Raw genomic sequence first — 144,179 nt, forward strand, 5'->3', positions numbered from 1 at the left:
ACTTCAACCCTTTACTAATACCCTCCTCCATTTACATCCCATCTCCCCGGATTATAAATAACCTAATGTAAATAATCAAATGTACTTCTAATGTATTTAGTTGCTCTTATGCTATCTGAACTCACTATTTTCTCTGCTGGCTGTACATATCCTACTAAGTAAGACCTACACTGTTTCAATGTCCATTTCTCTGTTGATGCAATTGTTGATGACTGAAGTACTGATACAGTTGTGATCCAAATCATTCAACCCCCACACAATTTTGGTGTTTTAGCAAGTTGGACATTTATTCCGTATTTTGTTTATAGTCATATCAAATAAAGATGTGTCAAATAGACAAATGCAACTTAAATTGTAACACTGTATTTTACAAAATACCAAAAAAGGACATTTTTCTTAATATCTCATTGACAAAATGATTCAACCCCCTAGTTACATGCATCTTTAGTACTTAGTAGAACACCCTTTGGCAGTAATTACATCCTTCAAACGTGATACATAACCGGACACAAGCTTCTTGCAACCATCTACAGGTATTTTAGCCAATTCCTCTTGGGCAAAGGCCTCCAGTTCATTCATATTATTGGGCTTGCGTGCTGCAGCTGCCTTCTTCAAGTCCCACCACAGGTTTTCTATAGGATTTAGGTCTGGCGACTGTGAAGGCCACTCCGGAGTCTTCCAGCCCTTCTTCTGCAACCACTCTGATGTTGATTAGGAGGTATGCTTGGGATCGTTGTCCTGTTGAAAGGTCCAACGTCTCCCAAGCCTCAGCTTCGTCACTGACTTCATGACATTAGCAGCTAATATATCCTGGTAGGAAATAGAATTCATAATGCCTTGAACGCGCTGGAGATTCCCGCTACCTGAGGCAGAGAAACAGCCCCAGAGCATGATTGACCCCCCACCATGCTTAACAGTAGGCAAGGTGTTATTCTCTTTGTAAGCTTCATTTATTCTCCTCCAGACATGACGTTGATTCATTGGCCCAAAGAGTTCCAGTTTTGTCTCATCACTCCATAAAACAGTTTCCCAAAACCTTTGGGGCTTGTCCAGATGATTTCTGGCATTCTGGAGTCTATTTTTCTTGTGCCTGGTAGTCAGAAGTGGGGTGCGCCTGGGAGTTCTGGCATGGAGGCCTTCATCTCGTAGTGGGCGCCTTATTGTCTGGGACGAAACCTGCGTTCCCCCCTCTGCAATGTCCTATAGTAGTTCCTCAGCTGTTACCCGGGGGTTTTTCCCCACTGTACGCTTCAACTACCGGACAGCAGTTGCACACAGCATCCTCTTTCTACCACGCCCAGGTAGTGTTTCCACTGTGCCTTTAGCTTTGAACTTGCGAATTATGCTACCAACTGTGTCTCTTGGAATGTGTAATGTCTTTGCTATTTTCTTATATCCATATCCTTTCTTATGAAGAGAAATTACCTCCTCTCTTGACTTCTTTGACCACTCCCTGGACTTCACTATGTTGCAAATACACCATTGACCATCTACAAGAAGCTGAGCCTCACAGTGTTTTTCAATCAGTTTAATTGTTGCTCGTTATAGTTCTAATCACATCTACAGGTGTTTTCAATGCCTGATTGAAAAGACCTTATTCAAATTCTGTTCTTAAGAGTTATGATCTTCAAGGGGTTGAATAACTTTGTCAATGAGATATTAAGAGAAATGACACTGTTTGGTATGTTACAAAATATAATGTAATTCAAGTTGCATTTTTCTATTTAATGTATCTTTATTTGATATGACTATAAACAAAATACGGAATAAATGTCCTACTTGCTAAAACACCAAAATTGTGAGGGGGTTGAATGATTTTGATCACAAATGTTTCAACCAAAGCTCCTCATCCCACCCCCGGATTGTAAATAATATAAATAATTCAATGTATATACTATGATGATTAACCTGTGTGATGAGTGTATTATGCTGATAGTATATATTTGCACTATGAATTTGGGGATAGGTTGATTGGCAACACTAAATTGGCCCTAGTGTGTGAATGTGACTGTGAGTGTTGTCTGTCTATCTGTGTTGGCCCTGCGATGAGGTGGCGACTTGTCCAGGGTGTACATCCCTTCCGCCCGATTGTAGAAAATGGATGGATGGATGGATGGAATTGATTAACGTGGACCCCGACTTAAACAAGTTGAAAAACTTATTCGGGTGTTACCATTTAGTGGTCAATTGTACGGAATATGTACTGAACTGTGCAATCTACTAATAAAAGTATCAATCAATCAATCAAATAGCCATTGGCAGTCGTGCCATTGCGCATGCGCGTATAATCATAGCAACCTCAACGCAGGCAAGACAGTGCGCATGCGCAGTGGTGTCCGCTTTAAAAGAAGACTTGAGGAGGGAACATGAACACAATTGCTGGTGGACTTGACTTATAACGCGGGTGAGCCCCAAAATAGAACATAATGCCGGTAAACACATGCCAGTGATATTTGTGCGTTTATAGACGCGCTTCATACAACAGCGTCGGTTTGGACGCGCGTTTTGTCGGCTGAGCTAGCATGCTAGCGTTAGCCAGCTAGCTTAGCTGTTATTGTTTTTCATGGGGAGCTAAAATGGAGGAGCTGCCTGCGTGCTTCTCTGCCGCTCCCGAGTCCCGCCATTAAAACGTCTCCCCGCACACACAACGACACTGACTTGAGCAGGCGCTAGTTGCTGTGGTCATTTGCTGCGTGTGTGCGTAGGTACAGTAGCTTGAAATTCAAACCCGGCGTGCGCCTCTGAAGAAAAGGAGGACGCGATCAAGCACTCTTGACGTAACACCTCCCCCCATTGGACTCTTAGTTGTCGACGCAGGCATGACATGCACATCATAAACAAACACAAAGACGCCACATGACTTCGTTTGTGTCCATTCCTGCAGGGGCAGCATGCTGCGGTTGCACGATGACCAGCCATGAGCATGAGAGCCTCCTCGGGTCCTCAGTCGGGGTCCAAGCAGAACGCTGACAGCGTCCACAGAACATCCTTTAACGCCGCCACCTTGCGCCCCGTCAGCCTCAAGAGGGAGTCCTGTGGCTTCGTGTTGGACGCCCAGCACTTCCGGCGCGCCGAGACCCCCAGCAAGTCGAAGTGCTTGGAGCAGACTTCCATGAGCAGCAAAGTCTCGCAAGCACTTCAAGCTGACGCCAAAACCGCGGGGATACTGTCCCCAGTCAGACCGATGGGGGGTGAGGGAACCCCGGTGAAAGGTAAACCCCTCTCCGTGGACAGCATGGAAAACCCGCACATGGTTTTGAACAATGCCCCCAAGGACGGCGGCGCCGAGAGCGTCAAGGGAGTCGTCCCGGGGGTTCTCGGCGCCGCGTCCATCGAGGTCTTGTCCGAGGGCAAGTGGAAGAACATCAGGAAGAGCCCGGCCAACCCGCACACGCAGGCCAACTGTCTGCGGCAGATCCTGCTGCTGCAGCTGGACCTCATCGAGCAGCAGCAACAGCAGCTGCAGTCCAAGGACAAGGAGATCGATGAGCTCAAAGCGGACAAAGACACGGTATGGAACGCTAACACGCTGCAATTGCTTGAACTCATGTAAAATTACCGTTACTCTAGAGCAGGGGTACCCAAACTTTTTCCAACGAGGGCCAATGACTGACAAATCAAAAGATGCGGGGGCCATTTTGGTAGTTTTTTCGCCTTCATAACCAGTATGATATAGAATAGAAAGTACTTTATTGACCCCGGGGGAAAATTCAGCACCACAGTTAGCTCACAATAGACAATAATAAATAATATATATCATATTATATACATAAAACCGTATTTCCTTGAATTGCCGCAGGGGCGCTAATTAATTTAAAACGCTTCTCACTCCTGCGCTTACCAAAGGCATGCGGTAAAAATAAGCATGCGCTAATTATTTTAAAACCTCTTCTCACCCCGGCACTTACCAAAGGTATGCAGTAAAAATGTGAGTGTGATGTAAGCTTGGACCTTAAATCCTACTGAATAGCTCTTAATCTTCTTCCCTTTATACAATTTCAAATTACCGGTATTGAAATCAGCCTCCTCCATTTTGAAAATGATGACAGGGGAAGTGTCACTCGTGACGTCACGAGTTTGACCAGGCGGTAATACTAAGCATGCGCTAATTATTTTGGGAAGCGAGTTTGACCCGGCAGTAATTCAAGGCAGACGCATACTATATGCCCTGTGGCAATTCAAGGAAATATGGTATATGAATAATATTAATATATTCTACATATATTTTACATTTAAGTGCAGTCATGAAGGACATATGCATCATACAGTCTGATGGCTGTCGGTATGAAGGACCCCCTGTGTCGTTCTGTGTTGCATTTTGAAACATTGAATATATACATATTTCAGAGTACTAGAAAATGCAATTTCGGTATACATTTTGTGATTGCTGTATAGCTAAAGCTGAGCTGAAATGCTAACAGCATGCTGTCTGGATAGCGTAAAATAAAAAAATATGTGCAAAATGAGCTAAAAAAAAAAGCTAGCATGCTAGCAATATAATGTTAGCATAACTTAAAAAATATGTGCGAAATGAGCTAATGAAGGCATGCTAACAACATTCTGTTAGCATAGCCTAGCATTAGTGAAATACTAAAATATGACATTGAAGTCTATACCTGCTTAATTAGTTAAAAAATGCCAATGTGCTAAATGTTAGCATGCAAAAATGCGAACTGTAACATGCATGAAGTACCAAAATATATTAGTCGGAGATGTATACCTGGAAAAATAGGTTTCTAATGCTAGCATGCATCAAGTAGCTTGTTACAAAATTTGCTTTAAAAAGCTAGCATGCTAATGATAAAATTTAAGTAACAAAATATATGAAGCAGAGGTTTATACCTGCTAAATTAGGAAAAAAGATAGCATTATTAGAATGCTAAAGATTGTGCCGTAGGCCGTTAAATTGTTAGCTATGTGGCGCACTTTTGATACCCCTGCTTTAGAGTAATATGACTCAAGTACAAAGTAGTAGTCCAAATAATTACTCAAGTCTTCAGTGAAAAAAGTACTCAAGTACTGGGTGGCTTCTGATTTATGAAATGTAAACATTTCTACTGACAGTGATGATAATGTAAATGTTCTTTTTCATAGTTTGTAAGTTAACATTGAAAAGTTATGGCGTCATGTTACAGTGTGTGGTTTGAGTGCGGTCATGTGACTCCCAGGCTTCGTTTGATTGGTGGAACGGCGTAAAATAGTGATATGACACAAGTCTCTCTTACAGACAAATTAATGTAATTAATAGATTATGGATTCATATAATTATGATAATAATAAAATATAATATATTAATAAAGATGATAATTAATTCTATAAAATTTATAATTTATATATATGTATGTATATATATATATATATATAGTAATATTTAATAATGTTTAATATAAATACATAAGAGAAGATAAAATAACAAAGATATAAAAATATACATGCATAATTTATATGTGTATATATATATAAAAAAAAATGAAATATGTAGTTTATAGTGTATAAAAAATGTATATATTTGTGTTTATATATATATGTATATATATTAATACAAAATAAAAGATACACTAATAAAGCTAATGAGATAAATAAATAGCTATCAGAATGGAACTCAAAAGTAGGTTTTCTTCACAAAAAATACTACGATAGTAAAAGTAAAAAGTATGTTGCATAAAACCACTCTGACAAGTACAATTTATACAATATGTTTCTTAATCAAATATAGCTGAGTAGATGTAGCACATCATTAACAACTAGGGCTAGAGGATTATGGCAAAAATAATAATCATGAATGTTTGGATTGATATTGTAATCGTGATTAATTACACGATTATTCATTATTTTGTAAACATGAGTACGGTATTCATTGTACTACCAAAACTCAACTTTAAATTATGGTTTTAATACAACCGATATAGATGAGTAACAAAACCAAGTAACAATAAATAAAGAAATAAAAAAACATTTAAATAAAAATTGCAATATAAAAAACACAAATTCAGTTATTTTTTTAGTTTTTAATTCAGTTTTTTACCTTCTACATTTATTTCATCATCATATGCTGTTTTTGCTTCAAATAAAATGAGTTAGTTAAATTCAAAAATCCCCACATTTAGTGGTGCAGTACATCTTTGGACAATTTTGACCAGTGTTTTAGGTCAAAGCATAATCATTGTGTAAATGTATCAATAAGTGCTTTAAGTACATTTTTTGTGTCAGGTAATTTTTTGGGAACCTTTATTTTGTTAGCGCGGACAGTGGTGCACCGCGCTATTATTGTGGAGGGACTGAGTAAGAGTGCTGTTCTCAACTTGACAAGTAAAGAGGCTACACGAGGCTGTAAAAAAAAAAAAAAAGCCTCTCAAGTTGGGACTGTTGTCCTGTTTGCACATTGATGTTTACATCCATGATGTGGTTCACAACAACACAAGCAGATGAGAGGTGTTGTGGGTCTATGGACTGTTCTTGCTAGCTTTAGCTTTCTAGTTTAGTTGCTGTTTCAAGGGGCCGTCGCGACATTGTTAGTTCAGGAAAGGGGCGGTTCAGTCTGTCGGGGATGAATGAGCGGTACAGTACACTATATTTTCCCAAACAAATGTTCCTTCTCCTCACAATGACAACGTTTCACTTTCATTTGTCAACTTCCCCGATATTCTGCCTTTAAAAACGGGTTCTGTTTTATTGGCCAATTCTGTGTCTGCGTCCTCTGTTATGGTAACATGGATATGCCTTACTTTTATTGTTTAGTGATTATTGATTATGCATAAACATAATGACATTTCATCAATTTGCTCCTCATGAATTTGCATGCACTTTGCGCGGCTCGTTTTTTTTCTCGATTATTATATCTACATGATCGTGAGAAGTCATATTCAAAATCAACATTTTGATTAATTGTCCAGCCCTACTACCAACCTCTGATTAAAAGACAGTAAATAAAAGGTACTATCAATTCAGCAATTCCGCAAGCTCTTCTTCTTTTGCACACTAGATGGGGCTGCTGTTATTACATTTGAAACCCGTGGCAAGAGGCATGGCAAGTCTATTTATGGAGTACAATCCATCCATCCATTTTCTACCCCTTGTCCCTTTCGTGGGCGCTGGGGCCTATCTCAGCTGCATTCGGGTGGAAGGCGGGGTACACCCTCACAAGTAAATTCAAAGTGCTTACAGAGAATTAAAATAAGTCAAAAACAAAAATATACAATCATATTTTATACTAAAATCAGAAAATGCAATCATCGCAAGAACAATCAGAATTGATAAAAAAATGAAAGCAATCAATTGTGCAAGACAAAATACTTTCAAATAGAAGTGTTGTCAGGCTGGTTTTGAACTTTGCGAACGTTGAGGCGTGTCCCACATCTTCAGGAAGACTATTCTAGATCTTAGGAGCATAAATATGTAACACAGTTTCACTGTGTTTGGTCCTGGCTCTAGGCAGCAGCAGGAGACCACTCCCTGAGGTTCTCAGAGCCTGAGATGTTTCACATGGTTCTTAAAACAAGGAGTGTACAAAAGACTGTCTCCGTTTTAAAGTCTGTTCTCCGAGCAACAGGAAGCCATTGCAGTGACCCAAGCACTGGACTAATATGGTCCTATTTACTGGTTTTAAGCAGGACTCTAGCAGCAGCATTTTGGACGTACTGCAGCTGCTTTACAGCTGGTTTAGTGAGCCCAGTGAGAAGGCCATGACAGTAGTCTAAACTGCTGGAGACCAAGGCATGGACTAGTCTTTCTAAGTTTGATTTAGACATTATTCCTCTAGTTTAAAAAATATTTTTTAGCTGGTTAAAAGCTGCTGATGTTATTGACCTAATGTGGCTGGTAGTCCTACTGGGGTGAGTTTTCCTTGCCCTTGTGTGGGCTCTACCGAGGAGGATGTTGTGGTTTGTGCAGCCCTTTGAGACACTAGTGATTTAGGGCTATATAATTAAACTGATTGATTGATTGATAAAGTTCAAGTCTGATTTTATTATTAACCCTAAATGATAACCTGCTTATTAGGTTTCAGTTAGAGAGTCTAAAGGTGACTAGAATTAGTGAACTGTTTCATTTTTTTTTTTGTAATTAAGTTTTTTGTCCCTGCGGTTTGCAGCTGCTGGCTCGTATCGAGCGCATGGAGCGCCGCTTGCAGCTCACCAGGAAGGACACGCCACGCGACAAGCGGCTTTTCCAGCCCCTGGAGCCATGGACCCCGGACAAGGAGGACATGTGGGACCTGGACGTAGAGGAAAGTCCACAGCCCAATCCATCCGATCTGCTGCCTTTAAGTCGCAGCAGCAAAGGTCAAAAGAGGTAAAAGGATGAAAAGAAAGAAATTAAAGTGCTTCCGGCTGTTAACGGTTGTACTTGTGGGCACGCAGGAAGTCCTGCTTCGGAGATCCCAAACTCCAGAAGTCGCGGGGGAAGAGCGCCAAGCTCAGTCATCAGAAGCCAGACAGTCGGCCGTCTTCTCCGACCCAGCGAGAGCTGCGTAATAAGGAAACGCCTGAGAAGGGCGCCCCCGCAAGGCTTGTGTGCAAAGAGGAGGCGGAGACGGGCTGTCAGATGGACGACCTGCCTTTTATGTCCACCACAGAGATGTACCTGTGCTGCTGGAACCAACCTCCTCTGTCCCCTCTGCGAAGTGAGACTTCCCCTAAAAAGGAGGAAGAGGTGGCCAGTGAGTGGACTACTCAAGTAGTACATGATGTGCTGATTGTTTGTAAGCCTGACTTATATTCGCCTTCAATCACTATGTCCTTCAGATTCGCAATCCATGATTAACTTCCTTTTCCCGTCTTCGTGCCGCCTCTCAGTTCCGTCTTGGAGGGAAAATGTCATGGAGCCGCTGGGTGAGGATTTAGCCTTTAACCCCCAAGAGGTAAGAAGAACGAACGCTGAGCTGATGTTGACGTGAAAGAAGATGACTTGTGATGCGTCTTCTAACCCCTCCCAGCCGCTGGACGACGGCGTCTTTCTGAAGCGGCACGCCAAGCTGGAGCTGGACGAGAAGAGGAGGAAGAGGTGAGCGCTATGCGCTGTTACAGTGTTTTTTGGACTATACAAGCTGTAGTTTATCTACATACCTTAATTGTTTTCAAACGGTGTCTGTAACACAGCAGTAAAACGGCTGATCAAACAAAACAGAAGTCATCGTCATTGGCCCACTAACTGCAGAAGCTAGCTCTCCAATTAGCTAAACAGACTCAATAACTCTACAGTGTCGCTTTGGTGAATTTACTGAGGAATTTGTGTAAACTGAAACCATACAAAAATAATGCCATTGTAAGTTTATAATACTAACACAAACACTCTTAAACGTGTTAGCATATTTGCTAATGATATTGATGCTAGCGTTGTTACATTACTATAGCATGGACAAATATGCATGAAAACACTCCTACAGACATCTCACATGGGAACGTTTAGTAAGAAAGAATTTTTTTGGTTGTATTGTAAAACTTAACAAATGTGGCTTGGAGTGACGAATGAAGAATCCATATGAGTAGAAAAGCTATGGATGGCAAAACTACCGACTGGCACTTGAACTTCCGGTTGAAAGCTCTGTTTAAAAAGAAGGGCACTGCAGCACGTCCAGTGAGCTAACTTGACCAAATATGACACCTTAGCACAAACAAAACAGCTTTTCCATGTTTTCCATGTATATATATATTTTCTAACTATTTGCATTTTGGCCTTCAGTAAAGAAAAATCCATAAATTAACCACAGCGTTTTAAAAGCTGATGGGTCCAAAGTGTAGGAAAAATGTAGTGGCTTATAGTCTGAATTTATTATGTTGGGGCGAGGCAACATGGCTGAAAACTACATCACAATACAAGTGTTTTTTATCAGTTGATATCGATAATTATTGTTAATATTATTTAAAAAAATATTTGTATTAATTATTATTGTAGTATGGCTTATAGAAAATAAGGAGCAGGAGAAAATATACATTCAATGTAAACATTTTTATTTAAAATATAACTTCCTCTGATTATAATCCCTCAGCAACCAAGGCAAAAGGGAAATGCCAACACTTAAAATTAAGGAATATGTAAAAAATGTTTATTAAAGTGTAAGAAAAAAGTGCAACGTGTGAAAATGTAAACAGAGAAACCTGAGAACTATTATCTGCAGGTTTAGTTTCAGGAAGTTACAGCTGTGCTCTAAAGGGTGAGCGCGGCTAAGGTGGCGAGATATTAGCGGCCTTGCTTTGCATCATTTGGAGACCACATTGGTCTGACTAAGGTCCCTTTTGAAAAAAACCCAAAAACTTTTTCTCTTTTTGACTTACTCTTTTCACTCAATGCAAAGAATCAACCAAACTTGGTAGTTGATACTGTTGTTACCCGATTGGCTGTTAGCGTGTCATGTGATAATTTTCTGCATTGCTCGGTTACCAGAGAACAAGTGCCTGTGTTCATGCAACCAACCTTGCTTTCATACTTCCACTTTCTTCTGATGAAGAAGAAAAGAAATTATCAAACATTTTATGGATCCCCCTTACTTGTCTATCGCGATATATACTGATATCGTTTTATCGCTCGTCCCTAATATTTATATTCTAGTGCGGCTGTAAGCTGAGTGAGGAAAATAACAAGCTTCTTCTGGTCAGGTGGGACATCCAGCGAATCAGAGAGCAGCGCATGTTTCAGCGTTTGCAGCAGCGCATGAACAGGAAGAAAATCATTCAGGAGACGGAGCCCGAGCTCTCGTCCTTCTACCCGGACACGGAAGATGGTGCGTATGTGGTGCAGTTGTACCTCGCCGGCATTTTACTCAAACCTTTTTCTTCCTGCCAGTTGAAGCCATCATGATCACGCCCTTCTTGCCCGTGGTGGCGTTTGGCCGGCCCTTGCCCAAACTCTCACAACAGTAAGTCACTCTGCTGGAACCTTCCGCTTTCCAAACTACCTGTTGAGAACTAGGAGTGCGGAAATACGACACCACACTGATAAATCCCATAACATTAGAAAATGGCGCCGATAGCTGGTTTAAAAAAAGGCTCCAATGAGACGAGATTACCACAGGGATCGTGATTTGGTGTGTGTGAGAGAGAGAGCAACAAACTTGATTCATAAGGATCGTACGAAAGAAAAAAAATCTGAAGACCGTACCAAAACAAACTGGAATCTCTCTGTTACAAAGGCTTGTCACCTTGAAAAGAAGTCCAATTGGTGGAATTTATCCATAGGAGCACGTCAAATATACGAGTCATGTATCTGTCGTCAGCCTGTATAAAAACTGACTGTTAACATTTCGGAATGGGTCACGACAAACCAACATTAGAGGTGTGCAAAACCTCGGAATTTGACATCAGAAAGAGAAGACTGTGGTCCTTACAGTGGTAAGTCAATACGACTTGGGACTTTGTGGTGTCCCCAGGGGAAACTAAATATGTTTCACGTCGAAAATACACTGTGCACTAATGTAGGGAATATTTAAAGCAGGAGTCTCAGACGTTATTTTGCGGCTCCCACCTTAATAAGGTTTAATGTTAATGCGGCCCGCACGTTTTATATGAATGCCGCTTGACGGCATTGTGTTATTTGGGTCCCGTCTTTCAATGTTCTGGGTTGCCTACCCCTGGGTTAGTGGAAAAGCGGCAAATGAGTGAAAGCGGCAGACGTTGCCCCGGAAACGAGGGTTTTCTTAAGTGCCTGACTGCAATCACACTGCGACACCTGTCCGTCAGTAATAACAGTCCCCGATAACCTGGACCAATTCATACTGTTATTTTTTTTTTTTTTTTATTGTTTAATTTGCATTGCTTCACACGATGAACACTACATGTATTTCTATATGACGCCGGATAACACTCTGGGAGCAGTCACTTTTTTGCGCTCGCTATGTGTACTATATTTTCCCGGCCGGCTATTATCCGACCGCCGTGTTGCTGTAGGGAGGAAAAGCGGAACGACACACACGGCGAAAATAACATTATTCTCCATGCGTTGACTAAATAAAAATATTTTCCACAACCCCAAACGTGCCTTTTTCAAAGCCTGCAGTGAAGAGAAAGGTTAGTGATGAGCAAAGACAATTCCAGGAAAAGTGGGAGATGCAATATTACTTTGTTGAGCACAGGGGCAACCCGAAGTGTCTTATTTGCCCAGAGAAAGTTGCGGTGCACAAGGTATACAATTTGAAAGGTCATTATACAACTAGATATGCTGAGGAGTATGAAATTTTTTTTAAAGATATTTTTTCTTGCGACCCAGCCTCACCCAGACTCTGCATCCATTGTCCCTGAGGTAAATTGAGTTTGAGACCCCTGATTTAAAGTATTCTCAATTATTCACCTATGAATAGGGCTGTTGCTTTTTCCCTCCAACACCGCGCCTTGTTCGTAACCCGCACCAAGCTAACATCCTACAAAATGCTACATCCATCCATCCATTTTATACCGCTTGTCCCTTTTGGGATTGCGGGGGATAATGGAGCCTATCTCATCCATCCATCCATCATCTTCCGCTTATCCGAGGTCGGGTCGCGGGGGCAACAGCCTAAGCAGGGAAACCCAGACTTCCCTCTCCCCAGCCACTTCGTCTAGCTCTTCCCGGGGGATCACGAGGCGTTCCCAGGCCAGCCAGGAGACATAGTCTTCCCAACGTGTCCTGGGTCTTCCCCGTGGCCTCCTACCGGTTGAATGAAAACACGTTTTATTTTGTTGAACATGAGATAGGCTCTTTCTCCTACCGAAAGAGCCTATCTCATGTTCAACAAAATAAAATGTGTTTTCATTCAAATGGAGTACTGTGAAAATGCAGTGAAGTGGGGCTGGACAATTATGGCTAAAATAATAATCACGGTTAATTACACGATTATTTATTAATTTGAAAACATGGAGTTTGCATGTCCTCCCCGTGAATGCGTGGGTTCCCTCCGGATACTCCGGCTTCCTCCCACCTCCAAAGACATGCACCTGGGGATAGGTTGATTTTGATTGGCAACACTAAATTGGCCCTAGTGTGTGAATGTGAGTGTGAATCTTGTCTGTCTATCTGTGTTGGCCCTGCGATGAGATGGCGACTTGTCCAGGGTGTACCCCGCCTCCCGCCCGATTGTAGCTGAGATAGGCACCAGCGCCCCCCGCTACCCCAAAGGGAATAAGCGGTAGAAATGGATGGATGGAGTATTTATTGTACCACCAAAACGTTTATGTACAGTTCGTAATGAATAAAACACAATAAGTAAAATAATAACCATAGTAATACATTTAAAAAACAACAGCAGTATAAAAATTAAATTATTCCGTTTTAATTGTTTTTAATTCAGTTTTTTACTATTTACACGTATTTTACCATCAGAGTGTGAGCTTTTTGTGTAAAATAAAATGCAAACGTCCTGAAATATATTGGTGCAATACATCTTTGGACCAATTTGACCAGTATTTTAGGTCAAAGTGTAATAATTGTGTAAATGTATCAATAATTTCTTTAAGTACATTATGCTTGTGCACGGTACCCTTATTTTGTTAGCACAGTCAGACCAGATGTTGCACACCGCGCTGTTATTGTGAAGGAGAAAAGGGCTGCTGTTCTCAGTGTGACGAGTAAAAAGGCGACTTAAAGCTGTTAAAAAAAAAAAAAAAACAGGATAAAGCTTCTTAAGTTGCGACTGCTGTTAGTACATTGATCTTACATCTGTAACAGCATCGTCAATATTTTAGTCATCTCTTGGCTAAACCAAACAAAAAGAGCGCATTTAAAGTTGCAAACACTGTTTGTACAATGATGTTATTACATCCACGATGTCGTTCACAACAACACAAGCAGATGAAATGTGTTGTGGGCGTATGAATTGTTCTTGCTAGTTTTAGCTTCCTACTTTAGTCGCTGTTTCAAGGGGCCGTCTCCACATTGTTCAGTTCAGGACAGGGTAGTTGTGTGTCGCGGATAAATGAGCGATAATGCTGTTACATCCACGATGTCGTTCACAACAACACAAGCAGATGAAATGTGTTGTGGGTGTATGAATTGTTCTTGCTAGTTTTAGCTTCCTAGTTTAGTCGCTGTTTCAAGGGGCCATCTCCACATCGTTCAGTTCAGGACAGGGTAGTTGGGTGTGTCGCGGATAAATGAGCGATAATGTTGTTACATCCACGATGTCGTTCACAACAACGCAAGCTGATGAGGTGTGTTGTGGGTGTATGGATTGCTAGCTTTAGCTTTGTAGTTTATTCGCTGATTCAAGCGGCCGTCTCGACATTGTTTGGTTTCTGGCAGGGCGGTTACATTATTTTCCCAAACAAATGTTCCTTCTCACAATGACAACATTTCACTCACATTTTTTGACTTCCCTGATATTATTTTGCGTTTGTCAGTGGGTTCCATTTTATTGGCCAATTCTGTGACTCCGTCTGCGTAACACGGAAATCCTATATCTTACTTGTTTTGTTGAGTTTGGTAAATACTGATAAGGCATACTGGCGCTGTGTCAAATGAAGTAGCAACCATGGTGTCATCCCAAACTTCTCGTAGACGCGCTCTTTTTTTCCTCTGTTTCACCGTCACAAGCTCTGGAATTTGCATTCACGTTTCGATTTTTCTATTTTCATAATTGTGAAAAGCCATATTCGAAATCAAAAAAGGTGATTAATTGTCCAGTCCTATTGTGAACACACCAACATGTACCAGGTGATGGCGTTAAAAGTCATGTTTGATGGTCTCATGGCTGCAATCCACTGTCTCTTTATTAGCTCGCTAACCCAACTTCCTTCGGCTTTGCTTGCACGCTGGAAATGATCTCCCCATTTATTTTTTTTCCCAGACAACCATTTTTTTCATGACAACCATTCAGCCATGTCAATAAGCAAGTCAGAGTCCAGCGAGACCCACAATGCATTGCATTCGCATGTCACATTTTGAAGCCCTATACTGTCCTGTGAACACATCACGGAGGTCCTAAAGTTCCCCAGTGTAAACAAACATGGCATCTATTGTGTGGGACTCTTTGAGGGAGGAGTCAGTGAGAAAGAAAATACGACCAATTTCAGCACAATCACACCGACGCTGCAGACGCCTGTGCCGCTACAGTCTGTGTTCTGATACGCCGCCATTTTTGGGGTCGTACGTTTGCGAGCAAAATACGACACAGTTTCTACAGTACTGCAGACACTCTGAGATGGAAGTGAGGAGTTGAGCTTCAGTACTGATTAGTGAACGTCTATAGTAGTGATGTCATCTTTGATTAGGACACACCTTCAGTACAGGCCAAACATTTGGACACACCTCCTCATTCAATGTGTTTTTTTTTATTTGCATGACAATTTACATTGTAGGTTGTCACTGAAGGCATCAAAACTATGAATGAACACGTGGAGTTATGTACGTCACAAAAAAAAAGTGAAATAACTGAAAACATGTTTTATATTTTAGTTTCTTCAAAATAGCCACCCTTTGCTCTGATTACTGCTTTGCACATTCTTGGCATTCTCCCGATGAGCTTCAAGCACACCTGTGGAGTGAAAACCATTTCAGGTGACTACCTCTTGAAGCCCATCCAGAGAATGCCAATAGTGTGCGAAAAAGTAAGCAAAGGGTGGCTATTTTGAATAATCTAGAATATAAAACATGTTTTTTTGACTATTTACCGACATGTAGATAGTCATGAAAACGTATTGGATCAGATGGTGTGACCAAACTTTTGGCCTGCACTGTACCTCCAACTCTACTGTGGAACCTCAATTTACCAACTCAATCGGTTCTCAGTCGTTATTGGAAAGGTTTGTAAAGTCAAGCAAATTTCTCCACAGAAAACATGTGAATATAAATAATGGGTTCCAGACTGGACATAAGGGCATATTTTAGTGAAGTTTTGTACACTTTGAACATTATAAAAAGGGTGATACAGTACTGTGATGGTCCACTTCCTATCTATTAACAAGACAAAACAACAACAAGCTGTACTGTCCTGTGTACACTGCTTTGTCAACAAGCTCACACACACTACTCTCTTTGGTGCCCTCAAAAACGATCAGAAATCACACAAATCCTTAACTTTAGCAACAATATTGCTACAATAATTAACGTTTAAGTAGGTAACATGTACTTACATCGGCAAACGAGGGGCTGACGAGAAAAGCGCAAACGGGGATAGCCCGAAGGGATTTCTTCGCTGTGAAATAAGGCTGCTTTGGGATATTTTTCCGGAAATGTCTGATCACAATTAAAACATGCTGTGGTACGAAGCCTGCTTCGTCGATTCTTCCATACTTCGGAGCGCCATTAATGTACTCCTCCATTGCACCCAGCTCTGTTGTCCTCGGACTCCTGTTGAGTTAGCAAAATGGACACAACTTGTCAAACGGGGAAAGAAAGGAAAAGACGCGCCATAGCATTGAGAAGAATAGAATGGACTATATTGTCATTATATTTGCATATAACGAGATTAAAGAGTCCAACTTAAGGTGCGGTAGTTGGAACAAATATGGGGTGAAATAAATAACACAAGAGGTAGTAAAAGAGAAAACTAACAATTGAAATAAACAGATTGCTATCCAATAAAAATAATAGGCAATCCTGTACAATATACAAAACACTATAGAAATACAAAATACTGTACAATATACAGAACTGTGACAGAAAGTGACTAGTAGTCGACTGGGCATTGACGTGGAGGCTCCGCGTTTGAAACGTAATCCATTAAAATAGATTATCGGCTTGTGGGGGACAAATCTCTTTAAAAACAATATTTTGTACCGCAGGAATTTCGATCTGCCCTGGCTGGACGAGCGCAGTCGATGTCGCATCGAGGTTCCCAAGAAACACACTCCTCACCGGACGTGTCGCAAGTGAACGTGGGCGCGACGTCGGCGTGCGTGCAAAACTGCTGTCGCTTTCTGCAAGGAAGAGAAGCGCCACGGTCCGGGGTTCGGCATGGAACAAGATGTCGACGACTCTCACAGGAAGTTCGACATCACGTGAGCCAGTAGCGACAGATGACATTCTCCACAGTCGCCAGCGAGCGACACACCTCCAACCCCCACTCTGCTTTGGTGAAGAAAAGTCCACACACTGTACCGCCGTGCCACCTCCACGCTCAGCATACACCCAAATCCAACCACATGCTTCCTCCCTCCGGAACAAATCGACTGGTCCTCATCTTGGCTCGAAACCCTTCTCTTCCGCTTCTTTCGTTTCGACATGTGCACGGATTCCATTGAGCTGTAAAGCAATGGCAGCATGGCTTAACCCTTAATGGAGCGTCCAGGCTCCTCATCAAAGGACTTCCTGCACTTCACAGCATGACGTTCTAACACTTGCTGCAATCCACAAGGGAGATCCTGTTTAGAAGTCCCTAGCTAGTAGTGCTAACAGGCTGACACTTAACTTTTCCTTTGTTTGCTTCGCTTTCCCGTCTCTTCATGCAAGGCCTCTGCAGTCTGATCGATACTGTACAAGTGCATAGATAGTCCTGTACATAACTCAAGAAATGTACATAAAACATGGCTGTTATTTTTTTATTATTATTTAATGTTGAAAGTGTTGAGTACATTCAATACCCCAACGATTGTATGTTGACTAATTGAAAGTTACCTTTTTTTGGAATAAAACTGACCATCTCTATGCTTTAGAACCTGTTTGTCTTATCTTAGTATTTTTAGCCGGAAACTACACTGGAATTTGGTGAGAACGCGGGTGTCCAAACCTTTTCCACTGAGGGCAACAAATTGAAAAATCTGAGCTGCAGATGTCATTGTGGCTCGTGCAGCCCTTTGAGACACCTGTGATTAAGGGCTATACAAAACATTGAAAAATGAAAGCATGCCTGGGACAATTTTGACATTTTTCATTATCAAAACTATTACGATATATATTGTAACATTAAAACTTTATTTAATTTGAATGAATATTAAAGGTCCCAGGAACTCAAAAGGGTCTCGGTCATTAAAGTGTTAAGTCATTATTTTTTACTCTCAACGCTTAAATATCTGTAGATCAATTTCAGATCCATTCATCGACATAAGGTTATAATTATTTTGTTTTATGCCCTTTTTGTAAAAAAAACATTTTTAGTAGGAAAATATGAAATATTTTCTCAAAATTTGGAATATTTGATAAATAATTGGAGCCTTAAATAGGTCAATAATTCATAACACGATTGGTTTTGATTCATTATTTTTTTAGCCATGGCGGTTAAAAAACAACTATATTGATCTCAGGGATCCAACAGTACCCTTCTAATAGAGTATTGAAATAAGTATTAATCTACTGTATATTTTTAATTTCATCGCTTAATGTTTATATCAACTTCAGATCTACCCATGATTAGGTTTTAATGTAAAAAAAAAAAACCCTAAGTTAACAATGCAACATGTTCTTGTTACATTACATCTGTTTGCACTTTAATTCAACTTTTTCATGTTTTTTTATATACATTTTAAATGTGCCACATGCCGATAAGATTGAGCTGCAGGCCACAGTTTAGTTTAGACACTCCTGAGTTAGAAAGTTGCTGTGTCAGTTTGGATTTTGATGACGTCACAGAAACAATGGCTGGAAGTTGTTTTCCTACTTCGTAAAACTCGTGTTTTTAAAGTCAATAAAACAACTCTGAATCCACATCTTGTACACCATTGCCAGGTTCGAGCGCTATAGTTGAAATATTTACCATTTGACAGCTACGGCGTCCGGAACAAGGTGAATTTTGTACATTTTTTAACCTTACTTCAATTGTCAAACGTCAGACAGACTAGTGGGCGTTTACTGTTCTTTCTAACTATTATTTACGTTTTGGGAATAAAAATGACCATCTCTACGCTTCATGATCTTGGAATATTTTTATTGTGTGTACATATTTAATGGTTGAAACAATTATTTTTAAGAAACTACTGGAATTCGGCTAAATATTGGCTGTGTAACTAAGACCTCAATTATTAACTACAATTCCCAAGGTCCATTTCGGCACCAAACATCCAATCATGAGCCTTGGATCTTGATGACGTCATAGAAAAAAGTTTTCCCACGTCGTAAAGCTGAATGTTTTCTAAGTCAATTTACCAACTCTGATTCCACATCTTGTACAAAATCGCCACGTTTGAGCGCTAACGTTTTAATATTTACCATTTAACATAGTTTGTGTACGTTTGTAACCTGTCTTCCATTGTCAAATGTCAGTGGAAATTTACTGTAATGCTTTGCTTTCATTTGCCGGTTACACATGTATTGTTATACGTGTAACAATAGGAGCTACTGTTATGATTTGCGTTCCTTAAGAACTATTGTTTGTGTTGCAACGGGGACATTATTCAGAGATGCACCGGAAATGGAGTAGAGCTTATGTCTGCCGAAGTTGAACAATAAATTGTGGCCCGGTTTGGTCTAAACCAGGGGTCGGCAACCCGCGGCTCCGGAGCCGCATGCGGCTCTTTGGCCTCTCAGATGTGGCTCAGCTGCATAATCGCCGACCCCCCAGATTGTTACGGGGGATTCCGGATTTCGGTGCCTCTCCCGGACATCACCCGGGGTCAACATTCTCCGATTTTCACTCGAAGTACAATATTGAGTGCGTGTTGTGATGGCTTTACATTTAACGTTCTCTACAACATGTCATTGCACCTGCCTTTACGCCATGCTATCTTCATACCGACTGGACGCATGCATTTCGCTGCTTCTATCATCACATGTACGAGATTGCAAGGCATACTGGGTGATACAGGTTACACTGAAGGTTGTGATATAAACTTTTACACTCTTACTAATATGCGCCACACTGTGAACCCACACCAAACAAGAATGACAAACACATTTCGGGAGAACATCCTTACAGTAACACATTATAAACGCAACATAACAATTACCCAGAATCCCACGCATCCATGACTCTTTCAGGCTATATTATACACCCCTCCCCCCTCGTGCGTCGGTTGAAGTGGGCGGGGTTGGGGGCGCGGGATTGTATAATATAGCCTTAAAGAGTCATGGATGCGTGGGATTCTGGGTAATTGTTATGTTGCGTTTATCATGTGTTACTGTGAGGATGTTCTCCCGAAATGTGTTTGTCATTCTTGTTCGGTGTGGGTTCACAGTGCGGCGCATATTAGTAAGAGTGTTAAAGTTGTTTATATCACAACCTTCAGTGTGACCTGTATCACCCAGTATGCCCTGCAATCTCGTACGTGTGTCTGCTGAAGCCACATAAAACATGTTACCGGACTGGCAAGCTGTTTGTACATGTTGTAGGAGGCGTCAAAGACAATGGCTTCATAGCACGCCATTATTGTTGTTATCTGGGTGACCATCAGCAGAGATTTGCGAGAATGGTTGCAGCTCCCATTGTCTTCTTTATTTCGTGAAACGGGTCAAAATGGCTCTTTGAGTGGTAAAGGTTGCCGACCCCTGGTCCAAACAATAAATTATATAGTCCGTGTGTGATAGAGAACATAATTTAAAAATATGTAGAATTATTTAATTTATGAATAAACACGTCTGGTGGATTTGGAAAAAAAAAGTTTATTATTTAAACAAAAACACCAACAGCTTTCCATCTTTTTGAAGTATACACTGGCGACATGTTTATGTGAAAAAGGAGAGATAAAGAAGTGACAGCTCCAGTTTAAAATATGTCACTAATCCGACGACGTGCACACAAGTTGGGCATCTTTGGAAATCAATCATATATAAAATCCTGGTGTGTGACATTTACAGGCATAATTAGTGTTAATTGAGAATACCGTGTATTGAATAAGACGCCTCGGAAAGAAAGCCAAACACCACCACAGCAGTCCGTGTTACCTCAGAAGGACACAGACAGGACTAAGAGAGTCTTCAGTCTTTGCGTAGGTTATTGAGTCTCTCCTCCAGATCTGCGTCCGCGTCGGCGAGAGCTGCTTGAGGCTCCGCCTTCTTCCCTCCGGCCAAAGAGAGATTTCCACCGGTTGACGGGAGATCTGCAAGAAAAACCCCCGTGGACTCACACATCCGACGCCAACAAGACACGACACGGTGAACGTGGTCTTCTTACTTGAGAGTTCGTCGCTGAGCGTGAGACCGAGCTCGTCCAGGACCTGGGACACGATGGCGTCACTGTGAGGAGCACGAGAGTCAGGAGGAGGTCGGAGTTTGACCAAAAAAGCGGGAAAAAGTTACCTCTCATCCTCGTCGTCTTCGTCCCCCATGGCGTCGTCGATGGCGTCGTTCATCATCTCCTCCTTCATGTCCATGATCTCGCTCTGGCGCTCGAACTCCATCATGATCTTCTGGATCTGAGGTAGTTTGAGCTGAGGAGGAAAACCAACACCAACAGGTGGGTTTGGGATTCTTCTAGAGAAGCTGATGTGAGGCTCACCTGTCTGTTCATGGTGGCCATGGCTTTGGTGACGCCTTTCATCGCCTGCGCCATGCTGTTGTTGGACTTGAGGGTCTGGATCTTCAGGCTGACGGCCTGGATGTTGGCCTTCATCATGATGAACTTCTTCACGTAGCGTCTTGTGCGCACCAAGTCCTTGGCCATGATCTTGACGGCATCCTGGCGACATTTAATAGCACGCATGAAGGCGGCGTTTCAGACAAAACATTTGTCTCCCCAAGAGGTGGTGAGCCACCAATTATTATTACTATTATTTGGCATTTTCACGTATGGTGGTATCGGCCTTAAGTTTTTTTTTTTATGAGTATCAGCCTTTTTTTTTATTTAAATACCAGCCCTTTTATTATCAGTATCGACCTTTTTTCATCTATATCAGCCTTTTTTTATTTTTTTTTATTATTTATATCGGCCTTTCTTTAATTGACTTTGGCCTTTTTTTTTTTATCGGTATGCCAGCGACTTGAGGGTTCCAGGTTCGATCCCAGCTTCTGCCATCCTGGTCACTGCCGTTGTGTCCTTGGGCAAGACACTTTACCCACCTGCTCCCAGTACCACCCACACTGGTTTAAATGTAACTTAGATATTGGGTTTCACTATGTGAAGTGCTTTGAGTCACTAGAGAAAAGCGCTATATAAATATAATTCACTTCACTTCACTTATAATGTTAAAGGCCTACTGAAACCGACTAATACCCACCACGCGTCTAATAGTTTATATATCAATGATGAAATATTAACATTGCAACACATGCCAATACGGCCTTTTTAGTTTACTAAATTGCAATTTTCAATTTCCCGGGAGTTTCGTCTTGAAAACGTCGTGTAATGATGACGTGTACGCTAGACGTCACGGGTTTTTAGTAAGTATGAATGCTGCACACACACACACAGCTAAAAGTCGTCTGCTTTAACGGCATAATTACACACTATTTTGGAGATCTGTGTTGCGGAATCTTTTGCAATTTGTTCAATTAATATTGGAGAAGTCACAGTAGAAAGATGGAGTTGGGAAGCTTTAGCCTGTAGCCACACAAACACACGGTGATTCCTTGTTTAAAATTCCTGGAGGTGAAACTTTACTATGAATCAGAGCGCGGTCACGCGAACATGAATCACGACGGAATGTCAACCAGCAAGTTTCGGTGAGAAAATTGTGGTTAAAAAGTCGCTTCTTACCGGAGAAAAGCTGAGCTTGTGCCGTCCATAGCTGCCGTCGACTCCCCTGAGACATTGGCGTCAAGACACCCGTGGAGACACACCTCTGACTATCAGGTACTATTTAACTCACTAAAACACTAGCAACACAATAGAAAGATAAGGGATTTCCCAGAATTATCCTTGTAAATGTGTCTAAAAACATCAGAATCCGTCCCAATGCAATCGCGTTTTTTTTTTCTTTTTGTAGTCTGTCACTATCAATATCCTCAAACACGAATCTTTCATCCTCGCTCAAATTAATGGGGAAATTGTCGTTTTCTCGGTCCGAATAGCACTCTTTGTTGGAGGCTCCCATTAAAAACAATGTGAATATGTGAAGAGCCCCCACACTTGTGACGTCATCGTCTGCGACTTCCGGTAGAAGCAGGGCTTTTTTCTTACACCGAAAGTTTAAATTATTTCAGCAAAAATATGGCAATATCGTGAAATGATCAAGTATGACACATAGAATGGACCTGCTATCCCCGTTTAAATAAGAAAATCTCATTTCAGTAGGGCTTTAATGTTTAAATAACTTTACTGCAAGTGAATATGCCGCCACATATCGCTTATCGGCGTCCTCCTTGACTACTAATAATCGGTATCGGCCCTGAACAAAACCATATCGATCACTCTTCAGAACAAAAACCATATTTACGCACCATCTGACCCTGCTTGGCCATTTTCTTGATGTCGGCGATAATCTTCTTCTCCTGCTGCTCCAGTTTGCTTCTCTCTCGGTCCAACTCCCTCATGGCCCGAGTGAGCGCCCTCTGGTTCTGCTTCAGCAACTCTTCAGGGGTCTTTCGCCTCCCAAACAGGAAGTCCATCTGTTTGAGGGCACATTCATCGTTAACACCCTACAAAGCTTAACAGATCAATTTTGACGACTACAAAAACACTCCATTTTCTCTTGTGGGGAAAAAGGCATAGATTGTTTTAAGAGGGCCGTGTTAGCATTTTACAAGCAGTGACAGAATATATTTGTGATAATCAGAAAGATCATTTGCCATTTTTAAAAAGTGGATTCGAACTCCTTAGTTGACACCAACGACGAACTGGCGTGTAAATGTCAAAAGGTTACGTTGTAGTGGATGTCGAAATGATTGCAAATGGTCTGGTATTCCACGTAATGTGTTTACTTCTAAAGGACTATTCTAATGTCTCCTGACGTCTTTTTTATTAGCCGCCTTTAGCTCACCGACACATCTTTATTCGCCGTCACAAAGTCAACATGAAGGTCCTCTTAACTCACCTTGTTTCAAGCTCGTCGAACCAGCACAAAAAGTCAGACGCCCCAAAAAATGTTTCCTTTCCGACAATCTTTTAAAAAATCGACTATTTGTTTTCTTTCAGTCACTTCCGTGTTGGGAGCGTTTCGCTTCCGGGAAGTGAGTTCACCCCCTACGTCACAGTTGACGTCACAGCTGTGGACATTCTCTCCTTAGACGTCTTTCACTGTTAAAGAAGTAGAGCTCTCTTAACAACCAAAAAGCTGTAAAAACGACGATGCCGTGTTCCAAATGTAAATCATTTACTGAACTTGTGTGAGGTATGGCTTTGAACTTTGTTATATATGTATGTATATATATATATATATATATATATATTGCATTCTATTTTAATCACTTTATTGAGTTTACAACCACCTAGCGCTGTTTTATACATTTTCTTACTTATTCTGATTATTATTCTTTCTCAATTGTTTGTATATGTTGCAATGTATAAATAAAGGTTTATAAAAAAAAGAAAAAAAGACGTCTGTCACTGATAACATTGGCTAAGTTTTATAATAATGCAAGTTTCTCAATACCCGACATGTTTTTTGTGCCTTTAAAAAAGAATTAGAACTTTACTTTAAAACACTTTCTAACTCTAACAACCAAAAAGATGCGAAAACTATGATGCTGCATGTGCTCCTAATTTGGATTATTTACGGGACTTGTGTGAAGCTATGGCATATATATATATATATATATATATATATATATATATATATATATATATATATATATATATATAAATATATATGTGTATATATATATATATATATATAGATAGATAGATGGATATAGATAGATATAGATATATATACATTTATATACATATATATACATACATACACATATATATACATATATACATACACATATATACACACACACACACATACAAATATATATATATATATATACACACACATATATACACACACACACATACGCACATATATATATATATATATATATTTGATTAGATTAGATAGTACTTTATTTATTCGTTCAGGAGAGTTCCTTCAGGAAAATTCAAAATTTTCAGCACAATCCCATTCAAGATCAGACAAACGTTACAGGGAGACATATATATATATGTGTGTATATATTGCATTCTATTTTAGTCCCTTTATTGAGTTTACAACCCCCTGGCGCTGTTTTGTACTGTTGCTGTACTTGTTTTGATTATTATTCATTTGCTTGTTTGTAAATGTTACCTATTATAAATAAAGGTTTATAAAAATCAAATTAAAAAAAGACCTGACACTGCTCCCTTGCACCGTATTGCGCGGTTTTTGTACTTGTTTAAATTGTCTTTGTTCATATGTTTATGTATGTAAATATTGAACTTTATAAATAAATGTATATGAAAAAAATAAATACGTCTGTCACTGCTTCTTGGCGCTATATAGTACTGTTTTTGTACTTGTTTTTATTGTCCTTGTTATTATTTAATGTTTTCGAATGTTTGTAAAACTTGAATTTGATGTAATGTTTTTTCTTCAACCTTTATTGTGAAAGTCTGTATCTTTACTGCTGTAACAGGATGTATTGCTTCACTAACCGGAAGTAGAGGAAATGCCGGTGTTCGACCCAGAGGTAAAATAAATAAAGAGCTCCCGGGCTGAACTGAGAAATAAGAGTTTTCTACGTCCAGTTAGTATCCAGTTTCCCGATGAGTCTATAATACTTCTCGTGTATAGCTATTCACAACATTTTATAAATAAAGGTATATAAAAAAAAGACGCCTGTCACTGCCCGGTCTGTTTACGCATGCGCAAACGCGACGTCGTTTTGCGACTTGAGTCGTAAAATACATTACAAAGATAATTACTTATGTGTTTGGGTATCGAAAGTTATTTTCGAAAAACGTACCACTTTTTTTAATTGCAGTATTGTAAATAATGAACAATGTGGACAGTTAAACGTTATTTAAATTTGTTAACGATTATTTGAGGTTATCAGTAGTACTTTCGAAAATAAATAGTGAAATGCTTTTATCTAAGAAAAGCTGCTGCAATTTCTCAAAATAAAAACTAAGGAAGTGGTATGTAACCAACGCTCACACTTCAAAACAAAAGCAGCCGAACGATATTTAAGTTGCGCTTCTGAATGCGGATCTAGGGTTTCGACTTTTATTTTGAAATGTAATGCGCCTTATATCCGGTCCTGCTCTCGAAAGCGCAACCTTCTGGATCAGGTTTGTTTAAACTGCTATCTTCTCGACTTTGTGAGACAGTCAAGATGTACAAGTTGAACATTGGTGAGGTGTTAAGTCAGTAAATTACAAGAAATGTTTACAGTCAAGCTGACTTATCACTGAGAATGAGTTTATTCAGGGTTGCCTTTCAGCACAGGAGGTTGTTACCTGTGAGGATCTGGACCACGTGTCCATCAGTGGACTCTCGGTGTGTCTGTTACCATGACGACAAGATGGGCACCAACAGAAGTGCCAATTTGCGCGCCAAAGGCCATCATGGAGGACAGCAGCGCAAGCAGAAGCTATCTTCTGAGCTGCACAAGCTGTCTCTGGAGGACTCTTCTCCTGAGAGAGCCAGAAGACCAAAGTCTCGGGCGGACTCGGAAGACGACGCTGAAGTTGTCTTTGGCGTCGCTCCTTGTCTCCTGGCTCTCACTCAGGGCCGCAGGAAGGCCCTTGGACTCTTTGTGAAGGACGGCGTGGGCCCTGAGCGCGCTTCCTTATTGAAGGTGTGCGAGGAGGCGCGTCGGCGTGGAGTCCCGGTCCAGCGTGTCGGCAAGACGGCGTTAAACAAGATGTCTTCCGGTGGCGTCCATCAAGGAGTTTGTCTGCAAGCTTCTCCACTCAGCTACCTGACCGAAGACCGGGCCCCCGACGCCAAGTCCAAACCTCTCTGGCTGGTCCTGGACAGGATTCAAGACCCCATGAACCTGGGCGCCATCTTGCGCTCGGCGTACTTCCTGGGCGTGGACCGAGTGGCGAGCAGTCTTCGCCACAGCTGCCCTTTAACCCCCGTGGTCAGCAAGGCCAGCGCGGGCGTGATGGAGGTGATGGGCGTGCACGGCTACGAAGACCTGGAGGACATGGTCCGGGGCAAGGCGGCGCAGGGTTGGCGGGTGGTGGGCACGGTGGCGGCGGACGCGGCGGAGGCGCACGTTCCCGTCACGCCGTGTTCCCGCTTCCTGATGAACGAGCCCACGCTGCTGCTAATTGGAGGAGAAGGCGAAGGACTGTCCCAACAGATGATCGCTTTGTGCCAAACGCTGGTGACAATTCCAGCGGGGAGAGAGCTGGCACCTGGCGTGGAGTCGCTCAACGTGTCCGTCGCCACCGCCATCCTGCTGCACTCGCTGCTGACCCGGACCCAGGAGCGCTCCACTTGTTGAATAAAGTCCTCTTTTTACCCTCATTGAGTCTTCATTTTGACACTCTTTTTCTTTCCACTGCTTCTTTCACTTTTCTCAACAGATTTCAGCCTTCAAAACGTTCCAAACTATCTTTTATGTGAAAACAATTCCCAGTTTCCCCAGACTTCCCACTTAAAGGCCTACTGAAACCCACTACTACCCACCACGCAGTCTGATAGTTTATATATCAATGATGAAATATTAACATTGCAACACATGCCAATACGGCCTTTTTAGTTTACTAAATTACAATTTTAAAGGCCTACTGAAATGAGATTTGCAACTTTCGGTACTAAGAGAAAAGCCGTGCCTCTACTGGAAGTCGCAGACGATGACGTCACAAGTGTGGGGGCTCCTCCCATATTCACATTGTTTTTAATGGGAGCCTCCAACAAAAAGTGCTATTCGGACCGAGAAAACGACAATTTCCCCATTAATTTGAGTGAGGATGAAAGATTCGTGTTTGAGGATATTGATAGCGACGGACTAGAAAAAACAAAACAAAAAAAAAGAGTTAGGAAAAACAAAACGCGATTGCATTGGGACGGATTCCGATGTTTTTAGACACATTTACTAGGATAATCCTGGGAAATCCCTTATCTTTCTATTGTGTTGCTAGTGTTTTAGTGAGTTTAATAGTACCTGATAGTCGGAAGGGTGTCTCCACGGGTGTGTTGACGTGCAGTGTCTTAGGGGAGTCGACGGAAGCTTTATGGACGGCACGAGCTCAGCTTTTCTCCGGTAAGAACTGACTTTTTAACCACAATTGTCTCACCGAAACCTGCTGGTTGACATTCGGTTGGGATCCATGTCTGCTTGACCGCGCTCTGATCCATAGTAAAGTTTCAGCTCCGGGAATTTTAAACAAGGAATCAGGGTGTGTTTGTGTGGCTAAATGCTAAAGCTTCCCAACTCCATCTTTCTACTTTGACTCCTCCAATATTAATTGAACACATTTCAAAAGATTCAGCAACACAGATGTCCAAAATACTGTGTAATTATGCCGTTAAAGCAGACGACATTTACTTTTGTGTGTGTGCAGCGCTCATACTTCCTAAAAACCCGTGACGTCCTGCGTACACGTCATCATTACACGATGTTTTCAAGACGAAACTCCAGAAAAATTTAAAATTGTAATTTAGTAAACTAAAAAAGCCGTATTGGCATGTGTTGCAATGTTAATATTTCATCATTGATATATAAACTATCAGACTGCGTGGTGGGTAGTAGTGGGTTTCAGTAGGCCTTTAAATTTCCCGCGGAGTTTTTGTTGAATACGTCGCGGAATGATGACGCATGCGCGTGACGTCTCGGTTTCTCTACGTCAACCAGCAAGTTTTTGGATGGGAAAATTGTGATATTAAGTCGACTCTTACCGGAGACATCAGTGGATTATACCTCCTCCTCCTGCAGCTCAAAAAGGCAGCATTTATCTTGGCTCCATTGGCTTCTCTCAGAGACACTGGCGTTCACCGCAGCCATCCGACTTTCAAGTATGACTTTAGAATCTCACTAAAACACTATTAAAGGACTAGTGAAACCCACTACTACCGACCACGCAGTCTGACAGTTTATATATCAATGATGAAATATTAACATTGCAACACATGCCAATCCGGCCTTTTTAGTTTACTAATTTGCAATTTAAAAATTCTCCAGAGTTTCTTGTTGAAAACATCACGGAATGATGACGTGTATGCGTGACGTCAATGACCGTTAGGAAATAATAGCAGCTGCACCATACGCGGCTCAAAGTCGTCTGCTTTAACCGCATAATTACACAGTATTTTGGACATCTGTGTTGCTGAATCTTTTGCAATTTGTTCATTTAATGATGGAGACTATAAAAAACAATGCTGTTGGTGGAAAGCGGTGGATTGCAGCTGTCTTTAGCACAGAGACACAGCCAGTGTTTCTTTGTTTGTTGTGAAGCGGAGCGGTCAAACGAACATGTTTTCTCTACGTCAACCAGCATGTTTTTGGATGGGGAAATTGTGATATATATTATAACGGAGACATCAGTGGATTATTCGTCGTCCTGCTGTCAAAAAAGGCAGCTGTGAGCTTGGCTCCTCGGCTTCTCTCTGAGACACTTCGTGTTCTCAGCAGCCATCCGACCTCGAGGTATGTCTTTACTATCTTTAAAATCTCACTAAAACACTATTAAAACAATAAGCAGATAAGGGATCTTCCAGAATTATCCTGGTAAATGTGTCTAATTACATCTGAAACGCTCACTTTGCCGCCGCCCGGAGCTGTCGCTTTTATTTTTTTTTAGTGCCTCATTCTAACCTTCCTCATCCACTTATCTTTCATCCTCGCTCAAATTAATGGGGAAATTGTCGCTTTCTCTGTCCGAATAGCTCTTGTTGCTGGAGGCTATGATTAAAAACAATGTGAGGATGTTTTTTTGAGCGAGGATGAAAGATAAGTGGATGAGGAAGGTTAGAATGAGGCACTAAAGGCAAGGCTTTTTTATTAGCGACCAAAAGTTGCGAACTTTATCGTAGATGTTCTCTACTAAATCCTTTCAGCAAAAATATGGCAATATCGCGAAATGATCAAGTATGACACATAGAATGGACCTGCTATTCCAGTTTAAATAAGAAAATGTCAATTCAGTAGGCCTTTAAAACAATAAATAAATAAGGGATTTTCCAGAATTATCCTCCTAAATGTGTCTAATTACATCTGAAACACTACCACTGCCGCCGCCCCGAGCCGTCGCTTTTATTTATTTTTATTTTTTTTACTGCCTCACTCTAACCTTTCTCATCCACTAATCTTTCATCCTCGCTCAAATAATGGGGAAATTGTTGCTTTCTCGGTCCGAATAGCTCTTGCTGCTGGAGGCTATGATTATAAACAATGTGAGGATGTGAGGAGCCCTACAACCCGTGACGTCACGCGCACATCGTCTGCTACTTCCTGTAAAGGCAAGGCTTTTTTATTAGCGACCAAAAGTTGCGAACTTTATCGTGGATGTTCTCTACTAAATCCTTTCAGCAAAAATATGGCAATATCGCGAAATGATCAAGTATGACACATAGAATGGACCTGCTATTCCCGTTTAAATAAGAAAATCTCATTTCAGTAGGCCTTTAATCTCTATTAAAAAGTGTTAATACTTTCACATGAGTCAACTAATTCAAACGTGTTAATTTTGCTAATGCTAATAATGGCATGCTAGCTTTTTGGCTAATTTAGCACATGAACGCCCTGGCTTCAATCTACCATGCAAATGTTTTCGTGCTAGCTTATTTAGCTCATTTTGCAGTTATACACATCAGACATTATGCTACCTGACCCGTGTTAACTGTTAGCATGCTTATATTAGCATGCTAGCTTTTTAGGTAGCAGGTATACACTCAGTCATTTTGTTATTTGACACATGCTAATAGTAGCATGTTATTGTTAACATGCTAGCTCATTAGCTAATAGTCATTTAGTTACTTGACAGATTTTAACTTAGCATGCTATTATTAACATGCTAGCGCTTTAGCTTATATCGCAGGTATGCACCACAACCATTTTGTTACTTCAGTCAATCAATCAATCAATCAATCAAAGTTGATTTATATAGCCCTTAATCACACGTGTCTCAAAGGGCTGCACAAGCCACAACGACATCCTCGGTTCAGATCCCACATAAGGGCAAGGATAAACTCACAACCCAGTGGGATATCAAAGTGAATGACTATGAGAAACCTTGGAAAGAACCGCAGATCCCCCCCCCCCCAGTACAGGGGTCACCAACCTTTTTGAAACCAAGAGCTACTTCTTGGGTACTGATTAATGTGAAGGGCTACCAGTTTGATACACACTTAAATAAATTGCCAGAAATAGCCAATTTGCTCAATTTACCTTTAATAAATAAATCTATATGTATAAAAAAAAATGAGTATTTCTGTCCGTCATTCCGTCGTACATTTTTTTTCCTTTTACGGAAGGTTTTTTGTAGAGAATAAACGATGAAAAAAACACTTAATTGAACGTTTTAAAAGAGATAACATGATAAAAATGAAAATATAAGTTTGAAAAATAGTTTAACTTCAATTTCGACTCTTTAAAATTCGAAATTTAACCGACAAAAATGAATAGAAAAAGTTGTTACTTCGAATCTTTTTGAAAAAAAATAAAAAAATAATTTTTGGAACATCATTAGTAATTTATCCTGATTAAGATTAATTTTAGAATTTTGATGACATGTTTTAAATAGGTTAAAATCCAATCTCCATTTTGTTATAATATATAACAAATTGGACCAAGCTATATTTCTAACAAAGACAAATCATTATTTCTTCTAGATTTTCAGGACAAACATTTTAAAAGAAATTCAAAAGACTTTGAAAAAAGATTTAAATTTGATTCTACAGATTTTCTAGATTTGCCGGAATAATTTTTTTGATTTTTAATCATAATAAGTTTGAAGAAATAATTTACAAAAAAACAGAAGTAAAATGAAGAATTAAATTAAAATGTATTTATTACTCTTTACAATAATAATTTAAAAAAATACTTGAACATTGATTTAAATTGTAAAGAAAGAAGAGGAAGGAATTCAAAAGATAAAAAGGTATATGTGTTTAAAAATCCTAAAATAATTTTTAAGGTTGTATTTTTTCTCTAAAATTGTCTTTGTGAAAGTTATAAGAAGCAAAGTAAACAAATAAGCGAATTTATTTAAACAAGTGAAGACCAAGTCTTTAAAATATTTTCTTGGATTTTCAAATTTTATTTGAGTTTTGTCTCTCTTAGAATTAAAAATGTCGAGCAAAGCGAGACCAGCTTGCGAGTAAATAAAATGTAAAAAATAGAGGCAGCTCACTGGTAAGTGCTGCTATTTGAGCTGTTTTTAGAACAGACCAGCGGGCGACTCATCTGGTCCTTACGGGCTACCTGGTGCGTTGGTGACCCGTGGTCTAGCATAATATTGTGAAATATTATACTAAATAAAATGCCCACTTTTACAATACTTCTCACATGCTTTTACTTAACTTACATCCTTTTTACATTGGTTTAGCTACTTTTTAACATTTTCCTTTCTTTGACTTTCCACCGATTTTTTTTATCCTACATTGAACTTCTTGTCTTTATATTTTCTTTACCTTCTTATTCCCTTCTTTTATCTGTTTTTTTTTTTTACCTCATTTTAAATACTTCTGGCATTTTTAAAGGCCTACTGAAACCCACTACTTACTACCCACCACACAGTCTGATAGTTTATATATCAATGATGAAATATTTACATTGCAACACATGCCAATACGGCCTTTTTTAGTTTACTAAACTGCAATTTAAAATTTCCCCGGAGTTTCTTCTTGAAAACGTTGCGTAATGATGACGTGTACGGGTGACGTCACGGACTGTTAGGAAATATGAGCGCTGCACACACACACAGCTTAAAGTCGTTTGCTTTAAACGCATAATTACACAGTATTTTGAAATTCTGTGTTGCTGAATCTTTTGCAATTTGTTCAATTAATATCGGAGAAGTCAAAGTAGAAAGATGGAGTTGGGAAGCTTTAGCCTTTAGCTACACAAACACACGGTGATTCCTTGTTGAAAATTACCGGAGGTGAAGCTTTACTATGGATCAGAGCAGTCAAGCGAACATGGATCCCGACTGAATGTCAACCAGCAGGTTTTGGTGAGAAAATTGTGATAAAAAGTCACTTCTTACCGGAGAAAAGCTGAGCTTGCGCTGTCCATAAAGCTGCCGTCGACGTCCCTGAGACATTGGCGTCAGGACACTTGTGGACACACACCTCCGACTATCAGGTACTGTTAAACTCACTAAAACACTAGCAACACAATAGAAAGATAAGGGATTTCCCAGAATTATCCTAGTAAATGTGTCTAAAAACATCTGAATCCGTCCCAATGCTATCTGTTTTTTTTTTTGTTTTTTTTTTCCTAGTCTGTCGGTATCAATATCCTCAAACACGAATCTTTCATCCTCGCTCAAATTAATGGAGAAATTGTAGTTTTCTCGGTCCGAATAGCTCTTTTTGTTGGAGGCTCCCATTAAAATTAATGTGAATATGTGAGGAGCCATCAACACGTGTGACGTCATCTGCAACTTCCGGTAAAGGCAAGGCTTTTTTGTTGGCGATCAAAAGTTGCGAACTTTATCGTCGATGTTCTCTACTAAATATTTTCAGCAAAAATATGGCAATATTGCGAAATGATCAAGTATGACACAAAGAATGGACCTGCTATCCCCGTTTATATAAGAAAATCTCATTTCAGTAGGCCTTTAACATTATTGTACCTACTTTTGACCTTTACCTGATTTTTTTCACCTTCTTTGACTTTCTACTTTTTACCTTTTTTAACCTTCTCTGACCGACTGAACCTATTTTCCATTAATAATATATAAGGAAACAAAATAATGTAGCACAATTTCAACATTTGTTGACATACAGTTTGTGCTATTGTTATTACAGTACACTGTCATTTCTCTGGGACAAGCCTACCCGGAGGGGCCTTGCAGGACTTTTATCGGAGGAGGTCAAAGTTCACCTGTCTGCCAGCTGATTGGTATAGCGTTGACGTCATTTGACCAGTCGTCTCGTCTCAGTCATTTATTAACAACATGCATGGACACGTGCACGCTCCTGCAAAATGAAAGAACATCTGATGTGACAAGTGCGGGATTCCCATCCGGACAGCAACATTCTCCCCTCGTGGTCATCATCTCCATGGCAACACGAGGGACTTCACCGCTGGAAGCGCAGACTGTGTACCAAAATGGAGCGTTCCGATTGGCTGACCGGCTGTCAATCAAGCACATAACCTCCATTTATACCAACAACTTAAAAACTATAGTTCCATATTTTCTGCATCTTTGCTGACACTTTTTGGGTGACATATTCATAACAAAATGAGCACGACAGTGAGTTCGCGAGCGAGAACTGAGGAGTATATTTCTACTTGAGAGACATTGTTAGTCGTCGAACTGGACGCTGTTGTCGTTGAGCAGCACGTGCCAGCGCTCGATCTTCTTGTCCTTGTTCTTCAGACATTCGTACCAGTGCTTCAGACACTCTCCTTTAGCCTGGATGCCCAGCTGGCAGCCTCCTGCGTGCACGCACACGCACACACACACACACACACACATACACACACATAAAGTTGCCCCCTTTATCATTCATAGCAAATGCAAATATTAAAAGAACACTATGCCATTCGTTTCTGCAGTAACATTGTTGTTTTTGAGTTACCGTATTTTCCGGACCATAAGGCGAACTGCCGATGAATGATCTATTTAAAAAAATATATTTTTTCATATATAAGGCGCACCGGATTATAGAGCGCATTAAAAGGAGTCGTATTATAATTTTTCTGAATGCAAAACATGTAATGGTGGTTCTTTGGTCAAAATGTTGCATAGATCAGTGGTCCCCAACCTTTTTTGTATCCGCGGACCAGTCAACGCTTAATAATTTGTCATAAAAAAGGGACGGGTTTGTTATGAAAAAGGGAGGATTTTGTGGTTTTTGCACTAATTCTAAGTGTATATTGTGTTTTTGTGTTGATTTAATAAAAAAAAAAATATATATATATATATATATTTTTTTTTTATAAAAAATTCTTCTGCGGCCCGGTGGTTGGGGACCACTGGCATAGATGATGTTTTACAGGTCATCTTCAAGCCGCTTTCTGACAGTCGCTTCCGGATGCGCTGTTTGTGGGCGGTCTTATATACTTGGCTCAGCTTCGGCAGCGTCTTCTCCCCGTCATCTTTGTTGTAGCGGTGTAGCGTGCAAGGACGGGAATGGAAGAAGTGTCAAAAGGTGGAGCTAACTGTCAGAATTATTGTATCTGTCAAAGTTAGTTGGTGACGAACCCCAGGATGCAGAGATGGAGGCAGGCATGGAGTGAGAAAACATCGTTTAATTAAAATATTAGAACAAGAACAAACCAAAGGGGTACAACCAAAAGCGCGCACGAGGCGGATAACAAACAAAGGGAACTAGCATGGGAACCAGAAAATAAAAGGACCTTAACATGGAAGCAAGCAAAAACAAAAAGGGTCTCGCGTGGAAGCTAGCAGATAGCGAGCAGGAAAACAGAAGTCGTAACGTGTAGTACAAAACAAACTGGAAGCAGGGAACAAAAAACAGTGAGTAACTGTAGTGAAATTTCTGACTTTATACCATATTTTGTGTTTGTTTAAATCAGAAAAAGAAAGTCTATCTAAAAGCCTATTTCTGAATCACTGGGAAGCAAAATGTAAGGGAAAGTTGAATTTGGGGTCACGCCCACCAGTCTAAGAGATGTGATGAATGCTTGTTATGACTAGGAGATCCACGATTGTGCTGGTGCCAGGAGTGGCAAAAACATCTCGACCTTGACCCATGAGGAGTCATATAAAAAAAGCCAGTGGACCAACAGTAGGGAGATTATTTGCATGTTTTTCGTTTGATTCTGCATCCTCTGGAGGACGGTATCTGTCTGCATGGGCAATTTAATCCAACTTGTACTATTTTGATTAATGGGTAAATAAAACTTTTGTACTAAAACCACTTTGTCTGCAGTTTCGGACCATTCCACCACACTACAAACATCTAACGGATATAGCTTACCGCTACGCTGCAAATACAAGAGACGACACGACACGACAGGAGCGACAAGAGCGACATCGACAAGACAATAATCCAGCCACTGACTGGAGGACAAAAACAGACTCAAAAATGTAGTGGGCTGATTGACACCAGGTGTGGCCAGGTGCCAATCAGCCGCAGCTGAGGAGAAACAGCGCACAGGGGAAAAAAACAGGAAACTGATAAAATAAGAGCGCTGACAGGAACTAAAAACAGGAAATACTGAACACACAGAGGAAAAACTAAAACAAAAACAAAATGTCAGTGGCAAGCCTGACAGTATCTAAGTTATAACAAAACTGTGTTGCCATGAGTTCCCGGCGAGAGGATAAAAGCTGTCTTTGATCTTACCAATCAAAAGGCTTGTAAAACTCCACTGTGCAGAATTGGAAGCGACATGAAGGTGTCGGTTTCTTTGCTCTATTGTAATCCACAGGAAGATAGTCTTGACCCGAGATATACTAAGCAGAGAGGAAGCAGGACCTGAGCCCCCTCCAGGCACCTTTTCTTTGCACTGTTTCGTAACCAAAGGCGAGGGCTGCTTACGACCCCCCCTCCCTTTAAAAAAAGCTGTTGCCATGTATTCAGGGAAAGTCCAAATAAAAGATGATGCGTGCAACAATTTTGCCAGAGCGTGGTGGAAGACTGTACAAAGAGTACAGCCCAGACGTTTCCCCTCAATGAGTCAAATTGAATTCTGTCTGTGTTTAATTCCTTTCTTCTTGTCTGTTTAATAGATGTCATCAGTGATTGAACCTGACACTAACTGTTATAGGAAAACATTCAGACTTTACTTTAATCAATAACGGAGCAGCATCTCCACATCCGGAAACAACAACAGCGGAAATGTATCCCGTGGAAAACCTTTCAACCGGAACTCTCTAATAACTAAGGTTCCTTGGGTGAAAATGTAAACTCACTACATCGGTTTGGTTTTAGCGCTTTCATGGCAAGTTTACTGACAGATATAAGTAAGAACTTTACACTACTTTATTTTAGAAATGGCAACAGAGGAGGATGAATGTCCCCTAACTATAAGATAGAGAAAAAGAAGAAGTTTATTGATTGGGCTGTTCACACGGACTACAAAGGCAGACGCGCGCAATTTTTCAGGATTTATGCAAATCCCAAATACAGATCAGCAGGTACCGGAAGGTAAGAAAAAAGGCTTTTGTATAACATTGCAAAAAAAAAAAAAAATGGCAGATAATGTCTTACCTAATACACACACCATAATAATACTCCTATGTTGAAGCACATCAAGCGGCGCGGCTTCATAGCTTACCAAAGCCGTACTAAAACGTTTTGATGGATTGAGCGCTGTGTGTAATGTTCTATATTTTCAAAGGAACATATAAAATGTTGATTTTGTTTACAAACCCCGTTTCCATATGAGTTGGGAAATTGTGTTAGATGTAAATATAAACGGTATACAATGATTTGCAAATCCTTTTCAACCCATATTCAGTTGAATGCACTACAAAGACAAGATATTTTGATGTTCAAACTCATAAACTTTATTTTTTTTTTTGCAAATAATAATTGACTTAGAATTTCATGGCTGCGACACGTGCCAAAGTAGTTAGGAAAGGGCATGTTCAACACTGTGTTACATCACCTTTTCTTTAAACAACACTCAATAAACGTTTTGGAACTGAGGAAACTAATTATTGAAACTTTGAAAGTGGAATTCTTTCCCATTCTTGTTTTATGTAGAGCTTCAGTCGTTCAACAGTCCGGGGTCTCCGCTGTCGTATTTTACGCTTCATAATGCGCCACACATTTTCGATGGGAGACAGGTCTGGACTGCAGGCGGGCCAGGAAAGCCCCGCACTCTTTTTTTGCGAAGCCACGCTGTCGTAACACTTGTCTTGCTGAAATAAGCAGGGGCGTCCATGATAACGTTGCTTGGATGACAACATATGTTGTTCCAAAACCTGTATGGACCTTTCAGTATTAATGGTGCCTTCACAGATGTGTAAGTTATCCATGCCTTGGCAGAGGTGGGTAGAGTAGCCAAAAACTGTACTCAAGTAAAAGTACTGTTACTTTAGAGATTTATTACTCAAGTAAAAGTAAGGAGTAGTCACCCAAATATTTACTTGAGTAAAAGTAAAAAGTATGTTGTGAAAAAACTACTCAAGTACTGAGTAACTGATGAGTAACCTGTTTGTTTAATGATTACGGCAACAAATAATGCACAAAAACATAAAAATAGCAATGAGCAAATTCAGAGCCATGAATATCTCTTAAGCAACTAAATCAATAATATATATTAAATAATAATACATTAAAATAAAAAAAGGCAAATTGAGCCACAATAACTTAACAGAACCATAGGCTCAGTAGACTGAAACTTGTATTAGTAGATTGCAGTACAGTACATATTCTGTACAATTGACCACTAAATGGTAACACCCCAATAAGTTTTTCAACGTCAATCAATTGTTTAATAAATGACCAAGTCAAGGTGATCTACCTCATATATACATACACACACGTATCATATACATTCACACACATATCATATATATTAATATGTCCAGGGTGTACCCCGCCTTCCGCCCGATTGTAGCTGAGATGGGTGCCAGCGACTTGAAAAGGGAATAAGCGGTAGGAAATGGATGGATGGATATATATATATATATATACATACATATATACAGTATATAATTTATATTTATTTATTTTGCCCTTTTTATTTACATGTTAAAGGTGTTTTAATGAATATACATGCATGTTTAACACATAGATTCCTATCTTTCATGAAGACAAGAATATAAGTTGGTGTATTACCTCATTCTGATGACTTGCATTGATTGGAATCAGTGCTGAAAACGTCCACGTTTTCAAATGGACGAGAAAAAAAGTTCTTCCTTTCTGTCCAATACCACATGAAAGTCGTTGGTTTTTGGCATCGTATTTGTCCAGCTTCTATATTGGTTTTTTTACACTTTACAAGAAATACATTGGCGGCAAGCTCCGTAGCTTGCTAGCTTGTTTGCACTGGCTTTCGGAGACTCTTATTTTGTTAGCGCAGGCGCGATGGAGCGGCACTTTTATTGTGAAGACAGGAACTGTGCGATCAGTCTTTAGGTTTTTGACGGGAAGTACGGTTGAAATAAAAAGTGTCTTTTTTCCTTTACACTTTTGATTGATTTATTGAAACTTTTATTAGTAGATTGCACAGTACAGTATATATTTCGAACAATTGACCACTAAATGGTAACACCCCAATAGGTTTTTCAACTTTTTTAAGTCGGATTCGACGTGTGACGGTTCACGTGACCGCCTGGCTCTGTTTGATTGGTCCAACGTCACCAGTGACTCCATGTGATTGGTGAAACGCAGAAATGCGCAGATCCTACTTTGAAAAACCAAAACATTAATAGATCGATAAAAAAAAAAAAGTATCGAGTAGCGAGCTGAATGCAGATAAATGGAGCGGAGTAAAAGTAGCCTTTCTTCTCTATAGATATACTCAAGTAAAAGTAAAAGTATGTTGCATAAAAACTACTCTTAGGAGTACAATTTATCCCAAAAGTTACTCAAGTAGATGTAACGGAGTAAATATAGCGCGTTACTACCCACCTCTGTGCTTTGGGCACTAATGCACCCCCATACCATCACAGATGCTGGCTTTTGAACTTTGCGCCAATAACAGTCCGAATGGTTATTTTCCTGTTTGTTCTGGAGGACACCACGTCCTCTGTTTCCAAATATACTTTGAAATGTGGACTCGTCAGACCACAGGACACCTTTCTACTTTGCATCAGTCCATCTTAGGTGAGCTCAGGCCCAGCCAGCCGGCGGCGTTTCAGGATATTGTTGATAAATGGGTTTGGCTTTGCATAGTAGAGTTTTAACTCGCACTTACAGATGTAGCGACCAACTGTAGTTACTAACGGTGGTTTTATGAAGTGTTCTTGAGCCCATGTGGTGATATCCTTTACACACCGATGTCAGTTTTTGATGCAGTACCGCCTGAGGGTTCAAAAGTCCGTAATATCATCGCTTACGTGCAGTGATTTCTCCAGATTCTCTGAACTTTTTGATGATTTTACGGACCGTAGATGGTAAAATCCCTAATTTCCTTGCAATAGCTCGTTGAGAAATGTTGTTCTAAAACTATTCGACAATTTGCTTACAAAAAGGTTGACCCTCACCCCATCCTTGTTTGTGAATTACTTAGCATTTCATGGAAGCTGCTTTTATACCCAATCATGGCACCCAACTGTTCCCAAAAAGCCTGCACACCTGTGGGATGTTCCATATAAGTGTTCGATGAGCATTCCTCAACTTTATCAGTATTTATTGCCACCTTTCCCAACTTCTTTGTCATGTGTTGCTGGCATCAAATTCTAACGTTAATGATTATTTGCAAAAAAAAAAAGTTTATCAGTTTGAACATCAAATATGTTGTCATTGTAGCATATTCAACTGAATACGGGTTAAAATTGATTTGAAAATCATTGTATTCCGTTTATATTTACATCTTACACAATTTCCCAACTCATATGGAAACGGGGTTTGTACTTGAGTCATATTGCCATCAGAGTGCAGTCTATGCGTATCGCTTATGTTGGACTGCCATCTACTGGCCACACTAATCATTACACCATGTAACAAATAAAATGGCTTCGAGGTCGGTAAGTAAAATTATAAATAATTTGGACATTAGGCGCACTGTCGCGTTATGAGAATAAAAAAGGATTTTAAGTGCGCCTTAAAGTCTGGAAAAAACGGTATTCTAAAACACATCCAGACCCCCAAGGATCACACAAGTCCACCTTTTTCGTGCACAAGCAAGCGTTAAGACCGACGTGTCTCACCAATGAAATCGTTGGACTTCCCCATGTCGTAGTCCCACACGGAGATGTCCAGCGTCTTCTTGGCCAGTTCTCCGTGCTTCACTTCATAACTGAACTCCTGGAAACAAACACAGCGATGACGGCGCTGACGTCAACAGAAACAACAGGACGGACGCACCTCCAGGAACTCGGGATTGAGGGTCTTCTTCTTGATCTGCGTCCTGTTCTTGGCTTTCTTTCCCATGTCGGGCTTCAGACATCTGCACGTCGACATTAAAAGAATACAGTGGGAGGACGAAGGAGGTTAGTGGCGAGGATTCCATCGGCGCACGTACACTTTGACGAAAGGGTCCGAGTAGCCGTTGGAGTCCATGGCTGCCAAGTGAGCACAGCGGACCACGCCCACGATGAGACGCCCTTGCTGGCTGTGGTACATCAGAGACACCAGGACCCGACCTCTCTCCTCCGAGTCCTCGCCATCATTCAACTTCTCAAACACAAAAATACGAAGGCTGACATACATTCAGATAAAATCTTTCTTTAAGAAGGACACTTAACCTGACTCACGTCGTCCTCATAGAGTGCCATTCCTCGACTTTGGCCTCCCACGGCTTTTTTCACCTGTCAATAAAACAAAACAACATTGCGCCTATTAGTTCTGTTTATGAACATTCCAAGTTGCTCCATATTATTTGATATTTTAGGGCTGTCAAAGATAATGCTTTATTTAACTAATTCGATTAATCACAAAACATTAATCATGCACAAACGTATATTAATCGCGCAATTTATTTGCTCCTTCATCTTAACTGCCTATGGTTACTTGAAAGTTGTGCATTTGCCAGTGCATGCAAGTGATTTAGACTTAGACCAACTTTATTGATCCACCAGGGAAATTGTTCAACACAGTAGCTCAGTTACAAAGGATGGAAAGAGTAAGGCTGGAAATGATAATGCAGGCATAAAGTAGACAAAAAATGTACCATAGTAGCAATATAAAATATAACATATATGTAATATTAACATATTATATATACAGTATATCACATATACTGATATATTTTTATACAATATATACAATATATTACCATATACAAACGTACAATATTACAGCATAAGTAACAGCTGCAACACAAAAAAAATAAAAAATATATTTACAAATTAATTTTTTTTTTACTGCGATTAATCAAAACAAGTGTGATCAATTAAATTTTTGGAAAGTAATATATCTTTACCTTATTTATATATTTTAAATTTTTTGGGATCCCATATATATTTAAGTTTCAACTATATTATTTATTTGTTCAGGGCTGTCAAAAATGATGACTGTAACGTTGGATGGTTGTGCCACTGCGCGCATGCAGTTTACTGCGATTAATCAAAACGCAAAAGAATTTACGTGCCTTTTAAGTGTTTTTTAGTCTTTTAAAAAAATGTTCAGGGTAGTCACAAAATAATGAATTAGCTTATGTGATTAATAAAAAATAATCGCAGCATTTTATCCTGCTGCGTGTGCCTTTTAAGTGTTTTTTAGTCTTTTTAAATATTTTTTTAGGGTAGTCAAAAATAATAAATTAACCCATGTGATTAATAAAAAAAATAATCGCAACATATCATCCTATTTTGTGTGCCTTTAGGTGTTTTTTTGTTTTTTTAAATATATTTTTTAGGCTAGTCAAAAATAGTGAGTCAACTCATGTGATTAATAAAAAATAATTGCAGCATTTCATCCTACTCTGTGTGTTTTTTAAGTGTTTTTTTTAGTCTTTTAAAATATTTTTTAAGGGTAGTCAAAAATAATGAGTTAACTTGTGATTAATAACAAAAAAAAATCGCAACATATCACCCTACTTTGTGTGCCTTTAGGTGTTTTTTAGTATTTTAAAATATATTTTTTAGAGTAGTCAAAAATAGTGAGTTAACTCGTGATTGATAAAAAATAATTGCAGCATTTCTTCCTACTTTGTGTGCTTTGTGTTTTTTTTAGTCTTTTGAAATATTTTTTTAGGGTAGTCAAAAATAATAAATTAACCCATGTGATTAATTTAAAAAAATAATTGCAACATATCCTACTTTGTGTGCCTTTAGATGTTTTTTAGTCTTTTAAAATGTTTTTTTTAGGATAGTCAAAAATAATCAGTTAACTCATGTGATTGATAAAAAATAATCGCAGCATTCCATCCTATCTTTGTGTGCATTTTAAGTGTATTTTAGTGTTTTAAAATATTTTTTTAGGGTAGTCAAAAATAATGACTTAATTCATGTGATTATTAAAAAAAAACTACAACATTTCATTCTACATTGTGTGCTTTTTAAGTGTTTTTTTAGTCTTTTAAAATATTGTTTTAGGGTAGTCAAAAATAATGAGTTACCTCATGTGATTAATAACAAAAAATAATCGCAACATTCCATCCAACTTTGTGTGCCTTTTAAGTGTTTTTTAGTCTTTTAAAATGTTTTTTTAGGCTTGTCAAAAATAATCAGTTAGCTTGTGAGTAATACAAAAAATAATTGCAGCATTCCATCCTACTTGGTGTGCTTTTTAAGTGTTTTTCAGTCTTTTAAAATATTTTTTTGGGGGTAGTCAAAAATAATGAGTTAACTCGTGATTAATAACAAAAAATAATCGCAACATATCACCCTACTTTGTGTGCCTTTAGGTTTTTTTTAGTTTTTTTAAATATATTTTTTAGGGTAGTCAAAAATAGTGAGTTAACTCATGTGATTAATAAAAAAATATTGCAGCATTTTATCCTACTTTGTGTGCTTTGTAAGTGTTTTTTTAGTCTTTTAAAATATTTTTTTAGGGTAGTCAAAAATAATGACTTAACTCATGCTTAATGACAAAAAATAATTGCAACATTTCATTCAACTTTGTGTGCCTTTTAAGTGTTTTTTAGTCTTTTAAAATGTTTTTTTAGGATAGTCAAAAAAAATCAGTTAACTCGTGATTGATAAAAATAATCGCAGCATTCCATCCGACTTTGTGTGCGTTTTAAGTGTATTTTAGTGTTTTAAAATATTTTTTTAGGGTAGTCAAAAATAATGACTTAATTCATGTGCTTAATAAAAAAAAAAAATTGCAACATTTCATCCTACTTTGTGTGCTTTGTGTTTTTTTTAGTCTTTTGAAATATTTTTTTAGGGTAGTCAAAAATAATAAATTAACCCATGTGATTAATTTAAAAAAATAATCGCAACATATCCTACTTTGTGTGCCTTTAGATGTTTTTTAGTCTTTTAAAATGTTTTTTTTAGGATAGTCAAAAATAATCAGTTAACTCATGTGATTGATAAAAAATAATTGCAGCATTCCATCCTATCTTTGTGTTCATTTTAAGTGTATTTTAGTGTTTTAAAATATTTTTTAAGGGTAGTCAAAAATAATGACTTAATTCATGTGATTATTAAAAAAAAACTACAACATTTCATTCTACATTGTGTGCTTTTTAAGTGTTTTTTCAGTCTTTTAAAATATATTTTTAGGGTAGTCAAAAATAATGAGTTAACTCATGTGATTAATAACAAAAAATAATCGCAAAATTCCATCCAACTTTGTGTGCCTTTTGAGTGTTTTTTAGTCTTTTAAAATGTTTTTTTAGGCTTGTCAAAAATAATCAGTTAGCTTGTGAGTAATAAAAAAATAATCGCAGCATTCCATCCTACTTTGTGTGCTTTTTAAGTGTTTTTCAGTCTTTTAAAATATTTTTTTGGGGGTAGTCAAAAATAATGGGTTAACTCGTGATTAATAACAAAAAATTATCGCAACATATCACCCTACTTTGTGTGCCTTTAGGTGTTTTTTAGTTTTTTAAAATATATTTTTTAGGTTTGTCAAAAATAGTGAGTTAACTCATGTGATTAATAAAAAAATATTGCAGCATTTTATCCTACTTTGTGTGCTTTGTAAGTGTTTTTTTTAGTCTTTTAAAATATTTTTTTAGGGTAGTCAAAAATAATGACTTAACTCATGATTAATGACAAAAAATAATTGCAATATTTCATTCAACTTTGTGTGCCTTTTAAGTGTTTTTTAGTCTTTTAAAATGTTTTTTTAGGATAGTCAAAAAAAATCAGTTAACTCATGTGATTGATAAAAAATAATTGCAGCATTCCATCCTACTTTGTGTTCATTTTAAGTGTACTTTAGTGTTTTAAAATATTTTTTAAGGGTAGTCAAAAATAATGACTTAATTCATGTGATTATTAAAAAAAAACTACATTTCATTCTACATTGTGTGCTTTTTAAGTGTTTTTTCAGTCTTTTAAAATATATTTTTAGGGTAGTCAAAAATAATGAGTTAACTCATGTGATTAATAACAAAAAATAATCGCAAAATTCCATCCAACTTTGTGTGCCTTTTGAGTGTTTTTTAGTCTTTTAAAATGTTTTTTTAGGCTTGTCAAAAATAATCAGTTAGCTTGTGAGTAATAAAAAAATAATCGCAGCATTCCATCCTACTTTGTGTGCTTTTTAAGTGTTTTTCAGTCTTTTAAAATATTTTTTTGGGGGTAGTCAAAAATAATGGGTTAACTCGTGATTAATAACAAAAAATTATCGCAACATATCACCCTACTTTGTGTGCCTTTAGGTGTTTTTTAGTTTTTTAAAATATATTTTTTAGGTTTGTCAAAAATAGTGAGTTAACTCATGTGATTAATAAAAAAATATTGCAGCATTTTATCCTACTTTGTGTGCTTTGTAAGTGTTTTTTTTAGTCTTTTAAAATATTTTTTTAGGGTAGTCAAAAATAATGACTTAACTCATGATTAATGACAAAAAATAATTGCAACATTTCATTCAACTTTGTGTGCCTTTTAAGTGTTTTTTAGTCTTTTAAAATGTTTTTTTAGGATAGTCAAAAAAAATCAGTTAACTCATGTGATTGATAAAAAATAATTGCAGCATTCCATCCTACTTTGTGTGCGTTTTAAGTGTATTTTAGTATTTTAAAATATTGTTTTAGAGTAGTCAAAAAATTACTTAATTCATGTGATTAATAACAAAAAATAATCGCAACATTTCATTCTACTTTGTGTGGCTTTTTTAGTGTTTTTTAGTCATTTAAAATATGTTTTTAGGGTAGTCAAAAATAATGAGTTAACTCATGTGATTAATAACAAAAAATAATTGCAACATTTGATCTAACTTTGTATGCCTTTTAAGTGTTTTTTAGTCTTTTAAAATGTTTTTTTCGGCTTGTCAAAAATAATCAGTTAACTTGTGAGTAATAGAAAAATAATCACAGCATTCCATCCTACTTTGTGTGCTTTTTAAGTGTTTTTCAGTCTTTTAAAATGTTTTTTTGGGGGTAGTCAAAAATAATGAGTTAACTCGTGATTAATAACTAAAAATAATTGCAACATATCACCCTACTTTGTGTGCCTTTAGGTGTTTTTTAGTTTTTTTAAATATATTTTTTAGGGTAGTCAAAAATAGTGAGTTAACTCATGTGATTAATAAAAAAATATTGCAGCATTTTATCCTACTTTGTGTGCTTTGTAAGTGTTTTTTTTAGTCTTTTAAAATATATTTTTAGGGTAGTCAAAAATAATGACTTAACTCATGATCAATGACAAAAAATAATTGCAACATTTCATTCAACTTTGTGTGCCTTTTAAGTGTTTTTTAGTCTTTTAAAATGTTTTTTTAGGATAGTCAAAAAAAATCAGTTAACTCATGTGATTGATAAAAATAATCGCAGCATTCCATCTGACTGTGTGCGTTTTAAGTGTATTTTAGTGTTTTAAAATATTTTTTTAGGGTAGTCAAAAATAATGACTTAATTCATGTGCTTAAAAAAAAAAATTGCAACATTTCATCCTACTTTGTGTGCTTTTTAAGTCTTTTTTTTAGTCTTTTAATATATTTTTTTAGGGTAGTCAAAAATAATGAGTTAACTCATGATTAATGACAAAAAATAATTGAACATTTCATCCAACTTTGTGTGCCTTTTAAGTGTTTTTTAATCTTTTAAAATGTTTTTTTAGGATAGTCAAAAATAATCAGTTAACTCATGTGATTGATAAAAAATAATTGCAGCATTCCATCCTACTTTGTGTGCGTTTTAAGTGTATTTTAGTATTTTAAAATATTGTTTTAGAGTAGTCAAAAAATTACTTAATTCATGTGATTAATAACAAAAAATAATCGCAACATTTCATTCTACTTTGTGTGGCTTTTTTAGTGTTTTTTAGTCTTTTAAAATATGTTTTCAGGGTACTCAAAAATAATGAGTTAACTCATGTGATTAATAACAAAAAATGATTGCAACATTTCATCCAACTTTGTATGCCTTTTAAGTGTTTTTTAGTCTTTTAAAATGTTTTTTTAGGCTTGTCAAAAATAATCAGTTAACTTGTGAGTAATAGAAAAATAATCACAGCATTCCATCCTACTTTGTGTGCTTTTTAAGTGTTTTTCAGTCTTTTAAAATATTTTTTTGGGGGTAGTCAAAAATAATGAGTTAACTCGTGATTAATAACTAAAAATAATCGCAACATATCACCCTACTTTGTGTGCCTTTAGGTGTTTTTTAGTTTTTTTAAATATATTTTTTAGGGTAGTCAAAAATAATGAGTTAACTCATGTGATTAATAAAAAAATATTGCAGCATTTTATCCTACTTTGTGTGCTTTGTAAGTGTTTTTTTTAGTCTTTTAAAATATATTTTTAGGGTAGTCAAAAATAATGACTTAACTCATGATCAATGACAAAAAATAATTCTAACATTTCATTCAACTTTGTGTGCCTTTTAAGTGTTTTTTAGTCTTTTAAAATGTTTTTTTAGGATAGTCAAAAAAAATCAGTTAACTCATGTGATTGATAAAAATAATCGCAGCATTCCATCTGACTTTGTGTGCGTTTTAAGTGTATTTTAGTGTTTTAAAATATTTTTTTAGGGTAGTCAAAAATAATGACTTAATTCATGTGCTTAAAAAAAAAAAATTGCAACATTTCATCCTACTTTGTGTGCTTTTTAAGTGTTTTTTTTAGTCTTTTAATATATTTTTTTAGGGTAGTCAAAAATAATGAGTTAACTCATGATTAATGACAAAAAATAATTGAACATTTCATCCAACTTTGTGTGCCTTTTAAGTGTTTTTTAATCTTTTAAAATGTTTCTTTAGGATAGTCAAAAATAATCAGTTAACTCATGTGATTGATAAAAAATAATTGCAGCATTCCATCCTACTTTGTGTGCGTTTTAAGTGTATTTTAGTATTTTAAAATATTGTTTTAGAGTAGTCAAAAAATGACTTAATTCATGTGATTAATAACAAAAAATAATCGCAACATTTCATTCTACTTTGTGTGGCTTTTTTAGTGTTTTTTAGTCTTTTAAAATATGTTTTTAGGGTAGTCAAAAATAATGAGTTAACTCATGTGATTAATAACAAAAAATAATTGCAACATTTCATCCAACTTTGTATGCCTTTTAAGTGTTTTTTAGTCTTTTAAAATGTTTTTTTCGGCTTGTCAAAAATAATCAGTTAACTTGTGAGTAATAGAAAAATAATCACAGCATTCCATCCTACTTTGTGTGCTTTTTAAGTGTTTTTCAGTCTTTTAAAATATCTTTTGGGGGGTAGTCAAAAATAATGGGTTAAATCATGTGATTAATAACAAAAAATAATCGCATCATTTCATCCTACTTTATGTGCCTTTTAAGTGTTTTTTAGTATTTTAAAATATTGTTTTAGAGTAGTCAAAAAAATGGCTTAATTCATGTGATCAATAACAAAAAATTATCACAACATTTCATTCTACTTTGTGTGCCTTTTAAGTGTTTTTTAGTATTTTAAAATATTGTTTTAGAGTAGTCAAAAAGATGACTTAATTCATGTGATCAATAACAAAAAATTGTCGCAACATTTCATTCTACTTTGTGTGCCTTTTAAGTGTTTTTTAGTCTTTTAAAATATTTTTTTAGGGCAGTCAAAAATAATGAGTTAACGCATGTAATTAATAACAACAAATAATCGAACATTTCATTCTATTTTGTGTGCTTTTTAAGTGTGTTTTAGTCTTTAAAAACTTTTTTTTTTTGGTAGTCAAAAAAGGGTTGAATCATGTGATAATAACAAAACATATTTGCAACATTTAATCCAACTTTGTGTGCTTTTTAGTCTTTTGAAATAATTTTCTATGGGTAGTCAAAAATAATGGGTTAAATCATGTGATTAATAACAAAAAATAATCGCAGCATTTCATCCTCCTTCGTGAGAATTTTAGATGTTTTTTAGTCCTAAACAATTTTTTTAGGGTAGTCAAAAATAATGGGTCGTATTATTTGATTAATAATAAAAAAATAATCACAGAATTTCATCCTATTTTGTGTGCCTTTTAAGTGTTTTTAGTCTTAAAAATCACTTTTTTGGGGTAGTCAAAAATATGATTAAATCATGCAATTACTAACAAAAAATAATCGCAACATTTTATCATACTTTGTGTGCCTTTAAGTGTTTTTTGGTCTTTTAAAATATTTTTTTGGGGGCAGACAAAAATAATGAGCTAAGGCATCTGATTAATAACAAAAAATACTTGCAACATTTCATCCTACATTGTGTGCCTTTTAAGTGTTTTTTAGTATTTTAAGATATTGTTTTAGAGTAGTCAAAAAATGACTTAATTCATGTGATTAATACCAAAAGATAATCGCAACATTTCATTCTACTTTGTGTGCCTTTTAAGTGTTTTTCAGTCTTTTAAAATATTTTTTTTAGGGCAGTCAATAATAATGAGTTAACGCATGTGATTAATAACAACAAATAATCGAACATTTCATTCTATTTTGTGTGCTTTTTAAGTGTTTTTTAGTCTTTAAAAACATTTTTTTTTTGGTAGTCAAAAAATGGTTGAATCATGTGATAATAACGAAAACTATTTGCAACATTTAATCCAACTTTGTGTGCTTTTTAGTCTTTTAAAATAATTTTTTATGGGTAGTCAAAAATAATGTGTTAAATCATGTGATTAATAACAAAAAATAATCGCAACATTTCATCTTCCTTGGTGAGAATTTTAGATGTTTTTTAGTCCTAAACAATTTTTTTAGGGTAGTCAAAAATAATGGGTCGTATTATTTGATTAATAATAAAAAAATAATCACAGAATTTCATCCTACTTTGTGTGCCTTTTAAGTGTTTTTAGTCTTTAAAATCACTTTTTTGGGGTAGTCAAAAATATGATTAAATCATGCGATTACTAACAAAAAATAATCGCAACATTTTATCATACTTTGTGTGCCTTTAAGTGTTTTTTGGTCTTTTAAAATATTTTTTTGGGGGCAGACAAAAATAATGAGCTAAGGCATCTGATTAATAACAAAAAATACTTGCAACATTTCATCCTACATTGTGTGCCTTTTAAGTGTTTTTTAGTATTTTAAAATATTGTTTTAGAGTAGTCAAAAAATGACTTAATTCATGTGATTAATACCAAAAGATAATCGCAACATTTCATTCTACTCTGTGTGACTTTTAAGTGTTTTTTAGTCTGTTAAAATATTTTTTTAAGGCAGTCAAAAATAATGAGTTAACGCATGTGATAAATAAAAACAAATAATCGAACATTTCATCCTACTTTGTGTGCTTTTTAAGTGTTTTTTAGTCCTTAAAAACATATTTTTTTGGTAGTCTAAAAAGGGTTGAATCATGTGATGATAACAAAAAATAATTGCAACATTTAATCCAACTTTGTGTGCTTTTTAGTCTTTTAAAATATTTTTTTATGGGTAGTCAAAAATAATGGGTTAAATCATGTGATTAATAACAAAAAATAATCGCAACATTTCATCCTTCTTGGTGAGAATTTTAGATGTTTTTAGTCCTAAAATATTTTTTTAAGGTAGTCAAAAATAATGGGTCACATTATGTAATTACTAATAAAAAAATAATCACAGAATTTCATCCTACTTTGTGTGCCTTTTAAGTGTTTTTTAGTCTTTAAAATAATTTTTCTGGGGTAGTCAAAAATATGATTAAATCATGCGATTACTAACAAAAAATAATCGCAACATTTTATCATACTTTGTGTGCCTTTAAGTGTTTTTTAGTCTTTTAAAACATTTTTTTAGGCTTGTCAAAAATAATGAGCTAACGCATGTGATTAATAACAACAAATAATCGAACATTTCATCCTACTTTGTGTGCTTTTTAAGTGTTTTTTAGTTTTTAAAAACCTTTTTTTTTTGGGTAGTCAGAAAAGGGTTGAATCATGTGATAATAACAAAAAATATTTGCAACATTTAATCCAACTTTGTGTGCTTTTTAGTCTTTTAAAATATTTTTTTATGGGTAGTCAAAAATAATGGGTTAAATCATATGATTAATAACAAAAAATAATCACAGAATTTCATCCTACTTTGTGTGCCTTTTAAGTGTTTTTAGTCTATAAAATCTTTTTTTTTGGGTAGTCAAAAATATGATTAAATCATGCGATTATTAACAAAAAATAATCACAACATTTTATCGTACTTTGTGTGCCTTTAAGTGTTTTTTGGTCTTTTAAAATATTTTTTTTGGGGCAGACAAAAATAATGAGCTAACGCATCTGATTAATAACAAAAAATACTTGCAACATTTCATCCTACTTTGTGTGCCTTTTAAGTGTTTTTTAGTCTTTTTTAAAACACTTTTCAAGTTTTGCTAGCTTAATATGAGTCCAAAGAAAGCAATGGACAAGCGATGTGCGGTCTGAAACATTCAGGAAGAATCCACAGCGTTGTTGACACTGCCTCCCCTGTGTTAAATTTAATTTTAATTGGTGATATATGTGAGGTCTTACCGGGATGACCCTCTCCAAGCAAACGTTAAACTTCTTCTCTTGGTTGAACTTGAGCTTCTTCAGCGCTACCCGCGTCTCGCCTATGAACTCGTTGTGTCCAAACGTGTCCTCGTCGCTCACCGAGAGCCTGGAGACACACGCTTCTGTTCAGGCTGACGGATTAGCGTGGCTGAAACTTGGCACGGTGTACCGTAAAGTCTTTCTGGACATTTCGTCATCGCTGATGCCGTGATAGACCAGCGACTCGTTCCACACTGGATTCAAAGTGTTCTTCAGGGTTTTGGTGCGAAGCTTGTTGGACTAAAAGGAAACACTGCTCTGTATTCACTATAAAACTGTGCATATTGTACAAAATTGTTCAGCTGTGGCGACAATCATGGTCGCTATGGCAACACTGGGGCTACCTTACTGGCGCCAGGCAGCAGGTGGAGCTTGACGTACGGGTCAGCTAGCCCGTTGGAGTCCATCGGCTTCAAGCCCTGAAACAGGAAGTTGGGAGACACTTGACAAAATAAAAGATGACAAAAATAAACAACTTCTGTTCGTTGAAGTGTGTCTAAAAATGAAAGACCTTCGCCTTGATGATGCAACAGTGGAGCTCGTGACGTTCCTGCTCGTAGACGACGCTGAACTCCAACGACCCCAGCGTGGCTTTCACAATAAAAGCATACAGACATGTTTGAAAGACGAGGACGGGGTATTAGCGACACGATCTGTCTCACTGGCGTCGTCAGAGTCGTAGTCGTCGTCCTCCTGCTGTGCTGCGGCCGCGGGGGGGCGCGGCGGAGCAGGACCGGCCGCCGGTTCAATTCCGCTACTGGCCTTTTGGACAGCCGCCGGCCGAGGGGGCGTGGTCTCATTCCTGTTGTCTACCGCGTAGCGTGGAGGGAAGAGATGTTTAGGGTCTCGATTGTAATGCTGTAGTCTTGTCCCGATACCAATACTTCGGTCCCAAAATTATTTCGATATGGGGACCACAAAAAATTACATTATTAGCTTTATTTTGTCCTTTAAATAAAATAGTGAACATACTAGACTGCTCAGTGGCCTTGTGGTTAGAGTGTCCGCCCTGAGATCTGTAGGTCGTGAGTTCAAACCTCAAAGACTATAAAAATGGGACCCTGCTTGGCACTCAGCATTAAAGGGCTGGAATTGGAGGTTAAATCACCAAAAATGATTCCCAGGCGTGGCCACTGCTGCTGCTCACTGCTCCCCTCACCTCCCAGGCGGTGTACAAAGAGATGGGTCAAATGCAGAGGTACTTTAACTTTAACTTAACTTGTATTTTAGTAGTAAGTAAGCAAACAAAGGCTTCTTATTAGTCTGCTGAAGTATGCAGTAACATCCATCCATTTTCTACCGCTTATTCCCTTTTGGGTCGCTGGTGCCTATCTCAACTACAATCGGGCGGAAGGCGGGGTACACCCTGGACAAGTCGCCATCTCATCGCAGTACGCAGTAACATATTGTGTCATTTTCCATTCTATTATTTTGTCAACCTTATAAGGGACAATCTGTAAAAATTGATTATTAATCTACTTGTTCATTTACTGTTACTATCGGCTTCCTTTCTCTTTGAACATGTTTTTATCCACACTTCTGTTAAAATGTAATAATCCTTTATTCGTCAGTTGTTTGGATGCTTTACATTAGTTTTGGATGATACCACAAATTTGGGAATCAGTCCGATACCAAATAGTTACAGGATCATACATTGGTCATATTCAAAGTCCTCATGTGTCCAGGGACATATTTCCTGAGTTTATAAATGTAGAAAAAACAACGAAAGAAGATGTGGTGATGTCGAAAAATATCGACATAATCATAGTAGTATCGACTAAATACGCTCCTGTAATTGGTATCATTACAGTGGATGTTAGGTGTAGATCCACCAATGGCATTTGTTTACATTGTGATGCCGGTGAGCTATGGTGTGTAGTGAAGCATGTTTAGCTATTCCTTGTCCTGCAGTGATAATGTTACTTGTAAGAAACTTACTTTTATTTGTCGCCATGGAGGCGAGGATTATTGATTTAAAACTCACTAAAACACTGCCGACTGCGGCTAGTCTTTAGCCGCTCGCTAGCCATGCCTTAAAGCACTTCTTCCTGAGGGTGTTTCAGTGTTCAAACTTTACCTTTATCGTTAGTTTTTAAGCCAAAATGCGTCCATTCTCCCTTTTCTGTCTACACACTGTGTCTGCTTGTAAGTACTCTGTGACTGTGCACTGCCGAACACGCTCGTCTTCTCGTAAAACAGCAATGACACGACGTGACGGCGGAGGCGCGGGGGTGTGGTGGGCCGGTACTTTTCAGAGGCGGTATAGTACCGGATATGATTCATTAGTATCATGGTACAATAATAATACCGGTATACCGTACAACCCTATAATGCTGTCAACTTGTCAGAGAAGGCTTCACCTGAGGATGGCGGTGGTCTCTCCGCGCTCTTTGCAGACGTCGCGCTGGACGCAAACTCACTGCCAGCGCTTGTTTGGCCACTGTGAGGTCCACTTGGTTCTGACACACAAAAAAAGCAACAAAAAACATCAAATCTAAGCTGCCAGTTCAGATGTGGTGTCCCACAAGGCTCCATTCATTGCCTCCTTGTGTTCTCTAACTGATTAACTACGTTGTACGGTCCAGTTTCTATTATCGAAGACTAGGGATGTCCCATTATATTATCGGCCGATAAATGCTTGAAAGTCCCACTGAAACCCACTACTACCCACCACGCAGTCTGATAGTTTATATATAAATGATGAAATATTAACATTGCAACACATGCCAATACGGCCTTTTTAGTTTACTAAATTACAATTTTAAATTTCCCGGGAGTTTCGTCTTGAAAACGTTGTGTAATAATGACGTGTACGCAAGACGTCACGGGTTTTTAGGAAATATGAGCGCTGCGCACACACACAGCTAAAAGTCGTCTGCTTTAACGGCATAATTACACAGTATTTTGGAGATCTGTGTTGCTGAATCTTTTGCAATTTGTTCAATTAATATTGGAGGAGTCACAGTAGAAAGATGGAGTTGGGAAGCTTTAGCGTTTAGCCACACAAACACACGGTGATTCCTTGTTTAAAATTCACAGAGGTGAAACTTTACTATGGATCAGAGCGTGGTCAAGCGAACATGAATCACGACGGAATGTCAACCAGCAGGTTTCGGTGAGAAAATTGTGGTAAAAAGTCGCTTCTTACCGAAGAAAAGCTGAGCTTGTGCCGTCCATAGCTGCCGTCGACTGCCCTGAGAAATTGGCGTCAAGACACCCGTGGAGACACCCTTCCGACTATCAGGTACTATTTAACTCACTAAAACACTAGCAACACAATAGAAAGATAAGGGATTTCGCAGAATTATCCTAGTAAATGTGTCTAAAAACATCGGAATCCGTACCAATGCAATCGCGTTTTTGTTTTTTTGAACTTTTTTTTTTTTTTTTCCTAGTCCGTCGCTATCAATATCCTCAAACACGAATCTTTCATCCTCCCTCAAATTAATAGGGAAATTGTCGTTTTCTTGGTCCGAATAGCACTTTTTGTTGTGAATATATGAGGAGCCATCAACATGTGACGTCATCGTCTGCAACTTCCGGTAGAGGCAGGGTTTTTCTCTTAGCACCGAAAGTTGCAAACTTTATCGTGGATGTTCTCTACTAAATCCTTTCAGCAAAAATATGGCAACATCGCGAAATGATCAAGTATGACACAGAGAATGGACCTGCTATCCCCGTTTAAAGAAGAACATCTCATTTCAGTAGGCCTTTAAAGATCCGAAATGTTTTTTTGTTTTTTTTGTCATGAAAAAGGAATGTTTTTGTCATGAAAAAAGGAGGTTTTTGTGGTTGGTGCACTAATTGTAAGTGTATATTGTGTTTTTTATGTTGATTTAAGTAAAAAAAAAAGAATAAAAAATATTTATATATATATATATATTTTTTTTTTTTTAAATAAAAATGAATAAAAAATTCTTCTGCGGCCCGGTACCAATCAGGCCATGGCCCGGTACCGCTGCCCGGTGGTTGGGGACCACTGCTATAGCTCACTGCAGTATTGATCTACCAGGCTGCTGATGATCTTGTGTCGGCTCCATCTGTGCGTCACAGGTGATGTCAGCGCCGCAGCAATGAGGTCCAGATAACGGCAGAGGGGCGGGTAGAAGCTGCTGACCTCGTCCCTGGAAGAACCAGGCCCCTGAACGCTTGCGGACCTGCAGGAGTTCACACAGTCATCTGGGTGGAGTGGGTTCGGTTCGGCTCTCCACACACACACACACACACACACACACACACACACACACACACACACACACACACACACATGCAACTCACTTCTTGATGTTCGCTGCAGATTCTGCATAGCCACGTGGAAGCAGAGCCCCTGTCGCTTTGTGCGCGGCAGCGAGTACACACATGCTGCGGAGAGAAGCACATTGAACGTGCTGATGATGGAAACTTATTTTGAACTGTCGACCTTTAAGTGTCCTTTGCTGGCAGCCAGGCATAAATGCTAAAAACGTTGTTGCACGTACTTTTGTGCAGTGCGCACAGAGCACGGCCGTGACCCCCGCCGTCCCAAAAGCCGAACCACAGACAAAACAGCGAGAGTGTCCGTCCCCGCATGCCGTCTTCCTGATGTCGTCCAGGTGGCTGGAGAGGCGACTGGAGCAAACACAAACACATCAGGAACGTGTCCCGCATGTCCTAACGTGATGGGACGTCTCACTCTATACGCTGCTGCTCCATGGCCTCCATCTTGGCGGCACGGGCCAACACGCCATTGATGATCTCCTTCTCCTCGTCAGTGAGCTCCTCCCCTGGGGCGCCGCCTGACCCACTCATCGTCCACAGGATGTGTTAGACCCTGAAAGCAACACAGTTTACCAGGGGTGTTCAAAGTGGCACATTCTAAAAATAGTATTAAAAAAACAAAAACATAAAAAAGTGAAATACATTACAAATGTATAAGAGTGGATCGTGAGATCGACAGGCGGATCGGTGCGGCGTCTTCAGTAATGAGGACGTTGTACCGATCCGTTGTGGTGAAGGAGCTGAGCCGGAAGGCAAAGCTCTCAATTTACCGGTCGATCTATGTTCCCATCCTCACCTATGGTCATGAGCTTTGGGTCATGATAAGATCACGGGTACAAGTGGCCGAAATAAGTTTCCTCCGCCGTGTGGCGGGGCTCTCCCTTAGAGATAGGGTGAGAAGCTCTGCCATCCGGGAGGAACTCAAAGTAAAGCCGCTGCTCCTTCACATCGAGAGGAGCCAGATGAGGTGGTTCGGGCATCTGGTCAGGATGCCACCCGAACGCCTCCCTAGGGAGGTGTTTAGGGCACGTCCAACCGGTAGGAGGCCACGGGGAAGACCCAGGACACGTTGGGAAGACTATGTCTCCCGGCTGGCCTGGGAACGCCTCGGGATCCCCCGGGAAAAGCTAGACGAAGTGGCTGGGGAGAGGGAAGTCTGGGTTTCCCTGCTAAGGCTGTTGCCCCCGCGACCCGACCTCGGATAAGCGGAAGAAGATGGATGGATGGATGATTCAAAAGTTGCAATGTTGACTCTAAAACAGGGGTTTCAGACACGCGGCCCGCGAGACATTATTTTGCGCGCCCCACCTTAATATGAAAGTTTAACGTTAGTGCGGCCCACAAGTTTTATATGAGTGGCGGTTGACAACGTTGCGTTATTTGGGTCCAAAATGGCTCTTTCAACGTTCTGGGTTGCCTACACTGAAAAAAATAACTCGTAAGATTTACTTGAAAAAATTATTGTAAGTATTTGCATGCAAATGATTTAAGTAAAATTTAATGCTGCAATATCAAGTGACACTCACTTGCCAGTATCAAGTAAATTCTACTTACCGAATAACATAACAGTTGTGAAGATATTAAGTAACAGTTACTTAATTACATCCAAGTTTTAAGTTATATTTATTTAAACAAATTAAGTAAAGTCTACTTGTTTTTCATCGGCAGGAACATCATTTTACTCAAAATTTTAAGTACATTTTATATACCGTATTTCCTTGAATAGCTGCCGGGGCTCTAATTAATTTAAAACATCTTCTCACTCCTCCGCTTATCAATGGCATGTAATAAAAAATCGAGTGTGATAAAAAAAATTTCATAAAAAATTATTCTGCGGTTGGGGACCACTGCTCTACAAGATGTCATCGTGCCCACTTTTACACCATGCTGTCTGCGTGCCGGAAGGACGCATGCGTTTCGCTGCTTCCCATTCGAGATTGCAATGCATACTTGGTCAAACGCCATACCTTTTACACTGACGGTTGTGATTTAAACAATTTTAACATTCTTACTAATATGCGCCACACTCTGTGAACCCACACCAAACACATTTCTGGAGAACATCGACTCTGTAACACATTATAAACGCAAGATAAGTATTACCCATAATTCCACCTTGCAGTGCTCTGTGAAGTGATCCTACCGGCCGGAGCAGAGCCAGTCGGCCAGAGCCTGTTGTGCTGTGCGCATGCGTCGTTGTGCATGCGTTTCAAAACACTAGATTTTCAGAGTAAAGTTTATGTAATATTTTTAGGTTTATGTACGTACAACTACTAAACATTTAAATAGTATGAGGAAACATAAGTAAAACTTACTCTTCCCCCATGATTCATGTATTACGTTAATAAAATGTTTAATTTTACTTAAGAAACTCTAGTTCTTACTGAATGTTAAAAATACTAGGTATAAATCATGACAGTTACTCTAATAGAGTTTACAGCACCAAAAAGTCACTTTTTTCAGTGTACCCCTGCAATAGTGGAAAAGCGGCAAATGAGTGAAAGCGACATAGACGTTGCCATGGAGACGAGGGTTTTCTTAAGTGCCTGGCTGCAGTCACACCGCGACACCTGTCCGTCAGTAATAACAGTCCCCGATAACCTGGATCAATTCAAACCGTTATTTGTTTTTTTTATTGTTTAATTTGCATTGCCTCACACGATGAACACTACACATATGCCTATATGACGCCGGATAACACTCCGGGAGCCGTCACTTTTTTGCGCTCGCTATCCCGGCTGTTATCCGGCAACCGCCGTGTTGCTGTAGGGAGGAAAAGAGGAACGACACACATTGCGAAAATAACATTATTCTCCGTGCGTCGGCTAAATACAAATATATTCCACAACCCCAAACATGTCTTTTTCAAAGCCTGCAATGAAGAGAAGGGTTAGTGATGTGCAAATACAATTCCAGGAAAAGTGGGTGATGCAATATTTCTTTGTTTAGCACAGGGGCACCCCGACGTGTCTTATTTGCACAGAGAAAGTTGCGGTGCACAAGGAATGCAATTTGAAACGTCATTATACAACTAGACATGCTGAGGACTATGCAAGATTTTTTTTTTAAGAAATAATTTCTTGCAGCCCAGCCTCACCCAGACTCTGCGTCCAGTGGCCCCCAGGTAAATTGAGTTTGAGACCCCTGCTCTAAAAGTTGCCATGTAGCTGTTTGTATTTAAAACTGTCATTACTCACTAAATAATAATAAATCAAAATCAATATCGTTATGAATTATTGGCTTATTCAAGGCTTCACATCAAAAAATTCCACTTTGAAATATTTGCGGCGAGCAGCTAATTTTTTAACGGCCTTCATCATATTCTAAAAAAATATACAAAAAAACAAAAACAAAAAAGTAAAATAAAAGAGCACACAAGTGAAATGTAATGATTTAAAAGTTGCAATGTTGACTCTAAAAGCTGCCACTTAGCTGTTTTATTTCTTTAAAACTGTCATTACTCACCAAATAATAATGAATTAAAATCAACGTTGTTATGAATTATTGGCTTATTCAAGACTTCACATTAAAAAATTCCACTTTCAAATAGTTGCAGCGCGCAGCTAATTTTTTAATGGCCTCCGGCACATTCTAAAAATAATTTTAAAAAAAACAAAAAACATAAAACAGTTAAATAAAAGAGCACACATGTGAAATGTAATGATAAAAAGTTGCAATGTTGACTCTAAAAGTTGCCATGTAGCTGTTTTTTCTTTAAAACTGTCATTACTCACCAAATAATAATGAATTAAAATCAACGTTGTTATGAATTATTGGCTTATTCAAGGCTTCACATCAAAAAATTGCACTTTCCAATATTTGCGGCCTGCAGCTAATTTTTTAACAGCCTCCGGCACATTCCAAAAGTAATATAAAAAAAACAAAAACATAAAAAAGTGAAATAAAAGAGCACACAGGTGAAATTAAATTATACAAAGTTGCAATGTTGAGTCTAAAAGTTGCCATGTAGCTGTTTTTTCTTTGAAATTCTCATTACTCACCAAATAATAATGAATCAAATCAATGTTGTTAAGAATTATTGGCTTATTCAAGGCTGCACATCAAAAAATTCCACTTTCAAATATTTGCGGCGTGCAGCTAATTTTTTAACGGCCTCTGGCACATTCTAAAAATAATATTAAAAAAACAAAATACATTAAAAAATGAAATAAAAGAGCACACAGGTGAAATGTAATGATACAAATTTGCAATGTTGACTTAAAAAGTTGCCATCTAGCTGTTTTTTCTTTACAACTGTCATTACTCACCAAATAATAATGAATCAAAATCAACTTTGTTATGAAATATTGGCTTTTTCGAGGGCTTCACATCCAAAAATTCCACTTTCAAATATTTGCAGCCTGCAGCTAATTTTTCTAACAGCCTCTGGCACATTCTAAATATAATATTAAAAAAAAACCCAAAGACATAAAAAAGTGAAATAAAAGAGCACACAGGTGAAATGTAATAATTAAAAAGTTGCAATGTTGACTTTGTTATGAAATATTGGCTTTTTCGAGGCTTCACATCAAAAAATTCCACTTTCAAGTATTTGCGGCGGGCAGCTTATTTTTTAACAACCTACGGCACATTCCAAAAGTATTGAAAAAAACACAAACACATAAAAAAGTTAAATAACAGAGCACACAGGTGAAATGTAATAATTAAAAAGTTGCAATGTTGACTCAAAAAGTTGCCATGGAGCTGTTTTTTCTTTACAACTGCCATTACTCACCAAATAATAATGAATCAAAATCATTGTTGTTATGAATTATTGGCTTTTTTAGGCTTCACATCAAAAAAAAATTTCACTTTCAAGTATTTGCGGCTAGCAGCTAATTTTTTAAAGACCTCCGGCACATTCTAAAAATAATATAAAAAAAGAAAAACATAAAAAAGTGAAATAAAAGAGCACACAAGTGAAATGTAATGATTTTAAAAGTTGCAATGTTGACTCTAAAAGCTGCCAAGTAGCTGTTTTTTCTTTAAAACTGTCATTACTCACCAAATAATAATGAATCAAAATCAACGTTGTTATGAATTATTGGCTTATTCAAGGCTTCACATCAAAAAATTCCACTTTCAAATATATGCAGCCTGCAGCTAATTTTGTAACAGCCTCCAGCACATTCTAAAAATAATATTAAAAAAAACAAAAACATAAAAAAGTGAAATGAAAGAGCACACATGCGAAATGAAATGATACAAAGTTGCAATGTTGACTCTAAAAGTTGCCATGTAGCTGTTTTTTCTTTACAACTGCCATTACTCACTAAATAATAATGAATCAAAATCAATGTTGTTAAGAATTATTGGCTTATTCAAGGCTGCACATAAAAAAATTCCACTTTCAAATATTTGCGGCGCGCAGCTAATTTTTTGACGGCCTCCGGCACGTTCTAAAGATAATATTAAAAAAAACCCAAACACATAAAAAAGTGAAATAAAAAAGCACACAGGTGAACTGAAATGATACAAAGTTGCAATGTTGACTCTAAAAGTTGCCATGTAGCTGTTTTTTCTTTACAACCGTCATTACTCACCAAATAATGGATAGAAATCAATGTTGTTAAGAATTATTGGCCTATTCAAGGCTTCACATCAAAAAATTCCATTTTCAAATATTTGCGGCGCGCAGCTAATTTTTTAACGGTCTCCGGCACATTCTAAAGATAATATAAAAAAAAACAAAATACATAAAAAAAGTGAAAAAGTGAAATAAAAGAGCACACAGGTGAAATGTAATACGTTGCAATGTTGACTCTAATATATGCCATGTAGCTGTTTGTCTTCAAAACTGTCATTACTCACCAAATAATAATACATCCAAATCAATATTGTTATGAATTATTGGCCTATTGAGGGCTTCACATCCAAAAATTCCACTTCCAAATATTTGCAGCCTGCAGCTAATTTTTTAACAGCCTTCGGCACATTCTAAAAATAATATAAAAAAAAAACCAAACACATAAAAAAGTGAAATAAAAGAGCACACATGTGAAATGAAATGATACAAAGTTGCAATGTTGACTCTAAAAGTTGCCATGTAGCTGTTTTTTCTTTACAACTGTCATTACTCACCAAATAATGAATCAAAATCAATGTTGTTAAGAATTATTGGCCTATTCAAGGCTTCACATCAAAAAATTCCACTTTCAAATATTTGCGGCGCGCAGCTAATTTTTTAACGGCCTCCGGCACATTCTAAAGATAATATAAAAAAAACAAAATACATAAAAAAGTGAAAAAGTGAAATAAAAGAGCACACAGGTGAAATGTAATACGTTGCAATGTTGACTCTAATAGATGCCATGTAGCTGTTTGTCTTCAAAACTGTCATTACTCACCAAATAATAATACATCCAAATCAATATTGTTATGAATTATTGGCCTATTGAGGGCTTCACATCCAAAAATTCCACTTCCAAATATTTGCAACCTGCAGCTAATTTTTTAACATTCTAAAAATAATATAAAAAAAAAAACAAACACATAAAAAAGTGAAATAAAAGAGCACACAGGTGAAATGTAATGATAAAAAGTTGCAATGTTGACTCGAAAAGTTGCCATGTAGCTGTTTTTTCTTTACAACTGCCATTACTCACCAAATAATAATAAATCAAAATCAACTTTGTTATGAATTATTGGCTTTTTCGAGGCTTCACATCAAAAAACTCCACTATCAAGTATTTGCGGCGAGCAGCTTATTTTTTAACAACCTCCGGCACATTCTAAAAGTATTGAAAAAAACAGAAAAACATAAAAAAGTGAAATAAAAGATCACACAAGTGAAATGTAATGATTTTAAAAGTTGCAATGTTGACTCTAAAAGCTGCCAATTAGCTGTTTTTTTCTTTAAAACTATCATTACTCACCAAATAATAATGAATCAAAATCAGTGTTGTTAGGAATTATTGGCCTATTTAAGGATTCACATAAAAAAATTCCACTTTCAAATATTTGCGGCCTGCAGCTAACTTTTTAACAGCCTCTGGCACATTCTAAATTATATTGAAAAAAAAAGAAAAACATAAAAATGTTAAAGAAAAGAGCACACAGGTGAAACGTAATGATAAAAAGTTGCAATGTTGACTCTAAAAGCTGCCATGTGTCTGTTTTTTCTTTAAAACTGTCATTACTCCCCAAATAATAATGAATCAAAATCAACGTTGTCATGAATTATTGGCCTATTCAAGGCTTCACATCAAAAAATTCCACTTTCAAAAATTTACGGCCAGCAGCTAATTTTTTAACAGCCTCCGGCACATTCTAAAAATAACATAAAAAAAACAAAAACATTAAAAAGTGAAATAAAAGAGCACACTGGTGAAATGAAATGATACAAAGTTGCAATGTTGACTCTAAAAGTTGCCATGTAGCTGTTTTTTCTTTGAAATTCTCATTACTCACCAAATAATAATGAATCAAATCAATGTTGTTAAGAATTATTGGCCTATTCAAGGCTTCACATACAAAAATTCCACTTTCAAATATTTGCGGCGCGCAGCTAATTTTTTGACGGCCTCCGGCACGTTCTAAAAATAATATAAAAAAAACAAAATACATAAAAAAGCGAAATAAAAAAGCACACAGGTGAAATGTAATACGTTGCAATGTTGACTCTAAAAGATGCCATGTAGCTGTTTGTCTTCAAAACTGTCATTACTCACCAAATAATAATTAATCCAAATCAATATTGTTATGAATTATTGGCCCATCGAGGGCTTCACATCCAAAAATTCCACTTTCAAAAATTTACGGCCAGCAGCTAATTTTTTAACAGCCTCCGGCACATTCTAAAAATAACATAAAAAAAACAAAAACATTAAAAAGTGAAATAAAAGAGCACACAGGTGAAATGAAATGATACAAAGTTGCAATGTTGACTCTAAAAGTTGCCATGTAGCTGTTTTTTCTTTGAAATTCTCATTACTCACCAAATAATAATGAATCAAATCAATGTTTTTAAGAATTATTGGCCTATTCAAGGCTTCACATACAAAAATTCCACTTTCAAATATTTGCGGCGCACAGCTAATTTTTTGACGGCCTCCGGCACGTTCTAAAAATAATATAAAAAAAACAAAATACATAAAAAAGCGAAATAAAAAAGCACACAGGTGAAATGTAATACGTTGCAATGTTGACTCTAAAAGATGCCATGTAGTTGTTTGTCTTCAAAACTGTCATTACTCACCAAATAATAATTAATCCAAATCAATATTGTTATGAATTATTGGCCCATCGAGGGCTTCACATCCAAAAATTCCACTTTCAAATATTTGCAGCCTGCAGCTAATTTTTTAACAGCCTACGGCACATTCTAAAAATAATATAAAAAAAAAAACAAAGACATAAAAAAGTGAAATAAAAGAGCACACAGGTGAAATATAATGATAAAAAGTTGCAATGTTGACTTAAAAAGTTGCCATCTAGCTGTTTTTTTCTTTAAAACTATCATTACTCACCAAATAATAATGAATCAAAATCAATGTTGTTATGAATTATTGGCTTATACAAGGCTTCACATCAAAAAATTACACTTTTGAAATATTGAAAAAAAAGAAAAACATAAAAAAGTTAAAGAAAAAAAGCACACAGGTGAAATGAAATGATAAAAAGTTGCAATGTTGACTCTAAAAGTTGCCGCGTAGCTGTTTTTTTTTAAAACTGCCATTACTCACCAAATAATAATGAATCAAAATCAATGTTGTTATGAATTATTGGCTTATTCAAGGCTTCACATCAAAAAATTCCACTTTCAAATATTTGCGGCCCGCAGCTAGTTTTTTAAAAACCTCAGGCACATTCTAAAAATAATATAAAAAATAAATAAAACCTAAAAAAGTGAAATAAAAGAGTACACAAAGTCAACATTACAACTCTGTATTATTACATTTCACTTAATAATGCAAAGCTGCCACATAGCTGTTTTTTCTTTATTACTGTCATTACTCACCAAATAATAATGAATCAAAATCAATATTGTTATGAATTATTGGCCTATTCAAGGCTTCACATCAAAAAATTCCACTTTCAAATATTTGCGGCCCGCATCTAATTTTTTTAACGGCCTTTGGCACATTCTAAAAATAATACAAAAAAACAAAAACATAAAAAAAGTTAAATAAAAGAGCGCAGAGGTGAAATGTAATGATAAAACAGTTGCAATGTTGACTCTAAAACCTGCCATGTAGCTGTTTTTTCTTTGAAACTGTCATTACTCCCCAAATAATAATGAATCAAAATCAATATTGTTATGAATTATTGGCCTATTCAAGGCTTCACATCAAAAAATTCCACTTTCACATATATGTGGCCCGCATCTAATATTTTAACGGCCTCTGGCACATTCGAAAAATAATATTATTAAAACATAAAAAAGTGAAATTAAAGAGCACACATGTGAAATGTAATTATTAAAAAGTAGCAATATATAAGTGTTATAATAAAGACAACACATAATGTAAGTGCTTATATTAGCTATAATAGCCAACTATTAAAATGACTGTGTCGCAGGCTGAAGCAAATCTTCATTGACAGAAATGATGAAATGAAATATTTATTTGACACATTTTTACAATATTAGAAACATTAGTAAATCAGAGGCTACTCAGAAGGTGGGATCATTCCTGGAAATGACTGGCTTTTAATGGCCAAAGGTATAAATGTGTTTGTCCAAGTTAAAGAAAACAGCAGGCTGTCTTTTTTTAATATATTCATTAAAATCTTTGGCAAGCTAGGTAATGTTTGCTGTGGTCTGGAACAACTTGGCACACAAACAACAATCAGAAATGCAGCCAATATTACATAAACTGTAAACCCGAATAAGTAAGGAGAAAACAAAAAAGTGAGGCAATCAGTTGCCACATATTTTTTTTAATTCATAAACTCAAATATTTGAGTATATCAATATCGTAAACGTTTGGAGTTTATGTTCGATGTACATTCACATTATAATTGAATTTAACTTACCAATTAAACCACCTCAAACATGTTCCGCCTCGTGTCTGTTGCCTGAAGAGGAAGTGCACGCAAATGCTACAAAATAAAAGCACTTCCTCTCTGAGTGTGTGAGTGCATACATATAATAACAACACAAATCTTTAATGCGATATATTCATTCTTAATGTATTCTTGATTCAATTTAATGATTTCTTCTTTCAAAATAAGACACATTTATGCTTAAGTAACTGTGAGCTAATTATTTTAAGTGGCAGTTACATAATCTCCAAAGAAGTTAATATTAACTAAAAATAACAAGTGTAAAGAACTTAAAAAGACGGAAAATGTTATTCACACGCAACATTTTTATTCAAGTACAGCTTTTAACAACTGTTTTAAGTCCACACTACTTACTCTAATTAATTATTTTGAGCATACGGGTTTACAGTGTTCAATGTGTCATGAGACATGCAAAACTAAATTATACACAAAGAAGATAAAAGTAAAGGATATTAAATGAGCTCAAATATACCTACAAATGAGGCATAATGATGCAATATGAAAAATACAGTGGGGCAAAAAAGTATTTAGTCAGCCACCGATTGTGCAAGTTCTCCCACTTAAAATGATGACAGAGGTCTGTAATTTCCATCATAGGTACACTTCAACTGTGAGAGACAGAATGTGAAAAAAAAATCCAGGAATTCACATCGTACAAATTTTAAAGAATTTATTTGTATTTTATGGTGGAAAATAAGTATTTGGTCAACCAGTCCTAGCTCTCATTGATGGAAGGAGGTTTTGGCTCAAAATCTCACAATACATGGCCCCATTCATTCTTTCCTTAACACGGATCAATTGTCCTGTCCCCTTAGCAGGAAAACAGTCCCAAAGCATGATGTTTCCACCCCCATGCTTCACAGTAGGTTTGGTGTTCTTGGGATGCAACTCAGTATTCTTCTTCCTCCAAACACGACGAGTTGAGTTTATACTAAAATAGATACATGGATGATACAGCAGAGGATTGGGAGAATGTCATGTGGTCAGATGAAACTTGAAGGGATGCCAATGGGTATGTGTGATTTTTTTAAACATATTCTAAAAATAGCAACAATTCAAATATCCTTTATAAATATATTTATTGAATAAAACTTCAACAAAATATGAATGTAAGTTTCATAAACTGTGAAAAGAAATGCAACAATACAATATTCAGTGTTGACAGCTATATTTTTTGTGGACATTTTCCATAAATATTAGGGCTGTGAATCTTTGAGTGTCCCACGATTCAATTCAATATCGATTCTTGGGTCACGATTCGATAATATATCGATTTTTTTTTATTCTCGATTCAAAAACGATATTTTTCCGATTGAAAACGATACATAGGATTTAAGCAGGATCTACCCCAGTCTGCTGACATGTTAGCAGAGTAGTAGATTAAAAAAAAAAAAGCTTTTAGAATTGTAAAGGACAATGTTTTATCAAGTGATTGTTTTAACTATTAAATGAACCAAAAATATGACTTATTTTATCTTTGAGAAAATATTGGACAGTGTGTTGTCAAGCTTGTGAGATGCGATGCAAGCGTAAGCCACGGTGACACTTTTTTTTTTAATTTTTATAAATGTCTAATGACAATGTCAATGAGGGATTTTTAATCACTGCTATGCTGAAATTCTAACTAATATTGATACTGTTGTTGATAATATTCATTTTTGTTTCACTACTTTTGGTTTGTTCTGTGTCGTGTTTGTGTCCCCTCAATTGCTCTGTTTATTACAGTTGTGAGTGTTGCTGGGTCAGGTTTGGTTGTGGAATTGGATTGCATTGTTATGGTATTGCTGTGTAGTGGTTTGTTGGATTGCTAAAAAAACAAAAAAATAAATAAATAAATAGATTTTTTTTAAAATGAGAATTGATTCTGAATCGCACAACGTAAACGATTCGATTCCTATTCGAATTGATTTTCCCCCACACCCCTAATAAATATTGATGTTAAAGATTTATTTTTTGTGACGAAATGTTTAGAATTAAGTTCATGAATCCAGATGGATCTCTATTACAATCCCCAAAGAGGACACTTTAAGTTGATGATTACTTCTAGGTGTAGAAATCTTTTTTTTTTATAAATGAATCACTTGTTTATTTTTTAACAAGTTTTTAGTTATTTTTGTATTTTTTCCCCCGAATAGTTCAAGAAAAAACACAACAAATGAACAATATTTTGCACTGTTATACAATTTAATAAATCAGAAACTGATGACATAGTGCTCTTTTTTACTTCTTTATCTCTTTTTTCAACCAAAAATGCTTTGCTCTGATTAGGGGGTACTTGAATTAAAACAATTTTCACAGGGGGTACATCACTGAAAAAAGGTTGAGAACCACTGCAATAAGACAATAACATAAAAAAAGCGCACCTTTATGCATTCACGCACAGCATAAAACTTTTGCTGGACAAAATGAGACAATGAAGGAGTGGAAGATTTTACAAGGAAACATGCATCACAATCCACCAGAAGTTTGGACTCGCGTCACATGACTTGGACTCCAGTCGGACTCGAGTCATGAATTTCATGACTTTAGACTCGACTTGACAAAATGTAAAGAGACTTGCAACTCGACTTAGACTTTAACACTTTAACATCCTCGTGAATGCGTGGGTTCCCTCCGGGTACTCCGGCTTCCTCCCACTTCCAAAGACATGCACCTGGGGATAGGTTGATTGGCAACACTAAAAATTGCCCTTAGTGCATGAATGTCAGTGTGAATTTTGTCTGTCTATCTGTGTTGGCCCTGCGATGAGGTGGCGACTTGTCCAGGGTGTACACCCCGCCTTCCGCCCGAGTGTAGCTGAGATGGGCGCCAGCGCCCCCCGCGACCCCAAAAGGGAATAAGCGGTAGAAAATGGATGGATGGATGGACTTGTGACTTCACTTGGACTTCAGCCTTTTGACTTGACAAGACTTTGTACTTTTCTCCAAAACCCAAAGATGAAAAAGTTATTCAGGAGCGCTCCGTATCTCTCATTTTTTTTTACTGTTTGTCTGTCAGCGGGTGTGCTGCCTGTCAGTGCAACATCCAATCAAATTACATCCACCTTTACTTCAGCATTCATCCAATCAAATTGCAGGAAAACCAACGAAGAAGAAATGTCAAACAACGCGCCAGTGAGAAAAAAATGATGCCGAAGTTGGTTTCGTTCGGGTATAAAAACCTCGACTCGGTCAAAGAAAAACGAATTTCAATATGCGAAACATGTGGTTCGAAGATAACAGACGGAGAGGCAACAACTTCCAACTTCGTTCGACATTTGAAGATTCACAGAGAGGGTAAGTTTTTAATGTAAGCTAACGTTTATTGGCCAAGTACTGTAACTTTTATTTGACGTGTGGTTAAATTAGTGAGGCTGTAAACTCACTGCAAGCGTTATAACCCTCCATCCATCCATTTTCTACCGCTTATTCCCTTTCGGGGTCGCGGGGGGCGCTGGCGCCTATCTCAGCTAACCATAGACATCTTATAAGTAGACGCAGCATCGAGCGTTACTGCCTACTGGCGCTGACGAGACGCGGGGCCGCCATCTTGGAGTGGTGATCCACTCCACTCAGTGCAATTAATTTGGCAGGAGCAATGACCTGTCAGCGCATTTAATTCATCTTACCTCACTGAATACCACTGATTTTCACACGCTCTTTTCTTTATACGTGTAGCTATGATAAAGGACAAATGTTTTGGCGTGTTTTCTTATTCATAGTTTGCTTAACAGTAATAGAATATTCTTATATGCTACAAGTGACCAGACGTCTGAGATCAAAACTGGGAATATAATCCCAAAGTGAAGTTAAGTGAATTATATTTATATAGCGCTTTTTCTCTAGTGACTCAAAGCGCTTTACATAGTGAAACCCAATATCTATGTTACATTCAAACCAGTGTGGGTGGCACTGGAAGGAGGTGGGTAAAGTGTCTTGCCCAAGGACACAGAAGCGGGAATCGAACCTGCAATCCTCAAGTTGCTGGCACGGTAGAGTTCTTGTAGGATATACGCATGTATAAATAACTTAATCATATTGTTTCTTCAACTTCAAAATAGCTGACCGTTTTTTTCCCCTTCTTCTTCTTCCAAACACGACGAGTTAAGTTTATACCAAAAAGTGATATTTTGGTTTCATCTGACCACATTACATTCTCCCAATCCTCTGCTGTATCATCCATGTATCTATTTTGGTATAAACTCAACTCGTCGTGTTTGGAGGAAGAAGAATACTGAGTTGCATCCCAAGAACACCATACTGTGAAGCATGGGGGTGGAAACATCATGCTTTGGGGCTGTTTTTCTGCTAAGGGGACAGGACGATTGATCCGTGTTAAGGAAAGAATGAATGGGGCCATGTATCGTGAGATTTTGAGCCAAAACCTCCTTCCATCAATGAGAGCTAGGAATGGTTGACCAAATACTTATTTTCCACCATAATTTACGAATAAATTATTTTAAATTCCTACAATGGGAATTCCTGGATTTTTTTTTCACATTCTGTCTCTCACAGTTGAAGTGTACCTATGATGAAAATTACAGACCTCTGTCATCATTTTAAGTGGGAGAACTTGCACAATCGGTCGCTGACTAAATACTTTTTTGCTCCACTGTATATGAGAAATACTTGAAAATATATACACCACCCCCCCCCCAGGACTGGAGTTTTGTTTGTTATGTAATGAGTCAGGCAGACAAGTTGAGGACAGTGAGTAGAGTTCTGCTGTGTAAAGAGTGACGTGATGAACGTAACGTGGTCATGACATATTACATAAATGACATGCATATTTCACCCTAACAACCTCCATTACACAAGCCGGGTCTCCTTGACTCTTCTTTAAAACGGTTCCATTAGACATTCGTCATCCGCGTGGCCCCGCCCACCAGCCGCTTGCCCTCCAGCGTCACGATGGAACGCCGGCGCCATGACCACATCTGCTCGTTAACTTTTTGACAGGCACCTTGTCAAAAGGAAGGATGAGCTCACTGGCGGTAACAACATGGTTGTCAAAGATGACTTTAGCGCTTTTTCACTTTGTCTGCTGCTGTCACCCCGGTGGGTGCTGCCCGACCCGCCGTCGCCCGCTGACCATCGGGTCAGGTGGCGCCCGCTGATGTGAAATAATACTGCATCGCCTCGCTATGTTAGCGGCTCGGTGACCTTCATCTTTTTTTCCCGCCTCCTTGCTGGAAATGTCAGAAGTTTGCTGTCACCGAGGAAGCTTGACATAGTTACGTGTGTGTAAGTGTGTGTGTAAATATGTGTGTGTGCAGGCCTTGAAGGCTTTACAGGGGAAAGTAGGGTCAGCGGGAAAGAAAAGGTCCCGAGCTGTCAGTTTCATGGACGCTCACGTCCGCACGCACACAATTTGTACCTTTACAAGCTTGCAGCAATAGAAAATAATAACAAATAAATAACATCCGGCCCGTGTTCGGTGAGCTAAGCGCTAACTTAGACTTAGACATTAGATATTAGACTTAGACAAACTTTAATGATCCACAGGCAAAATTGTTCCACACAGTAGCTTAATTACAAATGATGTAAAGTGTAAGGATGGAAAGGATGATGCAGGTATAAAATAGACTAAAAATGTACCATAATAGCAATATAAAATGTAACATATTTGTAATATCTACATAATATATGTACAGTGTATGATATATATCCATCCATCCATCTTCTTCCGGTTATCCGAGGTCTGGTCGCGGGGGCAGCAGCCTAAGCAGGGAAGCTCAGAATTCCCTCTCCCCAGCAACTTCGTCCAGCTCCTCCCGGTGGATCCCGAGGCGTACCCAGGCTAGCCGGGAGACATAGTCTTCCCAGGGTGTCCGGGGTCTTCCCCGTGGCATCCTACTGGTCGGACGTGTCCAAACACCTCCCTAGGGAGGCGTTCTTTTGGCATCCTGACCAGATGCCCGAACCACCTCATCTGGCTCCTCTCGATGTGGAGGAGCAGCGGCTTTACCTTGAGTTCCTCCCGGATGACAGAGCTTCTCACCCTATCTATAAGGGAGAGCCCCACTACCCGGCGGAGGAAACTCATTTCGGCCGCTTGTACCCGTGATCTTGTCCTTTCGGTCATAGCCCAAAGCTCATGACCATAGGTGAGGATGGGAAGATAGATCGACCGGTAAATTGAGAGCTTTGCCTTCCGGCTCAGCTCCTTCTTCACCACAACGGATCGCTACAGCGTCCGCATTACTGAAAACGCCGCACAATCCACTCTTCCCTCACTCGTAAACAAAACTTTGAGGTACTTGATCTTCTCCCCATATATATACTGATATATTATATTATATGATTATATCATATATACAGGCCCTGTCATGAGGTGGCGACTTGTCCAGGGTGTACACCGCCTTCCGCCTGAATGCAGCTGAGATAGGCTCTTGCATCCCCCGCGACCCCAAAAGGGAAAAGCGGTAGAAAATGGATGGATGGATGGATGGATGGATCATATATACAATATATAACAATTACCATGAACAATATTACAGTATATGTAACAGCTGCAGCATAAAATAGAGAGTAGATCCAGCAGAAAATAGACATTATAAACAAAAAGAGAGGTATCTAACATAGAAGGTGTCAGGTAATAGACAGATACCATCTATTGCTGTATAACGAGTGATTATACAGCTCGATGGAGTGCGGAATGAAGGAGTTCTTGAATCGAACACTGTGGGAATGAAGCTGAAGGAGCCTGTTGGAGTATGAACTCTGCTGGAGTGGGTGGGCGGTATTGTCCATAATGGCGAGCAGTATGTCCAGTGTCGTCCTGTCCCTCAGTGACACAAATGCCTCCAACTGCGTGCCAATTGTTTGGCCGGCTTTTTGTATCAGTTTGTCAATCCGGTTTAAGTCCCTTTTTGCTGGTGCTGCTCCCCCAACAAACCATTGCAAAGTACAGGGCACTGGCCACAACAGACTGATAAAAGATCTCCAACAGCTTGCTGCACACATTAAAGGATCTAAGCTTCCTCAGGAAAAGGAGTCTGCTCATGTCACGCTAATTACCACCGAGATGAAAAAATGCGTTTGTTTTTAAAGGCGTTGTCTCGAAGGCGGCAGCAGACATCAGCCGTGAGTCACATGGCGTAAGAACGTCAACATCCCGGTTAGAAACAATCGTACTGCGCTGCAGTGTACTTCTGCAAACACAATAATATGATCTATTTTGATTATAAATTGGGGAGGGTGTCGTGGCCTGCGGGCCTGCCGCGGAACAGGGTATGCCAGGACCGGCCTCGAAGACAGCGACAGGTGCGTAGATGGCCCAAGGTAGGCCTTGTTATCTAATCACCTGTCGCCTTTATTAGCAGCAGCCGGAATGAGAGACGTTGTGGGAGCTCGAGTGGGAGCGAGAGACGGATGCAGTAAAACATTTGGCTGAAAAGCAAAATACTAACACTCGTGTTATGGAAATAAAACAATGTTGTGACTCAGAGCCGGTCTCTCCTGGCAGTGTTTGGTGGTCTGAGGACCCCACGGGAGGGCAACCTCCATATATATATATATTCCACTTTTGTTTATTAAAACCAAAAGTAGTTTATGTCAATGTTTAAATCTAGTTCTAAGTTCTGCACACTTAAATCATTACACTATTAGAGTCATGTATTATAACAACATTGAGTATTTCAGCCTTTTCGTATATTTCCCTGTTAGACTGTCAAGCTATGTTGGAAAAAGCCCATAAGCCACACGTTGGACACCTTTGAAGAATCTTTATTGTAGGTCTCCGATTTTATTTATTCTGAAAACTATTTTTACTAAACAAAAATGGCAGAGAACTACTCATTTTTGTATTGTTTATTTTCATAGCAGAGATGGGCTTTATAGAGGGCCGTTCAAAAGACTTCCTTGTTAATTATACGGTATATGTTATTAGAAATGTTTCCAAAGTTACTCGTTGTTATCAGGGAAATCCGGTACTTTTTTGCCACCGACCGAATCCCGCACTGGTTTACGTAAAATCCAACGTTGCCATGTTACAGTACTTGGGTTGCACATGATGGCCGATTGCAGACTCAGCCCTTCGCACTTTGCGATCACTCCAGCAGCACTGAGAGCGGACTTGGTCAAACTACCTCTTCGTAATGTTGCAATTTTCAATGCCAACAAAAAAATGGACTCAAAAAAACACTCCAACATTAGTTAAGTAAATCTCCACATTTTCAATAAAGCGCTAGTTTGTTGCTAATATACATTGAATTTGGTATTGACACATTACTGATTAGCATTAGTGATTTTGCATGATGATTTCAACACCTTACAAATATGTTAATGAAAACTACAACTAAGATGCACGTTACAATCCAAAATCTGCTGCATAGTAAGTACAATACTTACATAATTAACACTTGAGCTTTTCAATCTGGCCCGCCGGACATTCCCCCAAAATTTTTTTTAGATCTTTAAGATGGAAAATTAAGCTGCCATAATGATGTGCAGTGATGTTTTCTAATGACAATAAGTCTTCAACTATACAAAGTATTTTAATTAGGGGTGTGGGAAAAAATCGATTCGAATATGAATCGCGATTCTTACGTTGTGCAATTCAGAATCGATTCTCTTTTTTTTTTTTTTAATTGATTTAAAAAAAAAAAGTAATTTATTTATTCTTTTTTTTATCAATCCAACAAATCAATACACAGCAATACCATAACAATGCAATCCAATTCCAAAACCAAACCTGACCCAGCAACACTCAGAACTCCAATAAAGAGAGCAATTGAGGGGTAGAAACAAACACGACACAGAACAAACCAAAAGCAGTGAAACAAAAATGAATATCAACGACAGTATCAATATTAGTTATAATTTCAGCATAGCAGTGATTAAAAATCCCTCATTCGCATTATCATTAGACATTTATACAAATTTTAAAAAAAGAACAATAGTGTCACAGTGGCTTACACTTGCATCGCATCTCATAAGCTTGACAACACACTGTCCAATATTTTCACAAAGATAAAATAAGTCATATTTTTGGTTCGTTTAATAGTAAAAACAAATTTACATTATTGCAATCAGTTGATAAAACATTGTCCTTTACAATTATAAAAGCTTTTTAAAAAAAAAACATTCCTCAGCATGTCAGCAGACTGGTGTAGATCCTGCTGAACTCCTATGTATTGAACATTTTGAATCGGAAAAATATAGTTTTTGAATCGAGAATCGCTTTGGATAAAAAAAAAATCAATATATTATCGAATCGTGACCCCAAGAATCGATATTGAATTGAATCGTGGGACACCCAAAGATTCGCAGCCCTAATTTCAATGGTTGGAATCTGCGCTTATTGATGATATACCAGTTACTCTGGTCATCTAATTAGTTACTATGGTCATCTAATTAGTTACTATGGTCATCTAATTAGTTGCTATGGTCATCTACGTCACAGTAGCTCAGATGAGGCACCAAGCAGTGTGGGCGGGAAGCGTTTCCACAGACGTGGAAGGAAATTTTCACAACAAAGTACTAAAGCTTAGTGATATATAGAATAGAATAGAACAGCATTGAATAGAATAGAACAGAAAGTACTTTATTGATCCCTGGGGGGAATTCAGCAAATATCAGATTGTAGGTGGGTTATTTGTACCCTTCCCGTTTATATTTCACTGTTTGTTGCATTTTTGTTGCATTTCACTTGATTGTAGAATGTCGATCGAAAGCGAGTGTGACATTCATATTTTGTCAATATTCAGTGTTTTATTGTTCATAGAAAAATGTAAAATTCCATTACGTTTTTTAAGGCGGTCTGTCATAACGTTTTTAGCATTCAATCAGACATTATTGTGAGGTTTTGTATAAGTGTTCCTAATATATAGCTCAGTTGATAGGGTGGCCGTGCCAGGAACTTGAGAGATCTAGGTTCGATCCCCGCTTCCGCCATCCTGGTCACTGCCGTTGTATCCTTGGGCAAGACACTTTACCCACCTCCTCCCAGTGCCATCCACACTGGTTTAAATGTAACTTAGATATTGGGTATTGGGTTTCACTATGTAAAAGCGCTTTGAGTCATTAGAGAAAAGCGCTTTGTGTATATATATATATATATATATATATATATATATATATATATATATATATATATATATATATATATATATATATATATATATATATATATATATATATATATATATATATATATATATATATAATTCACTTCACTTCATCTAACGTCTTGGACTTGCAATTGTAATTGCAACCTTGTGTCATACAGTACTTGCAAATGAGACTCAGACATGTGACAGTAAAACAAGAAACAAAACAACTGGACAGCAGTTTTCAAAATCAGCTCAGTTTTAATTGTTGCAATAAACATGAGACAATTATTGTTTATTAACACACACAAAAAAACTGCAAATTGGTACCGTTGAGTCCTGGTATCGATTCCTAGGTACCGAGAATTGGTACTTTATCAGTTCAAATGTGAATGGTACCCATCCCTTTCCACAACTCACATTAGGTCATGTCAGTTTTTTCTACTATTTCAGCAACTTTGTCTTTATGCTATATTGTTGTAAATTGCTATAACAATATTAAGTGTTTAAAAAAATATAATTTCCCCCTTTGGTGAGCTACTTAAAATCAGCTTGTTGGAGACCGGTGCTGTAGATGGACTAGACTTACTGATTCAAGTCAAATATGCTGATGCAGGCTGATTACATCTTTAAAACTCATTATGTAATCTGTCTTTTTTTTTTTTTTTTTTTTTTTTAAGCCATAACGCAAAGCCTACATGTTCTACTCTGACCTCTTTTTCCCCCCGGACATACTGATCTTTAAATTGGTCACATTTCGTACATGATGCTCCGACCTGAATGCCGTGAACTTCCACGAGCGCCGCCAAGGACACGTCATTGTTTCATCACGCCGTGATTTACATGCCATCGTATGGCGGTACTTGGACGAGGGGACGCGGTGACCTCCTAAGTGTTCTTCATGTGCGCACGTGAGTGTTTGTGTGTGTGTGTGTGTCTGTGTGAGAGAAAAATTACCGGTCGTTACTTCCAAATGGCGTGAGTGACGCTGGTGGCGAGCGTGAGGCCACTTTGCAAGAACCCACTTATGGTTTTTCTATATCCATCATCTTTGAGAGCACCGTGGCTTCACTGCAGTCATCACCTCTTGGTCGTGAAAGGGTGATGAGCACAAGCAAGAAACATACACTACGCGGGTAAAAAACGCCTTTCTGTCAAGGGTATGAGGATTTGATCTATTCCGCCCCGCCTATAAAATCCTCTAAAAACTCCTCAAAAACCTCCAACAACCTTTTGTATACGTTTTTTAAAAATATATGTAATGTACTAACCAGCTACAATTTTTACACGCTGCCTGCTAAAACAGATTTAGCTCAGTGAAACACTGAGCAGTAGTGCTAAACCAGCAATACAAACTATGACAAGGACTAATAGGATGTTTATATCTTTCAGCACAATACTTGTGTTCCCTGTTTAATTAATTATCATCTTCACCTATCAGGTACAAAAATGCTCTGAGCAAACAAGCTTATCCATCCATCCATCTATTTTCTACCGCTTATTCCCTTTTGGGGTCGCGGGGGGCGCTGGCGCCTATCTCAGCTACAATCGGGCGGAAGGCGGTGTACACCCTGGACAAGTTGCCATCTCATCGCAGGGCCAACACAGATAGACAGACAACATTCACACTCACATTCATACACTAGGGCCAATTAAGTGTTGCCAATCAACCTATCCCCAGGTGCATGTCTTATTCCGTTCTTAATTGAATTTTAAAGATTAGCTTCTTGGTTTATGGCCACAACCTCCTACTATACACCTTTGAGGCATGAGTTATAATCCACAATTAAAGCTGCGAGCATCGGTGAAAGGGCCTTTTTATCTGTTGCACCACGCGGGTCACGCTAGTTGGCCGGCACACAAGATGCCTGCACCCAAAACCCTGAGCCATCATCACAAATATCAGAAAAGAGCGGTGCATGTTTAAGTAAGTTATGACCGTTACATTTTTTCACCACAAGGGGGCAATAAATGCGGCACAGTAGTCATGCAGTTGCATCCCAACCAGCACCCTGACCCACCATCAAACATTCCAGTAAGATCGGAGCAAGTGTAAGGAATTTATCACTTTTAAAGTTTTTTATCCACAAGGGGGTGATAAAGGTGTCGTAAGAGTCATGCAGTTGCGTCCCACCAAACACTCTGATTAAACATAAAAAATATCAGCTACTGTTGCGTTCAAAAAGTTTCAAAAAAATAAAAATAGCAGATTAGTCCTGAAGAGGAGGTTTGCTTCCAACTTCATTTGCTCCATCTTTGCTTTAAAGGCCTACTGAAACCCACTATTACCCACCACGCAGTCTGATAGTTTATATATCAATGATGAAATATTAACATTGCAACACATGCCAATACGGCCGGTTTAGTTTACTAAAATGCAATTTTAAATTTCCCGCAAAGTGTCCTGTTGAAAACGTTGCGGAATGATGACGCTTATGCAGCCCTTTGAGACACTAGTGATTTAGGGCTATATAAGTAAACATTGATTGATTGATTGATGTTGACGCGTGCTTGTGACGTTCTTGGTTGGAGCGGACATTTTATCACAGCACCACTCTCGGCTAAAAGTCATCTGCTTTAATCGCATAATTACACAGTATTTTGGACATCTGTGTTGCTGAATCTTTTGCAATTTGTTCAATTAATAATGGAGACTACAAAGAAGAATGCTGTTGGTGGAAAGCGATGTATTGCAGCTGCCTTTAGCAACCAAAACATAGCCGGTGTTTCTTTGTTTGTTGTGAAGCTTTAATATGGAACAGAGCGGTCAAGCGAACATGTTTCTCTACCACATGTCAACCAGCAGGTTTCGGTGAGAAAATTGTGGTAATAAGTCGGCTCTTACCGGAAGCATGAGCGGAGCTTGCGTCCTCCTGCAGCTGTCAAAGAGGCAGCTGCGACTTTCTTGGCTCCTCCATGGCTTCCATCAGAGACACTGGCGGTCACCACACCCCTCCGACTTTCAGGTATGACTTTATAATCTCACTAAAACACTAGTAACACAATAAGCAGATACGGGATTTTCCAGAATTATCCTAGTAAATGTGTCGGATAACATCTGAATCACTCCAACTGCCGTCGCCTTTTTTTTATTATTATTTTTTTTTTTCTAGTGCTTTACTCTAACTTTCCTCATCCACAAATCTTTCATCCTCGCTCAAATTAATGGGGAAATCGTCGCTTTCTTGGTCCGAATCGCTCTTGCTGCTGGTGGCTATGATTATAAACAATGTGAGGATGTGAGGAGCCCTACAACCCGTGACGTCCCACGCACATCGTCTGCTACTTCTGGTACAGGCAAGGCTTTTTTATTAGCAACCAAAAGTTGCGAACTTTATCGTCGATGTTCTCTACTAAATCCTTTTAGCAAAAATATGGCAATATCGCGAAATGATCAAGTATGACACATGTTCTGGACACTCGGGTAAAGAGAGGGGCGGAGCTTCCTACCGATCACCACCTGGTGGTGAATTGGCTGCGATGGTGGGGGAGGATGCCGAACAGACCTGGCAGGCCCAAGCGCATTGTGAGGGTCTGCTGGGAACGTCTGGCAGAGTCTCCTGTCAGAAAGAGTTTCAATTCACACCTACGGGAGAACTTTGAACATGTCACGAGGGAGGTGCGGGACATTGAGTCCGAGTGGACCATGTTCCGAACCTCTATTTTCGAGGCGGCTGATTGGAGCTGTGGCCGCAAGGTTGTTGGTGCCTGTCGTGGCGGTAATCCCAGAACCCGTTGGTGGACACCAGAAGTGAGGGATGCCGTCAAACTGAAGAAGGAGTCCTATCAGGTTCTTTTGGCTCATAGGACTCCTGAGGCAGTGGACGGGTACCGACGGGCCAAGCGGTGTGCAGCTTTAGCGGTCGCGGAGGCAAAAACTCGGACATGGGAAGAGTTCGGGGAAGCCTTCCGGACGGCTTCGTATGGATTCTGGACCACCATATGCCGCCTCAGGAAGGGGAAGCAGTGCACTATCAACACCGTGTATGGTGCGGATGGTGTTCTGCTAACTTCGACTGCGGATGTTGTGGATCGGTGGAGGGAATACTTCGAAGACCTCCTCAATCCCACCAACACGTCTTCCTTTGAGGAAGCGGTGCCTGGGGAATCTGTTGTGGACTCTCCTATGTCTGGGGCTGAGGTCGCTAAGGTAGTTAAAAAGCTCCTCGGCGGAAAGGCCCCGGGGGTGGATGAGACCCGCCCGGAGTTCCTTAAGGCTCTGGATGCTGTGGGGCTGTCTTGGTTGACAAGACTCTGCAGCATCGCGTGGACATCGGGGGCGGTACCTCTGGATTGGCAGACCGGGGTGGTGGTCCCTTTCTTCAAGAAGGGGGACCGGAGGGTGTGTTCCAACTATCGTGGGATCACACTCCTCAGCCTTCCCGCTAAGGTTTATTCAGGTGTACTGGAGAGGAGGCTTCACCGGATAGTCGAACCTCGGATTCAGGAGGAACAGTGTGGTTTTCGTCCTGGTCGTGGAACTGTGGACCAGCTCTATACTCTCGGCAGGGTTCTTGAGGGTGCATGGGAGTTTGCCCAACCAGTCTACATGTGCTTTGTGGACTTGGAGAAGGCATTCGACCGTGTCCCTCGGGAAGTTCTGTGGGGAGTGCTCAGAGAGTATGGGGTACCGGACTGTCTTATTGTGGCAGTCCGCTCCCTGTATGATCAGTGTCAGAGCTTGGTCCGCATTGCTGGCAGTAAGTCGGACACGTTTCCAGTGAGGGTTGGACTCCGCCAAGGCTGTCCTTTGTCACCGATTCTCCTCATAACTTTTATGGACAGAATTTCTAGGCGCAGCCAAGGCGTTGGGGGGATCCGGTTTGGTGGCCACGGGATTAGGTCTCTGCTTTTTGCAGATGATGTAGTCCTGATGGCTTCATCTCGCCGGGATCTTCAGCTCTCACTGGATCGGTTCGCAGCCGAGTGTGAAGCGACCGGAATGAGAATCAGCACCTCCAAGTCCGAGTCCATGGTTCTCGCCCGGAAAAGGGTGGAGTGCCATCTCCGGGTTGGGGAGGAGACCCTGCCCCAAGTGGAGGAGTTTAAGTACCTAGGAGTCTTGTTCACGAGTGAGGGAAGAGTGGATCGTGAGATCGACAGGCGGATCGGTGCGGCGTCTTCAGTAATGCGGACGTTGTATCGATCCGTTGTGGTGAAGAAGGAGCTGAGCCGGAAGGCAAAGCTCTCAATTTACCGGTCGATCTACGTTCCCATCCTCACCTATGGTCATGAGCTTTGGGTCATGACCGAAAGGATAAGATCACGGGTACAAGGGGCCGAAATGAGTTTCCTCCGCCGGGTGGCGGGGCTCTCCCTTAGAGATAGGGTGAGAAGCTCTGCCATCCGGGAGGAGCTCAACGTAAAGCCGCTGCTCCTCTACATCGAGAGGAGCCAGATGAGGTGGTTCGGGCATCTGGTCAGGATGCCACCCGAACGCCTCCCTAGGGAGGTGTTTAGGGCACGTCCAGCTGGTAGGAGGCCACGGGGAAGACCCAGGACACATTGGGAAGACTATGTCTCCCGGCTGGCCTGGGAACGCCTCGGGATCCCCCGGGAAGAGCTAGACGAAGTGGCTGGAGAGAGGGAAGTCTGGGCTTCCCTGCTTAGGCTGCTGCCCCTGGGACCCCACCCTCGGATAAGCGGAAGATGATGGATGGATGGATGGATTGTTTGGTGTGTTTTCACAGTGTAGCGCATATTTGTAACAGTGTTAAAGTTGTTTATACGGCCACCCTCAGTGTGACCTGTATGGCTGTTGACCAAGTATGACTTGCATTCACTTATGTGTGTCTATAAGCTGCATATACTATGTGACTGGGCCGGCACGCTGTTTGTATGGAAGAAAAGCGGACGTGGCGACATGTTGTAGAGAACGCCAAAGGCAGTGCCTTTAAGGCCCACCCCCAATATTGTTGCCCGGGATGAAATTCGGGAGGGACACTGAACTTCGGGACTCTCCTGGGAAAATTGGGAGGGTTGGCAAATAAGAGTATTAGCGGTGAATGCGGTGTTACAGCAGCGGGACAGCTCTAATGTTAATTTGATATTGCCTCAAGGGCCAAGTGAAATTACACGGCGGGCTAAATTTGGCCCGCGGGCCAGTTTGACACCCATGATCTAAAGGATGTATTACCAGTTTGATTGAAGATTTGCTGCCAGACTCCTTCCACTACGCATGGATACGAATTTGTACCGACCCATATGGCACTTTTGGTTATCATCATCATCAACATTTCTACCTATTAGGATCAAGATCTGAGTTTGTGGAGCCGAGTCAGTGACGTTTCGTATTCTGTGACGATAAAAGTTGGGCGCCATGCCACGCCCACATCCTGTCGCAAGCAAAAAATATTTTGTAATTTATCATCACCTATCGGTTTAGTATCAGTCGCTGATTACCTAAAGTGCAGAAATGTCAGTTAGCTTGGTGATGGTGTGGAGAAAGTTTTGCTGCTAGGCTCCGCCCACTACCATTATGTATTAGTAGGTATTGACCCATCAGGCACTTCAAGGTGTAATCATCATCATTTCTACTAAATAGAATCAAGATCTGGATTTGTGGAGAAGAGTTATTAGCGTTTTGTGTTATGTGGCGAACCGTCGGAGCCAAGTTTGGCGCCATGCCACGCCCACATCTAATGGCGTAGGCAAAGAGTGTTTGAAATTTATCATTGCCTATATGTCTAATATCTCTGTATCTTTTTTTCGTCGACAAATGGCCGACAAAAACCAAAAGTGAAGTGAATTATATTTATATAATGCTTTTCTGTAATGACTAAAAGTGCTTTTATGGTCCGACTTACTGTTCTTTTTTCGATATATGTACTTGAGACTTTTATGTTCCCAATTTATCATCGTCTGTGTAATATCTGTCATTTTAACCACGATTCATTTGGTCAGAGTCCCTAGGAGGATTTACTTAAAGTACAACCCCTTATTTTATTTAAAAAAAAAATGGAAGACGAAAACCAAAATGGCCAACTTCCTGTTCGTTTTCAGGTATAAGTTCTTCAGACTTTTATGTTCGCAATTTATCATCACCTATATGTGTAATATCTGTCATTTTAACCATGACTCATTCGGTCAGAGTCCCTAAAAGTGCATTTTTAAAGTACGGCCCCTTTTTTTCTATCAAAAATTGCCAAAAACAATCAGAGCAAACTTTAGCACCATACCACGGCCACACTTTACGGCATAGGACCGTTTGTTCACAATTTATCATCGCCTATATGTGTAATATCTGTCATTTTTACCACGATTCATTTGGTCAGAGTCCCTAGAAGAAATTAACTAAAGTACAACCCCTTTTTTTCTTTGAAAAATTTAAGACGAAAACCAAAATGACCAACTTCCTGTTCGTTTACTGGTATATATATGTTCTTGAGACTTTTATGGTCACAATTTATCATCGCCTATATGTGTAATATCTGTCATTTTAACCACGACTCATTTGGTCAGAGTCCCTAAAAGGACATTTTTAAAGTACGGCCCCTTTTTTTCTATCAAAAATAGCCAAAAACCATCAGAGCAAACTTTAGCACCATACCACGGCCATATTTTATGGCGTAGGACAGTTAGTTCGCAATTTATCATTGCCTATATGTGTAATATCTGTAATTTTTACCACGACTCATTTGGTTAGAGTCGCTAAAAGGAATTTGTATGGCCCCTTTTTTTTTCCCGATCAAAAAAAGCCAAAAACCATCGGAGCAAACTTTGGTGCCATACCACGGCCACATTTTATGGCGAAGGACAGTTTGTTCGCAATTGTCTGAGTAATATCTGTCATTTTTACCACGACTCATTTGGTCAGAGTCCCTAAGAGGAATTAATTAAAGTACAACTCCTTTTTTTCTTCAAACAATGGAAGACGCAAACGAAAATGGCCAACTTCCTGTTGGTTTTCAGGTATTGGTTCCTGAGACTTTTATGTTCGCAATTTATCATCACCTTTATGTGTAATATGTGTCATTTTAACCACAACTCATTTGGTCAGAGTCCCTAAAAGGATTTTTTAAAAGTATGGCCCCTTTTTTTCTATCAAAAATAGCCAAAAACCATCAGAGCAAACTTTGGCGCCATACCATGGCCACATTTTATGGCGTAGGACAGTTTTTTCGCAATTTATCATCGCCTATTATGAGGTGGCGACTTGTCCAGGGCGTACGCCGCCTTCCGCCTGATTGCTGCTTAGATAGGCACCAGCGCCCCCCGCGACCCCAAAGGGAATAAGCGGTAGAATATGGATGGATGGATATTTGTGTAACATCCGTCATTTTAACCACGACTCATTTGGTCAGAGTCCCTAGAAGAAATTAATTAAAGTACGACTCCTTTTTTTCTACGAAAAATGTACAGAAAGATGAAAACCAAAATGGCCAACTTCTTGTTCGTTTTCAGGTATATATTATTCAGACTTTTATGTTCACAATTTATCATCACCTATATGTGTAAAATCTGTCATTTTAACCACGACTCATTTGGTCAGAGTCCCTAACAGGAATTTGTTAAAGTATGGCCCCTTTTTTTTTTGATCAAAAATGTTCAAAACCATTGGCGCAAACATTGGCGCCATACCACGGCCACATTTTATGGCGTAGTTTAGTTTTTTTTACAATTTATCAGCGCCTATATGTGTAATATCTGTCATTTTAACCACAACTCATTTGGTCAGAGTCCCTAGGAGGAATTAATTAAAGTAAAAGCCCTTTTTTTCAACGAAAAATGTACAGTAAGATGAAAACCAAAATGGCCAACTTCCTGTTCATTTCCAGGTATATATTCTTCAGACTTTTATGTTCACAATTTATCATCGCCTATATGTGTAAAATCTGTCATTCTAACCACGACTCATTTGGTCAGAGTCCCTAACAGGAATTTGTTAAAGTATGGCCCCTTTTTTTTCTGATCAAAAATGTTCAAAACCATTGGCGCAAACATTGGCGCCATACCACGGCCACATTTTATGGCGTAGTTTAGGTTTTTTTTTTACAATTTATCAGCGCCTATATGTGTAATATCTGTCATTTTAACCACGACTCATTTGGTCAGAGTCCCTAGGAGGAATTAATTAAAGTAAAAGCCCTTTTTTTCAACGAAAAATGTACAGTAAGATGAAAACCAAAATGGCCAACTTCCTGTTCGTTTTCAGGTATATATTCTTCAGACTTTTATGTTCACAATTTATCATCGCTTATGTGTAAGATCTGTCATTTTAACCACGACTCATTTGGTCAGAGTCCCTAACAGGAATTAATTAAAGTAAAAGCCCTTTATTTCTTTGAACAATGGAAGACGCAAACAAAAATGGCCAACTTCCTGTTCCTTTTCAGGTATGGGTTCCTGAGACTTTTATGTTCGCAATTTATCATCACCTATATGTGTAATATCTGTCATTTTAACCACGACTCATTTGGTCAAGAGTCCCTGAGAGGATTTTTTTATAATATGGTCCCTTTTTTTCCCGATCAAAAATGGCCAAAAACCATCGGAGCAAACTTTGGCGCCATACCACGGCCACATTTTATGGCGTAGGACAGTTTGTTCGCAATTTATCAGCACCTATATGTGTAATATCTGTCATTTTAACCACGACTCATTTGGTCAGAGTCCCTCTGAGAAATTAGTTGAAGTACGACCCCTTTTTTTCTTCGAAAAATGGAAGACGCAAACCAAAATGTCCAACTGGCTGTTTGTTTACAGGTATGCGTTCCTGAGACCTTTATGTGCGTCCTGTCATAACAGACGTCTCCTGCTGTTTTCCTGTCGATACGTGAGACTTGTAGGATTGGCTACATTTTTTTTTTTAATTTTAAAAGGTGTCCCTAGAGCAGTAATTCTTAACCTTATTGGAGGTACCGAACCCCACCAATTTCATATGCACATTCACCGAATCCTTCTTTAGCGAAAAACAAAACGTTTTTTCAAATTCAAGACAAAGTTATGTTTTTTTTTTTTTACTGGTGCACAAAATCTGTTCAAAGAACAAAACCAACACAGTGCATCAACTCACAACAAATTACACACCTGCAAATCAGTTGGAAAATTAGAGGGAACATTGGGGGTATCCATAATACGCCGCTAGGGAGAAGTTTTTATTTACACGATGAGTTGGGTGTGTCTTGACCTCCGTGGCGAAGGCTCCGCCGAACCCCTGAGGCGGACTCACCGAACCCCTATGGTTCGATCGAACCCAGGTTAAGAACCACTGCCCTAGAGAGCCAATTTTGAAATGTAGTTTTTGGGACCCCAAAAATATAAAACATTTTTGCCATACCTGACGTGCCTGCAAACTTTTCGTACATGTTAAGGGCCTCAAAAAAGGCATCAAAACGTACAGAATAAAAACCAGCAATTTCAATAGGGCCCTTTGGGTGCTTAGCATTGCACCTGCGGGGCTTGTGCCGCTACTTGGGCGCTGAAAACTGTTGCCAATGCGGCAGTAGCTCAGTGTATCCTCCATGATCACAGCGCCGCGGTCATAAAAAGTAGTTCCTCTGCATTAGCTCTTACATGTTGCTAACACTTGGTGAATATGCAGGTCACGGCATGCAAATGCAGTTTTGTTGGCCCTTTTTGGATGTTAAGAGTGCGAAATGGATGAATCCCATTCGGTTTGCCACTTTTTACTAACGATTTACGACGCACCACAAAAATAAAGACATTGTGACTAGTAGGCAAAACTTAACAAAAGTGCAGTACCCCTTTTACTGCTGCTTGCTTCTCCTGGCAAATTTGTTTTTGACTGTTTGACCATAAAATATTTTACCTACATGGCAAAAAAGGCTAAATAAATCCCCGTATCAGCATTTCTATCGGAATTGGCTGCATTTTTGTTTGGCACCATCAACACTGAAACCTCAAGCGAACACATCCATCATGCTCGGCGACCAAGACAAAAAGGCTTTTTAATCATTTGTGGATAATCAAATGTCTGTAAGGTTTGATCTGCGTTCAGTGGGTGCGATAAAGGGTACAGACCTGCACCAGTGTGTAATTAACACTTATGCATACTGACACACACACACTGGTGAGGTGGGAGGGGGGCCAGGAGGCTGGAGGGTGGTCTGACTGTCAAACACGCTCAAATGTTCGACACGAGCGTTACAAATTGACTTGAAGTCCAAAGGAAAACAAGCATCATGACTCTTCCAGGAGGGGGCAGAATCATATTAATAGCTCTGTTTAATTCCGATGGATTATTATGGGATGTCATTAAGCCTCCTATACACATCTGTTGATTAGATCCATCTACATTCTCCTCCTGTCTTCGTCATCCGAAGCCCCGCCCCCTGGCTGTCAGTCACCTGGCTTATTCAAAGAGCTTAGGAGTGCCCACTTTCTCCTCATCCCTGGCGCCGCACGTGGGCACCAGCGTTTTGAAAATCCTTCAGAGACGTGCACATGTTGAAGTGAAACCAACCAACGCCGTAGTCACCTTTGACCCCAATGTCAAGGGTTAGCATGAGCACAGTTCTTTACGAAAGCAAATGGTCCGACTGCAGGGTTAATCAAGGATATCTTACTTACAGTGGGGCAAACAAGTATTTAGTCAGCCACCAATTGTGCAAGTTCTCCCACTTAAAATGATGACAGAGGTCTGTAATTTTCATCATAGGTACACTTCAACTGTGAGAGACAGAATGTGAAAAAAAATCCAGGAATTCACATTGTAGGAATTTTAAAGAATTTATTTGTAAATGATGGTGGAAAATAAGTACTTGGTCAAGCATTCAAAGCTCTCATTGATGGAAGGAGGTTTTGGCTCAAAATCTCAGGATACATGGCCCCATTCATTCTTTCCTTAACACGGATCAATCGTCCCATCCCCTTAGCAGAAAAAAAGCCCCACAGCATGATGTTTCCACCCCCATGCTTCACAGTAGGTATGGTGTTCTTGGGATGCAACTCAGTATTCTTCTTCCTCCAAACACGACGAGTTGAGTTTATACCAAAATGGATACATGGACGATACAGCAGAGGATTGGGAGAATGTCATGTGGTCAGATGAAACCAAAATAGAACTTTTTGGTATAAACTCAACTCGTCGTGTTTGGAGGAAGAAGAATACTGAGTTGCATCCCAAGAACACCACACCTACTGTGAAGCATGGGGGTGGAAACATCCTGATTTGGGGCTGTTTTTCTGCTAAGGGGACAGGACGATTGATCCGTGTTAAGGAAAGAATGAATGGGGCCATGTATCATGAGATTTTGAGGCAAAACCTCCTACCATCAGTGAGAGCTTTGAATGGTTGACCAAAAACTTATTTTCCACCATAATTTACAAATAACTTATTTAAAATTCCAACAATGTGAATTCCTGGATTTTTTTTTCCACATTCTGTCCGTCACAGTTGAAGTGTACCTATGATGAAAATTACAGACCTCTGTCATCATTTTAAGTGAGAGAACTTGCACAATCGGTGGCTGACTAAATACTTTTTTGCCCCACTGTATACCCCAACCAATCCGCACATGGCACCTCGTCTAGCTCCGCCCTTTTAGGTACCCTACTACCGCACTCGGTACCCAGAAAGGTGGATCCGTAGTCAGCCGTGTTTGCCACGCCGACGGCAAGACGAGCGTGTGCGGCCACGGCCGACTGCTTCTGCCGCTGCGTGGAGACTAATCCCAAACGAGGTAAACGAGGAAGCCTCAGCTGCACAGACGAGAAAGACCATGTGTGCATTTAGAGCGCTCCAATGAACGCTCTCGCGGGGAACACGACCCACTTCCTGCTCAACCCTGACATGGACCTCCGCCAAGGCCTGACAATCCAAAACCTGTCCCTTTTGATTCAACAGAAAGATGTGTTCCACTCCTGTCCTGTAGGTGGCAGTAATGCACATTACAAGCATTCACACACCCCACACAACTTGTCTCCACCGCAGCCTTATCTGCTGGTTGGGGTGGGTCACTGCCCCACAGCCAAGAGTGAAAATAAAGTCCACCATTTATACTTTTATCTGGATTTGCACCAACATGTAACATCCACTACCTTTACAAAAGTAGTACACAAGACAATAAAAGTAGAACATACTGTACGCAGCCACTTCACAATACACAGCTACTAGTATAAAGCTCTACACCATGGGTAGGGAACCTATGGCTCTCGAGCCAAATGTGGCTCTTTTGATGACTGCATCTGGCTCTCAGATAAATCTTAGCTGACAATGCTTAACACGATAAGAAATGATTATATCCGCTGGTAATCTGTCAGGTTCAAATACTGATGACATCTATTAAACAGACGAGAAGCAAGGAATCATGCAGAGACAGAGTTCAATTTGGCTCTGTTTCCTAGTTACAGATCCAAACTACATTCTAAAAGTCCAGCCTGCGCGTGCTTCCTCTATTTATTTGGGAGGTTCCTTTTTACATCTCTGAAGCTGTCGCTGAGGGAAGGGGGTAATCTCGACAACTGCAGTTATATTTGATACAATATATGATTGTACAAAAATGCAAATGTGTTGACGCCGGTGATATCGCCTTGTCTCTGCTCTGTCTTCTGCAGCAGGCCATTCCTGGACACAGACACTAATACCAGACAGGCTTGCAATCTTTTTAATTGCCAGCTTTGCACAGACAAAGAAAAATACCACTTCAGCACAATTGACAATAATTCTAGCAACGGCCCTTAAGCATAAAAGTTGTGTGATAATATATAAATATTTATTCTAACATAATTGCAGTGTTAAAAAGAACATTCAAAATATAAAACATTCTCATGCATTTTAATCCATCCAACTGATTTCTACCACACCTGTTGAAAAAAATCGCATTATGGTAAGAAGTGTTTTATTTATTATTGAATAAACGTCTTATTAAAAAGAATAAGAGACTTATTATACTTCAAAAATGTTGGTCTGAAAAATATTATATGGCACTCACGGAAATACACTTTTAAATGTTTGGCCAATTTGGCTCTCCCAGCTAAAAAGGTTCCCACCCCCTGTTCTACACGATACACAGCCATTGGCCAAGTTGTACTGTTCAGTAAACAGTCAGTATAAAAGGAGTACACAACCAGTGCATAAGTAGTATACAGGCAGTGTATGAGTAGTACACAATAGGTACAAAGTCAGGACACAAGTAGTACACAGGCACTGTAACGAGTAGTGTAGAGTCAATACACAAGTAGTACACGGCCAGCACAGAAGTGGTACATAGCTAGTACAAGAGTAGTGCACAGGCACTGTATGAGTAGTACACAGTCAGTACAAAAGTAATACACTGACACTGTAAGGAGTAGTGCAGAGTCAATACACAAGTAGTACACGGCGAGTAAAGAAGTAGTACACAGCCAGTACAAGAGTAGTACACAGGCACTGTATGAGTAGTACACAGTCAGGACATAAGTTGTACGCAGGCACTGTAAGGAGTAGTGCAGAGTCAATACACAAGTAGTACACAGCCAGTACAAAGGTAGTACCCAGGCCCTGTAATAGTAGTACACAGGCATTATATGAATAGTACACAAAAGGTACACAAGCAGCTCACACATAGTGGACAGTCAACATAGACGTAGTGCATTCCCAGTGCGCACATAGTACCCAGCCACTACATGAATAGTACACAAGTAGTAGACAGTCAGCACACATCTAGTAGACAGCCAATACACACATAGGACCCAGTCGGTACATGAATAGTACACAAGTAGTAGACCGTCAGCACACATCTAGTAGACAACCAATACACACATAGGACCCAGTCGGTACATGAATAGTACACAAGTAGTAGACAGTCAGCACACATCTAGTAGACAACCAATACACACATATGACCCAATCAGTACACAAGTAATACCCAGGTAGTTTATCAGTTGTACAAAGGCAATACACAAGCGGAAAAGAAAACCTACACAAGTAGTACCCAGCCAATACACCGGTAGTACACGAGGAGCACCAAGGTAGTATATCAGTTGAACAGTAATACACAAGTAGCACCCAGCCAGTGCACAAGTAGTACCCAGTTAGTGTAGTGTATCAGGTGTAAACAGACATTAGTAGTACCAAGCCTTTACTCAAGTAGTACCTCGGTAGTAAATCAGTTGTTCAAAGGTAGTACACAATTAGTAGACTGGCAATACACACTCAGCACCCATCCAGTACACAAGTAGTACCCACGTAGAATATATCAGTTGTACACAAGCAATACAAAAGCGAAACACAGGCATTACACAAGAAGTACCCAGCAGGTACACAAGTAGTATCCAGCCAATACACCGGTAGTACCGGGCTCGTACACAAGGAGCACCCAGGTAGTATATCAGTTGTACATAGGCATTACAAAAGTAGAACCCAGCCAGGGCACAAGTAGTACCCAGTTACTATATCAGGTGTAAACAGACAGTAGTAGTACCAAGCCATTACACAAGTAGTACCTAGTTAGTAAATCAGTTCTACACTGGCAGTACATAAGTTGTATAAAGGCAGTACACTATTAGTAGACAGCCAATACGCGTGTAGCATCCAATATATCAGTTGTAGACAAGTAGTTCAGGGGCAGTTCACAAAGAGTACCCAGGTAGTATATCAATCAAATTTGACTTATATAGCCCTTAATCACAAATGTCTCAAAGGGCTGCACAAGCCACAATGACATCTTCGACTCAGAAACCCTATATCGGTTTTACACAGGCAGTACACAAGTAATACCCAGTTAGTATTTTAGTTGTACATAGGCAGTATACAAGTAGTACCCAGGTAGTATATTAGTTGTACACAGCCATTACACAAGTAGTTCCCAGCTAGTGTATCAGTTGTACACAGGCTGTACACAAATAGTACTCAAGTGGTATTGCAGTTGTACATGTGCAGTACACAGGGGGTACACAAGTAGCACCCAGGTAGTATATTGGTTGTACACAGGCAGTACACTAGTAGCACACAAGCAGTATATCAGTTGTACACAAGTAGTACACAGGCAGTATATCAGTTGTACACAAGTACTACACAGGCAGTAAACAAGTAGTACTCAGGTAGTATATCAGTTATACATGGCCAGTACACAAGTGGTACCTAGGTAGTAAATCAGTTGTACACAGTCAGTACACAAATAGAACTCGGGTAGCATTTCAGTTTTTACATGGGCAGTACACAAGTAGCACACATGCGGTATATTAGTTGTACACAAGTAGTACACGGGCAGTATCTCAGTTGTACACAACAGTACACAAGTACTATACAGGCAGTACACAAGTAGTACTCAGGTAGTATCTCAGTTGTACACGGGCAGTACACAATTAGTACCTAGGTAGTATATCAGTTGTACACAAATAGTACTCAGGTAGTATATCAGTTTTACATGGGCAAGGCAGTACACAAGGATTACCCAGGTATTATATTAGTTTTACACAGGCAATACACAAGTAGCACACAAGCAGTATATCAGTTGTACACAAGTAGTACACAGGCAGTATATCAGTTGTACACAGGTATTACTCCGGTAGTATATCAGTTGTACACAGGCAGTATATCAGTTGTATACAAGTAGTACTCAGGTAGTATATCAGTTGTACACGGGCAGTACACAAGTAGTACCTAGGTAGTAAATCAGTTGTACACAGGCAGTACACAGATAGTACTCAGGTAGCATTTCAGTTTTACATGGGCAGTAAACAAGTAGCACGAAAGCAGTATATCAGTTGTACACAAATAGTACAGAAGTAGTACCTAGGTAGTAAATCAGCTGTACACAGGTAGTACACACATAGTACTCCGGTAGCATAGCAGTTTTACATGGGCAATCCACAAGTAGTACACAGGCAGTACACATGTAGCACACAGGCAGTATATCAGTTGTACACAAGTAGTACACAGGCAGTACACAAGTAGCAAGTTGTACATAAGAAGTACACAGGTAGTACACAAGTAGTATATCAGTTGTACTCAGGCAGTACACAAGTAGTATACAGGCTGTATATGAGTGCAGTCAGAGTTAGGGTCAGAGTAGGATTGAAAGAGCATGGGAAAAAGCAGGAAACTCAATAAAGTTCAAAGTGCAGGAAGTGGAATAAAAAGGGGAAGTATTGATAATTGACATTCGACTAAGTCCTTCCTCTTCTTCCTCCTCCTTTTCTGTGCTGCCACAGCTCGTTAATTTACGATCCTAGCGAGGAGGCCAAGGAGGTGACACAACGCCTCCTCATCTCTTTTTTTTGTTTTGTTTTCCTTTCCGATTGGTGCAAAATAGACCTGCTTTGTTGTCCGAATGAAATGTCGTTGTACTTGTGCAGTGACAATAGAGCGCTTCTTCTTTCTTGGCATATATCTTGGCATGACGAAATATATCTGTGGTGAAATGGTTCTGACAAAATGAAATAAAATGTTGTGTATATATGTATGAATGTGTGTGTATATATATATATATATATATATATATATATATATATATATATATATATATATATATATATATATATGGGGTGGCGACTTGTCCAGGGTGTATTCTACCTTCCGCCCGAATGCAGCTGCGATAGGCTCCAGCGACCCCCCACAACCCCAAAAGGGACAAGCGGTACAAAATGGATGGATGTATATATATACATATATATATATATACATATACGTATGTAGATATACTTGTATGTATATATATATCTGTATATATATGTATGTTATGTATATATACGTATATATGTATTTGTGTATATATGTATGTTATGTATATATACGTATATATGTATGTATATATATATGTATGTATGTATAAATATGTATATATATATATATATATATATATATATATACACATACATACATACACAGTATATATACTTAACTATATTCGACCATGCACCACGCTGAGTGATGTTAAATGTTACGTAATAGAGTGTAATTATAAGAAGTCATGTGGCGAAAGATCCACAAAAATTCATTACATTTCATTAAAAAGTTTTTGTCTGATATAATCATGTTGACGTGTATTGTAAGATTCAGAAATGTGTCACAAAAACAAGTGAAAGGTTTTTACAGAGCAAGTATACAAAGCGGGGCCAATATTGACCCACATTGGATTGATGTTAGCGTCTTTAATCGGTGACAGCGAGTACCTAAGTGAGTGAAAAAGTGAAAGTGAAAGGTCGACTCACCTGTCAGAGAGAAGTGACTTCTGCTTCCTTCAGTGTGATGCTGTCAGCATCCTGCGCTCGGCTGCTGTGTGCTCGCCTCCTCCTTACATCACGCAGCACTGTAGTAGCATCCTGGCTCCGCCTCCTCTTCCTCCTCCTCCGGGTCTCACGCTCACTTTCACAAACGTGTCCGCTCACATCTCATCAGTGGGACGAGGCCATGAAAAGCCACTCTTGTTCGGTGCTCAGCCTCCATCTTTGTCCTTTTTTTACACCCACCTCTTTATCAAAAATAAATGTATTTTCAGAAAATACATAATGCCAATTGAAGACCTTTTTAATATGTATTGCATATAATTGTAGCTCGATACAGTATATTACAGTAAGAAAATAAAAGAAAAATATTGCAAATTATAATTTATTTTTAAATAAATTCACGGAGTTGCCAAAAATGTGAACAAAAAATCTAATAAATGAAAAATGTTTCTTTTGAATATGAATTAATTCATGTTAAAAAAAATAGACCACTTTGCATGTGTCCTATACACTTGAGCTCATGTGACTCAGGACATTATTGTAGTATTTGTACAACTTGATGTTTATCCGCCATCATTTCCCTGCAGCTTCTAATGCACAGGTGTCAAAGCGACGGCCCAGGGGCCAAATTTAGCCAATGAAATCCTGAAAATCACTCCTGTGTTCTTTCAATCTTGACAGAAAAACAAAAGATGTACATGCAACTGCGGAACTGCTCAAATAATCTGGATTATGCAACAAGATATTAAAAAAATGTTCAAATGTTCAACATTTGTCATTAAAAAATACATAGTTTATGGATATCGCGACTTTTTTTTTTTACTTGCGATACCGATAGTGGAGCCTTGAGTATTTGCCAATACAGGTATTAATCACGGTACGATATCAGCACGAATCATAGTACAAAACCAGTGAAGTTGGCAAGTAAATAAGAACAGAATACAATGATTTGCAAATACTTTTCCACTTATATTCAATTGAATACACCTCAAAGACAATATATTTAATTTTGGAACTGAGAAACAAAATTTTTCTTTGCAAATAATCATTACCTTAGAATTTAATGGCAGCAAAAAAAAGTTGGCATTGTTTTCACCACTGTGTTGCATGGCCTTTCTTTTTAACAACACTCAGTAAATGTTTGGGAACTGAGGAGACCAATTTTTGAAGCTTTTCAGGTGGAATTATTTCCCATTCTTGCTTGATGTACAGTTTAAGTTGTTCAACAGTCTCCGTTGAGGTATTTTAGGCTTCATATTGCGCCACACATTTTCAATGGGAGACAGGTCCTGACTATAGGCAGGCCAGTCTAGTACCCGCACTTTTTTACTACGAAGGCCACGCTTTTGTAACACGTGGCTTGGCATTGTCTTCCTGAAATAAGCAGGGGCGTCCATGAAAAAGACATGGCTTGGATGGCAACATATGTTGCTCCAAAACCTGTATGTACCTTTCAGCATTATTGGTGCCTTCACAGATGTGAAAGTAACCCATGCCTTTGACACTAATACACCCCCATACCATCACAAATGCTGACTTTTGAACTTTGTGCCTTAAGTTAAAGTTAAAAGTACCAATGATTGTCACACACACACTAGGTGGGGTGTGAATTGTGAATTCTATTTATAAAGCGCTTTACATAGTGAAACCCATTATCTAAGTTACATTCAAACCAGTGCGGATGGCCCTGGGAGCAGTGTCTTGCCCAAGGATACAACGGCAGTGAATCGGATGGCGGAAGCAGGGATCGAACCTGGAACCCTCAAGTTGATGGCACAGCCACTGTATCAACCGAGCTTTGCCGCGCCAATGTGAAATTTCTCCTCTGCATTTGACCCATCCCCTTGTTCCACCCCCTGGGGGGTGAGGAGAGCAGTAAGCGGCAGCGGAAGCCACGCCCGGGAATCATTTTTGGTGATTCAACCCCTAATTCCAATCCTTGATGCTGAGTGCCAAGCAGGGAGGTAATGGGTCCCATTTTTATAGTCTTCGGTATGACTCTGCTGGGGTTTGAAATCACAACCTACCGATCTCATGGCGGACACTCTAACCACTACTAGGCCACTGAGTGGATGGTTCTTTTCCTCTTTGGTTCGGAATACACAACATCCATAGTTTCCAAAAACAATTTGAAATGCGGACTAGTCAGACCGCAGAACACTTTTCCACTTTGTATCAGTCCATCTTAGATGAGCTCGGGCCAAGCAAAGCCTGCGGCGTTTCTGGGTGTTGTTGATAAATGGCATTCCTCAATGTTCGCAGTCTTTTTTGCTACATGCTTTTTTGAAACATGTTGCAGGTATTTGATTCCAAATTAGATAACATTTGCCAAAAACAACAGCAAAGTTTACCAGTTTGAACTTTCTATGGACATTAAGTATATTGTCTTTGAAGTCTATTCAACTGAATATAGGTTGAAAATGATTTGCAAATCATTCTATTCTGTTTTCATTTACCATTTACACAATGTGCCAACTTCACTGGTTTTGTGTTTTGTACATACTTCTATTGTTTGTAGTGTGGTATCAAATAGGACAAGGTTTAATCAAGTGAAATTAGTCCAACAGAGCACAATAGGTAGTACAAACTCTAACCCAGTGGTTCTCAAACTTCTTTCACCACCTCAGAAAATGCTCTCAAAGTACCACCATAAAGACCAACATTAAAACACAGTGGCATAGTAGGCCTACGTTTTCATTAAAAACAAGGCAGAGGTTTTATTTATGGCTTAAGTTTATCTTAAACATGCATACAAATAAAAACATGACACATCACAATGTCCAGTTTGTTCGAAAAGAAGAAGAAGCAGAGCTTATTTATTCCTACCTTTTTTTCCATTTCAAAAGCATTTGCTAACACTTTTATTCACTTCCTGTTTTTGCCAAACCATCTATTTTCTTTCTCCTGTTATTTGCATTAGCTTCTATGTGTTCTCTTCTGAACACAGGTGTATTGACGGCAAATAATGCTAAGTTTAATGTCAGGCTTGTCCCTGACAGTTTGGTTTTGTTTCAGTTTTTCCTCTGTGTGTCTTTGTTTCCTGTCAGCGCTTTTATTTTGGTTATTTCCTCCTTTTCTCCTTAGCACTGTTTCCCCTAAGCTGCGGCTGATTGGCACCTGTTGTCAATCGGCCCACTCGTATTTAAACATGCTTTGTCCTCCAGTCAGGGCTGGATTATTGTCACCACTACCTGTCAATGTCATTAATACTTATCGTTGTAGCTGTGTCTACTTTTGTTCACTCTGCTCATGTCATAGTTCCTTCGTGTCACAGTAAGTGTTTTTGTTTCTACTCCACAGTTAGCCTTTGTGCTAGTTTTTGTTCATAGCCAAGTTTGTTCTCCGCCTTGTGCGCGCCTTTTGTTTGTATCCTTTTGTTTGTTCTTGTTTTAGTGTTAAATTAAATCATGTTTTCCCGCACAATGCCTGCCGCCTTCTCTGCATCTTGGGGTTCATAAACAACAACCCCTGACATTTAAGTCTTTTTTAATTTTACAAATGTCGTTCCTGGAGAGATTGAATGATTTTGGTCCCAGTATTGATCCCTGGGGTATGCCACAGGACACACAGTCATGGCCAAAAATATTGGCACCCCTGCATTTCTGTCTGATAATGCACCACCTTTCCCAGAAATTACAAATGCTTTTGTATACACAGGTTTAATCATTTTTTTTGCATTGGAACAACACAATTGGATTTGGAACACAGTTCCTACAGTCAAACATGGTGGAGGTTCACTGATGTTTTGGGGTTGCTTTGCTGCCTTGACTGTGTGCATGGCATCTGAGGACGACCAAAGAATTTTGGGGCATAATGTAGGGCCCAGTGTCAGAAAGCTGGGTCTACGTCAGAGGTTGTGGGTCTTCCAGCAGGACAACGACCCAATCCATACTTAAAAAAGCACACAAAAATGGCTTAAAACAAAGCGCTGGAGAGTTCTGAAGTGGCCATCAATTAGTCCATATCTAAATCCTATACATCTGTGGAGAGATCTAAAAACCGCAGTTGGTAGAAGGCACCCTTCAAATCAGACAGACCTGAAGCAATTTGCAAAAGAAGAATGGTCCAAAATTCCAGTAGCAAGGTGTAAGAAACTCATTTATGGTTAAAGGAAGCAATTGATTTGTTATTTTTTTTCCATAGGGTGTACCAAATATTAAGTTGAGGGTGCCAATAGTCCATTTTTGGAGTTCTGTGTAAGATAATCAATCAATCAATGATTATTTATATAGCCCTAAATCACTAGTGTCTCAAAGGGCTGCACAAACCACAACGACATCCTCGGTAGAGCCCACATAAGGGCAAGGAAAACTCACCCCAGTGGGACGTCGGTGACAATGATGACTATGAGAAACCTTGGAGAGGACTGCATATGTGGGCAAACCCACCCCCCAGGGGAACCGAAAGCAATGGATGTCGAGCAGGTCTAACACTAAAGCTCCTGGGGACCCAAAAGGGTCGCAGTCATTAAAATGCTAAAAATATCAGATTCGGCTTTTTTTGGGTGTTGTTCCAATGCAAACAAAAGAAATAAACATGTAAATACAAAAGCATTTGTAATTTCAACAATTTTCTGGGAGAAGTGGTGCATTATGTGACAGAAATGCAGGGGCGCCAATATTTTTGGCCATGACTGTATTTAGCGTTCTAGACGCGTGTTTGCCTAGCTTCAGGTATTGCTTCCTGCTGGGTAACTTGTATATTTCAACAAATTCGTACCTTGCGTCATTCACAGATCAACTGGAGGCGTCAGCTGAGATCACTGTGTGGTCGGAAACACTTTAAAACAGCTTCGAACTCTCGCCGTACAATTCCGATTGTAGCTTCTGGTTTCTCGGCAACCGCTTTGAATTCCGGTGGGGGTCATTAGCTCGGGGCTCTCCTGTCGCTGTGATCACAATTAGTGGTCAGAAAAGCTAGCAAAAATACTTTTTTTTTACATCTTTTCCCGTCAATCAATCAATGTTTATTTATAGAGCCCTAAATCACAAGTGTCTCAAAGGGCTGCACAAGCCACAACGACATCCTCGGTTCAGAGTCCACATAAGGGCAAGGAAAAACTCACAACCCAGTGGGATGTCAATGTGAATGACTATGAGAAACCTTGGAAAGGACCGCAGATGTCCTCTGTAACTTGACACACAATTTGAACAGTAACACTGTGTTCAAATATTTCATTAAGTGATTCTTTGGTGTACCACTAGATGGAGCCCACTTACCACAGTTTGAGAATCACTGCTCCAACCTATTTACCAATACTAGTCTGGAATGGGCTTCACGGTGGCAGAGGGGTTAGTGCGTCTGCCTCACAATACAAAGGTCCTGAGTAGTCAGGGTACAATCCCGGGCTCGGGATCTTTCTGTGTGGAGTTTGCATGTTCTCCCCGTGAATGCGTGTGTTCCCTCCGGGTACTCCGGCTTCCTCCCACTTCCAAAGACATGCACCTGGGGATAGGTTGATTGGCAACACTAAATTGGCCCTAGTGTGTGAATGTGAGTGTGAATGTTGTCCGTCTATCTGTGTTGGCCCTGCGATGAGGTGGCGAATTGTCCAGGGTGTATGAGGCCTTCCGCCCGATTGTAACTGAGATAGGCACCAGCGCCCCCCGCGACCCCAAAAGGGAATAAGCGGTAGGAAATGGATGGATGGATGGATAGTCTGGAATGAACCCTGCGGTTTTTAAATTGAAGTGGTAATTTGGTTTTGGTGACACCTGATGGTCAGAATAATTAAGTTAACTTCAGGTCCTGTTTTGCACAAAAATCAGACCTTTGTATCGAACATTTTACATGCAAGCTAAAATCATCCGATACGTGTTTCTTTGCTGATATCGCACCAATATCATTATCGGATTATGACACCCTAACCTAAACAAATATCTACTTGTCATCTTGATTTATGATTTCAAAACAAGTAAACAATCTGTAAAAAAAAAATATATATATACAGTATATTATATATTCACTGTTACAAGCGGTCTTCCAAGCGCAGCCATAACTACGATGTGACCCTCCAGTGAAAATTTTTTTTACACCCCTATTCCAATGAGTTTGTCCTAAAATGTGTATTTTATGTAAAATAATTTCACTTTTAAAGTTGAATATCATCTTTGCAGGGGTCATTTTTATATCCAATTTGATAGTGTAATGACGTAAGTAAACACCATTATTTTTTGGTGACTAGATGTTAAAGGTGTACCTAATCAAATGTCTGAGGCGTGCAATTCTGACGGCAACGCACATAAATACGCTCTATTTTTGCATCTTCACTGACGCTTCGAGGCAAACAGATGCACGCCAGTATTATGTGCAGCACAATGAAAATCCAATTGGTCCCTCTTGCTGCAATTAGAGGACTTAGACATGATTTCATTGTATAACAGAATTCACCTGAAGCCATCTTCAGGGGAGGGTCAATGGAGCAACAAAGACCCCTGCTTTATGTCAACCTACTGAAAAAAGACCAAGAGGAGCACTTAGGTCCAGCAAGTGGACTTTAACATGACCCAGTAGGCCTTTAAAGCTCCAGCAAATATTATAAACCAGGGTTCACCAACCTTTTTGAAACCAAGAGCTACTTCTTGGGTACTGGTTAATGCAAAGGGCTACCAGTTTGATGCACACTTAAATAAATTGCCAGAAATAGCCAATTTGCTAAATTTACCATTAATAAATAAATCTATATATATCTAAAAAATTAGTATTTCTGTCTGTCATTCCGTCATACATTTTTTTTCCTTTTATGGAAGGTTTTTGGTAGAGAGTAAATGATGAAAAAAAAAACTCTTAATTGAACGATTTAAAAGAGAGAAAACGAAAAAAATTAAAAAATATATATTTTTTTTGTCCTGTCCAGCTTCTAAGGCAAATCATATAGTTGATGTAGGTGCTCATATCGGCTGTTCAGATTTACTTTACAAAAGAGAAGTGTAGCATACTTCTCTTGTTGCCTTATTTGAATGTGACTTTATTAAATGTATTTATATTATCATTTGGTGCAGCCGGGCCGGACAGGAGGGGATAGAAAGAGAAAAAAAGAGGAAGACAGAGGGGGAAATTGTGGGGATAAGAGGGGGATTAGACAGAGAGACAAAAACAACAACAGCAAATACAACAACAACAACAATAGAACAAAACCGCAATATGTACAAATATGATCGCAAAAGTGATAGCAAATAAGCAGTTAGCGAAATAAATAATAATATAGTAATGACAATGAGCATTTTTACACTAAAACTGGAGCAATACAAATACCAATAGAAAAAGCGCTATTGATCATGAACAAAACCAATAGTTTACCTCTATTATCAACAATACAGTTGATAATAGATTATCAAATTAAATTTTTAAACATAGTTTATCTTCAATTTCGACTCTTTAAAATTCAAAATTTAACTGACAAAAAATGAAGACAAAAACTAGCTAATACGAATCTTTTTGAAAAAAAAAAATAAAAAAGAATTTCTGGAACACCATTTGTAATTTTTCCTGATTAAGATTAATTTTAGAATTTTGATGACATGTTTTAATTAGGTTAAAATCCAATCTACACTTTGTTAGAATATATAACAAATTGGACCAAGCTTTATGTCTAACAAAGACGAATCATTATTTCTTCTAGATTTTCCAGAACAACAATTTTAAAAGAAATTCAAAAGACTTTGAAATAAGATTTAAATTTGATACTACAGATTTCCTAGATTTGCCAGAATATTTTTTTTTAATTTTAATCATAAATTTTAAGAAATATTCCACAAATATCCTTCGTCAAAAAAACAAGCTAAAATGAAGAATTAAATTAAAATGTAGTTATTATTCTTTACAATAAAAAAAAATTACTTGAACATTTATTTAAATTGTCAGGAAAGAAAAGGAAGGAAATTAAAAGGTAAAAAGGTATATGTGTTTAAAAATCCTAAAATCATTTTTAAGGTTGTATTTTTTTCCCCAAAAATTGTCTTTCTGAAAGTTATAAGAAGCAAAGTAAAAAAACAAATGAATTTATTTAAACATGTGAGGACCTAGTCCTCAAAATATTTTCTTGGATTTTCAAATTCTATTTGACTTTTGTCTCTTAGAATTAAAAATGTCGAGCAAAGCGAGACCAGCTTGCTAGTAAATACAATTTTAAAAATAGAGGCAGCTCACTGGTAAGTGCTGCTATTTGAGCTATTTTTAGAACAGGCCAGCGGGCGACTCATCTGGTCCTTACAGGCTACCTGGTGCCCGGGGCACCGTGTTGGTGACCCCTGTTATAAACCATCAATGGCGGCTGCTGCTCCCTAGCGGCATAGGCATGAAAGTCACATAAGCGAACATGCACGTGAAAAAAGCCACAAAAAAAACAAAAAACTGCAAAGTGGACACAATATTATCCAAGATGCAGCACACACACTTAAAAGAAGCCAACTACTGCACATACGCAGAAGTCTGCTGCTTTCTCGCTGCTTCAGGACATATTGATCCGCATGCACGTCAATCAAGTAATCAATAGGGGGTCATCAGTAAAGAAAGTGCTGATGTGTCTACTGACTATTCGCTGTAGTTTAGCCTGATGCCATTTTCAGCAAAAAAAACACCTCTGAAAAAGCCTGTTGACTAATTATGTCATCACATGTGACCTTAGACCTGACTCTGATGTCACAAAAACGAGTGACAACTAAGAGGCGAGGGAAGAGAGGGAGCACAGCTGATGACAGATGATGGATAAATACCAAAATAATGACGTGCACGCCCAGCGGGAGGTCAGTCACGTGCGTGTGCGTGCGTGCGTGCGTGTGTGTGTGTGTGGGATGTCACAATACATTAAGTTGTTTCTTGGCTGGCCGTGGTGTTGGCCTGTCACTGTTCTTTGCCCGATCTCACAAAGACTGTCTGAGGGGGAGTCTTCTAAGGCGAATGTCGAATTTATTTGACCACATGGGGGCAGAAAAAAAAACACCTGCAGAATTACAAAGCCCGGTTGGGAAATTGTGTTAAATGTAAATATAAACGGAATACAATGATTTGCAAATTATTTTCAACCCATATTCAATTGAATGCACTACAAAGACAAGATATTTGATGTTCAAACTCATAAAAAATTTTTTTTGTTGCAAATAATAATTAACTTAGAATTTCATGGCTGCAACACGTGCCAAAGTAGTTGGGAAAGGGCATGTTCACCACTGTTACATCACCTTTTGTTTTAACAACACTCAATAAACGTTTGAAAACTGAGGAAAATAATTGTTGAAGCTTTGAAAGTGGAATTCTTTCTCATTTCTTGTTTTCAACAGTCCGGAGTCTCCGCTGTTGTATTTTACGCTTCATAATGCGCCACACATTTACGATGGGAGACAGGTCTGGATTGCAGGCGGGCCAGGAAAGTACCCGCACTCTTTTTTTTTTTTACAAAGCCATGCTGTTGTAACACGTGCTGAATGAGGCTTGGCATTGTCTTGCTGAAATAAGCAGGGGCGTCAATGAAAAAGACGGCGCTTGAATGGCAGCATATGTTGTTCCAAAACCTGTATGTACCTTTCAGCATTAATGGTGCCTTCACAGATGTGTAAGTTACCCATGCCTTGGGCACTAATGCACCCCAATACTATCACAGATGCTGGCTTTTGAATTTTGTGTCGATAACAGTATAGATGGTTCGCTTCCCCTTTGGTCTGGGTGACACAATGTCAAATATTTCCCAAAACAATTTGAAATACCATGAATTGATTAACGTGGACCCCGACTTAAACAAGTTGAAAAACTTTTTCGGGTGTTACCATTTAGTGGTCAATTGCACGGAATATGTACTGAACTGTGCAATCTACTAATAAAAGTATCAATCAATCAATCAAAATGTGGACTCGTCAGACCACAGAACACTTTTCCACTTTGCATCAGTCCATCTTAGATAATCTCGGGCCCAGAAAAGCTGGCGGCGTTTCTGGATGTTGTTGATAAATGGCTTTCGCTTTGCATAGTAGAGCTTTAACTTGCACTTACAGATGTAGCAACAAACTGTATTTAGTGACAGCGGTTTTCTGAAGTGTTCCTGAGCCCATGTGGTGATATCCTTTAGAGATTGATGTCGGTTTTTGATAGAGTGCCGTTTGAGGGATCGAAGGTCACGGTCATTCAATGTTGGTTTGCGACAATGCCGCTTACGTGGAGTGATTTCTCCAGATTTTCTGAACCTTTTGATGTTATTATGGACTGTAGATGTTCAAATCCGTAAATGTCTTGCAATTGCACTTTGAGAAACGTTTTTCTTAAACTGTTTGACTATTTGCTCACGCAGTTGTGGACAAAGGGGTGTACCTCGCCCCATCCTTTCTTGTGAAAGACTGAGCATTTTTTGGGAAGCTGTTTATATACCCAATCATGGCACCCACCTGCACACCTGTTGGATGTTCCAAATAAGTGTTTGATGAGCATTCCTCAACTTTATCAGTATTGATTTCCACCTTTCCCAACTTCTTTGTCACGTGTTGCTGGCATGGCATCAAATTTTAAAGTTAATGATTTGCAAAAAAATGTTTTGTCAGTTTGAACATCAAATATGTTGTGTTTGTAGCATATTCAACTGAAAATGGGTTGAAAATGATTTGCAAATCATTGTATTCCGTTTATGTTTACATCTAACACAATTTCCCAACTCATATGTAGAAAATAAAACATGAGCAAGGGGAGTTAGGAGAAGAGAAATTTGCCTGCAGTAGGAGTTCTCACATTCAAAGTAGGAAGACTCCAGCGTCACAAATGCTAAGCGACTCGTTATGTTTCGCTTCTTTTTACACTTATGTGACTCGTTATTTCCGGTTATTTTATTGGAAGTGGTGAAGCAGGGGTTTTTGTTTTTTTTTGCAGGAACTTATATAGAAAAACAGAGTTCACATTGGGAACAAAACAAAAAAACAGAGATTGAAATCGACATCGTTGCAAAGGAAGCTGGCGGGGTAGAAATAACAAGCGAGGTGGGGGTGGGGTGAGGGACACGAGGAAACATGGCCAGCAGCGACATGGCCAATAAGTGCATTAGGAGGTGAGCACCAAATAGGATTTAGTGCTGTGACTTGACCCCTTAAATTTTGTTCAATCTGAATTACGACAACGCTGATAATAACAACCAAGTCAAAGACACAGGAGAGAAATGAGGCATGAGCTCGCCATTTATTCTTAGTGAGGACGTTAACTGCTTTTTTTTTTTTATAAACTCTCATGCGTGCCGCCAAGAGAGGACATGATGCATATACACTTTATTTTGTCGACTATTTCTAAGTACAATATACACCTTCAAAAATAGACTTTTGTTTGTTTGCTTCTGGTGGTGGGGAGAAAGGGGGTCAAAGAGTCAAGTCCGAGGGATGGAACTGGGGGCGGGACTAAAATGAAGTGTGGTCTCTGTCACATGACAAATGTGTGCACAGAAGGCTATGTTAATGTGGGCGGGGACTATCATGATCCAGAGGCGAGCACGCCATGGGGGATCTCAGTCGATCGGGTTTGGAGTACACGGCGGACTCAGTTCTCAACTTGCCATGGGAAGCGTCCGGACGCACTCCGACATGGCGTGGTGACGATCAGCAAACGTGAGCACAATGCGAAGGATGGACACGGGAAATCTTGGGGCCATGTTTGAAATGAGCGGAAAAGGAAACATCTGACGGCGGACAGGGAGTCCAAAACAATCAAGTGACACTCTAGTCAGATCTTAAACACGCAAAGACTGATAGCACCATTTAGCTTAGCATGAAGCAGAGTAACACTTTCACTTTCAATACCTAACCTGTCTGTTTAAAAAAAAAAAAAAAAAAAGGTGCACTATGTATTGTCTTGTAATACCACTACAATCCTTAGGAGGCACCATGGAGCTCCAAGCCAGCATTTAATGCTGCTGCAGCTTTGTTAAAAGGCATTGGGGTTTTATTGTGAAACTGGAAAAGTAAGGTTTGCATCCCTCTTCTGTCCCACTATGCTTAGACTCCAGCAAGAAAACTTGCCTTTCTTTTGGGCCCATTTTACATTCCATTGACAATTCTCAACGCGTCAGGAAGGGAATATTCCACTGTCTCCTATTTAATGAGCGGTTCCTTAAATAGGACACAATTTATAGTGTTAGCACTGTTAAAATAGTGTTGCACCAAAGCATGGTTGGTCTCGTCGGGTTAGTGTTTTGCAAGGGCAGCGAACGTCTCCTTGGTAACAGCGCTTTGCGGCTAATGGGACTATTTCTACATTTAAAACAAGGCCGTACTGTTCACTTGCCGGGCTAAGCTAAGCTAATCGACAGTAATATCAGGCTTCACGTCACCTTTGACCCCACCTGTGACGACCACACGGTGGCGCTCAAAAGAGGCAATGGTTTACCAAAAGGCAAGTGTTGTTTAAAATAAGACAGACATGTAATAATATGCACTTTAAAATAAACACATGGAAGTAGTTTTTTGCTGTTTTGGTAGCCATGAGGCGGAAATCTCAATGTGGTCATGGCGACATCTCTGAACTCGAATTGAACGATGACCGCAGACAATCGGATGAGGCGCGACTGCTGCGACATGGACATTCGAGTTGAGGCGGTGACGTCGCGAGAGGATGCACGTTTCTCGTCAAGGCAGTTTTGGCGAGGTCAGTGAAAGAGTACGAATTGTTTTCATTCTCGTCCTACAACCACTCCAGTCATCAGCCAATCATCAATCAAACTTTTTACGGTGAGATGTGATGTTGGCACAGAACTTCCTCAGGTAACTCTACAGACAATCTAAATATTTAGCTTTAGTTAATTCCGTAAAAAAAAAAATGGAGGATGTTTCAGCGCACTAAGTTCCCAGCGCTAACTGCGGTGACTTTTACTACGGATGAACCCAGACTGGGCTCTCAGAGGCCGGTGTGAGGGTCACAGTGGTTTGGGGTTCGACTGGCGAGGGCAAGCGAAAACAGGATGAGGCACTCTCTCGCGTTGTACTGTTGTCGTGTTTGTCCGTTGTTCCGTGCGGTTACGGCGGCGTCACGGTGAGGCTGGCAAAGAAACGGTCAAGTGTCAGGGTCCTGTGAGAAGAAACTGGTCAGTCCTGGTGGCGACGGAGCATTGTGCGATCTTTGGCGTGTGGTGGCACTCACGTGGAACCAGCAGGAGACTGGGGAGGGGTCGAAGGCGAGTCTCATCTGTAGCTCTTCTGCTGCTGCATCAGGCCCACGTTCTCGTAGACTCTGGAGCTGTCGTCCCTCATCCTGGCCACGCCCGTCAGAAAATCACGAGGCGGGTTTGGAAAGTAGGAACATGCAGACAGAAGGGGACTTACTCTGTGCAGGTGGGCGTGGGAAGAGGAGTGCAGGGAGGCAACGGGCTCTGCTCTCCTCCTGTCAGGTCCGACAATGAGTACTTGATGTTGGTGTACTCGCGACCTTTAATCTTACTTTTCTGCAGACGACAAAAACAAAGTGTCACATGACATGGCTGTTGAAGTGAGCCTGTATGACGGGCAAATGCAACTACCGTATTTTTCGGACTATAAGTCACAGTTTTTTTCATAGTTTGGCGACTTATACTCAGGAGCGACTTATGTGTGAAATTATTAACACATTACCGTAAAATATCAAATAATATTATTTAGCTAAATCACGTAAGAGACTAGACGTATAAGATTTTATCAGACTTAGCAATTAGGAGTGACAAATTGTTTGGTAAACATATAGCATGTTCTATATGTTATAGTTATTTGAATGACTCTTACCATAATATGTTACATTCACAAGCCAGGCCCGTTCTTAGTTGGTTATTTATGCGTCATATAACATACACCTATTCAGCCTGTTGTTCACTATACTTTATTCATTTTAAATTGCCTTTCAAATGTCTATTCTTGGTGTTGGGTTTTATCAAATAAATTTCCCCCAAAAATTCGACTTATACTCCAGTGCAACTTATATATGTTTTTTCCTTCTTTATCATGCATTTTTCGCAGGTGCGACTTATACTCCGGAGTGACTTTTATATATATATATATATATATATATATATATATATATATATATATATATATATATATATATATATATATATATATATATATATATATATATATATATATATATATATAAATAAAATACGGTATATTATTTTGGGGCCCGCCTTTCTATAAAGCTAAGGAGCAGGGGGCCGGACTCAGGGTTCGTACACCTTTTCAATGCCCAAATTCAAGCACTTTTTAAGGACTTTCAAGATCAATTTTCCAGTACCCTTCAAAAAGGCGAAAACCAGTGTGAGTCAATCCATAGCCTTGTTGTTTGAGGTCCCCAATTGCTGTCTGTAGGAAAAATAGGGAAAATCTGCTAAAACCTAAGTCCAACATTGAACCAGCAGTTATCATTAACTGAATGGAGCATAGAAAATGAAGCAGTATTTCTGTAGCCTCCATTTGTGTTGTTTTTCAGATTTCTTGTTCTTTTTCTTACTTACAGCACTACATGACATCGAACAGCATGGATTGATTCACACCGTATTTGTGCTTGTAAACTGAATAATGTGATATAAGAACATTTACTAACAAAACTGTTCAACATTATATAAGGATATTAAATTAAAGGAAAATATTGTGTTTTACAACACCTCAGCCACCTTTCATTAAGCATATCTAGCCTTATAACTGTGGCTAAAATAACAAATCGAATTTTAGTTGAGGGAAGTTCTTAACATTATAATTTATCAGTGACAAATGCTTGCTTTTTTCCTTTCATAGTTTTTAACATTATAATTCATCAGTGACATACGCTTGCTTTTTTCCTTTCATAGCTTGTAATAACTGTCCGTAATTAACATGTAATCTAGCGCTGATCTCTCAGTTTAGATCTAGCCTGTACCAAAAAGGTTAGAAAACAAAACACTCTAACCACTAGGCCACTGCGTAGGTAAGTACTGCCACACAAGCCCCAAAAGAAAATTTTGAAAATCAAGACTACATTTCCTGCAATTAGGTGCATTCCTAAATTGGATTTTACTTTTAGATTTATTCTCATCTACCAACCTCTTTTGGCTGTCCTTTTGACACCTACATGTCTAATGTAATGTACCGCACAATTTAAATTTTTTTAGTATATAATTTGCTAACATTATTATCATTGAAAATGTATTGTAAAATTTCATAACATGCATGCAACAAACTCAGAAAATGTTTACCATTTGGCAACCCTATCCTTCTAGCCACGCCCCCACTGGTGTTGTCCAGTGACGTGCTGTCAGGGGATGCAAGTGAGGCAGTGCCTCACCTGCCACCAGATGGCTTAACCATGAGATGTTCCAAAACGAAGTAATAAAATAAAATATGTTTTAACATTTTTCTTTTGGTTTATGCTTTCTATGTGATTTTGGTAATTTTCATGGTCAAAAATCGCGGAAATTCCATGTTTCCTGATCAAAACAATGCAGCAGATAAGAAGTGAGGCAGACACAGGTGGTGCCTCCACGGCTACACACAGTGTGTATTGGGTGTGTGCGTGTGAGGGGGCGCATTCTTGTTGCCACGTGGAAAAGGCAGGTCTTGAGGCAGCAAGTACCTCTGCCTCAAGGTAGGGGGCGATATATTGTCAACTTGCAGTTCAATGCCTCAGCAGTACTCTGACTCGCCACACTGGGCGAAGTGGGGGCGCTCAAGCTAGAAGACACAGGTCTCTCCAGCGGAAGCCAGCATTTTTTTCTTTTTTATCTGTATTTATAACAAACATGGCATTTTTATTAGAGTAAGCCAGCGTTTGTGGGTGATTTTTGTCAGATGCAAAAATATTGTTTAATATATTGGAGTGAAATTGAATTAAATGAATGTTTCTGCCAATATGGAGGATTATATACTGTATCCCAGATTAAATACATCTCTAAACTGGACTTTAAGACAAAATGAATGTTATCATACAAAGTACGTTTTCACGGAGGATAGCTATTGCTGCTTCAGATACAAATACAGAAAGGTAATATACAATCACAATACTTGATATATTTTGTTAAAAGCAAATGGGACCAAAAAGTATTTAATAACAACTTCATCTAATAGTTTTTGGACCCATTTATCATATCATAATATCATTATTATAACGTTTTTATGAGAGCGAATAACTCACTTTTTTTTCCTGAAACTCTAATGTGCAACCTAAATCAACAATGACTAGAGCTGCACATATAAATTTAAGTAAAAAAATAAAAAGAAGAAAAAAATAGTATGTATGCCTCACCTGGTGTTTAGTTCACCGCAACGTCACTGGTGTTGTCACCTCTTTTTACATTAGTTACGTCAAAAATATACGTTTTCGCTGGCTGGTTCGGACCTAACAGTGTGGATTGTAAAAATCTAAACAGGATTAGCAGAAAAGTAGAAAGCTGTCAACCTTGTGGCTCGAAGAGCGAACGCAGGCAAGTAATCTAGCTAGATGATGCTAACTGTGCTAATCAGCGAACTTGTTTTGGCACTCCTGATCATCTTCCTGTCCTGCACTTCGATGCGGCGTTTAGGCAAAAGAAACAGCAAATAATACCTGTGGCTGAGGCAAGCGTTTAACAAATTTTGTTTGGATCCTATTTTTTTTAAATTTAATTTAAAATACATGAAAGTGATATTTTGACGTGACAATTAATGTTTATAAATGCGGATTTCCGCATATTTCACATCCCTGAAAGGTGGTTTCATGAATTCTCCTCATATTTTTTTACTGTCTGCAAGTGTGTAGGAGCCGCTAAGGAAATATTATTTGAAGAGACACACCTGCTCCTCCACGATGCGTCTCTGCAGCGTCTCAATGTAGTGCTGCACCGCCTTGTAGATAAAGCGGTACTGCGCCTCCGTCTGCACCATCCCCGAGCGTTGAGAGCGCACCATCTGGATGGTCTTGGGCACGTCGATGTCACAGTCCACCCCTTCACAAAGCAGTGTCACACATCACACTCACGCCAACCAAACCTGATGTGCGCACCACTCACCTTTTTCTCTGATGACGTCGATCAGGATGTCGATCACGATGAACGTCCCCGTCCGCCCGATACCCGCACTGACCGACAGAACCACGACAAGTTAACACGCCTGCAATGTGGCATCTCGGTGTGTTAAAGGGTGTGTACCTGCAGTGAACCGCTATGGGCCCCGCATCCAGGATGCTCTCCTGCTTCAGGTTGACCTCCTCCAAGAAGTCTAGAACGCCGCCAGGGTCGGTCGGGACGCCGTGGTCAGGCCATGCTCTAAAGTGGTACTGCCAGACGGTACGCTCTGTGTTTCCCTGCAAATGTTGTCAAAGTGTCAGCGGTTGATGTACAAACAGAAAATATGCCTAAATATGTCATAAATACAAACCCCGTTTCCATATGAGTTGGGAAATTGTGTTAGATGTAAATGTAAACGGAATACAAATCATTTTCAACCCATCTTCAGTTGAATATGCTTCAAAGACAACATATTTGATGTTCAAACTGATAAAAAAAAAAATTTTTTTGCAAATAATCATTAACTTTAGAATTTGATGCCAGCAACACGTGATAAAAAAGTTGGGAAAGGTGGCAATAAATACTGATAAACTTGAGAAATTCTCATCAAACACTTATTTGGAACATCCCACAGGTGTGCAGGCTAATTGGGAACAGGTGGGTGCCATGATTGGGTATAAAAGCAGCTTCCATGAAATGCTAAGTATTTCACAAACAAGGATAGGGCGAGGGTCACCAATTTGTAAGCAAATTGTCGAACAGTTTTAGAACAACATTTCTCAATGAGCTATTGCAAGGAATTTAGGGATTTTACCATCTACGGTCCGTAAAATCATCAAAAGGTTCAGAGAATCTGGAGAAATTACTGCATGTAAGCGATGATATTACGGACCGTTGATCCCTCAGGCGGTACTGCATCAAAAACAGACATCAGTGGGTAAAGGATATCACCACATGGGCTCAGGAACACTTCATAAAACCACTGTCAGTAACTACAATTTGTCGCTACATCTGTAAGTGCAAGTTAAAACTCTGCAATGCAAAGCCAAACCCATTTATCAACAACATCAAGGAAGGCCGCTGGCTTCACTGGGCCCGAGCTCATCTAAGATGGACTGATGCAAAGTGGAAAGGTGTTCTGTGGTCTGACGAGTCCACATTTCAAATTATATTTGGAAACTGTGGACGTGGTGTCCTCTGGAACAAAGAGGAAAATAACCATCCGGACTGTAATAGGCGTAACGTTCAAAAGGCAGCATCTGTGATAGTATGGGGGTGCATTAGTGCCCAAGGCATGGGTAACTTACACATCTGTGAAGGCACCATTAATGCAGAATGGTCCATACAGGTTTTGGAGCAACATATGTTGTCATCCAAGCAACGTTATCATGGACCCCTGCTTATTTCAGCAAGACAATGCCAAGCCATGTGTTACAACAACGTGGTCTCGTAGTACAAGAGTGCGGGTACTTGCCTGGCCCGCATCAAAAATGTGTGGCGCATTTTGAAGCGTAAAATATGACAGCGGAAACCCTGCACTGTTGAACTACTGAAGCTCTACATAAAATAAGAATGGGAAAGAATTCCACTTTCAAAGCTTCAACAATTAGTTTCCTCAGTTCCCAAACGTTTGAGTGTTGTCAAAAGAAAAGGTGATGTAACACAGTGGTGAACATGCCCTTTCCCAACTACTTTGGCACGTGTTGCAGCCATGAAATTCTTAGTTAATTATTATTTGAAAAAAAAAATAAAGTTTATGAGTTTGAACCTCAAATATCTTGTCTTTGTAGTGCATTCAACTGAATATGGGTTGGAATGGGTTTGCATCTAACACAATTTTCCAACTCATATGGAAACGGGGTTTGTATAAAGCACAAATTAAAACAGGCACATATACATCTAACATATTTACAAAAACTGTATTTAAACAGATAAAGACTTGGAAAGGGATTCCAGCACCTAATATAAAAGCCTGGACAAAAGCCCTGACCCCGATTTTAGAAGAAAAATTAACATTTGGTATTACAGATAAAATTCATGTATTTATAAAGTTATATCCAGAAACTATATGTAATATAATTATTTATAAACATGACAATATATAAATAGAATGTAGGTCAATATTGTACTATATATATATATATATATATATATAAATTTACCTGGCCAACTTTGGACAGTTTTAGCTCTCTCAAGATGTAGTCGTGTGCCGCCGTCTCTCTTACGTTGCGAACACGCATGGCACCATATTCCTTCAAGGCTGACATTTCGGGCCAGTACTTGACACATTTACTCTGTACGTGAAGACACAAAATAAACTTGTTTAACTTAAGAAAAGAGGAAGTTCTGATGAGCCTGTAATGCATCGGAGGTGCACGCTGAAAAACTTGTCCAGCGTCGGCGCTGGACTGCTCCCCTCACCTTCCCTCTCTCCACCTCCTTGGTGGTCATGACGATGACCCGAGAGTTCTCCTGGAACACCATCCTCCAGAAGTCGCTGATGGTGCTCTGCAGGCATCCCTGAGTGGCGATGTAGGACTTCTTCACCTTGGTGCTGTTAGCCTTGGAGTCCACGTCCGGCTAAAACGAAAGCACACCATTAAGTCCAAACAGGGGTGTTCACTCGCCGAGGACATGATTACAGCGTCATGTCTTCGCAGCCAAGGATTGTGTGTGTGATGTGAGGCTGAAGGCATTTTACCATGCTAGGAGATACTACCATGATGATATTGGCGTTGATGTAGTCGGAGCCCGGCTCGTTAGGGTCGCCGTCGTTCAGGACCGCCCGTGTGTGGTCGACTAGGGGGAGAAACAAAAAAGAAACTGTAGATGAGTTCTGAGTCCGAATGAGTGTCTTTCATATTTGGTAATTAATTGTTTAATAATAATACATTTAAAAAATCAGCTGATGGTATCTATGTTTTCTAGTTTTTGTATCTTGTTTTCTTATTGTATTTTGTGTCTCATTTGCAAGTATTACATAGTAGACTTTGCATGCAGTTTCAATTCCAAGACGTTAGATGGCAGTAATGTATAGGCTACGGTGTGAGTGGTCCTTAGTTCAATTCCGGGCTCAGGATCTGTCTGTGTGGAGTTTGCATGTCCTCCCCGGGTACTCCAGCTTCCTCCCACGGCCAAAAACATGCACCTGGGGATAGGTAGATTGGCAACACTAAATTGGTCCTAGTGTGTGAATGTGAGTGTTGGCCCTGCGATGAAGTGGCGACTTGTCCAGGGTGTACGCCGCCTTCCACCCGAATGCAGCTGAGAAAGGCTCCAGCATCCCCCGAAGACCCCAAAAAGGACAAGCGGTGGATGGATGTTTGCCAGGCTAGAAAGTAGCCTTTGCCTTGAATGTGCCAGTCTAGTCTTATGTTGTGTCCTACAAAAGGGTTTGTACTGTAAGTACTGTACTAATTACACACCAGTTGTATTTTTCCTTACTAAATTTGGTAGCCATTAAATGTAATGTAAAATTGATAAAGCTAATCAAGAGCATATACAGTATCTGGCAAAGCCAATGTAATTTACCATATTTTTGGGAAAGTGGACCCTTACTTAAAGTTTGAGTGTTTTTTCTCAAGCAAACTTGCTCTGTTGGCATTGGAAATCGCAACATTAACTGGAGGCAGTATGGCTCAATCTGCTTTGAGGGCTGGTTGAGTGACCTGGCGTTTAAGCCAATGTTTAGTCTGCAACCGGATGTGACATCACAAGCAACCAAAAGTATTGAAATATGGCACTATTTCATTTTACGTGAATCGATACCCGTTAGTACCAACGTAATTCGGTCGGTGCCAATAAAAGTAAAAAATTCGGTACCCAGATTTGCGGCCTTACATGGTAGAATGTTCTTGTATCTGTTCTTGTTCTTGTTCTCAGCCCTCTGGCCTTCTTTGCGGCTGTAGAGCAGTTTGCACTCCTGCTGCTGTAAGGTCTGTAAGGAAGTGGACATGAGTCAGCCAATCACTGACAAGACAAGACTGTTTGCAGAAAAAGAACACACCTCAAATTCTTCCCAAAAGCCTTGTTTGACTTTGTCAGTGGCCTCTGCCAGCTTGCTCAGCTCCCGAACTCGACTTTCGATCTCTGCGGCATTGATGCGAGTGGTGTTGAGAGGCTGCAAGGACGCAAAGGAAGACACAATAAAGCCTCAAAGAGTCCCGTTTGGACACAAGGCCTTAAAAGAAAAGTACCTGCTTGAGTTGAAGCACCGTGCCGAGTGTCTCCACCATGGGGTTCTTCTTGTAGTGCTCCACCAGGTCTGTGAGGGAGTCGAACTTCTCGCCCCCGCCCACGTCGTACTTGAGGTCGTGCTGGAGGACGCGTCAATGTGTAAGGTCAAACTTATCTGTCATTTCATATTTTATACAGTAGAATGGACCACCCGCTCCATTATCTAAATGGGCCATTTTTTTTATTATCCAGTGCCAGCAACGAACATTAATCATGCACACAGAGAAAAAAAATTATCAACATTTTTATTCAACTGGAATATTAACCCTTCGATGCACAATGCCTACAGTCTTCCACGAGTGTGGTCAAAAATTACCACAATTAAAATTATTGCGTTTTTGCAATAACTGGCTCGTTTTTCTTCAAAATCTTTAAAACGAAGAGTTGTAATGTTTTCATATCCCAGGCATTCTTCATAAAACATGTTCGTGACATGAGGCAATTTGCATTTGTATTTATTTTTTCCTTAATAAGGAATTGCAGTTTTTGTATACTCTTTTTCACAAGTGAGGACAAAAATGAAAAGTCGAACCTTGCATAGCAGCGATGTACCAAAGGTTGTAAATGGTTGGCTGATAGGACTTGTCCTGTGTTGATGCGATTCAATCTTGAGGTATACTGCCCAGGGGTTAATTTCACTACACCTAGTGTGTGTGTGTGACAATCATTGGTACTTTCAATTTTAACCTTTTCAAAAAAGCCTTCTTTGCTTGCAATTAAAATATTTTTGCACAGCACCAGTTCCAAACACACCCAAACCCTCTCGAGTTACCATTGTTTATTAGCAACAAAAATGATAAATCATGACAGGTGCCATGGTTTCTTAATAGAAAACACTGCCCCTAGAATTTTATGACTGATGCAAAACTTTGAAAGACTCATGACAGTGTCTCAAGGTGCAGCGTAGTGCAGAGGTCGCCAACTCGTCGATCACGATCGACCAGTCGATGTTTGGGACCCTACCGGTCAATCGCGTAAAATATTACAAAAAAAAGGGGTTAAAATGACATCCCCACTCAGAGAATGACCAACAGAACCACAAACAGGCATGCATTTTAACCCCTGAACACGCCCGCATGCCTCTACAGCCTTCAGATCTCAACACCACAGCCACACCCCCGAGCGCAGCCACGCGCTGCACCCCCTCGTTTTGCAAACGCACATTTCATGATGTGCTCATAAATCATTGTGTTGCAACAATAACTGAATGTATAACTGTTGCAAGTTGCAACAAATCAGTCTTTTTCTAGCACCCGACATCAAACAACTTCTCCCTCAACCACGAGTCTATGACCATCATCGCTCACCTGCGACGGGAAGCATACGAGACTCTATAAACATTGTGTCTGAGTACTGATGTGTTGATTAATTGTGAATACTAAACTAAACATTGACATGCGCAAAGGCAGTAAAATATGATAAAACAAGGCGGCAGCGAAATAAGGACTTCCTCATTTGTCCCCTCTTTCATCACACGGGAAAAACCCGCAAGGTGAACAGCTGATTTTACCAATTGCGGTGCTGACATAAAAACCATAAGACTCACGTCTCATACATGACCAGAACAAATAAACTATGGCAGTGGTTCTCAAATGGGGGTACGCGTACCCCTGGGGGTACTTGAAGGTATGCCAAGGGGTAGGTGAGATATTTAAAAAATAGTCTAAAAATAGCAATAATTCAGAAATCCTTTATATACATGTTTATTGAATAATACTTCAACAAAATATTAATGTAAGTTCATAAACTGTGAAAAGAAATGCAACAATGTAATATTCAGTGTTGACAGCTAGATTTTTTGTGGACATGTTCCATAAATATTGATGTTAAAGATTTATTTTTTTGTGAAGAAATGTTTAGAATTAAGTTCATGAATCTCTATTACAATCCCCAAAGAGGGCACTTTAAGTTGATGATTACTTCTATGTGTAAAAATCTGTATTTATAATTGAATCACTTGTTTATTTTTCAAAAAGTTTTTTGTTATTTTTATTTCTTTTTTTCCAAATAGTTCAAGAAAGACCACTACAAATGAGCAATATTTTGCACTGTTATACAATTCAATAAATCAGAAACTGATGACATAGAGCTGTATTTTACTTCATCTCTTTTTTTCAACCAAAAATGCTTAGCTCTGATTAGGGGGTAATTGAATTAACAAAATTTTCACAGGGGGTACATCACTGAAAAAATATTGAGAAACACTGTACTACTAAGACTATAGAGGCCATAAACAGTTAACTTCTACAAAGGGGTGGTTCCCAAAGTGCGGCATCTGTGGCCCGTGACCCGATTGTCATTGGTCCTAGGTACATTACAAAAAACAAACAAGAAAACACCAGCAAAAATTGGGAAAATAGCAAGAAACAATGAGAAAAAGCCTAAAATTTTGACATCAGCTGATAACACAACGCTTTGTCTTTAAAAAACCAACAGACAAATTAAAAACACACACACACAATCTATCATACTTGACGCAGGGGTGGATATTGCTTTAGTTTTAGGCTGAGACCAGGGATCTTGAGCTCAAAAACGTTGGTGACCACTGGCTTACTGACTACAGTAACAGAAGCATAAACTAGCTGGAGCCACAATAGAAGGATAAAACAACTGAATGTAGCTCCAGAGCCACAGGTTGCAGACCCCTGGTCTAGACTGTAAGCGCAGCCTGTACGACTCTCAGTAATGACTGGCTCCATGCCCCAAAAGAGGCTGTAAGGCTGTCCAGTGGCTACAGTGATGCATCTTGTCACATACAGACAATCTTCGTGTGACTACTGAGCAGCTGCATGCAGAGAACAGACACACTCTTCAAGAGGACATATTTATGCTGCAGCTGACCTGGTGTGGCAAGCTACTTTTGTAATGTACACAGCTCTTACACAAAAGCCTTGAAAAAAAGCGGCGCTTGTTAATTTAATTTAATTCTGTGAAGGCCTTCATTAACTCGCTCATCAGCTTTTAGCGCGGCTGTGAGTGGGAAGGACATAATGGAGGAATCCAACTTGCACTCACCTGGCAGCGGATCATGACATGCGTGACTTTTTGTTTGCTGTCACTGCTGTCCGTCTTGTCATCACCCGTGCGGACCGACAAAACAAAATCTCCGGGGTGGCTCTGACTCTCTCTGACCAGGAAGCTGCCGTTCTTCCCCTTCTCCGTCAGCAGCTTCTCCGCTTCGCGACCCGACAGGTGACCGTGGAACCATCTTAAGACAGAGGAACAAAACCATTGAATGCCATTAAATAAATAGCTCTCTGACACTATTATCTTTCTAAAGACATTTGTTGTTGTTCCTCAAGTCACGATGCGCCCTGGTGTCATCAGAATCAGAAGAGTTTTTATTGCCATTGATTGAGAACGTGTTCACAAACTAGAAATTTTACTTGGCGCAAGTGTGTGTTCATTATGTGATGAACACATGGTTCTCAAGCTCACCTCTCAGAGGTCGGGTCAGCACAATTGAGAGGATACTTGAGCTCAATGACGTCTCCGTTTTTCTCCTTCAGCTGCCCATGGTGTTCCATGTAATACTGCACCAGCTCAGCCAGCGTGGCAAACTTCTCCCCGCCATAGAGGTCATAATAGTCCCCCGTGTTCTGGATCTTAATGTGGGTGACGGCACCGTTCCGCCTGCAGGGGTTGCGCATTGAGCACAGGTGAAAAGATGATTACGAGCAATGTCAGGAATATTTGACTTTCAGCAAGTTTGGTTGAGTCAAAGAAAAAGTAGATTTGGAGTTGAGGGCACAGCAATAAGATGAAGTCAAGGTTTCATTAATATTCATTTGAGAACATTAACATAAAGCCATTTTTTTTTTTGCTGTAACAGTGGCCTGTGTGCTGCTGAGTCATTGCCGTCTCATATCTTCTGAGAAAATGAAAAAGGAGAACTTTAGCTGTACCGTGTGTGTGTGTATGTGTGTGTGTGTGTTGGGGGGGGGGGGTCTCTTGTATGCTGCCACCGGGGAAAGGCAACAGACACAGAGAGAGATGTGATACAGCACAGTGAAAACGTGACACAAAAACAAGACACGTGAGCTAAACGGACCAAACGTCAATAAAGGAATAGTTCTTGCAGTTTTAATGAGTAGGGTTCATCACCTGAGGTTAGCCAGCATATCCCAGCTCGTGGCAGGCAATCATCTTGTAATAATTGTTGCATAATATATAATTAATTGCTCATTTAAAGAACCAATATCGAAAAACATTCCATTAATCAGACTTACATGTTACATTTTTATTGTTGATTTTAATTTAAACAAAACATGATGAGCTGCTATTATTTTGACTATGGTTTGGGTCCTAAAGCTAATGTAAAAAAAAATGTTTTTAAATGGCGGCAGTACCAGCTTGTAGAACAGGGGTGTCAAAACCTTTACACTTGCCGCTTTGATACATTTTGTACATTAAAGAAGCTAAAAGCCATCTGATGAAGAACAATACATGCTAAACTTTCTACACAAAACATCCACATTTTAGCTTTGTATTATTATTGACAGGCTAATTAATATTGTTCAAGGATTGTTTTCCAACTTTAGGTAGAATGAAACACCATGGAATTGCCCTTTGTTCTGTGAGAAGAGATACACAGGATGAGCTCACCCTGTTTCAGTATCTATGTACTAAGTACCAGCCTGGCGGTAGAGTAGAGGAGAATATGTGTTCTGCATACACACACGTTAAGGTAACTTTCAGTTTCGATACCCGACAAGGATCTGCAAACTAAGTGGACAAAAGCATGGAATGGCTTTTACCACTAGATGGCTGGGCTCTCTGCTTCATCACTGTTATTGCTATTGTTTGTACTTAGTCCTGTGTTGTAGAATGAATTGTTAATGTCAATTCGATTTACCTCATCATTTTAGACAGCCTTAGAGAGGGGGTCCTAATAGTGTCAAGAAGCAAATAAAAAAACTAGCAAAACAAAAAGACCTGTTTAAATTCGATGGCTTCCAAAGGAGACTAAATAGAAATAATAAAAAACAGTTTCTATTGGTCATTTCTCAGAAAATGGTTGGGAATGAAGCTTAACTTCCATTAAAATAGTTTTAACGCCAATGTGTTTTGGTGTGTCGTGGAATGTTTGCCATTGTATAATTGGATAAACTTGTTTTCAGGCAAATAATAGGAGCTCAGAAACAATTTAACATTTGCTAACAATGTGGAGGCTACAGATGGGTGTCAAAGGTCATCATCACTCACCGTACTGACAGTGTGAAGTCCCCCGGATTACTCTTGCTGGGTCTGGCTAAGAAGCTGCCGTCCACGCCTCGCGTCAGGAGGAGGTTCTCCGCCTCCACGCCTGTGATGTTGGGGTGAAACCACCTGACAACACAAAAAGGGTAAGGTTACTGATAATTAAGGGTGTGGGAAAAAAATCGATTTGAATACAAATCGCGATTCTCACGTTGTGCGATTCAGAATCGATTCTCATTTTTAAAAATATATATATATTTTTTTGCATCTGCTTCACAATACCAAGGTCCTGAGTAGTCAGGGTTCAATCCCGGGCTCGGGATCTTTCTGTGTGGAGTTTGCATGTCCTCCCTGTGAATGCGTGGGTTCCCTTTGGGTACTCCGGCTTCCTCCCACCTCCAAAGACATGCACCTGGGGATAGGTTGATTGGCAACACTAAATTGGCCCTATTGTGTGAATGTGAGTGTGAATGTTGTCTGTCTATCAGTGTTGGCCCTGCGATGAGGTGGCGACTTGTCCAGGGTGTACCCCGCCTTCCGCCCGATTGTAGCTGAGATAGGCACCAGCGACCCCAAAGGGAATAAGCGGTAGAAAAATGGATGGATTTTTATTTTTTTTTATCAATCCAACAAAACAATTTACAGCAATACCATAACAATGCAATTCAATTCCAAAACCAAACCTGACCCAGCAACACTCAGAACTGCAATAAACAGAGCAATTGAAAGGAGACACAAACACGTCACAGAACAAACCAAAAGTACTGAAACAAAAATGATTACCAACAACAGTATCAATATTAGTTATCATTTCAGCATAGCAATGATTAAAAATCCCTCATTGACATTACCATTAGACATTTATTAAAAAAAAAAATAACTATAGTGTCACAGTGGCTTACACTTGCATCGCATCTCATAAGCTTGACAACACACTGTGTCCAATATTTTCACAAAGATAAAATAAGTCGTATTTTTGGTTTGTTTAATAGTTAAAACAAATTGACTTATTGCATTCAGTTGATAAAACATTGTCCTTTACAATTATAAAAGCTTTTTTTTTTTTTTTAAATCTACTGCTCTTCTAGCATGTCAGCAGACTGGGGTAGATCCTGCTGAAATCCTATGTATTGAATGAATACAGAATCGTTTTGAATCGGGAAAAAAAATCGTTTTTGAATCGAGAATCGTGTTGAATCGAAAAAATCGATTTATAATCGAATCTCGACCCCAAGAATCGATATTGAATCGTATCGTGGGACACCCAAAGATTCGCAGCCCTACTGATAATCCTTATTAGACCCATTGTATGTGGAATTGATAATGTTGTAATCCAGACAGTTGGCACATTAAAACACACCAATGTTGTTCTACAACTACATTTTACAATTCATGTTCTAGTTGCCTTGGTTGAAGGGCTCCATTCTTCTTCCACATAAAGACTCCCATAGTGGTTTGTTGTTCATGCTGCTACCCAACTTTGACATCATGACCATTTTATTTCACTCAGGTTCAAGATGTTCACTTTTTTGGAGACGAGAAGGGCATTCGTAGGGGAATCAACAACTAGTGTCGTGAAAACAATAACAAAACCAGGTTGGTTTTGTTGTATTGTTTACATTGTTAACTGTGAAAATAGTAAAGACGCCGGTGTATGCTAGCGTTTCATGGTTCGCTAACCCAGCTCTTTCTTAACAAGCATTAGAGACTTCGAGGTTGTTTACCGACAAAACTGTAGAGCTGGGTTAGAGTTAGCTCAGCCAAAACTGTGAGCGGACATTGTTTTCCAGACAAGCTTACCTCCGAGATGTCATTTTTTCTCTTCTCACTTCCTTCCCCACTTGACAGCTAACTAGTAGCTTCAGCTAGGTGGCGAACCTTCCCGACCGTTCTTGCTTGAAATCACAGGATAAAAGCGTTTCATCTGCTCATATCCGACCAATATGTTGACCGAAATAACGGCATGGACAAAAAAGTGAGACCAAGTTGTACATGAAAAGTGTTGAGGCCTGTCCCGCAGACTTCAGACCAAGTCGATTGTTGGACGTCACCAAACCTGCGACAAAACATAGGGTGCGTTGTTTTTTAGCACCTGCCCCGGCCGCTTTTGCTCTTGTACCGCCCCCTCGGAAAAAACTAACGACGCTCGGCTCACCCGGGTAACGAGATAGGGCAAATTAAACACTACTTTAATATCCTCTGCGCCTGCGCAGCAAAAAGTTGTGTTTACGAGTAGGCAGAAATGTATGCTTGTACATCGGTGTTTTTCAACCGTTTTTGAGCCAAGGCACATTTATTGCGTTGAATAAATCAGGATGCACACCCCTAGCAGAAATCAATAAAAAACGAAACTCAGTTGACGGTAAAAATTTGTTGTCGCAATTGTTGGATATGACTTTAAATCAGGGGTCACCAACGTGGTGCCTGCGGGCACCAGGTAGCCCGTAAGGACCAGATGAGTCGCCCGCTGGCCTGTTCTAAAAATAGGTCAAATAGCAGCACTTACCAGTGAGCTGCCTCTATTTTTTAAATTTTATTTATTTACTAGCAAGCTGGTCTCGCTTTCAAAGTGATGGGATTGGCAGTTCATTTGACTGTACTGAATCACTAGAATCAGTTCCTTAAATTGATTTGTTCAAAAGATTCGTTCACAGAATCACTTCTGCAGCAGCAGTTCTGTGTGCAGGTCGGCAAATCATGAGTCAGTCAGTAACAGCTTCCCCAGTGGCATATCTCCGTGTGTGTGAATCTGACAAGATAATAACAATTTATTTTAAAATTTGCTACAAATATTATTTTCTTTTTTTTCCTTCTTCTTTTTTTGTGTCCTCTCCATGAGGTGTCCATGACATTTTAAAATGGATCTGAAAACAAAATAATTAAAAAAAAGTTTTTTAAAGTGGTAATAATTACATACAAATTTACAAATAGTATTATTATTTTTACATTTTAACATTTGACTCGACTACAAAATTGAAATATATTCTTAAATGTGTTTGAAATGCAATTATTTTCTAAATTATTACATTATATTTATTTTAACAATTCATAGTGGATTTGACAAGATAGAAAAAACGATTCTAAAATGTGTTACAAGTTTTCTTTTTTCACATTACATTTTATTATTTGCTCGACATTTTTAATTTTATGAGAGACAAAACTCAAATAGAATTTGAAAATCCAAGAAAATATTTTAAAGACTTAGTCTTCACGTATTTAAATAAATTCATTTTTTTTTTTTTTACTTTGCTTCTTATAACTTTCAGAAAGACAATTTTTGAGAAAAAATACAACCGTAAAAAAGATTTTAGGATTTTTAAACACATATACCTTTTTACCTTTTAAATTTCTTCCTCTTCTTTCCTGACAATTTAAATCAATGTTCAAGTAAATTTATTTTTTTATTGTAAAGAATAATAAATATTTTTTCATTTAATTCTTCATTTTAGCTTCTGTTTTTTTAACGAAGAATATTTGTGAAATATGTCTTCAAACTTATTATGATTAAAATTCAAAAAAATTATTCTGGCAAATCCAGAACATCTTTAGAATCAAATTTAAATCTTATTTCAAAGTGTTTTGAATTTATTTTCAAATTTTTGTTCTGGAAAATCTAAAAGAAATAATGATTTGTCTTTGTTAGAAATATAGCTTGATCCAATTTGTTATATATTCTAACAAAAGGCAGAATGGATTTTAACCTATTTAAAACATGTCATCAAAATTGTAAAATTAATCTTAATCAGGAAAAATTACAAATGATGCTCCATAAATTCTTCTTTAAAGTTTTTCAAAAAGATTCAAATTAGCTAGTTTTTCTCTTCTTTTTTCAAATTTTAAAGAGTCGAAATTCAAGATAAACTATGTTTCAAAATTCAATTTTAATTTTTTTCCTGTTTTCTCCTCTTTTAAACCGCTCAACTAAGGGTTTTTTCATCATTTATTTTCTACCAAAAAAAATTCCATAAAAGGAAAAAAAAATGTACGACGTAATGACAGGCAGAAATACACATATATATATATATATATATATATATATATATATATATATATATATATATATATATACATATATATATGTATATATAGACTTATTTATTAAAGGTAAATTGAGCAAATTGGCTATTTCTGGAAATGTATTTAAGTGTGTATCAAACTGGTAGCCCTTCGCATTAATCAGTACCAAAGAAGTAGCTCTTGGTTTCAAAAAGGTTGGTGACCCCTGTTTTAAACCATAACCAACCATACATCAAAAAAGCCTTGTCTTAAAGTAGGTGACTTATTTGGAGTTTTTTGCTGTGTTCCTGTGTGTCGTGTTTTAGTTCTTGTCTTGCGCTCCTATTTTGGTGGCTTTTTCTCTTGTTTTGATATTTTTCTGTAGCAGTTTCATGTTTTCCTTTGAGCGATATTTCCCACATTGTTTCCTTGAGCAAGACACTTCACCCTTGCTCCTGATGGGTGCTGGTTAGCGCCTTACATGGCAGCTCCCTCCATCAGTGTGTGAATGTGTGTGTGAATGGGTGATTGTGGAAGTAGTGTCAAAGCGCTTTGAGTAACCTGAAGGTAGAAAAGCGCTATACAAGTACAACCCATATACCATTTACCATTACATCTACTTTGTTTTCTCAATCAGGACTATTTCAGTTGTTTTTAACCCTTCTTTGTGGGGACATTGTTGATTGTCATGTCAGGTTCTGGTGTACATTGTGGACGCTGTCTTTGCTCCACAGTAAGTCTTTGCTGTCGTCCAGCATTGTGTTTTTGTTTACTTTGCAGCCAGTTTAGTTTTAGTTTTGCTCTGCATCGCCTTCCCTAAGCTTCAATGCCTTTCCTTAGGGGCACTCACCTTTTGTTTACTTTTCGTTTAAGCATTAGACACCTTTTTACCTTCACCATGCCTCCCGCTGTTTCTACGAAGCAATTAGTTACCGGCTGCCACCTACTGATATGGAAGACCATGAATTGATTAACGTGGACCCCGATTTAAACAAGTTGAAAAACTTATTAAGGTGTTACCATTTAGTGGTCAATTGTACGGAATATGTACTGAACTGTGCAATCTACTAATAAAAGTATCAATCAATTAATCAAAAGAGTATTACACGGTTACTCTGCCCAGCTCTAGACAGCACCAAGACTCAACAACAACACACATACTTTGCAGACTATAATTACTGATTTGCAAAAAATATTTTTAATCCAATAAATAGGTGAAATTAGATCATCTCCCACGGCACACCAGTGGTTGAAAAACACCTCTGTACATTATGTGAGTGATGCTAAACATGTCACAAAGTATAAATCATGGACCCACATTGGTGCATTGACAAATGCAATGTTGACTAAAGTGTCAAAAATACAAAAAAACTATAAATCAGGTGTCAAAAGTTATTACAAAGAGGGCCGCTTTCATAAAAAATTAAGGATATTAAATATGCTAAAAAGTAAACCAATGAATGCTAAACTTGCTCAACAAAACATCCACATAATATGTGTTATAGTTTTTTCATAAGGAGAAAGGAAATTAGTGGAAAAAGTAATAACTAAAGCTGGCAAAAATAACAAGTTAACACATGCGATTAATCACAAAAAAGATTGCATTAATCGCAATTTATTTATACTGTACGTGCTCTTTTACCTTCAATTAAATTTTAACACAAAATTGCATTTATGTCCAAATATGAATATTTTTAAGGTAATTTAAATGTTTAAGTTAATTGAAATTATGCATCCAATAAATGCAACTCAATAGATAGATAGATAGATAGATGGATAGATATACACACACATATATATACATACATGTACAAATAATGTAATAATAATTCAAAAGTACATTTCATATTTAATCATATATTTTTTTTAAATCTACTATTTAATAAGCCTAGAAAACACTCTATATCAATCAATAAATCAATGGTTATTTATATAGCCCTCAATCACTAGTGTCTCAAAGGGCTGCACAAACCACAACACAAACCACAACGACATCCTCGGTAGAGCCCACATATATATATATATATATATTATAGAACTATTACAATAATACGAACATGATCTGTGTCAATATATATATGTATATATACATACATACGTATACATACATATATATATATATACATATATATATATATATATATATACACACACACATATATGTATATACACATTTACATATATACATACACACAACCATATATACAAACACACTTATGTATATAATATATTTTATTGATGATTCAAAAATAGACAAACAAAAAATACAATTATGATAAAACATGAAAACACTCACATATATATATATATATATATATATATATATATATATATATATATATATATATATATATATATACATACATACGTATACATACATATATGTATATATATATATATATATACACACACACACATATATGTAAATACACATTTACATATATACATACACACAACCATATATACAAACATACTTATGTATATAATATATTTTATTGATGATTCAAAAATAGACAAACAAAAAAATACAATTATGATAAAACATGAAAACACTCACATATATATATATATATATATATATATATATATATATATATATATATATATATATATATATATATATATATAATTAAACTATTTATTTGACACAGATCATATTTGTATTATTGTAATAGTTGTTTAATATATAGAGTGGTTTTCTTGGATGGATAGATGGATATTGATAGATAGTACGCTATTGATTCCCTCAGGAGAGTTCCTTCAGGAAAATTAAAACTATTAATACTTGTGATTAATCGTGATTAAACCAAATTCTAAAGTGTGATTAACCAAATGTTTAAAAATCAATCATTTGACGTTACTACTAATCGCATGAATTTACCGTGAATTGATTTACGTGGACCCCGACTGAAACAAGTTGAAAAACTTATTCGGGTGTCACCATTTAGTGGTCAGTTGTATGGAATATACTGTACTGTGCAATCTACTAATAAAAGTTTCAATCAATCAAAGCATACTTTATAAGTAATACATTAATTTTATTGTACAAATTTGTCAAGGGCCAATAAAAATTGCGCTGCGGGCCGATATTGACACCACTGTGATAAATGATTAAGGCGCCCCCTGGATGTCTCCTGGGATCAATAACTTATTTATGGTTCTAATTTAGTGTAAAAGAAAAATAATACAATACGTTTTTTTTCGTACGGAAAAAAACTGTGTACTTCACTTGAGTTATATACAATATTTAATAAACAGTAGACAATATTTATTTATTTAGCCTTTATTTAACCAGGTAAAATCACATTGATATCAAAGATCTCTTTTCCATGGGAGATCTGCATGGCCAAGAGGGCAGTAGCAAGGTTACATTAAAAACAGTAAACAACACATAAAACATCACATTTACAACATTAAAACTTGCACATATGACACATGTGCATACAGACATGGTAAACTGCAATCAGAAGCTTTAAACTCATTTAATGTAACAAGGGTTTGAAGTTGAATATTCGGTTGTAGGTTATTCCAAGCCTTCGGTGTTGAAAACCTAAATGCTTTCTTGCACAATAACCTGTTTAAGCGGGCTTCACGGTGACAGAGGGGTTAGTGCGTCTGCCTCACAATACAAAGGTCCTGAGTAGTCCTGGGTTCAATCCCAGGCTCGGATCTTTCTGTGTGGAGTTTGCATGTCCTCCCCGTGAATGCGTGGTTCCCTCCGGATACTCCGGCCTCATCCCACTTCCAAAGACATGCACCTGGGGATAGGTTGATTGGCAACACTAAATTGGCCCTAGTGTGTGAATGTGAGTGTGAATGTTGTCTGTCTATCTGTGTTGGCCGTGCGATGAGGTGGCGACTTGTCCAGGGTGTACACCACCTTCCGCCCGATTGTAGCTGACATAGGCACCAGCGCCCCCCGCGACCCCGAAGGGAATAAGCGGTTGAAAATGAATGAATGAATGAATGAATATGTATAAATGTAAAGGTCGTGCCGAAATTATTTTGTCTTGTAATTACGAGTAATTCCAAAAAAGCGCAAAATACTGTACTACAGAGGTCACCAACGCGGTGCCTGCGGGCACCAGGTAGCCCGTAAGGACCAGATGAGTAGCCCGCTGGCCTGTTCTAAAAATAGATCAAATAGCGGCACTTACCAATGAGCTGTCTCTATTTTTAAAATTGTATTTATTTACTAGCAAGCTGGTCTCGCTTTGCTCGACATTTTTAATTTCTAAGAGAGACAAAACTCAAATAAAATTTGAAAATCCAAGAAAATATTTTAAAGACTTGGTCTTCACTTGTTTAAATAAATTCATTTATTTTTTTAACTTTGCTTCTTATAACTTTCAGAAAGACAATTTTAGAGAAAAAATACAACCTTAAAAATGATTTTAGGATTTTTAAACACATATAACTTTTTACCTTTTAAATTCCTTCCTCTTCTTACCTGACAATTTAAATCAATGTTGAAGTAAATGTATTTTTTTTATTGTAATGAATAACAAATACATTTTAATTAAATTCTTCATTCTAGCTTCTGTTTTTTCGACGAAGAATATTTGTGAAATATTTCTTCACACTTATTACGATTATAATAAAAAAAAATATTCTGGCAAATCTAGAAAATCCTTAGATGCAAATTTAATTCTTATTTCAAAGTCTTTTGAATTTCTTTTAAAATTTTTGTTCTGGAAAATCTAGAAGAAATAATTATTTGTCTTTGTTAGAAATATAGCTTGGTCCAATTTGTTATATATTATAACAAAGTGCAAATTGGATTTTAACCCATTTAAAACATGTCATCAAAATTCTAAAATTAATCTTAATCAGGAAAAAAATAGTAATGATGTTCCATAAATTATTTATTAATTTTTTTTTCAAAAAGATTCGAATTAGCTAGTTTTTCTCTTAATTTTTTGGGTTGAATTTTGAATGTTAAAGAGTCGAAATTGAAGATAAACTCTGTTTCAAAATTTAATTTTCTTTTTTTTCCTGTTTTCTGCTCTTTTATCCATCCATTTTCTACCGCTTATTCCCTTTCGGGGTCGCGGGGGGCGCTGGCGCCTTCTGCTCTTTTAAACCGTTCAATTAAGTGTTTTGTTTTTTTATTAATTTATTCTCTACAAAAAAACCTTCCGTAAAAGGAAAAAAGGTATGACGGAATGACGGAAAGAAATACCCATTTTTTATATATATATATGTATATATATATATATATATATATATATATATATATATATATATATATATATATATATATATATATATAGATTTATTTATTAAAAGTAAATTGAGCAAATTGGCTATTTCTGGCAATTTATTTAAGTGTGTATCAAACTGGTAGCCCTTCGCATTAATCAGTAGCTCTTGGTTTCAAAAAGGTTGGTGACACCTGCTCTACTACAGTAGCCCGTAGCCTTTCCAAATCGCGCTTTTTTTAAGTTTGACCCTCGTCGCTTGCCTTTTAAGCCGTACGTGGCAAACACACGGCCGCTGCGTTCGGAGCTTCTTCTGTCCTGCAACTATTCACTCATACAAACTCAACCACAGCCAGGAGCAACATAGCAAGGATATATATTTTTTAACTTCGTCGGGATATTTTTGTAAAATACGCGAACAATGTTTACTTCGTCGGAGCTGGTTGTCTTGCTGGCCGTCCTATCCGCCACGGCGTCCGGCTACTTCGTTAGCATCGACGCCCAAGCCGACGAGTGCTTCTACGAGCGGGTCAACTCCGGTACTAAGATGGGCCTCATGTTTGAGGTGGCCGAAGGAGGCTTTTTGGATATCGATGTGGAGGTGAGATAGACCACAGACAACATCAAGCCACCGCGCACGTTGGCTTCTACCCCCACTAATTACCGCCGACACCTTAAGGCCTGTCAGAGCGAACCGGCGCTATCTGTTAGCATTCTGCATGCTAACTCACCCCGAGTCATTTACATATATTTAATAACTTAAGGGTGTGATTCACTTGGTTTGTTTTAGTAATGTCGTCTGGATTGTTGTTCCATTGATAGCTGATCAAGGAAAGACAGTGCGTTAATCTTCGCGTCCAGTTTTGACACACGCTTGCAGTCATTTCGCCATATTATAGAGCCACATTTCCAAATAAACCATGCTCTGAAGTACACAGCTTTGAAGTCATGAATGTGTGAACGTTGGGCTTTCAAATATGTACATGCACTTACAAATATGTACATGCATATTTGTAAGTGCATGTCACCCACTTGCCATATGTTTCTTCGAGGACTAGATGCGTTTAATTATTAACTACTGGTGGTTGTTGATTGTAATTGAATGAACATATGTCTACACACGCACACAAATATATATATATTAGAGATGCGCGGATAGGCAATTATATCATCCGCAACCGCATGACTAAAGTCGTCATCCACCCGCCATCCACCCGAACCAACATTTTATCAAAACCGCAACCGCCCGCCCGTTGTTATATATCAGGGGTCGGCAACCTTTACCACTCAGAGCTATTTTGACCCGTTTCACAGAGTAAAGAAGACAATGGAAGCCGTAACCATTCTCGCGAATATTTGCTGGTGCTCAACCAGATAACGAGAATAAGGGCGTGCTATGAAGCCATTACCTTTGACGCTTTCTACAACATGTGCAAACAGCTTGCCAGTCCGGCAACATGTTGTATGCAGCTTCCGCAAAAACATGTACAAGATTGAAAGGCATACCGGGTCATACAAAGTACACAGATGGTTGTGATGTAAACAACTTTATCACTGTTACAAATATGCGCCACACTGTGAAGCCACACCAAACAAGAATGACAACCACATTTCGGGAGAACATCCTCACAGTAACACAACATAAACGCAACACAACAAATACCCAGAATCCTTTGCATCCATGACTTTTCCTAACTATATTTTACGCCCCCGCGCCCCCAACCCCACCCACCTAACCGACGCACTGAAGGGGACTCTGGGTTTTGGTGCTAGCGGGATGTATAATATAGTCAGAAATAGTCAGGGATACAAAGGATTCTGGGTATTTGTTGTGTTGCGTTTATAATGTGTTATTGTGAGAATGTTCTCCAGAAATGTGTTTGTCATTCTTGTTTGGTGTGGGTTCACAGTGTGGAGCATATTAGTAAGAGTGTTAAAGTTGTTTATATCCCAACCTTCAGTGTGGCTGTTGAACAACTATACCTTGCAGTCGTGTACGTGTATCAGCGGAAGATCTATATACAACATGTTGCTGGGCTTGCAAGCTGTCTGTATATGTTGTAGAATGCGTCAAAGGCAGTGACTTCATAGCATGCCCTTATTATTGTTCACTGAGGGACCATCAGCAGATATACGTGAAAATGTTTGCTTCGAGATTTCGGGAACCTCCCGGAAAATTTGGGAGGGTTGTCAAGTGTAATGCTGTAAACTGGAATTCATGTAAATGTCGCGGACCGGGTGTCCAAGACCCCTGGTTTATACATAGCACAAAGCAAAAAAAAAAACTCTTTATACTGTGTTACTACATTTTAAATTTCAAAAGAGTTTTGTGGCTCCCATTGTCTTCTTTATTTTGTGAAACGGGTCAGGTCAAAATGGCTCTGTAAGTGGTAAAGGTTGCCGACCCCTGGTATATACAAACCCCGTTTCCATTTGAGATGGGAAATTGTGTTAGATGTAAATACAAACGGAATACAATGATTTCCAGATCCCGTTGATGTTCAAACTCACAAACTTTATTTTTTATTGCAAATAATAATTAACTTAAAATTTCATGGCTGCAACACGTGCCAAAGTAGTTGGGAAAGGGCATGTTCACCACTATGTTACACCACCTTTTCTTTTAACAACACTCAATAAACGTTTGGGAACTGAGGAAACTAATTGTTGAAGCTTTGAAAGGGGAATTCTTTCCCATTCTTATTTTATTTAGAGCTTCAGTCGTTCAACAGTCCGGTGTCTCCGCTGTGGTATTTTACGCTTCATAATGCGCCACACATTTTCGATGGGAGACAGGTCTGGACTGCAGGCGGGCCAGGATAGTACCCGCGTTTTTTGTTTTTTTTACAAAGCCACGCTGTTGTAACACGTGCTGAAAGTGGCTTGGCATTGTCTTGCTGAAATAAGCAGGGGTGTCCATGAAAAAGACGCGCTTAGATGGCAGCATATGTTGTTCCAAAACCTGTATGTACCTTTCAGCATTAATGGTGCCTTCACAGATGTGTAAGTTACCCATGCCTTGGTCACTAACGCACCCCCATACCATCACAGATGCTGGCTTTTGAAGTTTGCGTCAATAACAGTCTGGATAGTTCGCTTCCCCTTTGGTCCGGATGACATGATGTAAGTGCGTGCGCACTCACACACGTTAGGTCAGAAAAAACACAAAAGCTATATTATTCCTACAAGCCAAACAGGTTCTACCCCGGTGTTGAGTTCTGTATAATGGATAAATGGAAACCTCAATTTAATTATATATATATATATATATATATATATATATATATATATATATATATATATATATATATATATATATATATATAAATATAAATAAATAAAAAGCACGGTGGTAGAGGGGTTAGTGCGTTTGCCTCAAAATACCAAAGGTCCTGGGTTTGATCTTTCTGTGTGGAGTTGGCATGTTCTCCCCGTGACTGTGTGGGTTCCGTCCTGGTACTCCGGTATCCTCCCATCTCCAAAGACATGCCCCTAGGGATAGGTTGATCTGCAAATTAAAAAAAATTTGGCCCTAGTATGTGAATGTGAGTGGCCCTGCGATGAGGTGGCGACTTGTCCAGGGTGTACCCTGCCTTCCGCCCGATTGTAGCTGAGATAGGCGCCAGCGCCCCCCGCGACCCCAAAAGGGAATAAGCGGTAGAAAATGGATGGATGGATGGATGTGAATGTGAGTGTGAATATTGTCTATCTGTGTTGGCCCTGCGATGAGGTGGCGACTTGTCCAGGGTGTACCCCGCCTACCGCCCAAATGCACCCGAAAGGGATATGCGGTAGTAAATGGATGGATGGAGGTCTCCATAGGTTTATGGCTGAAAACTACCTCGATATATGGGTTTATATCGGTCGATATTGATAATTCTGTAAATTTCTTATGTCCTATCAAAAATAAGGAGCAGAAATACATTTTTATATTGAAAATGTAACCTTGCTCCGAATATAATACATTCGACTATTTAGACAGAAAGGAATTGTCAATACAACCATAGAACACACTCAATGTAAATACAATTCTAAAATCACGTTTAACACTTAATAACCTCTAAAAATTAAGGTGCACAAATAGGGAATATGTGAGAAATGCTTATTGAGGTTTTAATTAGAGCGATAAACAACCGCCAGAGGCTGAGGGTTTTTTTCTCCACCGGCCTTTGAGTGACAGCCGTGTTTGCCAATCAGAATTGTTGAGCCTTGCGTTTGTCTCTTGCTTCAAACAGGAATAAAGACGTCTTACTCTGCATTCTTTTCAGCACGTTTTTCTTTAGGTGGAATTTACTGAACAGAAAGCCTCGCGACTTGCCAGTGAGAAATGCCTCAAACTAACAGAAATTAGGAGAAATAAATGGTAAATGGGTTGTACTTGTATAGCACTTTTCTACCCCTTTTTAAGGGGCCCAAAGCGCTTTGACAGTATTTCCACATTCGCCTATTCACACACACATTCACACACTGACGGCAGGAGCAGCCATGCAAGGCGCTCACCAGGGCCCATCAGGAGCAAGGGGGAAGTGTCTTGCCCAAGGACACAACGGACGTGACTAGGATGGTAGAAGGTGGGGATTGAACCAATAACCCTCAGATTGCTGGCACAGCCACGCTACCAACTTTGCCACACCGTCCCCCAAAAATAAGATTATAAAGCCAAATGTCCTGTTGTGGTTATGCAGTATTTCAGCTTTGTCTCAGATTTGCGATATGAGCCCTTCTCAACGGACGAATGAGAGAAAATGCAGTCTTGATCATGTGGTAGCATTAAACAAAAAGAAAACGTTAGACCTCATTTTTACAACTGGGAAAAAAAATGCACTTTAAGATGTTTAAAATCTATTTTGTTAAAATTTTTGCTTACAGAAATGAGTCCAGAACTGAGTTGTTTACCTTCCAATTACAATACAGTACACAAACCATTCTACAGTTATGATAAATGTTTTTATCCTTTTAAATGATTATTTGCATTATTTTTACATTACATTATTAACATTATTTATTTAGTTAAAGAGCATGGTGTAGACAAAATCTGAGTCTGTCTGCATAAAGCCAAATATTTAAGTAAATTATTGCATATTTTTCTGTGTGGCACCTTGAGACAAGAATATGTTGATTGACAGTCTAAAAGTAACATGTCTTCCTTTGCTCTTTTTTGCAATTTAATGCATTTTATGTATAGAATATAAAATTGTAATATAATCGCGATTTTGAAGAGAAAAATCGCAGTTACGTTTTTTCTCAATGCCATGCAGCCCTAAGTGACTTTTCCTGTTTTATCAAAAATGTTTTCGCTCACTGCAGCGCTCATTTTTACTTTCACTTCTCACTCCAAGTAGAGAATCAACAGCAAGATGGCACAACTAAACTTGATACTGTCCATTGATTTGCTGTTAGCGTGTCACTTAGTGATCACTTCCTGTTTTGCTAGGTTACAAGCGCGCGAGTGCTTTTGTGTATACAATCAACTTTGTTTTGCAAATGCAGTTTTTTTGCGACCCAAAAAATATATATATACATATATTGAAAGTTTTATCAAACACATTTTTTATTTCTATAGATGACATGTCAATAGCCATATATATTGATATTATTTTATCAGCTTAGCTCTATTAGATGTTTCTTCTTTTTCCAATTACATATGTAAGTACATACATTTCCATTTGTTCGACAATGCCCATATGTAAAATGATCCTTTCTTGTTTTTAGAATAGAATAGAAAGTACTTTATTGATCCCTTGGGGAATCTCAGCACCACAGTTCGCTCACAATAGACAATAATAATAATACATAATATATATATATATATATATATATATAATTATTTTCTACATTTAAGTGCAGTTTAATGGTGGCCGTACTCTGATTCTTGCAGATTACCGGACCCGATGGCAAGCAGATCTACAAGGGCGACCGGGAGTCCAGTGGCAAATACTCTGTTGCGGCACATATGGACGGAACCTACAAGTTCTGCTTCAGTAACAAAATGTCTACGATGACACCCAAGATTGTCATGTTCACCATTGACATCGGAGAGGCACCCAAAGGCCAGGACATGGAGACAGAAGGTGTGGACGCCACACTTTACGTTACACTGATTCTGATCCCGGCCTGCCGAATGCTCTCTCTCTCCTCCTTATTGAGCTGTTTTTGACTCTTTTTCTGGACACGTTTTTCTTTCCTCTTTACAGGTGGTGGCAATTGGGATGGTAGGCAGGCTGTTATGAAATACAATGTAGAGTTTTCTTGCACTCTAACCGGATTGGTTAAATGACACTAAGTGTGAATTCCTGTGCCTAAGCTGAAGATTTAGTAGTGGTTGAGTGGTTTGACTTGTAGCACAGCCCTAAAAGCTTTCACCCTGTAAGCTTCATGTTTGCAGGCACATACAGTGGGGCAAAAAAGTATTTAGTCAGCCACCGATTGTGCAAGTTCTCCCACTTAAAATGATGACAGAGGTCTGTAATTTTCATCATAGGTACGCTTCAACTGTGAGAGACAGAATGTGAAAAAAAATCCAGGAATTCACATTGTAGGAATTTTAAATAATTTATTTGTAAATTATGGTGGAAGATAAGTATTTGGTCAACCATTCAAAGCTCTCACTGATGGAAGGAGGTTTTGGCTCAAAATCTCACGATACATTGCCCCATTCATTCTTTCCTTAACACGGATCAATCGTCCTGTCCCCTTAGCAGAAAAACAGTCCCAAAGCATGATGTTTCCACCCCCATGCTTCACAGTAGTTATGGTGTTCTTGGGACACGACTCGGTATTCTTCTTCCTCCAACACGACGAGTTGAGTTTATACCAAAATGGATACATGGATGATACAGCAGAGGATTGGGAGAATTTCATGTGGTCAGATGAAACCAAAATACAACTTTTTGGTATAAACTCAACTTGCAGTGTTTGGAGGAAGAAGAATACTGACTGAGTTGCGTCCAAAGAACACCATACCTACTGTGAAGCATGGGGGTGGAAACATCATGCTTTGGGGCTGTTTTTCTGCTAAGGGGACAGGACGATTGATCCGTGTTAAGGAAAGAATGAATTGGGCCATGTATCGTGAGATTTTGAGCCAAAACCTCCTTCCATCAGTGAGAGCTTTGAATGGTTGACCAAATACTTATTTTCCACCATAATTTACAAATAAATTCTTTAACATTCCTACAATGTGAATTCCTGGATTTTTTTCACATTCTGTCTCTCATGGTTGAAGTTTACCTGTAATGAAAATTACAGACCTCTGTCATCATTTTAAGTGGGAGAACTTGCACAATCGTGGCTGACTAAATACTTTTTTGCCCCACTGTACTTAAATGTGCACTTTGAATCCAGAGATGAACATTTTGTTGCTCGTCGTGTTAATTATGTTTGCTGCACTTTGCACCGTGGGAGACAAAAAGTGTGCATGTTTGATCTAGTAGTGTGTGACTTGAACACACACTGGCTCCTTTGTGACCGATGTTTTCTGTTTCAGCTCACCAAAACAAGCTGGAGGAGATGATCAACGAGCTGGCCGTGGCCATGACTGCCGTGAAGCATGAGCAGGAGTACATGGAGGTGCGCGAGAGGATACACCGAGCAAGTGAGTGCACAGCTGAACTATACTTGACTGAAAACGCGTGACATGGCTTGTGACGTGTGATTTGTCATCCGCATCTAGTCAACGACAACACAAACAGCCGAGTGGTCCTGTGGTCCTTCTTTGAAGCCCTCGTCCTGGTGGCCATGACGCTCGGACAGATTTACTACCTGAAGAGATTTTTTGAAGTGCGACGAGTGGTGTAGGACGGTGGCGTGTGAGCCCTCTACGTCCTCCTCTTGGTGTCTCTACGCCAAGACAGTTATTTACAATCTGCAAACGAGACTGGCAGTTTTCACTATTTCTCATTTGTATGTACATTTGGAAACACATGGCCACAAGATTATGGAGTGGATGCATTTTTTGTTGTCGTTGTTGGTTTTAACAGATATTTTGCTCCCTAAATGATTTTGACAATTGCATTCGGTAAAACCTAATCAATCATGAAATATCTGCTTGTACTGTTGAATAAAAGCAGTCAAATGGAAGTTGATGGAGATGACTTGTTAAATAGGTTTTTGTCAGTTTGGGTGGGGTCATGTGCTGGTGCTTTGCTCCAAACAGCACTTGTGTGTAGCAGCTACTTCAAAGGGTAAAATATAAGGTCAAGTTACGCAAAAGTTAATTTAAATTTGTGAGGAATATAAAGTGTAACCAATGCGCCACATGTCGGTGGGGGGCTATGACTGCTGTGTGCTTTATGTTGCTGCTCGGTTATTTTGTTGAGGGCTTTTAAATTATGCGATTGTACTTTTGTTTTCCTGTTTTGGAACACTTTCAGTCAGACGCAACCTTTTTCTCATTTTAACATCCATTTCTTTTTTTGCTCTTTGCGAAACGTCCAAGGCTGTCTCTTCACTCGGGGCAGCTGCATCCTGTGTGTCGCGTCTTACTGAAAGTATCACTTTTGTATTTGAAAAAAAACAACCTTTACTGTTGCTTTGGCAGGAAAACTACTCTGCACTCAAGTATCTCCTTTTCTGATTCTAACACACTGAAGAACCCATCTGTACAAATGTAGAATGGTTGAAAAAAAAAAAAAGCCCCAGTTTTAATAAAGAAATTCTATACAATGACTGTGATGTCTTTAAATTGAAAGTGGTCGTGTTTGAGGTACAAAATACATCATGCACAATTATAAATTATAATAGCAGCAACCAAAAAAATACACCTATTCCGAATATAACATTACAAGATTAATCTCATAAACAAAATTCTGTAAATAGGCATGTGTTACATGTAAATAACACTTTTTAACATACTATATTAATTTTCTAGCAGTTTTAATGAAATAACCAAGAAAAAACAAAGTTACTTTTTTGGTGAGGATTTTTTTTTAAAAGACCCTTTAAAGCAGGCCTGGGCAATTATTTTGACTCGGGGGGCCAAATTTAGAAAAACGTGTCGGGGGTCTGTATATCAAGGGACGGCGTGGCGCAGTGGAAGAGTGGCCGTGTGCAACCCGAGGGTCCCTGGTTCAAATCCCACCTAGTACCAACCTCGTCATGTCCGTTGTGTCCTGAGCAAGACACTTCACCCTTGCTCCTGATGGGTGCTGGTTGGCACCTTGCATGGCAGCTCCCTCCATCAGTGTGTGAATGGGTAAATGTGGAAGTAGTGTCAAAGTGCTTTGAGTACCTTGAAGGTAGAAAAGCGCTATACAAGTACAACCTATTTATCTATTTTTAGGAACACTAATACAAAACCACACATTAATGTCTGATTCAATGCTAAAAACAAACCGCCTTAAAAAATTGAATAGAATTTTTAATTTTCCACTGAAGGAGACACCCAGAAAGTACTTGAGAATAATGTGGGATTTACGATATTAACTATGAAGGATAAAACACTGAATACTGACAAGAAATGAACGTCATACCCCCCTTTGATTGACATAAAGCGAAACGCAACAAAAATGCAAAAAAACACAGCAAAATATGAACGCGAAGGGGAAAAAAAACTCCCACCTCCATTCTGATATATCTGATGTATAACAAAGCTGTAGAACTTTGTGCTAAAAATCTCTTTCCGAGTCGGTCCCTGACACCCACATTTCAGGCTCTGGAAACATTCTGTGGAAACGCTCCCCACTCACACTGCTTGGTGCCCCGTCTGAGCTGCTGTGACTTAGATCAGTGGTTCTCAAATGGGGGTACGCGTAACCCTGGGGGTACTTGAAGGTATGCCAAGGGGTACGTGAGATTTTTAAAAAATATTTTAAAAATAGCAACAATTCAAAAATCCTTTATAAATATATTTGTTGAATAATAGTTCAACAAAATATGAATAAGTTCATAAACTGTGAAAATAAATACACCAATGCAATATTACGGAGCCCCTAAAGGGACATGGGGATTTTTTTTTTTTTTTAGACATGTATCTCGTGCGCACGAGAAACTATCTCGTGGCCACGAGAAAGTTTCTCATGGCCACGAGAAACTTTTTATTTAAAAAAATTAAAAAAAATGTTTTTAAATAAAAACTATCTCGTGGCCACGAGAAAGTTTCTCGTGCGCACGAGAAAGCATTGGATGCGTGCACGTGGTTTGAGGTGTGTTTTAAAATGGCAGTTTAGGAGTTTATGCGGCTCTATTTCCAACAAAGACGTTCCCTCGCCCATAATCTCCCGTTGCTCAGCAGTTTTGATACCTGTTATTAAACAAAGATGGCTGCAGTAGATTTATTCATGTTCCTTCAAATGCGAAATATACCTGAAAGTGTCATCAACAAACTAAAAGAAGACAAGGTGAGGAAACTTATTAACTTTTATATAAAGTAAGAAATAGCCTACTTTTAATGTTGCTATTTTACTGTAGGAAATACCATTTAGCAAACGTTTTGCTTTTTACAGATCGACACCAATGTCATAGGCATTATGACAGATAAGGAGTTAAGCAAGTATATCGAAAGATATGGGGATCGACTTGCGCTCAGAGCATTTTGCCGTCAAAGAACTGTGACAAACGAAGAGTCGGGTGGAGCCGAGACAGTGAAGTCCTCCCTCATGCAGAAATTAAGAGACAGGTTAAGAACTCCTAATACTGTACAAGGCACCGCTACTGGCCAAAAAATGCAGCCAAAATCACCCGGCGGGTTGAAATGGGTTGGCTCCACTTTGAGAGTGGAATGTATCACCAGGTTAGAACGAGAAAAGGAGGAGGAACACGGAATCTGTCGGTCCAGAAATCAGTGACTATGGGTGAACTGTTGGAGACAGGCAAATGCTTGTTTTTTGCAAATGGGCATTCATCAAAAGGACTGATAGAAGACTTCGAGTTTGACATTTGTGATTACAGTCACAGTCCTGTGCCCCGTGAAGTCACGGTGGGCCAGCTGTACGAACAGACTAAACTAAAAATGCTACGCGTCTACACAGCCACCAAGTCTAACAACATTCTACTTCTCTCTGATGAATCATCGGACATGGAGCCAACACAGAAAACGCCGCTGAAGGTAATTATCCTCTGCCACATTTGTGATATCAATACATAGATTACTGTAGGTATTCCATTTATATTGATTGCATGCGTCGCCAGGCTCTGCTTTTTATCCACAGACTTATCAGATTTAATGTTTTATTATCTCTAGCAGGGGTGTCAAAAGTGTGCCCCGGAGGCCATTTGCGGTCCACAGCTAATGTTTTAAAGGCCCACGTCACATTCTAAAAATACTAATAAAATAAACAAAAAATAACAAAAGTGGAATGAAAAAGTTTAGAGGTGAAATGTAATTTAGAAAAAGGTGCACTGTTGACTAATAAAACAAAGCTGTTTTTTCTTTAAAACTGTCATTGCTCAAAACATAATATTGAATGAAAATGTATGTTTTTATGAATTATTGAACTATCCTAGGCAGCTGAGATAGGCTCCAGCACCCCCTGTGATCCGGAAAGGGACAAGCAGTAGAAAATGGATGGATGGATGGATGTTTGTTTGCCACAAAAAAACATAGTTTTGTTTGACAAAAAGGGTATAAAACAAACAAACGAAAATGTATGTATGCCCTGGCACACCATTATCATCATTTCATGACCCAAGCAAAAAAGTGTTTACACTTTTATACTGAAATAAATACACCTACCACTTATTAAATAATAATACAGAAACAAATTAAGTTAGAATCCATGAAGGAAAGAAGAATGTGAATGAATGTTTATAACTGAAGACATTTACATATGCATTAAAATGTGTTTTCTTTTGTATTGTTTGTTTAATGGATTAAGTAACGTCGATAACAACCTTTTTCCAAAACACAGTACAGAATGTGAGATATAACAGGATAATGCATACATTTATCATTTGTTTTAAAAAGCTTACAAAAAAGTGGAACCCCCAAAATTTAGTGTGGGGCCCCATTTTGAAAATTCCTAGCGCCAATACTGATTATGGTTGTGTACCACACCTGTCTTATATGACGGATATGATGTTGATATTCACGTTTGCTTTCTTACCTGTGGTCTTATTCAATGTGATCTGTACTTTCACAGATGTCTTTTTTTTTTTAGGATAAATCTAGTGTCTTATTTCTATGTCAAGTCTGTATAAGCTCACAATGTGCTGCTCACAATTTGCTGCTCACCGTTTTATAGGCTAGGTCTAGGACAATGAAGACACGATCCTTGAGGAACAAGACCAGGAGACTCAATGAAGTGGATCATCCAGAGAGCTCCTCTGATTTAGATCTATCTCCAAGTGGCTCAATGCAGCAAAACCATGAACAAGTAAGCACTCGTATTGCATTTTTATGGAACCAGTCTTTGCTAAACAGTACAGAACTTGTGTTGTCTGAAGATTTTATTGTACCAAAATGTTCAGTATTCATTAAAATTCAAACATATTTTTATAGTTATAGTTTCCTGTAGTTTCATTTAAATTAAATCTGCATGACACAGGAGCTATGTCTATCATAAATCACAGGTGAAATATATGAGGGCACAGAAATGGCCTTTAAGAAACCATAATTTATAGTTTTAGTTTTAAATCTGCAGTTAAGATGGAAGTCTGTGAATGCTTTAAATGTTATCCTACATTAAGTAAAAATGCATACACCAAATAATTTACTCAGGTGCAGAGTGTTATAGTCACATGAATATATATAGCAGCTTCCATCCATCCATCCATTTTCTACCGCTTGTCCCTTTTGGGATCGCGGGGGTTGCTGGTGCCTATCAGCTGCATTTGGGCGGAAGGTGGGGTACACCCTGGACAAGTTGCCACCTCATCACAGATAGACAGACAACATTCACATTCACACACTAGGGCCAATTTAGTGTTGCCAATCAACCTATCCCCAGGTGCATGTCTTTGGAAGTGAGAGGAAGCCGGAGTACCCGGCAGCTTGGATGAGATTATTCAAACTATAGATAATATGATAGGTTGATTGGCAACCCTAAATGGTCCCTAGTGTGAGTGTGAATGTTGTCTGTCTATCTGTGTTGGCCCTGCGATGAGGTGGTGACTTATCCAGGGTGTACCCTGCCTTCCGCCCAATTGTAGCTGAGTAGGCACCAGCGCCCCCCGCCACCCTAAAGGGAATAAGCGGTAGAAAATGGATGGATGGATGGATAATACATTTGTTTGTTTTCTTGTTTTTTATATGAAATGATCAATAGAGAAGAGAGACAATCAGCCAGTCAAGATCAGCAACTCCTGAGATGGGTAACACAGAGCTCCTGCATACACAACCTACTGAGGATGTTGGCAGTCATACTCAGCAGTCAACAAGAAGGCATGGATCTGAAGATGACTGTTTAACGCCTGTGCCAAGTCAAGATGCAGACCAGTTGTTAAGTGATGTCTCAGATTCCCCTCTTAATCCTGCCATTCAACAATCTCTTGAGGACTCTGAAGTGAAGTTTGGACCCATTGTTGGTGATGATAGTGATTCTCAAGACACCACACTTCCCTGGAATCCACATGACTTGAGCAGCATGCAGGTACAATGTAGCACTAACGTCTTACAGTCCTGTAAAATTGTTACATTTTACATTTTTAAAATGTACAAAAACTGTAACATTACCATCCGAAGATCTTTCATCCTAAGCATATGTTTTTAGATTCATGTTTCATCCAACCATTCCAAAACTCATTTGTAATTTAATGCATCGTTGTATGAAATAGAAAAGCGGCAAATTTAAAACCACAACATTATCACCATTTTTGCATGCTATTTGATACATTGATTGTCAAAATCTTTGATTCTTTTCTGTTCACAAAAGGATTAATCAATCAATAATCACACTTAATTACCTTTTTAAAATATCTTGCAGCATTCCACATTCAATGATGGTCCTGTATCATCAAGCTGTCTTCCAGCATCACCAGATCCATTTGACAAAGAAATCCTTATTTTGAAATTAAGACGAGTAAACATAGTTGATGATGTCCTTAATGTCTTCATGGATCCAAAAGTACTGAATGCTCGTCTAAGAATGGAGTTTACAAATGAGAAAGCTATGGACAGTGATGGTGTGTCAAGAGAGGCGTACTCCGCATTCTGGGACCACTTCTTGGACCAGTGTGAGGGGGAAGATGAACGAGTACCCAGGCTACGACCAGACTATTCTGAGAAGAAATGGCAAGCGCTCGGAAGAGTGTGGTTGAAAGGATACCTGGACCACAAAATCCTACCAATCAGACTGTCACCAGCCTTTGTTCTTGCCTGTTGTAAAGGAGTTAGCTCAGTGGATGAAGAACTATTAATGATGTCATTTGCCAGATTTCTTTCAGAAAATGAGCGTGTGTCGCTTGAAAAAGCACTACAGGGTACCATTGATGAAACTGTTGAGGAGGACTTACTTGATGTCTTCTCCAGAATGGGATCACACTGCCTGCCCCCTAAAAACAATTTACGGGCTGCTATTTTAACAATGGCCCACAAAGCTCTTCTTCAAGAGCCAAAGTTTATAATTGACTGTTTCCACTCCAGTGTTCATAATGCTATGCCAACGCTCATAACCACAGACAACATAATGGAGATATATGAATCTAAGAGGCCAACTAACAAGAAAGTGGCCCAGATGATAAAATCATCACTTGAAAGCCTAAATCCACAAGAGCAGACTGCTCTTAACCACCTGCTACGGTATGTGAGAAGCATCGACCAAAGAAAATTGGAGATTTTCTTACGCTTCTGCACAGGATCTACTGTGCTGTGCAAAGACACAATTGAAGTCATTTTTAACACATTGTGTGGTTTA

At 38.8% G+C, this 144,179-nt stretch overlaps 7 protein-coding genes across 11 annotated transcripts in view; 4 read left to right on the forward strand and 3 right to left on the reverse strand.

The window, feature by feature from the left end:
• Positions 1-2,286: 2,286 nt before the first annotated feature.
• msl1b (MSL complex subunit 1b) lies at positions 2,287-17,557 on the forward strand. 2 transcript variants are annotated; one of them, XM_061908151.1, is made up of 9 exons: positions 2,287-2,404; positions 2,885-3,511; positions 8,090-8,289; positions 8,358-8,698; positions 8,793-8,857; positions 8,933-9,000; positions 10,593-10,717; positions 10,780-10,852; positions 16,686-17,557. In XM_061908151.1, exons 2-9 carry the CDS (start codon positions 2,918-2,920, stop codon positions 16,774-16,776), a joined length of 1,557 nt encoding a protein of 518 aa, XP_061764135.1. In that variant the 5' UTR covers positions 2,287-2,404; positions 2,885-2,917; the 3' UTR covers positions 16,777-17,557. The 2 variants fall into 2 exon arrangements, with proteins under 2 accessions (XP_061764135.1, XP_061764134.1); XM_061908150.1 differs by having other exon boundaries at positions 8,358-8,656; positions 8,742-8,857.
• Positions 17,558-20,413: 2,856 nt separating this feature from the next.
• Positions 20,414-23,902, reverse strand: chmp2a (charged multivesicular body protein 2A). The gene is made up of 6 exons (XM_061908153.1): positions 23,742-23,902; positions 23,149-23,316; positions 21,269-21,448; positions 21,070-21,200; positions 20,945-21,006; positions 20,414-20,870 (listed from the first exon to the last, which is right to left on the reverse strand). Exons 2-6 carry the CDS (start codon positions 23,314-23,316, stop codon positions 20,749-20,751), a joined length of 663 nt encoding a protein of 220 aa, XP_061764137.1. The 5' UTR covers positions 23,742-23,902; the 3' UTR covers positions 20,414-20,748.
• A 1,973-nt stretch (positions 23,903-25,875) lies between these two features.
• Positions 25,876-27,149, forward strand: mrm1 (mitochondrial rRNA methyltransferase 1 homolog (S. cerevisiae)). Its single transcript, XM_061908154.1, has one exon. The coding sequence runs from the start codon at positions 26,086-26,088 to the stop codon at positions 27,124-27,126; it is 1,041 nt and encodes a 346-aa protein (XP_061764138.1). The 5' UTR covers positions 25,876-26,085; the 3' UTR covers positions 27,127-27,149.
• A 6,570-nt stretch (positions 27,150-33,719) lies between these two features.
• Positions 33,720-93,891, reverse strand: rph3aa (rabphilin 3A homolog (mouse), a). 2 transcript variants are annotated; one of them, XM_061908156.1, is made up of 16 exons: positions 93,805-93,891; positions 56,089-56,226; positions 55,895-56,024; positions 55,695-55,778; positions 55,426-55,573; positions 53,777-53,875; positions 52,079-52,225; positions 51,928-52,007; positions 51,761-51,835; positions 51,547-51,656; positions 51,357-51,483; positions 41,135-41,188; positions 40,903-41,054; positions 40,746-40,827; positions 40,589-40,685; positions 33,720-34,230 (listed from the first exon to the last, which is right to left on the reverse strand). In XM_061908156.1, exons 2-16 carry the CDS (start codon positions 56,202-56,204, stop codon positions 34,097-34,099), a joined length of 1,635 nt encoding a protein of 544 aa, XP_061764140.1. In that variant the 5' UTR covers positions 56,205-56,226; positions 93,805-93,891; the 3' UTR covers positions 33,720-34,096. The 2 variants fall into 2 exon arrangements, with proteins under 2 accessions (XP_061764140.1, XP_061764139.1); XM_061908155.1 differs by lacking the exon at positions 93,805-93,891 and adding an exon at positions 65,649-65,728.
• Positions 93,892-104,951: 11,060 nt separating this feature from the next.
• On the reverse strand, positions 104,952-122,288 carry ptpn11a (protein tyrosine phosphatase non-receptor type 11a). Of its 2 annotated transcripts, none has more exons than XM_061908158.1 (16): positions 121,994-122,288; positions 120,200-120,322; positions 118,433-118,627; positions 118,010-118,202; positions 114,955-115,074; positions 114,765-114,878; positions 114,599-114,695; positions 113,478-113,557; positions 113,180-113,338; positions 112,921-113,052; positions 110,900-111,054; positions 110,762-110,829; positions 110,547-110,698; positions 107,100-107,218; positions 106,918-107,028; positions 104,952-106,845 (listed from the first exon to the last, which is right to left on the reverse strand). In XM_061908158.1, exons 1-15 carry the CDS (start codon positions 122,005-122,007, stop codon positions 106,959-106,961), a joined length of 1,791 nt encoding a protein of 596 aa, XP_061764142.1. In that variant the 5' UTR covers positions 122,008-122,288; the 3' UTR covers positions 104,952-106,845; positions 106,918-106,958. The 2 variants fall into 2 exon arrangements, with proteins under 2 accessions (XP_061764142.1, XP_061764141.1); XM_061908157.1 differs by having other exon boundaries at positions 113,460-113,557; positions 121,994-122,286.
• Positions 122,289-129,629: 7,341 nt separating this feature from the next.
• On the forward strand, positions 129,630-138,057 carry tmed2 (transmembrane p24 trafficking protein 2). Of its 2 annotated transcripts, XM_061908159.1 has the most exons (5): positions 129,630-129,991; positions 135,269-135,461; positions 135,585-135,602; positions 136,877-136,984; positions 137,063-138,057. In XM_061908159.1, exons 1-5 carry the CDS (start codon positions 129,812-129,814, stop codon positions 137,185-137,187), a joined length of 624 nt encoding a protein of 207 aa, XP_061764143.1. In that variant the 5' UTR covers positions 129,630-129,811; the 3' UTR covers positions 137,188-138,057. The 2 variants fall into 2 exon arrangements, with proteins under 2 accessions (XP_061764143.1, XP_061764144.1); XM_061908160.1 differs by lacking the exon at positions 135,585-135,602 and having other exon boundaries at positions 129,632-129,991.
• A 1,333-nt stretch (positions 138,058-139,390) lies between these two features.
• LOC133557592 (uncharacterized) overlaps positions 139,391-144,179 on the forward strand; it is a 5,495-nt gene continuing 706 nt past the window's right edge. Inside the window, exons 1-5 of the mRNA XM_061908161.1 lie at positions 139,391-139,727; positions 139,833-140,434; positions 141,570-141,701; positions 142,593-142,916; positions 143,250-144,179. The exon at positions 143,250-144,179 is cut by the window's right edge and continues 706 nt beyond it. Of these exons, the coding sequence (XP_061764145.1) occupies positions 140,081-140,434; positions 141,570-141,701; positions 142,593-142,916; positions 143,250-144,179 (1,740 nt within the window). The 5' untranslated portion in view covers positions 139,391-139,727; positions 139,833-140,080. The remainder of the gene's footprint in view (positions 139,728-139,832; positions 140,435-141,569; positions 141,702-142,592; positions 142,917-143,249) is intronic.

This window comes from Nerophis ophidion, linkage group LG08, assembly GCF_033978795.1.
Source record: "Nerophis ophidion isolate RoL-2023_Sa linkage group LG08, RoL_Noph_v1.0, whole genome shotgun sequence".
In the NCBI taxonomy this organism is placed as follows: Eukaryota; Metazoa; Chordata; class Actinopteri; order Syngnathiformes; family Syngnathidae; genus Nerophis; species Nerophis ophidion.

Coding starts and splice junctions, on each gene's coding strand:
- msl1b (XM_061908150.1), top strand. CDS start 2,918: ATGAGCATGAGAGCCTCCTCGGGTCCTCAGTCGGGGTCCAAGCAGAAC. Junction 8,858..8,932: donor TAGCCTTTAACCCCCAAGAG/GTAAGAAGAACG, acceptor AACCCCTCCCAG/CCGCTGGACGACGGCGTCTT. Junction 10,718..10,779: donor CTACCCGGACACGGAAGATG/GTGCGTATGTGG, acceptor TCTTCCTGCCAG/TTGAAGCCATCATGATCACG.
- chmp2a (XM_061908153.1), bottom strand. CDS start 23,316: ATGGACTTCCTGTTTGGGAGGCGAAAGACCCCTGAAGAGTTGCTGAAG. Junction 21,449..23,148: donor TGGCCAAGCAGGGTCAGATG/GTGCGTAAATAT, acceptor AAATGTCGCCAG/GATGCCGTCAAGATCATGGC. Junction 20,871..20,944: donor GCTCAGCGACGAACTCTCAA/GTAAGAAGACCA, acceptor TTTTTCTTGCAG/ATCTCCCGTCAACCGGTGGA.
- mrm1 (XM_061908154.1), top strand. CDS start 26,086: ATGAGTTTATTCAGGGTTGCCTTTCAGCACAGGAGGTTGTTACCTGTG.
- rph3aa (XM_061908156.1), bottom strand. CDS start 56,204: ATGAGTGGGTCAGGCGGCGCCCCAGGGGAGGAGCTCACTGACGAGGAG. Junction 55,779..55,894: donor TCTGTGCGCACTGCACAAAA/GTACGTGCAACA, acceptor TTCTCTCCGCAG/CATGTGTGTACTCGCTGCCG. Junction 34,231..40,588: donor GAAGTCCAACGATTTCATTG/GTGAGACACGTC, acceptor GCGTGCACGCAG/GAGGCTGCCAGCTGGGCATC.
- ptpn11a (XM_061908157.1), bottom strand. Junction 113,558..114,598: donor ATACAAGAACATTCTACCAT/GTAAGGCCGCAA, acceptor TTCTCCCCCTAG/TCGACCACACACGGGCGGTC. Junction 110,830..110,899: donor CCCATAGCGGTTCACTGCAG/GTACACACCCTT, acceptor TCTGTCGGTCAG/TGCGGGTATCGGGCGGACGG.
- tmed2 (XM_061908159.1), top strand. CDS start 129,812: ATGTTTACTTCGTCGGAGCTGGTTGTCTTGCTGGCCGTCCTATCCGCC. Junction 129,992..135,268: donor TTTTGGATATCGATGTGGAG/GTGAGATAGACC, acceptor TGATTCTTGCAG/ATTACCGGACCCGATGGCAA. Junction 136,985..137,062: donor CGAGAGGATACACCGAGCAA/GTGAGTGCACAG, acceptor ATCCGCATCTAG/TCAACGACAACACAAACAGC.